At 39.7% G+C, this 144,179-nt stretch overlaps 1 protein-coding gene, 1 long non-coding RNA gene and 1 other non-coding gene across 3 annotated transcripts; 1 reads left to right on the top strand and 2 right to left on the bottom strand.

Moving 5' to 3' along the window:
* The first annotated feature begins 53,468 nt into the window (after positions 1-53,468).
* On the top strand, positions 53,469-53,609 carry LOC142872784 (U4 spliceosomal RNA). The gene has a single exon (XR_012920878.1). It is a non-coding gene; the product is annotated as a U4 spliceosomal RNA (small nuclear RNA).
* A 15,051-nt stretch (positions 53,610-68,660) lies between these two features.
* Positions 68,661-99,923, bottom strand: CD28 (CD28 molecule). Its single transcript, XM_012738911.3, has 4 exons — positions 99,262-99,923; positions 78,597-78,953; positions 76,518-76,642; positions 68,661-71,384 (listed from the first exon to the last, which is right to left on the bottom strand). Exons 1-4 carry the CDS (start codon positions 99,314-99,316, stop codon positions 71,253-71,255), a joined length of 669 nt encoding a protein of 222 aa, XP_012594365.1. The 5' UTR covers positions 99,317-99,923; the 3' UTR covers positions 68,661-71,252.
* Positions 99,924-117,459: 17,536 nt separating this feature from the next.
* LOC142872378 (uncharacterized) lies at positions 117,460-137,227 on the bottom strand. The gene is made up of 4 exons (XR_012920607.1): positions 137,155-137,227; positions 136,837-136,940; positions 120,382-120,457; positions 117,460-117,855 (listed from the first exon to the last, which is right to left on the bottom strand). It is a non-coding gene; the product is annotated as an uncharacterized LOC142872378 (long non-coding RNA).
* Positions 137,228-144,179: the final 6,952 nt, after the last annotated feature.

The following is a 144,179-nucleotide window of genomic DNA, read 5'->3' as shown; positions in this document are numbered from 1 at the left end:
CACAGTACAAAATCTAGTGAGATATGACACTTTTTTTCATCTAAATAGAAGTGTCTCATTTGACTCTACTACTGAGTTTTTTGTAAAATTCAATGAGATGTTGGCTAAATTGGGTTAAGGAAAACCTAATTATCTCCGCAGAACTTTTAAAGACTGAAACTCTCCAGTTTGGATGTTTCTAGAAACATGACCTCTATGTACAAATTAGAAATCTCCATGAATGGAAAATAATCCATTCCAATCCAATACTATACAATAACATAGCCTGGGGGTGGGAAGGCAGAGCAAAAAGTCCCTTAAAGAAGATATTTGGATGAAGCTGAAATTTCTAGTTCAGCAAACTTTAAACAATTACATCTGAAATAGTTCTCACAGGACTGAGGATTTTTGAAAGTATCTCTTTGCCATCATGGTTACTATTGCCTGTTTTTGTTTTGATTTGGTGTGGTTTTTAATAATCTGTGTACAGCAAATTTTTATCCTCTTTCCGGGGTGGAGTTGGTATAGTTTAGTCCACATGATGGACAGTTTCATGCCTTTTGGCTGCCTCTCATTTGAACCTCCTACCTATATTTGGAGCGTTGACTTTCCTATGAGTCTTCAGGGGAGGCAGAGCCCACTTTCCACTGTAAAAACCGAAATGCCAGATACTACCTTTCCCAGCATCCCTTGCAGGCAGTTAAGGGCAGAGGATACAGGATCCACCAATCAGAATCACCCACTCTGAATTCGGATCAGGTGCTAGTGACACAAAAAGAAGCAGCCATTCAGACCCTCTCTAGAGGGGATGGCAGTCGCAGCAAGGTCGCGTTTCCATGGCAGCAGTGGCTGCGGTGCTGCCCCCATTTTGCACCTGGAGCAGATGTTCTGTGTTTGAGCAGCAGAGTACAGCATCTGGCAAGGGCAGTGGAATGGCGTCTTCACGGAGCACCCTGTGGCATAGTTTTGGGTATTGTGCCCTGCTACTGTGGCTCCAAGCCTGATTCTTCAACTCCCCTAGCAATCCAGTGTTATTCTAATAAATGAGTTTAAATCAACTGGAGTCTCTGTTTCCTACAACTAAGAATTCTGACAGATTCTGAGAGCCTAAAAGAGGAAAAAGAAAAAAAAGCTTCATAAAGCTGGAGCTATGTTGTTCCCACATTTGGGAAGCATAGGGTTAAGCAGCGATGCCTCCTCCTAATCAGACCCACCACCAGAGAGCTGGCAGCGTATAGTAAGCTTTTAACATCTCAGCGTCTGGACAGGGCAGCCGGAGCAGAATGGGCAGTGAGCAGATGCCAGCCGGTGCACACAGCGACATGCTGAGTGAATAAAACACATCAAAGCAACTACCTGTACTGTACTGAATGTGGAAGTGTCAGGAGTGAGCAATAGGTGCCCACAAACTGTGAATATGTGAAATCACAAATTGAAAATGCACGATCCCTTGGATCTTTCTCTCTGTCTGTTTTGAATAAGGCTCCCATTTCTGTTAACTCTCGAGATATTCAAATAAGTGTTCAGACTCTTTCTTTTTAAGGAATTAATTCAACAATAGATTAGCAAGAATGTATCACACACAGGGTACCAAGTGACATTTGTTAAGGATTCAGACATGAGTTGAATGCAGGCCTCAATATCTATACATTTACAAAAAGGTCGTGTTACATGCTCACACCGTAATTAATTCTGAGTGTTATGTTCCATTGTTACTTCTTACCACAAATATTTTTCATTAGAAAGGTGATCTTATTTTTTAAAAAATGCTTCCAAAGTACATGAAAGAGTTTATTCTCTTAAATAGATAGAATATACCTATGAAATCTTGTACACACATACACAATAAATTCCCAGACATTCTAAAAAAAAAGTCAAGTATTCTGGATTCAGAAAATCTCTATCTGGCTCATAGAATTCAAACTTTCAAAAATGGGAGATAATAAGATGCACCTATTCTTTGAACGATTCATTTCTTAGAAAAATCAGTGATGTTATTAACTCTAAAGCAGATACGTCAATGCCAGATAAAAAGAAAAAAATAACTTATTCTGACTTACTTAATGCAACAGCTTTGAGAGGACAACATAAGCTAGCACTCAATGTGGTCTCTTTCCAAATTAAACATACTTCCAATAACAGGAATGAGAATAAATAAGATTTCATTGCAGGCCCTGGGCATGTGGCTGGTGGGATCTGGGGCCAGCCTGACACACATACGTGACCCTCACAGCAGGCCCCAGCACGGTGCATACACAGGAACCTACAGCTGTCTTTGGTTCTGCATTCTCCACTCCACTGCGTAATCTGTTCCCACCAAGAAAGGCTGGACACACTCTACTGCAGCCTCACAGATAGCACAAGGTCTAGTTCAAGACCCTTGATACTCATGTTTCCTATTACTCTGGGTCTTCAGATCCCTCCGACTCCCCACAGGGACCTCCTGTATTTGGTGCCCAGCTCTCATGCAGCTTGCCTGCTCCTCCCCCGTGGGTCCTTGGAACAGGTCAGTTCTGAGATGCCACTGGCTGCCAAGCCCCAGGCAGGGAACTCCCAATGAAGGGAAGACAGAGAAACTCAACTCTCCACACTCCCAGTTCTTTGGCCTTTGATCTGGGCCTTGGTGGTGACAGTGGAGGCCTTCCCTTCTGGAAATCAGTGGCCTGGAGTGCACTTGCCCCATAGCTGCCCACTCCACCCAGGGTCCCACAACCAAGGTGTTCTGGCAGAGGTCCCAGAAAACTTCTTTAGTCAGTAACAATGTATTTTCAAGGATTCCAAGCCAAATTTTTGCTTAGAGAATAGCCCATAGGCTCCTCCACATTGGTAAAAGAGAACCACTAAAGACTGGATATGATCGGGGAAGGGGGGGGTAGAGATAAAAGTCTTGAACAGTAAGGTTTGGGGCGCTTTCTGGGCTGGTGAACACACTGAGCTGCTGGGGAGATGGTGCACCCGAGAGGGCACAAGAGCTCCACGGCCAAGCACACCCTGCACCCTGCCCTGTGCTTCTTTTTCATTTGGCTGTTCCTGAGTTGGATCCTTTATAATAAATAAGTACATATAACTCAAATGTTTTCCTGAGTTATGCTAAGCCATTTCAGCAAATTACCAAACTTGAGTGTCTTGTGACTGGTGTCTAAGGTAGGGACAGTCTTGTGGGACTGAGCCCTTTAACCTGTGGGAACTTCGGGCAGATAGTGTCAGGATTGAATTGAACTGGACACAAAGCTGGTGTCAGAGAATTGGTTGGGGTCAGAGAAAACACCCCAGAGACATCCATTACTCCACCCTACAAATTCCAAAACGGTGGTACCATTTTCCAATTTACTTTGCTATTTTCTTTGCTTCTTTTCCAATTTACTTTGCTATTCCTTTGCCAGTAGAAAAAGTTAATTCCTCCAGACACCACAGACCAATTAAGTCACAAGGTAGTTCCTGACGGATGAGGAGGCATATCAGTCTGCTCAGGCTGCCTAACAGAATACCACAGGCTGGGCAGCTTAAACAACAGAAAGTTATCTTCCCACAGTTCTGGAGACTAGAACTCCAAGGTCAAGGTGCCAGCAGTGTTGCCATCTGGTAAGGGTTCTCCCCTCAGGTTGCAGACAGCCACCTTCTCACCGTGTCCTCGCCTGGCCTTTCCCCTGTGTGCACGTGGAGAGAGGTATCTCTGGTGTCTCTTCTCAGAAGGACATCAGTCCTACTGGATTAAGGCATCACACTTATGACCTCATTTAACCTTACTTACCTCCCTAGAGGCCCTGTCTCCACATAGAGACACATTGGGGTACAGGGTTTCAGCATACAAATTTGTGGGGAGACACAATTCATTCCATAACAGAGGAGAGGCCTCCATTTGTTTTCCAGCACCAAGCTGCATCCCTGCCTGCAGTTACTGGATCATAGAATTATAGAGCCTTAGAGATGGAAGGAACATTAGCTGCTTCGCCTCACAGTGAGGAACTTGGGTTTCGGATGGGTGAGGTGACTTGCTCACGGATACAGCTACAGAGCGGTGAGGCCAGGAGTCGACCAGACTCTCTCCTGGCAGGTCAGCATTCTTCTCCCCCGCCTCAGCCAGCATCCCAGAAAGATCACTGGAGAGAAAAACTTTGAGGGGTCAGATCTTGAGTTATTAGCAAGGGAGAGCTGTAAAATATGACCTGCTACTGACAGTGAGACATGAAATGTTGTACAGCAAATAAAAACCTAATACATATTCCTAAATGCCAACACTCGGGATTTTCTCCTGTCAAGGAGATTTTCTGACAGGATTTTCTCCTGTCTCTAAGGATCATGGTGTTAGCCAGACTGGATTCAAAGGTTTCAGCCAACTCTGAGGGGGTAGCATGAGCAGCTCGCCATAAGCCTATGAGGGTTTCTAAAATGTAAGGGGGGTGCCAACGAGCTCCCTCATTCCTTGACCTCATTCCCCAGGAAACCCACTATTACCAGGGTACAAACATCAAGACCCAGTGTCCCCCTCTCCACTTAGTCATTCTCACATCTCTTTGGCCAGCCAGGAGTCAAATGGCCAGGCCTACATATAAATGCCAGCTCCTATTTTTGTCCCAGCTTTGCAAAACCAGGTGCTTCCTGCTGGTAACCAAAAGCAATTCTCTCACGAACCTCAAATAATGCTGATAGGACACTCACATGGCCCTGGGACATCTGGGACATGTGAGGCAAGAGTTAGCTGCAAAACTCTGTAAACAATTTTCCAGAACCAACTTGACACTGACCGCTGAGCCAGGTGGCCCCTGACGGTTCAGCTACCCCGCTAGGCCCTAAGGCACCCCAGACTCTGAACGCCAGGTCTACCACCAGACCCACTTCATGGATTCTGTATCTGCCCTAACAGTCACCCATCTCTCCAGGACTCTCATCTTCTCCAATTTGCCCCAAATATTGATGCCCAATTAGCCTCTTGGATTACATTTCCTATTTCTCACCTTCAAAACAAAAAAGAAATTTAAGAGTTGCAAGTGGACGTAATCTTTCCATTTCTCCCCTGCACTCTGGGAAATAGCTTATATCAATGAATGGAAGGAGAAAAGACCCCTTCCCTTGTTTCCTGAGTTTAGTGGTCTCGTCATGCTCCAACCATAGGCCTGTCTATACAGTCACCATCCCACTCCACCCCCGGGGGCAGGAGGAAAGGCAGAGCCTCCATCCCAGAGTGCCGGCCCTCCTCTCCCCACAGGACCAGGGTGGGATCAGAAAACAGCAGCCCACCCATCATTGTACTGGGAAAACCTGCAGTATTTTCTCCTCCAACCCTACCAGGAGTTGATGATTGGGTACATTTGGCTACCTTCTGAAATAAGCTTCCAAAGAAAACTTAATAATGAAATATGTACAGTGTTGCTGCTGTTTTGCCCTCTTGACTCCTTTGCATGCCTCTTCCTGTACTAGGGGGACACAGACACAGTCCCACACTTGCACTAGAGAGAAGAGGGGTGCTGGACACAGAGTCCCACAGTGTGGTGAGAGCTCCAGAGAAGTGCGAGTGTGATGCACGGCTGGTGCAAGGAGATCTAGCCGCCTCTGGGGGCCCCGGCAAGGCCTCCTTGAGGAAGTGGGTTTTCAGTTGAGATGTAAAGGCTGGAGAGGAGTTCCCAGGACACAGAGTGCTTTGTGCAGAGAGGGCAACAGACTCAAAGGCCCCTAGTGATGGAGAGTGTAGTGCTTTCCAGAAACTATAAGAGACCAGCATGGTTGCACCAGAGGGGAGAGAGAGGTTAGCACAGAAACAAGCAGGTGACATAGCCATGGAGACCAATCTTAGTACGTTTTGTGTTGCTCTAAAAGAATACCTAAGGCTGGGTAATTTATAAAGAAAAGAAGTGTATTTGGCTCATAGTTCTGCAGGCTGTATGAGAAGCATGGCTTTAGCACCTAATTCTGGTGAGGGCCTCAGGAAGCTTCCACTCATGGCAAGTCACCTTCCACCAGGCAAGTCAGCTGGTGAGAGGGGGAGCAAGGGAGGGAGTGAGGGAGGTGCCAGCTTAACAATCAGTTCTCTCTGAAACTAAGAGTGAGAACTCACTCTGGAAAGGACCAGAGAGGACAGCACCAAGTTGTTCATGAGGGATCTTCCCCCATGACCCAAACACCTCCCAGTAGGCCCTGCTTCCAACACTGGGGATGGAATTTCAACATGAGCTTTGGAGGGGACAAATGTCTGAACTATATCAAGATCCAAAGGAAAGAAGCTTGATATGAAGCAGCCTTGTGAGAAACCGTGTCCTCTCTCTGCACAAAGCCCTCTTGAACTGCAGACACAGAGCACAGACAGCAAGTGGTCCTCGCTCACCACCGGCCACTCTCCCTTCCTATGACCTTCATTTCTGTTCAAACCCAGAAACCACCTCATCCCTGCCAAAAACTCCTCCTTGATTTCCTATGCCTACCACCCACCTACCTGTCCTGCCCTTCACAGCACTTCAGGTTCCCTTTGTCGAAATCAGTAGTTTTTCCTACCTTAGCTGGTGCTAAGAATAAAACATTAGGACAATAGAATGCAGAAATCACTTCAAATCTTGGTCTTCTTTTCCAGTAAACTGTGGGAAAATGCAAGCCTCACAGGATTTTTGTAAAATGATGGCTTGGTCATTTAATGTAGAGGGAAGACTATCCTGTGCATTAAAAACACATTAGCACATGGAATACAGGCATCTAGGTCCTTTCTTACGCACATCTGTATCTCAATGCAAAAAAAAAAAAGACAGAATTTTTGATAATCGTACAAACTGATGCATCGGCCAAAAGCAAAACAGACATGCCAAAAAAAAATGAAAATGGCTTTCACGGACAAAAGAGAGGTATGACTGGTTAAAAAATAAATCAATCAAATCACCAGCCTTGTGTCTGAAGGTTTCACAGCCTACTCTGCTATAATTGCAATGAAACATACTAACCTATAGATGGCGCAAGGTGACTGCTAAATAAATACCTACTTCCAGCCCTCAGAATGAATCAGGTCTAAACAGGCTGTCTCAAGGCTCCAGGTCCACCCATCTTTGCTATAACCATGCTACTGGTGCTTTAGCTTCCATTCTCTATCACAGTTGGATAATCATGGAGGAGGACTCAGATATCACCATTTCGAGAGCCTTTTCTGGCATTTTAAGTTCTATATGATATGAAAATTAGCCCAATTCCTCAGCCCTTGTTGTAATTCATCCCACACCCATCTCCAGTGGGGCAAAGTGCACTACATAAAAATTCCAACTCTAGGCAGGGCGCTGTGGCTCACACCTGTAATCCTAGCTCTTGGGAGGCCGAGGCGGGCGGATTGCTCAAGGTCAGGAGTTCAAAACCAGCCTGAGCAAGAGCGAGACCCCGTCTCTACTATAAATAGAAAGAAATTAATTGACCAACTGATATATATATATAAAAATTAGCCGGGCATGGTGGCGCATGCCTGTAGTCCCAGCTACTCGGGAGGCTGAGGCAGAAGGATCACTCAAGCCCAGGAGATTGAGGTTGCTGTGAGCTAGGCTGACGCCACAGCACTCACTCTAGCCTGGACAACAAAGTGAGACTCTGTCTCAAAAAAAAAAAAAAAAAAAAATTCCAACTCTTCTGCATGTTTGATCTTGGTGTCTAAGCCTTCTCCATGTTTTCCACAATCTCCCTTGGTTCTAGTGTGAAGACTTGGCCACAAACGCCAGATCAGTCTGTGCAGTGATTCTCAGAGTAAAAGGCTATTTCAGGTTGTTCCTCTTAAGTCTTTATGTATTTAGTTAGTAATAATAGTTTATCGAGCCTGATCTTTACTTTAGTAAATTCTCATGATGATGCCATCAACTTGGAATTATCTCCAATTTGGAGGTAAGAAACAAATTTAAGAGGTCAAGTGGTTAGCATGTTCTAGCCACTAGCATGTGACACTGGGCCAAAGACAAAAGTCCCATGAATTCTCAACCCATCTAGCTGTATCTTTCCATGCTTTGTTTATGTGAGTCCTAAATTTGTTCCTTTGTTTTTTAATTTCCAGAGTTACAGTAGTGATCCATAGTTTGTTATTAACTGTTATTGTTTAGATAATTTACATTTCTTGGGTAAAATCATAATGCCAATATTGCTGACTCCACTACCACACACAGAGCACTTTCAGAGTGCAGGTGCTTTCCTAAAGTACTCGCTTACACATGTTAACTCAGGTGATCCTCACACCAAGCATATGAGGTAAGTAAAAGCATTGTTATTAATCCCTGAGGCACAGAGAAGTTAAATAATTTAAATAAAGATCACACAACAAATAGATAGTAGAGTTGGTATCTGAACTCAAGCCACCTGGCTCCATCAGACATGTTCTTAAGCACTATGCTAATACTGAAAACTATTGGGTCACAGAATGAACTAAGTTCATCTTCCCTCTCCCTGTTAAATGTGGGACAGGTTGGTTCAAGAGTAAGCATGGGAGAATGGAAAGAGCTCTTGCCTGCAACCTTGGTCTTTACAAGTCCAAACTGGCCAAACAAATCCAGTATAGACCCCAAAAGACTGCCCACAAGCACCTGGTAAGGCTTCCTAAGGGCAAAGCCAAGAGTTTAATTAGTGGAGCTCTACTTACCAAGAGAAGAGTGGTATCATTACTGATTTAGCCTCTTACATTCGTTTCTCATTTCTAAAATGAGGATAGTTCCATCAAACTCACTTCAGCATATTTTAAACAGGAATCCCCTAATGAATACAGTGAGTAGGGTCAACCAGCTGGGGAACCATCTGGATCCAGAGTGGGCAGCCCGTGTATATCAAAGTTTCAATGTTTGCAAGTCTGTGAAGACTAAACAAAATACAAAATGTAAAGTGCCTTTGGCAGCTCCTCAAAAAGTTAAATATAGAATGACGGATGACATGATCCAGTAATTCCAACTCCAGTTGTATACCTAAAAAGAAAATGAAAGCAGGGACTCAGGTATTTGTACACCAATGTTCCTGGCAGCATATCCACAAGAGCCAAAAGCTGAAAACAACCCAAATGTCCATCAACAGGTGCATAGATAAACAAAATGTGGTATATGTTTACAATGGAATATAAGTCAGCCACAAAAAGGAATGAAGTTATGATGTGTCTCAACATAGATGAACCTTGAAAATACCATGCCAAGTGAAATAAGCTAGACGTGAAAGGACAAATACCATATGAATCCACTCACATGAGTTGCTAAATTCATAAAGACAGAAAATAGAGAAGTCACAAGTGCCCCAGAGGACGGAGGAATGAGGGGTTACTGTTTAAGGGGAACAGTGTTACTGTTCAGGATCATGAAAAAGTTCTGGAAATAGATGGTGGTGATGGTTGCGAATCATTGTGAATGTACTTAATGCCACTGAACTATACACTTATAAAAGGTTAAAATGGCAATTTGATGTTATGTATATTTTATCACAATAAAAAATAAAATACAATTTAAAAAATGTAAAGTGCCTGTGGCAGACTGCCAGTTACCTGGCCAATAACCATTCTCTTCTTTTTCTTCAGTAACAGAACCTTGCCTTGGTGGGGGCAGCAGGGGGCCCAGTTAAAATCTGTTTCCCGGGCTCCCTGCGAGGGTGGCCACGTGACTGTAAGCTGTCCAATGAGACGTTAGCTCCCACTGCAGAGTGGGGCTTCTGGGAGAGGTCAATTAAAAGGAGGGCGTGGGGGACGCCAGCTCATCTGGCGTGCTCCATTTTGCCTTGACCTTTACCTCCTTCTTCCAGTGTGAAACATGGGCACGATGGCTGGAACACCAGCAGCCATCTAGAAGCCACGAAGGGACCTCGAGGACGGAAGTCAGCACGAGAGAGGCAGAGCGGAGGGAGAAGGAGATGTGGAATGCTTATGCCTGGACTTCCTGTTACATGAGAGAAAAGCCAACTCATCTCTGGTTTAAACCAGTGTTTTTCAGGTCTCTGCCACCTGCTGGACTAAACACAACTCCCAGCAGATTCAGCACGTTCACACTGTTATTATTGTTGCTGTTGGTTTTATTTTCAAGAAAGGGGTGCCCCAGGCCAGGCTGGTTTGACAACGTCAGAAACATTTAGGGCACCCGAGATGGACAGTGAGTGATCCGCAGGCACAATTTCCTTGAAGCTAGAGGGTCCGAGAAAGCAGCCCTGCCCGTCCCGGTGCCACAGATGCCACCGCCAAGATGGAGACATCGCCCCGCGTCCCCCGGGGCGGCAGTGTGGACGGATGGGCGTGCGTCCTCCTCAGCCTGCGGGAGGGGTTTTCTGCTCCCCAGGCTAGAAAGGACTGGGACGCCTCCGGCCCTTTCTCCCCTGCTAGATTTAAAGGGAAGCTGAAGGTTTCTCCAGCTGCATTCCACAAGTTAAGGTGATGACGAGCTCCCCAGGATGGACTGACCGACTTGTCATCTGGGTGAGTCATTCCCCAACTCCTAGGAGTCCTTTCACTTGCTTCGCTGACCTCCCGCCTGCTCCCCGCCCCACACCCACCGCGTCCTGGTGCGGCCACACCCCGACCTGTCAGCGGCCAGAAGCCCGGCCAGCATCTTATCTGACCTTCCTCGGTCTGGCCGCCCCACCCTGCCCTTGCACTCCCTACTCCCTCCACTTCCGCTCTTTGGCCTCATTATGGCCAGTCTCCGGAAGTGGACCTTGGTTCCAGGAAACTCAGCGCGCTCTCTCTCCATATTTAAGATGCCCACGCTCTTTGACCAGCAATTCCGTACCTAGGCATTTATCCTACAGATTGCTGGAGTGTTCCCTGTAACACACGTACAAAAATTCTTAGTTCATAAGGAAAATAAGATTTTAAAAAACAACTTAGGAAAAGACGACTCATTAAATAAATTGTGGCACATCCCAAAAATCATGGGGCCATTTTAAAAAGTGAGACAAATCTATACACAATAATATAAAAAGTTCCCCAAGATACATTTGTAAATGTAAAAGGGGAAGAATATGTAATATGCTACCACTCATGTGGGGCAATTATGTAAAAATAAATTCTATATTTTTGTGTATTCATATATCTATACACATATTAACTATAGCTGTACTATACATAAATATATAGTACCTACACCTGTAATACAGACACACACACATAATACCTATTATATTATACTATCTCTGAAAGGATATACAAAAAACTACAATAAAAGATGGAAGTAAGTGATGAGAAAAGGAGACTTTTCACTGTGTACTCTCTTATACTTGAATTTTGTGCCATGTGTCAATATTACCTATTCAAAACAATTTTCAAGTGGATGTTCATCCAGAACTTTTCCTCTACTTCCTAGGGGAAAATTTTCCTCATAACTTCACTGCCTCTCTAGCCCAGACACAAACCCACAGTCAATCAGTAACCAAAAGGGTTGCTGCCCCACATCTTTCCTCCCTTGGGCCTTATCTTTCAGTGGGCACTGGTAGACTTGACTTCCAACAGCCAGCATCTCTTTGCCTGTGGCCTTTCTGTAGCCACCAGAGTCATGGGCACCCCTCAACCCGTGACTACCCCTGGAGCAGTCCTGACTGGTGGCTGATGGGAACTGGCGTGTATGCTAGTGCACATTGGTGCCCCTCCGGGGAGATGGCTGTGGGTGTTTTTCCACACTGGCTCCCAGGGGGCTCTAGTGGCATTAAGCTCCAGTTGTCACAGTGCACACCCTTTTATGGCTTCTTTCCCTTATCTATCTCACTCCCCATCTCTTCTACCAGCATTTCTCTTGGGATCACCTCCCAGTAAACGGCTTGCTCTCACATTTTTCCCCCAGGTCTGCATTCAGGGATCCCAACCAAAGACATAATCATTTCAACTACACTTTCTCTGAGACTCCATTTCCTTGACCTCTATCTCCCATGGCACACCTCCAAATGCTCCCACCCCAATAGTCCAGTGCCCCTGGAGAAAATCACTTAGCGATACCTATAAATCCTCCTCAAATTTAGTATTTATAACCTCAAGCTGGCTCCTCATTGCTGCTCAAAATTCCTAATCAGTTCTTCTCTCCTTTTACAGAAGCAGCATCTTCAAACTGTTACTATTTAAGCTCAAGTCTAGTGTCCTACTGCCATCTCCCTCCTTCAGAGTTACCACCTACTTCTCCAAGAAAATGGATGCATCAGAAGTGAACTCCTGGAGATTTCTATATTTGTATCTATCTAAGTATTCTGTAAATGTGGTTTGATGAATTCATCTTTGGGCTTTTCTTTCTGTGTGATATGGAATGACTCTGGAGTCAGATAAGGTAGGTTCATGTCCTGGCTCCACCATTTACTAGTCTTGTGACATTGGGCAATTGACTTAAATCTCTCTTATCTATAACAAAGAGATGTCAGCAGTACCAACCTCATATGGCAGTTTGAGGAGTAAATGAGTTAATTCATGTAAATAAAGCACCAGACTAGAGACTGAAATATTGTAAATGTTCAATAAATGTTCTTATTTTCCAAATGTTCTATAATGAACATCTATTACTTTTGAAATCAGAAAAAAAATGAGTATTTGTGTGTGTGTATATATGTATATGTATGTTTACTAGTTCTTAATCTCTAGCCTCCTTTCTTAGAAGATAAGAGGTCCCTGTTTCCCCAGGCTAGCTCCTCTATCTTTACTTACTAGCTCAGCCACTAATTTGTCTTCTAAGACTCTGATTCATTAGTTGTCCCTTCTAACTTCATTCTTTCCTTTTTCTATTGAATCAGCCTCAAATATGCTCAAGTATTTCTCATCAAAAACCAAACAAAAGCTTCCTTCATCCTGTTGTCATATAAAATTAACTCTTGTTCCCTACTACCTACCTTTCTCAACTTATATTACCCACTGAAATGAGACTTTTGCCCTTATCATTCTAAAAAACTCCAACAACCAACAACCACCTCACAATTACCAAATTGACTCTTTAAAAGTTCTATTCTACTGAACCTCTTTCTACAGCATTTGATAGTGTCAATCCCACCTCGCTCTAGTGATACATTTGCAATGATTTATGGGGCATTCATCATAAATGCTGTATCATGTACTGTTACAGGCACTAGGGATACAGTGATAAAGACCTTCTTGTGTTGGGTTCTTCTAGGAAGCAGACCCAGGGACAGGAGTTAAGTTTATTTGGGAAGTGATCCCTGAAAGCACTGATGGGGGGTGGGCAACAAAGGGGGAAGAAGCCAATACAGGCATATTCATGAGCACTGTGGGTGAACTGGCTCAGTCCTGCTGGGACATCTCAGCAGAAATGGCAGAAAACAAAACTCAGCACTCTCCCCCACAGAGGGTGAGGAGCCTGGGGTAATCCTCCACCAGTTCTCGCATGTCATTACCTTCCCAGCACCTCCAGCTACCCTACGCTTGGGCAAGCATGCTAGAGGAAGCCTTAGACAGAAAGTCACAGATGTTTGCAATGAGAAGCCGCCAGTATCTATGGTAACAGAGGCTATATCAGGGGCACTGGCAGAATCTTCTCCAAAGACTAGCAAGATTCCTGTTTTATGGAGCTTCCAGAGGCAAATAATAAAATGCAAGCAAAACATGAACAATGTAATTGCCGGTAGGGACAAATGCTATGAAGGAGATAAGATCAAATGATGCTGTAGCAGTTGTGTGTGGGTGTTATAGCTGAATTTTGTACCCCCCCATATAATGAAATTCTAACCCCCCGGACCTCAGAGTGTGACCTTATTTGGAGATAGGGATCTTATAGAAGTAATCAAGTTAAAGTCAAATCATTAGGGTGGGCCCTACCCAGTATGACTGGTGTCCTTATAAAAAGGGGAAATTTGGACACAGAGACATGAATAGAGGAAAGACCATGTGATGAGACATAGGGAAGAAGCCAGCCTTCTACAAGCCAAGGAGAGAGGCCTGAAACAGATCTGTCCTCAGAGTCCTCAGAGTAAACCAATCTGCCAATACCTCAATCTCAGATTTCCAGCCTCCAGAACTGTGAAACAATAAATTTCTATTGTTTAAGCCACTCAGTCTGTGATACTTTGTTAGGCAGCCTTTGCAAACTAATACAGATTGAGTGTCCCTTATCCAAAATGCAGAAGTGTTTCAGATTTCAAGTTTTAGGGGGTGAGGAGAGGAAAATAAAGATTTCAAATTGTTTCAGATTTGGAAATATTTGCAATATGGTTATCCAAGTTGAGCATCCCTAGAACAAAAGTCAGAAATCTGAAATGCTTTAATGAGCATTTCCTTTGAGCATCAAGTAGGCACTCAAAAAGTTTTGGATTTTAGAGTTTCAAATTAGGGATACTCAACTTGTTTAATGAATATCTATTATTAGATGGGTGGTCAGGGAAGGCCTCTCAGGCCTGACTATGGGAAACAGCCAGCCCTGCATAGGTCTGAGGCAGATCATTCTAGACAGAAGGAGCAGCAGAGGCAAGTCCCTTAGCTGGGAATGGACATGGTATGATCAAAGAATAGAGAAGAGGTCATTGTGGTTGGATTTAGTAAGTAAGGGGGAGAATAGTGCAGGAAAAGGTTGGAGAAGTTGGCAGGTGTCAAATGTGGGTCCATTTAGGCCATGGTAAAAAGTTTGGATTTTAGTCAAAGTGTAGTGGGAAACCGCTGGGGGTTGTAAGCAGGGGAATGGCATCTCTTACTTGTGCTTTCACAAAAGCACTGTCTGTTTGCTGGAAGGTAAATATTCTAGATAGTAGGGTGACAAGATCGGAAGAGAGACCAGTGAGGAGCCTATTGCAGTCATGCAGGGATGAGGTATTGGTGTCTTAGACCCAGGGTTGGGGACAGAGATGCCAATGGAAAGGGAAAGAAGTGAACAAATTCAAAAATAATTAGAAGTTGAATTGGCAAGACTTGCTGATGAGGGAGGTGAGAGAGGGAAGGTAATGAGAAACATAGCTGTTTGTTTACTTCAGCAGGTGGGGGGTTGATGAGCCATTGACTGAGATAGGGAATCCTGGGAGGAGACAGGATTGGGGGTAAAAAGGAGAAGAATCCTCCCTTCTCTTGCCTTTCAGGATACTGCCCTCCCTTGCTTTTCTCTTTCTCTTTCTGACTCATCTTTCTGCATCACTTCTTGGCTCCTCATCCTCTACCCACAGAAATGTTGGCATATCATGTTCCTTTCCCCTTGCTCCCCAAACTCTCCCTGGGTGATTTCATTCATTACCCAAGACTCTGGTACCATCTAAATGCCAATCACAACCAAATGCACAAGCTCAGCCCAACTTCTCTCCAGAGTTCCAGAACTTTGTTTTCAATTGTCTCATAGATTTCACAACTGGAAAGTTAAACCATTGTGTCCAAGCTTCTCTAAGCCCATCATGCCAGGCCCACACTCAAATCTACTCATCCTAGTAGGTTCTCTAGCCCAGCTGATGGCTCAACCATTCATCTGACTTCCCTTGTTCTTACCTCCTCCCATTTCCACCCTGTATTTTTCCCCAAGCCCTACAATTGTTAGATATAGCTATGAGAACTCTCACTGTGGAGAATGAAAAAAGGGGAGCATTAGGCATTAGGATCTTAAATAGCATTAATGACACAGCTAACCTATGAAATTCTATTTTTAAGACATTACTGCTATGTGAAATATCACAAGTTATCTGAAATAGTTGGTGTTAGGATATTTGCTTGATGAAAACATTAATTTCCCAGTGGAGAACAGAAAAAAAAAATCCCTAAGCCAAAAATCAAACATTTATGTATGGCTTTGTCACTTATATGTCATTCATTCTTGGATAATAAGTCATTTATTCTATAAGCCTAATCTGTCAAATGGCTATGAAAACAAATACCATCCTGCCCCAACTCATAGGGAATCATAGGGATGTTTTACTATGAAGGAAAGAAGACTATTATCCTCAAAAGTATCAAGGAGGAAACAATGAAATCAAATAGAATATTAAAAGAATAATCTATCACGATCAATTAGTATTTATCCCAGAAGTAAAAATGTAGTGTAATATTTGGATGTCTATTAATATTATATAGTAGGTTAATAGATCAAAGAAAAGAAGTCATACAATAATCAAGAAAGATGCCCAAAAGCCATTTAAAGAAAACCAATATTAATTTATGATATATTTTTTAAAACTCTTATCAAGTTAGAGTTTTAATTTCTGGCTTGCTCAGTTAATTGTATATCCTATGTGTTTCTCATAGGCATAGTTGTAGAGTGAAGAGTTTCAAAAGCCATTGCTTTTAAAAATACTTTGCAGTTTTTAAAAAGTTACAAAAAATGTTTTTCAGTGATAACAAGTATGAAGGAATAGAATTTCATTATTTAAAATTATTTTAAAGGCTTATACTATTTTCTTTTTGTGCATATTGGTCATGGCCTTGATTTATTAATGCACAGCCTTAAATCAGAAATGCAATCTCCAATAATAACTGTGTGAAAGAGTGCCTGCTCTGGAAGTAGGGATGAGGTCAGCTGTAGAGAGGCAAGGACACAAAATGAATTTTGAAATATATACATATTTTTTAAGAAATTGGCTGCAGACATTCCTATCTCTTTCTGACAACTCAAGCTAACTGTATCTAATTGGAATACAAAGACCAGCCATTCAGCTCTCCCACCCCTGGCCTTTCCTGCTGCTTCCATACCATGGAATGAATGCTGGCAGCTCTGAATCATTTCCAAGTCACTGGGAATGCAGTGCAGTCAGCAGAGCTTGTATTTATGTCTGCTTTCTTCAGTCTAAAAGTGATTTGCCTAGGTTTCAAGCTTTAGAATCACAGAGCATTATTATTGAAAGGGGTCTGAGCAACTCAGTCTAGATCAGTGGTTTTCAACCCTCATTGCACATTAGAATAACTAGGGCACTTTTTAAAAAAGTAGTGATGCCCAGGCTTCACCCTCAAAAAGTCTGATTTCATTGGTCTTGTAAGAGATCTTGGCTTTGGTATTTTTGGAAAGTTTCCCTGGGTGGTTCTAACATATAACCACAGTTAAAAACCACTACCCTTGTTTAGTCTTTTCATTAAATGAGCAAATGTAGGCCCAGAGTGACCAGCTAGGTAATGGCAGATATCATTGACTTATAGGTAATTATTGTGTTTAAAAAGTAGTTTTCTAAAACTCAGAAATAATACCAAAAGATGACTTGTGTCTATTTAATGTCTTATTAAAACATTATCTTAAGCCTACCCAAGGGTCTTCCCACTCTCTAGGAGAAAGTAACTTTTATTTTACTTACTATTATTTAGACATTTTTAGGTCTGTAAAGGTTAGATGTTAACATGTGGAAAAAAATATGCAAATGAGTTTTTGTATGATAGAGATAAAAGTTATTTCTGTTCAGCTGAAACAATAACCTCAAAGGTTATGGTTTTATTTTCCTGGAGGACATTAACAAGTTTTATATCTAATTTAGCAATCCTATGCTAGAATATTTTTCCATTCTCTCTCTCTCTCTTTCTCTCCCCTGCCCACTTCTCCTTCTTCTAATAGGTCATTTGCCTCCTCTTTGTCTCACTTTCCAGACTAACTTTATCATCCTTCTGGTTACCTCCTTAATAAGAAATGAAACTTTGACACTTGCTCACTAGGTGTTTATATGAAAATTATGAGCATAAAATTATAAGAATTATGTTTGACACAAATATGATATAAATTATAGTAAGGTATCTTAAACCATAACAAAAGCTTTAATTGATCATTCAGTATATAATTTATTTTGTTCTCTGAATATTTTACTCATCAATCACATTCAGAACTCATAAAGTTAGAGACTTTCATTTCAGTCAAAGTGTAGTAGCAAGGACCCAGTTGATCCTCTCTCTTAAAGAAAGCTCAAAAATAAATGGCAAAATATGTAAAAGTATAATTTTTAAGCTATTGGACACCAGGCAGCACCGAAAACTGATCCCTGAGAAAGAAGAAACAAGTAAGACGAGCTCTGTGGTCATCCGAGTTTACTGCCTAGACGGTTTCCAAGACAAGGTGCAGAAAGTAAGTCTCCCTGAGTTGAGGAGATGGAGCTGGCCGTCTGGAAGGCCAAGGCAGTTAGAGTTCTCAGGGCAGAATACCATAGAGGAGAGCTGCACAGAGACAGCTCCACACCTTTGAGAGGGTCGCCCTTGAATCTTCAGCTGGGAACTTATCAACATATACATGGAAGGAAACTATCTAAGGCCAGGAAAAGGATTAGAGGGAGCAATACTTGCTGCTCACACAGGGCTGAAAATAGCTCCTGTTTCTATTAGCCAGAGTAGAAAGCCTCATATTTCACAGTCTATTGGGTAGAGAATCAGTGGTGAGGAAAATCATCCCTAGACTAAGAGCTGCTTTAGTCCCACCTAACAAAGCTTAAGAGTATGCTTCAAAAGAATGAAACTGTTTTTAAGTAATTTACCTGCATCCTAGAACAAACATTAAAAATATTTCTGTGAATATAAAACTAACCAGCACCCAACTAGTAAAATATACAATGTCTAGCATCCAATCCAAAATTACTAGGAATACAAAGCAAGAAAATACAACCCATAATAAAAAGAAAAATCCATCAGTAGAAACAGACTGAGAAATGATAAAGATGTTAGAATTAGTAAACAAGGTCATAAAAACATATAGTTATTATAACTATATTCCATATGTTCAAGAAGGTAAAGATTGCATTAAAAAGAAATATGAAATATACAAAAATGACCCAAATAGAAATTCTAGGGATGAAAACTACAATGTCTGAAATTAAAAATACACTGGGTAGGATGAACAGTGTATTAGACACTAAATAGAATAGGATTAGTGGACTTGAAGGCATAGCAATAGAAGCCCTCCATAATAAAACCCTTAGAGAAAAAAGACTGAAAAAAAAAATGAAGGGAGGGAGCATCAGAGACCCTTAAGTGGTCCAAGAGATATGTAATTGGAATATTGGAGTCCCTGATGGAAAGTGGGGGAACAGAAAAAATATTTAAATAAGTGGTGGTTTAAATTTTTCTAAATTTGATGAAAGCTCTAAATCCACGGATCCTAGAAGCTCAACCAACCACAAACATAGGAGATAAGAAGAAAATTTCATTGAGGCATAATGTAATCAAATTGCTTAAAATAAAGAGAAAATCTTCAAAGCAACCAGAAGAAAAAAAAGACATAAAGTGATGCTGTCCTCCCTAAATTGTGAAATGTTCAATTCCACACACCCTATCTTTGGGAAAACACACGAGGTAGAGCCCCAGGAACCTCTGGACCTAGAGGACATTCCTTTACTTCTCAAGTAGTGCTCAGGATGCAAACAGAATGTCTAATGTGGACTATAATTTTTTTTCCTTATTTATTGATGTTTCCTCTTAGCAGGCCAAGGGGAGGCAACACATCAGGTATAAATTTTAAGAAGTACCAAAAAAGTAATTAAAATAAATAATATTTTCAGGTAATATACATAAGAATCAGAATGAATGCAAGAAAATCCATGATTAACAAAATATCAGGCCAGGCTCACGGTGGCTCACACCTGTAATCCTAGCACTCTGGGAGGCTGAGGTAGGAGGATTGCTTGAGGTTCTGAGTTCGAGACCAGCCTGAGCAAGAGTGAGATCCTATCTGTACTAAAAATAGAAAAATTAGCAAGGCATCAGTCCCAGCTACTCAGGAGGCTGAGGCAGGAGGATTGCTTGAGGCCAGGAATTTGAGGTTGCAGTGAGCTATGATGATGCCACGGCACTCTCCTCAGGGAAACAAAAGGAGACTCTGTCTCAAAAAAAAAAAACAAAAAACAAACAAAAACCAACAAAAACAAAAACAAATCAACAGTTTGAATAAAGACAGGATCTGACCCTGGGCTTGCATGGCTTGCCTTCCTCTTCTGCGTCACAGCCCAACTCTCTAGAAAGGTCCTGACATCTGCAGAGCAATTCCTTCTTATCACCTCACTGCAATGCCCATAGTAACCCCAGCCCTCTACCCACCCATCACTTTCATTTCATTTTGGTGCCAAGACAAGAAACCTCTAAAGGCATCTCCTTTCCTATTGGTTCATATTTTCTGATTTTCATCCCTCCTAGACTCATAAGAGAATTTTCTTCTTCAAGGACAGATTATATTCCTGAAATGTTTGTTTGCTGCTGTATTGGAAAGGGTTATCAAAGAGGAATTGACATCTTAACAGGATGTTCCTAATCAAATGCTTAAAAGGCAAACAAAAATAAAATGCAAAACTTATTAGCAAAAAGAGGAGTTTTTGTCAATTAAGTGCAACGAACAAAGAGATTTAGTTTTAAATTTAAATCCGACAGTGTTTTAGTAAGGCCATTGTGTTGCTATGGTTTCAAGTTTGCATTGGCATTTTCACTGGAGAAACCGTGTGATCTGAACATTCCTCCCACTTTGCACATCTGCCCACATACTCCAGACAGGGATTCGATAACCTGGCTTCTAGCCCTAGCCGCCTCCACCACCCCAGGGAGAGCACATTTTTCAGCCCCTTCTCAGAAAATCTGAACTCCTCTGAGATGCATTGAAGATAGGCCCTGGCTCCTGCTCAGAATGTATGTTGTCAAACCACAAGAGTGCTGATGCGCTTCCTTTGTGAGGCCCAATAATGTTTCACCTCTTTGGCATGATATGTATACATGAGATCACCATGAGAGATAATTCATTTATTTTAATAATGAGTCCTTTAAATGCATTTAGAAATAAATTTTATCACTAAAGAAGATATCCAGCTTGAAAATTCTGGGTGATTTTCTTAAAGCAATCCTTACAAAATATTTTTGCATTGAATCTGGCATGATTCTTCTTCTAAGTTTTAGATATTCATATATATTTTATCTTTTCTCTCATCTTCTCCCCTCCCCTTTTTCCTCATCCTTTCCTCTCCTCTCCTTACCAATTTTTCTTGAAATGTTTATACCCGTCATCCAAGCTTGTCTCTCTGAAATTTGATTCTCAAATCTAATTATAGACATGTCTCCTAAGAAATAAAGAGGCAGGAAGCAAAACAGTCCCAAGTGTTGTACCTCGTGAGTATTCATCCAGTGGCAGCAACTGAAATTGGTGTCCTCGAACTTGGGAAGAACTGATAACCATGACCTTAGTTCAGGTCCTTGTCATTTATAACTGGCGTCTCTCGCTGCAACCCGTTTCCATTTCTCTCCACACTCCAACCTGATCCTTCCAAGCTGCAATTCTGTCTGCATGATGCCTCTGCTTAAAAATCTCCAGTGGTTCCCTATTGTCCATAAGATGATGTCCAAGCTCCTCAAAATAGTATCTGAGGCCCTTCATGATCTGTATCCTGTCTCCCACTCCAGCCTCATCTCTCGGTGTTCATCCACATCCCCATCCAGACAACCCCACCTCCCTCACCACCCCTAAGCCCCCCAACACACACACATGCTCCTTAACACAGCTCCAAACTCCCTATCTCTCAGTCCCCCCAAAGCACCATGTTCTCTTATGTCACTAAATGAAGCTTTCTCAGCCTAGAACCCCTTTTCTTACTTGTCCCAGCCTAGCCCGTGATATAAAATTATAATGCAATTTCAGTGATAATCTTTTATCCTTATGGAGTATACATAGCACTCTGTCTCATACCTTCCATCATCTCTGTTCTTTGTAGCCAAGTATATTTATAACTATTCTGACTATGAATTGGAATTCTCTACAATGTGGTTTCATGATATGAGACGCCAGCCCGAAACTGAACGCTTAAGTCAGTGATCCACATGTCTGAAAATACTTGAATGCTTAGCCCTGTGTAGCTCTAGCCTAAAAAGAAATGAGTAATTTGTGGTTCCCTGGGTTACTGCCCTCCTAAATCTCCAAGTACTTTCAAGCACGTACACCCTCGCAGCCATGTGTCATCACTCACATTCTGGTGCTCTGTACAAGATGCTTTTTTTTTTTTATTTCAGCATATTATGAGGGTACAAATGTTTAGGTTACATGTGTTGCCTTTTCCCCCTTCCCCCGCTGGAGTCAGAGCTTCAAGCATGTCCACCCCCCAGATGGTGCGCATCGCACTCACTATGTATATATGTACTCATCCCCTCCTCCCCACTCCCATCTGTCCAACACCCCATAAATGTTATTCCTGTATGTCCACTTAGGTGTTGATCAGTTAATACCAATTTGCTGGTGAGTACATGTGGTGCTTGTTTTTCCATTCTTGGGATACTTCACTTAGTAGAATAGGTTCCAAAGGCAGGACAAATTCAGATTGCCTGAGCCATAGGCAAGTGTGTGGTGGCTTTAACGCTACCTGATACATGATCCACTGCTTTGGGGGGCACAGCTGAGCAGTGACCACAGTGCTGTTCTAATCCAAACATAGAGGACTGTGATATAATGGAAAGAGAACGAAACTGCAGGTGATACAACCTGAATTTAAATTCCCACTCTGTATTTCTCCCTCTATCGTGTGACTTTCGATAGGTCATTTGCCCACTCTGTGTCTTGATTATATCATCTAAGACTAGTAAGTTGGACAAGATCAGTTGTTTCTCACCTGGGACCACAGACTCCCTGCATCAGAATCACCTGGGCTGCTTTCAGGTGATACAGATGCCTGAGCCCCTCCCCTGTCCTACTGAATCACACTCTTTGGTGGGGGAGCGAGGAGGGAGTTTAGAGAGTAGGAGAGATCCAACGTCAAAATTTTAATAGCTTCTCAAGTAACTCTTGTGCTTACCAAACTCTGAGATCCACTGAAATAGATGATCTCTTAAGCAGTGGCTCTCTACCAGGCTCTCACCACACAGGGCAAGGTTACTACCTGGTGTGAGATGTGTTACAAAGAAAAAAAATTTATTAATGATTTTTTTTAAAGTATTACAGTTTAGAATTGTATTTAGAATATAAAATTTAGAATTGTATTTAAAAATTAATTATAGAAGATTCAAAGTAATCAGTATAAATTGTACCACTTCCATTCATTCATTTTCCCTTGCATTTGCTTGAATGGGATAGCAAAGTACAAATTCACCCCTAAAACTCCAGAAATAGCACATAACCTGTAGCTTATTTGACCTATTCACAGGCTATTGTAGCATATTTCTTTGGTGCCAGACATCACATCATCTGAATTCACCTCTGATTTCAGCCATGGTAGGGAAGTTTCATGGGAGCTCAAATTTGTCTTCAACTGGCAGTATCCCACCCCAAGCACTCACCAAGTGGTTTGTTTGATTTTTTAAATAATAGCTTTATTTAAATAAAATTCACATTCCATAAAGTTCACCCTTTTAAAATGTTCAATTCAATGGTTTTTAGTATATTCTTAATATTGTGCATCAAGCACCACTATCTAATACCAGAGCATTTTCATCACCTCAAAAAGGAAACCCCATATCCATTAGTGGTCAATTTCCATTTCTTCCTCCTCCCAGTCCTTGCAACCACTAATCTACTTTCTGTCTCCATGAATTTGCCTATTCTGGACATTTCATATAAATGATACCATATAATACATGGTATTTTATGACTGGATTCTTTCACTTAGCATAGTTTCCAAGGTTCACCCATGTTGTAACATGTATCAGAACTTCATTCCTTTTTATGGCCAAACGATATTCTTTTATATAAATGTGCCACATTTTGTTTATTCATTTATCTATTAATGGGCCTTTGTTTCCACTTGACAATTATGAATGATGCTGTTATGTACATGATGAGTTGCTTTTTTTCTTGCTTCTTTTAATAGTCTCTTTGGCTTTGGCTTTCAAAAGTCTGACTATGAAGAATGTGTCCAGGTGTCAATCTTTTTGAGTTTATCCTTCTTGGAGTTTGTTGAGATTCTTGTATATGTAGATTAGTGTTCTTTTTATCAAATTTGGGATGTTTTTAATCACTATTTCTTCAAATATTCTATCCCTTTCTCTTTCTCTTCTCCTTCTTGGATTCTGATTATGTGATTATCTGTATTTGGTATGCTTGATGCACACAGGTCTCTGAGGCTGTGTTCATCCTCTTTATTTTCTTTTCTTTCTGATCCACAAACTGGAAAATCTCAACTGACCTGCTTTCACATTCACTGATTCTTTCTCCTGCCATTTCTTCTGCTAAGTCAAAGTTGCTGTTGTTCTCCTCCAGTGAATTTTTCATTTGATCTGTTGTACTTTTGTCTTAATCAGTTCAGACTGCTATTACAAAGTAGTATAAATTGGGTAGCTTATAAACAACAGAAAATTATTTCTCATAGTTCTGGAAGCTGGAAATCCAAGATCAGGTTGCCAGTAGGGTCAAGTTCTGCTGTGGGCCCTCTTCCGGATTGCTGGCTGCTGATTTCCCACTGTGTCCTCACATGATGAAAGGAATGAGAGACTAATCTATTTTCTGAGGGCTCTGTCCTCATGACATAATCACTTCCCAAATGCCCCACCTCCAAATACCATCACATTGCAGATTAAGTTTCAACATATGAATTGGGAGGACATAAACATTTAGTCTATAGTAACTTTCCAAATTCTAAATTTGTATTTGGTTCTTTTCTTTGTAATTTATGATTGTTTTTTTTTTTTTAGAGTGAGAGAGAGACAGGATCTCACTCTGTCGCCCAGGCCTCAAGCAATCCTCTTGCCTTGGCCTCAAAAAGTGCTGGGATTGCAGGCATGAGACATTGTGCCCAGCCTATGACTCTTTATAGATATTCTGCATTTGGTGAGCCATTATTCTCACACTTTCTTTTAATTCTTTAGACATGGTTTCCTTTAGCTCTTTGAACATATTTATAATAGCTAATTTGAAGTTTTTGTATAGTGACTATAAAATCTGGGCTTCCTGAGGCGCAGTTTCTATTGACTGCTTTTTTTCCCATGTATTGGCCATACCTTTCTGTTTCTTTGTGTATCTTAAAGCTTTTTGTTGAAAACTGAATATTTTAAATAATATAATGTGACAACTATGGAAATCAGATTCCTCTCTTTTCCCAGGGGTTGTTCTTGTTTTCATTCCTATTGAATATTTAGTGACTTTCCTGGACTAATTCTGTAAAGTCTATATTCTTTGTCCTATGCCATTGGAGTCTCTGCTTGGTTAGCTTAGTGGTCAACTAATAATTGGACAGATATTTCCTTAAATGCTTTCCACCAATGAAACGCCCAAGTTTTCCCTATGGGATCTGTGTGTATATTGGGCATATGCCAGCAGGCCATTGCCTTCACTTCCTGCTAACACAGAGCCTTAAGATCAACCAAAGGTTGAGAACTTAGGATCTTCCAGGCCTTTCCTAAGCATGTACACAGCCCTGTGAATGTATGTGGCCTTCTAGATTTGTAGGAACATAGCGGAGCTTTTCAAAACCCCCTATAGACATCTAATTCACTAGTTTTCCTCTTAAGTTTTGTAGTCAGCCTCTTAGTAGCTCCAACATCAAATGGCACTTCAGGTAATGCAATGTTAAACAATTGCCTCTTGCTTATTATCGATAAATTCACTGTGAGAAGGGCTGTTTGCACAGAGCAAACTCTGGGTCAGGTCAAACAAAGACAAGCCCTGGGAATAAAGATTTTGAGTGAACTGACAGGTCAAATAGTGATACCTCTCTGGGGGTAGGCTTTTGAGGAGCTCCAAACCTGCTCTACACCCTGCAGCAGCTGCTATACGCTGCTGTTTTCACAGCTACCACAGTTTCAAGGTTACGGATTGACAATACCTCACCGAGCTATGAGAGTGGGGTGGAGTTAGGGCATTTTGGTAGTCTTAACAAGTCCTAACGAATCTTGCTCTTCTTACTGAGATTCAGCTGTTTTTCTTGACTAAGCACTCCTTGAATTGTTGCAAGCCTTTAATTAATCTCCATAGTTCTGAAAAAAATGATTTTTACAGTTCTTATTGCTTATATGGAAGAGCAGATTTTTGGAGGTCTTTACGCCACCTTTCTAGAAGTCCCCCCCCCACATACACCCCTGATTTATTTGTTTTGATTTTGTTTTTGTTTTACTTCATGACCTTTTCTGAATTCTACCTCACAATGTACAAGCACAAGCACAGAATTTCAGAGCAGTAAAGCTTTGGACAGTCTTTGACAATGTGTGACTGGAGCCAGTCTTTCAGATAGATGCTTGTCAGAGGTCCTGGGAGAATCTAGCCCCCCTTGCTTAATGTGACAACCTCTACAATGCACCCTGATGTAGTTTTTCCTCCTTTCCTGCCTCACTCTCCCTAGTCCTTCACTCCTGCTTTGTAGGATCACCTCCCAAATAAACTACCTGCACCCAAGTCCTTGTCCCAGGCTCTGCTTCAGAGAGAGTCCCAAACTGAACTATATATAATTGTGGCATTCGTGAATTTCTATGGTGTTTTGCTTCACCACAATTTGCTGGTTTTAATCAAATCTGGGTAAGTTCAATGGGAGTATTACATACTGTGTATCCCAGCATAAAAGGGGAATGGGCATTGAAAAAAAGGTGTTCTGAAATACTGATTTCTAGGACAGAAAACGAACAGCCATCTGATAGAGTCAGGAGGAAAAAACAGTATACCTCTATATGTCACAACCCCTGTGTTCCCTAAGCCAGATTTTATAACAGTAAAGCAGTCTCCCTTGCACTAAATTCATTCTGCAATTGACTAGACTTAGGCTTAGTTGAGCCCTCAGGTAATCACCACGGGTCACGATAATGATGATTAGGATGTTGACAACAGAAATAATAGTTTACCATTATTGACTGCTGACTATGCTAGGCATTTTGCATGCATTTTCTCATGGAACCCTCACCACGACCACTGAAAGGTTAGACTACTCCGGCTAATGAGTTACCACCTGATGGGAATAAGCATCTCGGTTGCCTTCCTTTATCGGGTGCCAGAAGGCCATGGTGTTTGTCTAAATTGAATTTTAGATTTACATAAAGTACATGTATATCCCCAGACTTCCAAATGTTCTTTTAACTATATAAAATCTCATTTGTAGCAACCTTCCATCTGGAGATTCTTGTTGCTATTCCAAGTGGCCATGAGATGCATTTGCCACTGGGATACATGGTTACTGTTGCCAGGTGCTCACAGAAAAACTTATATCTAGCAGTTTCTACCAGGAAGGCTAGCAGCAGACTCTGGAAGGATTTGAGGGTCCATGTCATCACCTCACATATAGGTAAGGGGGGACTCACCTACCAGCAAGAAGCCTTTCAGCTACTAGGAAAGGGGTGTAGCCTATCTCAGTGGCAGAGCTAGTGAAAGTACAGGTTAGGCCACCCTGACTCAGGGACCAAAAGACATCTTTCAACTGAGGACTTAGCATAGACAATAAAAATTAGTTTAAAATTTGTAGAGAAATACTGAATCTATTTTGTGAGATAAAACACACACAGTTTTCTACACCATTAATTTTAAGTAGCATCTAACACACTGTGGTGTCAATTCCTCCTCACTGGAATAATTGTGAAACCCTTTGCCAAGAGTGGTTAGCACTGATAAAATTAGCACTAATTTTAGCAGTTAGCACTAATAAAATTGATAATAACAACAACAGGTTCTATTTTTTGAGTATCTATTGGGTGCTAGGAACTTCACATTCATTTTTCCTTTCTTTCAGAAGTACCCTGTAAGGAAGGTAAGTAGTACCTACAAATTGTCCCCATTTAACACATGAAGAAACTGCCATTCAGAGAGGTTAACTTGCCTATCTTAGTATGTAATATATAAATGAATGAATATTTGTATGAATGAATAAGTGAAAATGAATGAATGAAGTTAACTGAATAAATGAAAGAGGAAGTTTAACTATTCTAGGCCTGGTCTGGTAATGTTTCTGCTTTTGTCATATTAGTAATGAAATAGCATATCTTTTTTGTTTTTCCCCTTTCTTCAATCCCTCATGCCAAGCTGGTATTTTCCTGATAGTGGATCCAAAATGCTAATTTCAGAACATTCTCATATTTTCCTGTCTACAATGTGTTATATAGTTCTGTTTTTGAATGCAGAGTGTTTTTTTGGCCCACCTAATCATATTATGTATAATTCTGCCCTTAATATTGCACATATCTATGTAATACCAGAAATGATGAAAGAACACTATAAAAAAAACCCTCAACAGTATGCTTATAAATGCTTTTTTGTCAAAATTAAGTTTTACACTTGAATTTTTTAAGTGTATTGGTTTCTTTTTTAAGTTTATTGGTTTTACTTTGCATTATGAAATAGTATAAACTCATTACAGAAAGTTTGACAAAACAGAGAATAATAGAACTGTTTGTAAATACGTGTAACACTGCTTTTGAAGAACAACCAGTGTTAGTGTTCTGGTGCACTGTATTTCCTTTCTGTCTTTCTATGCATAGGTCTTTTTTTTGGGGGGGGAGGGTATTTTCACACCTATCATTCTTTGTTTTTTAACCTTTATTCCTGAAAAAAGGTTTGCCTATCATCTTTCTAAATATCACTTTTAATAATAGCACACAAAAAACTTATTACATTATTATTTGGAAAACAATTTGTATGTCCAAAAACTGGAGAATAAATAAATCTACTTGAAAGCATTTCATACAAAATATTTTCAAAATTTAGATTTGTTTCTTTAGGATATGGAGTAATGCATATAAAATTCTTCACCTCAGAATTCATAAGCTCTTACCCCTACTGCTTTGTGGTGCCTTTGACTGTTAAATATTATCTTAACTTTAACAAGTTTGGTAAAAAGTCATGCATTTGTTTCCTCACTAACAGTTTGCTATTTAACAATTTTATGTTTACAACTGCTCAAGCATGCTCCCTTGAGTAGAGAGAAAAGATGGCAGATATTGCTAAAGGTTCTTCCAATTCTAAGGCCTACCAAAGGACTGAATAGCCAGTTTTTCCATGAGTGGAGCAACAAGTGAAGCAACATAGTTCAAAAATATATACAGGCAAGGCTAATTATATCCCTCCTGCCCCCCACTGCTCCACTTCCACCCCCTGAGGGGACCAATACTAGCAACCCAGTGAGCATCCTTCCAGCTCTTTCCTTTTTCCTGGTTCATAATACCAATGCACACATAAAAATATATGGGGATTCTTACTGAAATATTTCAATAAGATAAAATTATATGGTATTTGGGGTTTACTTAAAAGTATTTGTTTGCTTTAATTTAATTTCCTTAAAAATTTATTTTTATATATACACACATATATACATCCTTTTCCATAAATAGGATTCTATTTTACAAGATGAACCCTTTTTACATAGCCTATCTTTTTTTTATGTGCTACTGTCTCCCACCTTCATCCCCACTCCACTCACCCTTACCTACTCTCCATCCTTATACTCACATAAACACCAAGGTGTACCCTTCTGTACTTTTCATATACATATAGCCACATAGAAGCATATTTATACACATATGTATATACATAGATATTCATAAATTGTCAGATAAATAGTGGAATTTTGTTATTGCTTACTTCACAAAAATAGTTGTCATAGTATGCATATCTCTGTTTCTTATTTTTTTTCTTCAATAATACTTTGTGGCAGTCCCCACAAGTCAATTGATTTCATTCCTCCTAATGATTATATGATATTTCATGATGTGAAGGTACTCTAATTTTAATTTCTCTATTTTCTTTAGGCATTTGTTTCCAGTTTTTATCACTACAGAAATGCTAAACTAAACATCTTCTCATATTCTTACTTACTGTGCTGCTTTTATTTCTGAGGTAGCTTCTCTGCAATAGGATTTCTGGATTTCTTATTTGTACTATCTCTTTTTTCCTTAATTAAATACTCAAGGGACTTATCTATTCTATCAGCCAATTTTCAGGGTTTTTTTAAAGACTTTGTACCATTTTAAAATTTCTATTTCAATAATTTTAGCTACTTTCTGTATTAGTTTTCTTTTAAGTTACATATGCTCAAATATTATAGTATATGACTCACTATCATTTGACTATATATATGGTTAAATGGATATGGTTATCCATTTTGATTTAACGATAAATATTGCAAGATTCCTTCCATACAACCATTTTCTCCCCTAAGTATCTTTTCCTATCTTGAGGTCTTTGGATTTATTTATTGTTTGCTTAAAATCTTTCCTCAAGTAATCCCTCAGATTTTGTTTATTTTATTCACTCTTCTCCTCTATGGCTGCTGGCTCCTGAGATACAGTGTTATTTTCTTTCATCTGTTCTTGAAGATACTTTAACAGTAGCAATCTTGAAGAGTGGTAGCAGCATAGCAGTCTCTGACCCTGTGACCCATTGCACTGGTGCAAAGGTTTTCAATCTGCTACTGAGGAATTGGGTGGATATCTCTCTTCTCAGTGGGCCACTCATCTTCTCTCATTCTCAGAAGTGGAGAGAACCCATCCTTTCCCTTTAGCTTCCAGGCACACTCATGCTAACCAATGTCAGCCTTCTCCCCGAGTGCTCAGAGACGTCCATGGGCCAAGCCCTCTGCAGGAACTATAGCTTTCAAATCTTTCCTCAGGCTTTGTCTGGGCTTTCTCTAGCTTTGGGGAGGGCAGTAATGGGAAGGAAAGCTCAGCAACATGACTGTGGCTTGTACCACACCTGTTCCAGGCCCCACCTGCCTCCCAGCCCTAGCTCCTACTTGGCCCTGGAGAGGTTTGGGGATGGAGTTATCAGTGATTAAAGGGAAAGGAAGGTGGACTTGTTGAACCATCATCTTCCTAGCATGCCCTATTCCATGTTTAATATATACCTTGATTATGTAAGTATAGCAAAGATTTAAAGTTGCACTTCACTGTTGTAATATGTGCCTCTCCTTCAAGCAGCTTCCTCACATTACCCAACTCCACCTGGCCCAACTCTACCTCCTTAAAGAGTTTCCTGCTTGCTTGATGTACCAGTAAATCCACCTCTAAGGGACCTAGTCAAGAAAGCATTGTGAACATTTATCTTTTTTAATTTCAACACCTTTTCTCTGGAGGATAATTCTCCACTGTCTGTATCTTGAAGTCGAAGCCAAAAGGACTCAATAATTTGCCTCAGCCCTAACAGATAAGGTAAAGGACGTAGGTTTGGCCAATCAGATGCTTTCACTGGCAACTTTGACTCTCATGGTAGTGACACAAAGATCTAGGGATGGCTGAGAAATTGTACTTGGAGTGACAGCACCAGCATTGTAGGTCTAGTGATAAAGGGATTGATAAGTGGTGAAACCCTAGCCATGTTTCCTGCAGCCAAACCTCCTTTGATTCCTGTTTTCCAAGCCTAATTCTTCTGATCTCCATTGATTCTGTGAGTTGCCTGACAATCTTTTTTAATTTAAGTTACCTGGGGTTGATTTTTGATGCTTACAACCAAAAATCTGATGGATCCAGAATGCCAGAAAACTCCTCTAAGTCTAGGAACTGGTTTGATGCCTGTACCTTAAAATAAATCAACTTAGTTTCTCAAATCCAGTATGTCATGCTATGCTAGTAGCTCCAGCTTTAGCCAGTTCTAAGCAACATCAGCTTTATCACTATTCCTTTAAACCCTACCCTACCTCCAACACACTCCTGTCTTCTAGGGACTGCAACCCGTGAAATGATTGACATTCCTCTCCTAAAAGGCAGCCAGATTAAGTCATAAAAGTAAGAAAATCTCACATTTCAGATTACTTATTTTTTTACTCATATTTTTATTTTGAGATGAGAGTCATATGATTTTGTAGTAACATCCTCTGGTATATCACTGGCTTTAGGACAAGAATACATAAAATATTACGATAATAAAAAAAAATCAGGCTGAAAACTGGGTAAAGCAATCTGATATATGTTATTATATTGGCAAACTTTTTATTTGGTCCACACAATTTTCTTTAGATTTGCCCACTTTTATTAAGACCGTAATTTATTCCTAACTTACTCCTGTTTTCTTTTACTCCTAAATTCTTTCTTCCCCTATACACCTAACTTAAGAAAATAGGAAGTGTCCGGCAAATATTTCAGCACCAAAAGTGTTAGAAAGTGAGAATTAGTCAATTTATTAATTTCTTATGTGAAGTTTCTCACCCTACATCACCACCCCAATACAAACAAAAAGAGGTCGTTTCCTAAAAATGGTTAATTTGATGAGCACAAAGTGTATCGAATCTTCTCACATTCAATTTTCCATCTGCACTGGTTTTTGACCTTTTAGGGTAATAAATAAATAATCAGGGTAAATTTGACCAATCTTTATCTTTGTCAACTACATGAGGCTGGCTGCTTTTAAGCTTTCTGAATCATATGATAGAAATCTCTGGTTCTGATTCAGCTTTCTAGAAAAGTAGACATGATTTTTCTTAACACTTACATCACCCCTATTAAATCACACTCTATTTGGTCATATGTTAATTACTTGATAATCATCTAACTTCTATATATTCGACCTCTTCCTCCACAGAGAAATATCTCAAAGCGTTTGCAAGATCAGTGCCTTCCCTTTGGTGGCCAAACCTGTCTGCTTTGGATTATTTCTCCTTATTTATATTTTTCATTTTCATCCTTTGGTTCAAGAAGCAGATTGTGACCTGTCTTTCTGAAAGGTTCAGGTGTTTTACTCTGATCCTGAAGCCGCACCAAGTGCTTAATGCAAATTATCTCATATGAGCCTAACAAATCTATTAGGTAGGTATTATTGTTATCTTCATTTTATAGACAATAAACTGAAACTGATACTAGGCAACATGCTCAAGATCACACAGTAAGTTATTAATAGTTGAGCAGGGCTGGAATCTTGTTCTGATTTCCTCTGTGCTTTTAATCTATGGATATTACCACTGTTGGCCAAACTGAATACATGTTATTCCACCAGAGAGGACAGAAAGTAAGCATTCTCCTTTACTTAATTAATCGGCTTTCCTGTCATAATCTAGGAAAACCCTCAATAGCTCATTGGCCCTACTTTTAATTGTTGTTCCAAAGTAGAGCTAAATATCAATTATACTAAATCAAAAAGATCATATTTTGTAGAGGGCCACTCTTTCCCCAATATTTCACGGATTTATGACTAACAGCCTTATAAATGCTTAAGATACCTAAGCTTTTATTTTGTAATCCATTTATGTTGGAATGTTCACCAGAAAGTTGAAATTTTCAGAGAGGAAGAGAAATTCTGTGGGTATATCACTGAACTTTATAAGTTTTGAAAACTAAAATTATAGCCATGACTAAGGCTGTAGCTATTTATATTTAAATTACTTAAAATTATATAAAATTAAAAATTTCTCAGTTATACCAGCCATATTTCAGGCACTTAATAGCCACATTTAGCTAATGGCTGCAATATTGGGTAACACATATATAGAATATTTCCATCAACTGGAAAGTTCTGGTGGATAACTCTGAGTCTAAGGCATACAACTTTGGGGCTTTGACAATTATCTCAGAAAATTGAGTTTCTATATTGTGTTTCTAAAATTAATAGAGTCACTTATATGTTTCACTTGTAAAATAACTTTTTTACAATAGGGATATATTTAGGTATGTGTCTCCAGATGATCTTTTATTTAATCAAGTTAATTTGAAGTTAATCAATGAAGTTACAGTCAGCAGGTCAGTTGGCACAAAGTTAGTTTGTGGACTAGGATTTGTTAGGCAGCATGCAAATAGTCCCCAAATAGTAGTGACTTAAATAAAAAATCTGTTTATTCTTTCTCATATAAATAATGTCTGGAGATAAGAGATTTTAGGCAGGTATGACCCACTCTACAGGGAAAGAAACCCAGGTCCTTCTCTCTTTGCTCTGCATCACTAGAGTTCTGTCCTCATCTACATTTTCCGAGATGACTTGTCATCCTATCCACATTCCAGACCCCAGGAAAGAGGAAGGGAAGAAGTAGGGCATATCCTTTCCCTTTGAGAATATTTTTAAAACATTACTTCTTCAGACATTGTCTTCCAAAAAAAAAAAACATTACTTCTGCTCATATCCTATTGGCTATAATTCAATCAGATGGCTACACCACACTGCCTATATTCCAGGTAGCCCTGTACCCAGCTGGAAATCCTGTTGCTGTGGAGGAAGGGGTGAATAAATATTAGTACAACAGAAATCTCTTCATAGTTGATAAATAAAATTAACTTCCTATGGAAAACATAGTTTTCTACTTTAACAGCTTTCCCCACTGAACATTCTACAAATGTAATCTTTTATAACAAACATTAAAAGCCTCAAGATTGTAAGTCAGCAGTTTTTGAAACTATTAAAAACTATTAGAATTTCAATATTTTAGGAAAAGTCTTTGCTCTTTTTATCAAAGAGCAGAAGACAGAAACACAACATAAGAAGAAGAAAGAGAATAGAGATTAAATTAACCCAAGTTTTCTGGTACCTGGTGTACAAACATTTTCTAACTTTCTTATATTTCCAAACAAGATGTTAAGAAATCAACTCAGTATTTTGTATTGCCAAAACACATGTATCAGCAGTTTCTTATTATTTAAAGGTTCCTATTAATAAATATTTAAAATTTCTAATTTCAGCTTTATTTTAATCAAGGCTGAATTAATGAATTTGGGGCTTATGAGTTTTTAGTTCTAGTCATCCATTCTTGTGCAATAGCATCAACCCCAAATTGCTTTATAAGAACATCTAGAAGCTCTCTCTGCTCACTAGGATTTCCCCATAGCACATGATCAGAGAAGGGGGATGACTGTCTATTTAGATGCAGATCTTCAGTGATTTATTGGGCTTCTCACAGCCATAAAGGCAATGGCCAGTTTAAAATATATTCACTCATCCAAGGGTTTAACCTAGAATTCACTGCTGTACAAGAAGTAATATTTGTAACATTTGTACCCCTATAATATGCTGAAATAAACTTATAAAAGAAAAAAAGAAGTAATATTTGTGATGGATTTCTTTATTGCATTGGGTAAGTTTATCCTTAAATTAAACCAAACCATCAGAAAGTTGTACACTGTGTTTTACCCCTTTTAGAATTATTTTTACTGATGTGAATTTGGCATTATGTCATAGTCAGATGTTCAAGTATACTGTAAAGAATGGCTTTGTGAAACTTGTTATTGTACTTGTAATAAAGATGATATCATGTATGGTGTCAAAGACATTATTCACTGACTTTCCCTTTGATTCATAAAAAATTATTATTGTCCCCTCATAAAGAATAGCAGATGGAATCTAGGGTAGGGTGCCTCAGCTTCCCTTACACTTAGGCCAAAAGGCAACTGACAGATAATGAATTTTACCACTGCCTATAAATGTTTGGGAATCATAACATTTGCCCTTAGGATAAAACCCAGAACACGGCTCCCAAACTTTTGAAGCTATCTCTGTGGAAAGAGCTCCAAGTGTACTTGAAGACAGAAGAAAGAAGCAGATCAGGACCTGAAGTAAACACACACTGTCTGTCTGTCTCTCTGTCTCTGTCTCTCTCTCCAGTGAAAGAGAAGAAATAGAAAAGTGGCTAAGCCCAGGAAAGAAATATACCACAGAACTCTTATTTCCACCAGAAGCCCCCCTTGCTTTGGCAATCGTGGGAGACCCCGCCTGCCCTCCTGCCTTTGCCTGGCAGCCTAAAAGAACTGCTTTTGACAAGAATTGTCAGCCTGGAAAAGTTCTTCCCAACCCTTGTTTTTGGCAACTTGGGATAGAAATAAGAGCTGTGTTGATTTTTGCTTTATAGCAACTGCTAAACCTGCAGCCTGAAGGTCAACCTATATAATGAAGATAAGAGAATCTGTATTCAGACTGACATATAAAAGGAGAAAAGAGATGATGATAATAATAATAAAACCTACATCCTAGAGATATGAAAGCTAAATGAGGTAATATATGTGAAGCCTTCGTCTAACACACAGTAAACTTTGTGTAAGTGATTATCAATTATGAGGTTCAAGACTGCCTTTAGTATCAGCCAAAATGAATTAGTCTTAATGTGTCATTTAAATGATGAAGGCATCCAGCCTAGTGAATGAAAGGAAAAGAAGGGAGAGAGGCAGAAAGAAAATAAAGAAGGTAATAAGGAAATAAAATCTAGAGCCTAAATTTAAGGTTAAAAAAATTATCTTGTAAAAGGTTTGGCATTCGTCTTGTTATGTTAGTCTAAAATTGCACTATACACGTCCACTAAGTTCACTCAAAAATTTTAAATAAGTGCTTCCCAATCAGAGAGCAGAAAACTCTTAAGGAGCTTAGGGAATTATGTCAAGGGGTGAACAAATTCATAGACACATACATATATGGATGTTGAGATCAACAAAACACACATTTTTAAAACAATATTACCAAATGCTTAGAGGCTTCTTTTCATTATCTCCTCAAGCTAAAGATACTATTATGTGGGGAAAGTGATAAGGAAACCAGGGCACACAATGTTCTTAAAAGAGATTCATGCTTCTAATTCCCCCCAATGGCAGGCTAGCTTTTTAGATCAATCCTTTCACTGAAAAAAAGGTATGTATTTATCATTTTTATGGACTTTTAAAATGGGGGTTTTTTTGTGTGTTTTTTTTTTTTGAGACAGAGTCTCGCTTTGTTGTCCAGGCTAGAGTGAGTGCCGTGGTGTCAGCCTAGCTCACAGCAACCTCAGACTCCTGGGCTCGAGTGATCCTTCTGCCTCAGCCTCCCAAGTAGCTGGGACTACAGGCATGTGCCACCATGCCCGGCTAATTTTTTATATATATATCAGTTAGCCAATTAATTTCTTTCTATTTATAGTAGAGACGGGGTCTCGCTCTTGCTCAGGCTGGTTTTGAACTCCTGACCTTGAGCAATCCGCCCGCCTCGGCCTCCCAGAGAGCTAGGATTGCAGGCGTGAGCCACCGCGCCTGGCCTAAAATGGGTTTTTTAAGGCACAAGACACACAAATTACTTGAATTACTTGTGGTCACCATATTCAAACAGTTTGTTAGAAAACACAAAGCGGGAACTGTCATACATAATTGCAGAGGTGACACAGCAACATCAAAGTGGGTGAGTTTCACCTGTAAAGATTTTTTAAAAGAACTGAATTTAGAGTTGTGCTTGAAGGATGAGAACTGCCAGAGTGGTGTGGAGAAGGCATTCCAGGTGGAAAGTTTAAGCAGCTTTCCAAAGGGACGGATTTAAGGCCTGGGTATAAACAGCAGGTGAATTGACTTGGCTAGAGCAGAGGGACCTTACTGAAGAATGTAAAAATCCAGCTTCCTTACTGGAAAAGCATACACTTCTGTGTGAACCCCTGTAATAGTACCTAGCACATGACATTTTATGATTTAGGTAATAAATTCTGGTTGATTCATTGAGTCAACCGAACTCCAACACAATGGGTACTTAATATCCAGCACTTACTCTAGTAAGAAATGAAGCTGGTAATCCTAGCTCTCTGGGAGGCCGAGGCGGGCGGATTGCTCGAGGTCAGGAGTTCAAAACCAGCCTGAGCAAGAGCGAGACCCCGTCTCTACTATAAATAGAAAGAAATTAATTGGCCAACTAATATATATACAAAAAATTAGCCGGGCATGGTGGCGCATGCCTGTAGTCCCAGCTACTTGGGAGGCTGAGGCAGGAGGATTGCTTGAGCCAGGAGTTGACGCCACGGCACTCACTCTAGCCTGGGGAACAAAGTGAGACTCTGTCTCAAAAAAAAGAAATGAAGCTGGAAAGATGAATCATCATATAGAGGGAATATTGTTGGTCTCCAATTCTGAGGGACTGGGGAGCTGAAACTAAAAGAATCTGAACACACTCTTCCTGGTATTCCTGTTTATTTTGGTCTGTCAAGTAAAGGGCAAGAGATACAAAGAGAAATTCCCCCAAGATTCTGAATCAGAAGGATATGAGTTACTTGAGTCCAGACAACCTTCTCCCCCTTTCAGTTTCTCATCCTGCTTAAACAATTTGTATGTTCCTCATTTCCACAAGCTACTTTCCTCCCTGATAGAGCAGGGTGAATCACATCCATGATTTTAACTGGCTCATGAAGAACCTCCTCTTTTTCTTTATTAAATCTGGGGAGCAATTAATTCATCCTAAAATATCCAGCAATATCTTTACCACTAATCTTTAGAATAAATGAGGAAATATTGGGAATTTTGTCATCTTTGTTGCTCTGCACAGGATTTTTTGAAGAAAGCTTTGACCTGGTAATCATAAATGATAACAATTGCTTTGATTTTTGAAGGCTATATTGATGTTTGCTTTTCTGAAAAATTCTTAATTTCTGAGAATGTCAGTTTGAATACTTGAACTATAGTGGTCAATACTGTGGAGACTGGGTCTAGTAGAATGGATGGATGGATGGAAAGCAGGGTGAACAAAGGGACAGGCAAAAACGCCTGCCAGAAGCTGCTTGTTTGCTGTGTGCAAAGGTCAGCTGAAAACAGCTGATCTGTATGTAAGTTGTTAAAGAAATTAGCAAACGGCCGTGCCCTTTTGCACGTGTCCTTGGAAATAAATAGAGGGAGGCCCTTAGCTGAGGAGGCCATTTTCTCCTTCAGACTTTGGTCTCTCCTCTTCTCTCTAAGCACTATGTGTTTCAAGTAATCATTTCTTCACTACCAAGCTCCAGAGGGAAACACAGCTGCTACAAATACAGATTTAGAATCACAAAGCATAACTAATTTCATAGCTTACAGAAACCCTTTTTCTAGTTCTTCCCTTTTGACATAAATCCAGAACCTCTGTGTTGTAATATAAAATGGAAACATCCCAGAAAAATCATCCTCCAAGTTTATCCAAATTGCTAGTTTGGCTTTAAGATTCAATTGTTTTCTTTCAAATATACCCTAGGGTATGATGAGTTGTTATGGGGTTTTCCATACTAAGGAAAGTTTCAAAGTTGCAGATTGTAAACCTCCACTGAAACAAATGCATTATGTCACTTGAAATAAGAGCATCTGTACATACTTCACAAAATAATTTTCTTTGTTCAGCAGAGGAAGGCCAGATGATGCAATATCTAGCCTCCAGCTGCGCTTTCCTCACTGGTAATTCAGCCTCTTGTAGTGCTATCTGAAAGACTCCTGACCACTTACTGCGCAATTTTGATGATGTGCTTAATTAAACTCAGTTCTTCATCTCAACACTTACGAGGAAGGGGGAACAGAAAGTGGATGGGAATGCATGTGTGTCCACAAAGCAACAGAATAATGGTTATCTTTCTCTTGGGCATTGTTTTTTAAACACAAGCAGCGCCAAAGGAAGAGGAAAGTCAGTCAGAGGCCTTGGGGGATTCGCATGAAGGAAATCCTTCCACAGGATGAAGCTGCACATCCCATAGAAAGTACATAAACAACATTATAAGTTGACTGTTGTTATGCTTTCTCTGAAGTTTTACATTTTCCAAGCTTTTAAAACCATTCATTGCTTTATTCTGCCAAAACAGATGAGCTAATAATTTGGCTACCTGTTTTTAGGAAGTTAAAAGATGGGCGGGGGGGGGGGGGGGAGGAAGTCCCTTAAATAAAACATATTCTTAGCACTTAGAATTGGTAATATTAGGGCCAAATGTTAAACAACAAATCATCAAAATAAAGGGCATTGAATTGAAACAGCTGTTTAATCAACCATTTAATGAAGGGAAAAAAAGTTTCAATTGTTTCATGTTGTGAAAACAAAAGAAATGTCTGATAAGATTTTTAATTTGTTAGAGCTGGAACCCATACTACTAAGTGAAGTTTCCCAAGAATGGAAGAACAAGCACCACATATACTCACCAGCAAACTGGTATTAACTGAGCAGCACCTAAGTGGACACATAGGTACTACAGTAATAGCGTATTGGGGAGGGGAGAGGGGGCGGGTACATACATACATAAAGAGTGAGATGTGCACCATCTGGGAGATGGTCATGCTAGAGACTCAGACTTGTGGGGGGAGGGAGGAAAGGGCTTTTATTGAAACCTTAAAATCTGTACCCCCATAATATGCCGAAATAAAAAAAAAGATTTTTAAGTTTTCAAATTGGTATGGGGGAAGTATTATTCATAGATTGCAATTGTCTAATCTTTAATTGGTCTGAATCCAGAAGACTGGGCTTTTTCTTACTTTCTATAACTTTGCCCCCAAATAAATGTCCTGTGCTCCGGTATAACAAAAGTTTTAAAAAAATAAACAAGATCCATGGCTTGGAAATCTCTCGTGTGGCCCTTCAAAGTTCCATACTGTACCACCGTTATTGGGATGTGTTCTTGAATCAGACCTAAGAAGCAGTCATGGATTTTTCTCCCTCTCCCACCCATGCCCTCTGACCTGCACCCATCATGAATAGGAATGCGCTCCAACAACAGGCCCCAAAAGCTAACCACTCTTTGACCCAAAAAACCAGATGGGTTTGTGCTTGTTTGTTTTGTTTCTGTTTCCAACACTGACACAACCTGTGGGGACAGCAATGGGGAAAGTGGAAGGAGCTCTCTGATCTTGTCCCCAGGTTCTCTATCATTTACGTGCAAACCCATCCCCCCTCCAGTCCTACAGGATTAATTTATGCTGACCATTCACAAGTTTAGATTTCTCACATGTAGGAAGAACTTCAAAGCATGAATTATTTTCATGGGAACTCGGGCTTTAAACTCTGTGTTTCATAACTGTGAGTAATAGGGAAAAAATGGAGCCATTTAAGGATACACTTCACATTCCTGGGACTCTGGACATACCAACATGCTCCCATAATTCTGTAACTAGAAAGACATAGTAGGCTTTTTACTCTAAGTAATTCATGAGAGATACTTTAAATAGACATCTAATCTAACATGTTGTGAAGAGAAATACAGTCTGTGGCTCCTTGGTTCTTTAAATAAGTCAGTATATGCAAAGCACTTAGCACAGTTCCTGGCCCACGTTAGGCCTTGAACCCTGCCCTTTCCAAAGGAGCTTCACCTCCACAGAGGCTGTGAAATGCCCCCAGCCAGTTTCCTTCCCATTGCAAACGGGTCTTGGTCTAGCACCTGCCCACAGTCCACTTATGTCATCCCATCTGTGTTTCTCAAAATCAGATCCACAGACCACCTCCATCTCAGACACTTGGAGTGGGGGGAGGTTAGAGTTAAAAATGCAGATTTCTGGGACCTTCTCCAGACCTACAGAATCCAAAGTTCTGGAAAAGGGGCCTAAGAATCCACCTTTTTATCAGGTTCCCAAGGTAATTCACTAACGTTTGAGAACGTCTGATATAGAGCTTCCCAGTTCTATCCCTCAACTAACTTAAACCCTGGAAAAAGAATTTTTGCACCATGTCAACAGAACCTGTTGCAAAAACTACTTCATTGTTACTTAAAGTTATGCCTACTGTCTTTGTGGATGGCCGATTCAAGAGCCATCTGAGGGCTCATTTCAGTATCTCATACTGAAATTAAGATTCTATTCACACCATAAATCTTTTTATTATATACAAGAACTCATACCATTAATTTGTGATTTCATTTACCTGCAGGGGGGAAAATCTATCAGCTGATGGATTTATTTGCTTCCTGTTGTCAGAAAATGAAAAATATATAACTGTGTTTTTTCTTACAGCTTTAGCTACTGGAAATCTTATAGCAATTTTCTTGCCCAAGAATGGCAATCTGTTCAACTCTATGGTCTAAATATATTTACTCTTCCTCCTCCTCTTAGGTGAACTCTGTTTTGCTTTACATTTAAATGACATAACTGTTGTGGTCTGTGGTGACCTCTGAACCACTTTAGACAGGGTATAAATTTCTACAAACTAGAGAGTGTACATTTTCTTGCAGGTTGAATTCTTGGCATGCAGCAGGTCCTGAACAGCCACTTGAATCAAGATTAAAAATGTGCTTGTTATAGGATGCAGGACTAGTAATACTGTGTTCTCTCCAATTAGTCTCTTAATTGGTTTGGATACTTGGGTCCAGTTGTATCTGTTTTGCACATCTAGTTTTACAAATGCAAGCCAGAGACAGGAATTATGATGCACGTTCAATGCTTTCAGAATCCATTCTCCCTTTGTAAGCCATGAATTTCTGAAGCAGCACAGCGTCTCCATGGCTACCTGACAAAATTACTAAGGCTGTGCCAACACCTGCATTTATGTGACAGTGTGAACTAAACAAATGACTATAGCCAACACAATAGAGGATTTGCAACTCCAAGCCCTGCAGGGGGAGATGTTGAGCATCCAACTAAAGCCCAGCAATATTCGTGGCAGTAGCTCTACCAAGGTTTGCTTTGGTATAGCCAAATTTTCACACACTGGAAGTAGCACCATGGATCATTCTCATCCCACAAACCGCCTAAGACTTATTTATCTCTTATGGCAACCACACATTGATGGCAAAATTTGGGTTGGATCAGCAATGGATGTTGCTTAACTCCTCTGCCCTGTGCCCTCTGCTTTCCTCAACAATGTTCCCAGATGTTTATTTACACATTTCTATCATGAAACAGCTTCCATCTCAGTGTAATTCAGATACAACAAAGAAATCCTCTTTGAAATATCCCTGCTGAGCTGTTAGCCACACAAATAAGAAAATTCCATAAAGGCAGTGTGGCTTAGGGTTTATAGTGCACACGCTGAGTTTAGAAAGACCAGGATTCACATCTTGTCTCTGCCCCTTACTATCTGTATGGGCAAGTTACATAATCTCTCTAAGAATTGTTTCCTCATCTGCAAAGTATGGATAGTAATAGTACTACCTCGGAGTAGTTACAACTAAATGATTTAAGAAGTTAGCATATAGTAAGCACTTAAAAATTATTAATACAAAGTAATCTGTTCTGAGATGAAAAGCTCTATGGATACCAAGTTCTTTCATATACTAAACAGATAAAAATGTCTCAAAATGACATTCTTCCTGGATCTGCCTTCAGAAGCTGTCCAGAATAAGCATATTCCTTCTTCCACACAATAGCATTTAAAATATTTGAGGAAGCTATCATGTGCTTCCTTTCATATATTTGAGGACAGCTATCATTTTTCCAGTTTGACTGTGTCTAGATCCCTCAACTGTATCCCACATGACTTTGGACCCATCACCATTTGTGGCAGACCTAGCTAGCTTAGCTGCTTTCTGATCTCATTTCCTCTTCTTCAGCTTAGAAGAATATCCTAGCCATTAGGTTGGGATGAGGTGAGTAGGCCCTGGCCAGTAACACTAGAGTAAAAAGCATGTGTGCTACTTTCCATGCCATATGTCTTGCTCACTGATCTGCTTAATGCAGTAGACCCTGTGGAAAACTCCAAGGAGACCCTGGAAATTTACATGGAAGCCGTAAGATGGAAGAAGTCTGAATTCCTGTGTCACCACATAGAAGGCTGCCTGTCAAACACCTGTCAGAGCATGACATGAATGAGAAATAAACCTTTGTTATATTAAGCCATTAACACTGGAGGGTTTATCCATTACTGCGACATATCCTAGCCTATCATGGCTAATATATCTTCATAGTTACCCTTCCCTGGACCTACACCAGTTTGTCAATGACACTTAAAAGATGATATCCAGGACTGAACACAATTTTTCAAATGTGAGCTAACCCTGATGGAATGGCACTGGAAAACTACTTCCTTCTTTCGTTATTGTTGTTGTTTTTCTGAGTATCGTATTTTTATCAGTGCTTTCCAAAGTTGCCTTATGCTTAGCAACCACATTACACATACACAGGTGGCACAAGTCACATTTGTAGTTAACTAAAAACACTGAGGCATTTTTCAAGCCAATTTCTGTTAAGCCACGTGTGGCACAGTCTCAGCGTTCACCAAATATCCTATTTGCTTCCCTACGCTTCCCGGCCTCCCTCACAGTTTGCTTGGGGCTATGTTTATATTTCTAGGAGCAGAAATAACGTGTGTCACTTATGGGCTGAGACAGTTATGCCTCTTCCATTTCTCTCTCCCCCTGCTGCAGGGATCTTCGAGAACACGTTCTAGATGAAAGTAGGCTTTCCATCAGACTTTGCATAAATGAGAAATAAACGTTTATTGTTAAAATACTAAAATGTCAGTCTGTCGGTTGTGGCATCTAAACATTAATTAATTAACCTGACTCTGAAATATGGTACTTATGCATTTCATTTGCACTTTAATTCAAAACTTTATTTCTATTAAGTTTCAAAAATTCCACTCACATACTATAATATATACCTACAGAAAAGTGCCATATCATAAATTGAATTAATTCAATAAATTTTCACACTGAGTGCACATGTGCAACTAACAAAAAAGAGAATGTTACCGGCACCTCAGAAGCCCCTTCCTGCCCTCTTTCAGCCCAGAGTAAGCACCACCCTGACTTCTAATAGCACAGATTAATTTTTGTGATTTTTGTTTTACATGAATGGAATCATACAATGTATACTTTGTGCCCATGGATTGTATTTGTAAGATTCATTCCCAATGTCGTATATGGCTATTGTTGATTTTATTCTCCTTGTTAGATAATACTACACTATGTAAATATACTGTCTTTTCATTCTCCAAATGGTATATTTGATAATTTTATAGAATTTCTTAATTTTAATATGGAGCAATTTGACCAGTTTTTTCTTTAAAATTAGCACATTTTGTTTCTTTCCTTCCAATCTTTATGCTTATCTCTACTGCATTTTCTTCATTTTTAAGTCTCAAATTCCAACTGGTTGAGGTAATTTCACCTCTGATTTTATAAACCAGAATATTATCTTCCCCAGCAATTTATCAAATTTGTGGATGATAAATGTACATTCCGTGTGCTCATTCAAATCAGTGCCCAATAACAATTTTTACACAAGAAAAGGCTAAAAACAAAGCCATGGAGAATACCCCAAGAGACTTGCTTCCAAGTTGAAACTAGTCATTAATTAGTTCTCTATGGATGCAAGTACTTAAAACTATTACTTAATCCATGTACATATGTCTCAGCCAGCATCCATTTCTTCCCTGGACTATCACAAGATGTTTGATCAAACTTTATTTGAAGTCCATATATTTTACAGACCAACAATTCCCTTTGTTTTCTTCAGTCTAAAGTCTCTCTTTAATGTAAAATGTAAAAAGTTTTCTCCTTTCTCTTGATGAATATTAATAACTATGCTGGCGTCTTGGTGATGACTACTTCTCCTTCCAAGAAATTATGAAATGTCTAAGAGTTTATTCTACCAAAAAAATTTTTTTATTCCGGCATTTTGCTGGGAGCCTATGTTTTCATGTTATATGAATTTTCTGAAAGCCATTTTTCTGTTTTTGGAACTTCAAGGGCCACACTGTCCACCTCTAGTTTCCTATCATGCCTCCCAGCCTCTATAATTTTTAAGAAATTATTGCCAATAATTCAAGAGTACTAGTAACTAATACAAGTGACATCAGTTCTATGAGTTATAATCTATGGCTGAGAAAGTAAATTCCTTCAATACGGTAAGTTTAATTTAATTATATTCTCACTTAGTATATCAGTCAGCATGCTGGGAGGACACAGAATCCCCTCCTTACCCCAGAAGGATCCCATGAAGAAACTTCAATAGAAGGGCTACTTGCAGGGATGTGGGCAAAATTAAGGAAACAGACAGGGATGATGACGCACCCAGAGACAATGGGAAGCTGCTAAGACTCTGAATCAGTCAGCAAGAAACAGGTGGCACACCTAAACTAGGTCATGGAGGGAGAGGACACTTACAAAGCTGTGGACAGTGTTTAGGACAAATGGGAAGTAATGGTTCAGTATCCTGGGGCTGGTAAGAAAAGGGGGAAGGAATATCTCGAGCCTGAATGAGTAGGTGGAAAAAACTGTTACTAGAATCCACAGAGGTTATAGTACAGGCTAGCCCCTGACAGCAGCTGCGTGTGGCCTTTGCTAGAGGCCCACAGCCCACAACCAACCCAGTGTGACTGGGGTGGGTATGAGGAGGTGTGGGGTACAGGGGAATAGATAACCCAACACCCTCTCCTCACCCTCTGAAATCCCACTGATGCCTCTGATTGGCTGAACCCACATGGAAGCCCTTCAGTGAGGTCTGTGCTTCATAGGGTAGGCTCCTGGGCACACAGCAAGGTGGAGGGTGGGGGTGAGTGAATCCAGAAGGGCAAAGAACAGCCAGCACAGCACTTCATGCCCAAAGGGCAAGAGGAGGAAATGTTGTGACACCTTCTGGAGCTGGAACAGGAGGAGAGGCCATCTGTGGAAAGTTGTTGATGTGAAGGAATGAGGCACCAAAGTCAGCAGGGCTGCAGGGAAGAAATGCCTCTGCCGCCCTCGCCCTCGCCCTCGCCCTCGCCCCCACCCCCGCCCCCCTCTGCCCCCCTCTCTCTCCCTCTCCTCTTACCTTCCCACCAGCGCCTCCCATTGGCCAAACCCACCAGAAGCCAGTTAGCAAGGGAGCCCCTGTCATACTGAGAAAGGTAGAGACGGAGACCAATCAGCACACTCAGCCTGAGAAAGCCTCTTTAGCCCTGTGTACTTTACACGTCTCCATTGAAAGATAAGTTTCTGCTCTAGAAAACAGGGAAACGAAATAAGAACTTAGTAACTATCTTCTTGGTGTCCTCTGATATACCAACATGGCCAAATAGTAGGTTCTTCCTTCCTTTTTCTCCTTTCTACTCAGAAGCTCTTCCAAAGTTCTTTTTGTTATCCTTAGAATTCCTCACAAGTTATTGCATTCTAGGTTTCAGCCTCCCACACATTTAACAAATATTTATAAACCTTTGCCTAACAGCAAACTCCATGCTGGAGAATCACGGGCTATCACCTTGAACAAGCACAGCCAGAGAGCAAGGCCTCTGCAGAGCACCCTTCCTCCTACCATCTAAGGACAATCTCTTTTTAACCTGGGAAAGTCCTAACCTCCCTCTGCCCATACCCAAGAAAGCTATCCTCTATCCTCCTCTTCACTTGAGGACTCCTAAGAGCTCAAGTTCTTGCAAACAAAAGCTAGAGAGTCTTTTAGATATTTCACCATACCACAAATCTCTCCCGAGACAATGGTGTTTAGAGTCACTTTCCTACTTGAATAGAGATGGCAGAAAAAGAAAAAAACACAGGGAGAGAAAAACCTTAGAATTTCTATTTTGAAATATTGGCCCAGTGATATTTGGCTACTTTCCATCACTTGGGTATGTCCTTTTATTTATTTTATTTATTTTTTATTTATTTATTTATTTTTTTTGAGACAGAGTCTCATTTTGTTGCCCAGGCTAGAGTGAGTGACGTGGCGTCAGCCTAGCTCACAGCAACCTCAAACTCCTGGGCTCAAGCGATCCTCCTGCCTCAGCCTCCTGAGTAGCTGGGACTACAGGCATGTGCCACCATGCCCGGCTAATTTTTTGTATATATATTTTTAGTTGGTCAATTAATTTCTTTCTATTTTTAGTAGAGACGGCATATCGCTCAGGCTGGTTTTGAACTCCTGACCTCAGCAATCCGCCCGCCTCGGCCTCCCAGAGTGCTAGGATTACAGGTGTGAGCCACCGCGCCTGGCCGGGTATGTCCTTTTAAACTCTTATCTCGCCAGCAGACCCCTCTGCAACTTCATTGTCTGTTGTTTCCACTGTTTCCCTGCTGTGATCATTTTCAACACAGTCTCAAGATTTCATTTTAAGACATGCCTGTCTACTTTGCATTGTCTACACTTTTGTAGTGTCTGGTCATGAGAAAACCCTCTAAAACATTTTGAAATCAGTTTTCACAAACTAGAATGAGCCCAATATTGTCCTCACTGACTATTTTATGACCTCTGTAGCGGGGTATAGTCACTTCCCCCCATTGTTGACTTAACTTTCACAGCAACTGTTTCTTCATTGCTGATCAATTATTTCAGAGTCATGGTTTTTCTCACTTTAGCCTCTGTATCCTGAAGGATTAAATAATCAGTAAGACATGTTTAAAATATGAAAATCCATACCAATTGTTTCTTTTGGGAGATTGAGACTTCCAACAAAAGTCCAGTGGCACTATTCTGTGCATAAAAATAAACTTAAATATATACCTGATAACAAATAATGGTGTAATAAACATGCCATCATGGAGTTCTCAGGCCAAAGTTGCCCCTCAGGGAGTCCTGTATCTTGTGGAAATAGTCCTGCATCGGTACTTACACCTTGTTTAGTCATCGGCTGGAGCAGCTCACAGAAGTTTGGCCTCGGTGTGAACACGGTGCTGTGCTGTCCAGCAGGGTGACAGCTGGAGTCCTCAGTCAATTATGGTCTCTGCATCAGGAGATCTGATTGATAAGTATTCATGGCCATCACAACCATATTTATAGATTAGATTAAAATTAGAAAAACTATAGGATTAACTTTTAAAGACCAAATATACTTGTTTTAGTTCAATCTTCATTTGTTTTAAAAGAATCTTTAGCAAATATATTAATAACTAGAAGTGAACATACTTCACTGGTAAAGAGTATCCACATACACACACACACACACACAAATAGAACAAATCTCAATAGTGAACATTGAAATCCTTCCCTCTTAAATCAGGACCAAGATAGGAATACCTGCTCTCGCCACTTGTATTCAATATTATATTGAAGGTCTTAGTTACAGCTAAAAGCAGAAAAAAGAAATAAAAGGCATTAGGTTTGGAAAGCAAAAGATAGCTGTCATTATTCATGTATGGTATGATTATCTACATACATAACACCAAAAAATATTCAGAAAAATTATAAGTAAAAAGAGTTTGGCAAGATCAATGTATGAAAGTCAATTATGGTACTGTATACCAGAAACAAATTTTTCAGGGGAGGTTGTTTGTTTTTTGAGACAGTCTCACTCTGTCCCCCTGGATAGAGTACAGTAGCATCATCATAGCTCACTGTGACCTCCAACTCCTTTGCTCAAGTGATCCTTCTGCCTGTCTCCAGAGTAGCTGGAGGCACACACAGCCATAGCCAGCTAATTTTTTTTCTATTTTTAGTAAAGACAGGGTCTCACTCTTGCTCAGGCTGGTCTCGAACTCCTGAGCTCAAGTGATCCTCCTGCCTCAGCCTTCTAGAGTGCTAGGATTACAGGTGTGAGCCACCATGCCTGGCCAAAAGCAAAATATTAAAAGTATATCTTCCATGCGATTTTTACCTTGTCTTTAAAGTTATTGTGTATTTTTCCAAAAAACAAAAACCAAACAGCACATAGTGTTTTTTTTGTTTTGTTTTTTTAGCACATTTTAGGCCTTAGAATAGCCTAAATGGCACTTACTTCCTTATTTGGGGCATGAAAAAGTTCCAGTATACCTGCAAAGTCACCAAATTTGCTGCCCTACGAGTATGCACTCATATTCTCCTGAAGCACACACCTTCCTCCCCTCTGTCAAATGTTTTCACATCTCTATGAGTCACATCATAAGTACTTGGGCCAAACCCACCTCCTTGCCCCTGTTTTTTCCTTTTGTATCATATTTAGTGCTTTTATCCTTCCCAAACACCCAGAGGCCACCCAGGTGCAGGACATCTCTGACTGTGGTAGTTGTCTTTCTAAACTCACCTACACCTCCCCAGTGTGACCTCCGTACTCCCACAGACCTTCATGGCTCATTTTCTCCGCTCCAGCTAGAGCAGTAAACACAAGCTTCACCTAAGTTATAAATGACTACATTCTGCAAAGGACCATCTAGAGTCAGAAAACAACACTGGGTTTGATTTGAGTGTGAAAACCACTATACTCGCTTATTTGTTAAAAGAGTTATGATGTGATAATATTTTCACTTTGTGGATCCCCCCCTCACAAAAAAAAAGAAAAACAGGTGGAAAGGAAACCTCATTCCATATTATTTCATCCTCTTTGCTACCGTGCTTTGATGCAAAAGTTAGTCACCTAGTAGTTAGTAGACTTGTAGGATCTCTGAATTAAAAGGGATCTTAAGGTCAAGTTGGTTTAAATACCTAGCCTATAATTAAATTGGCATGTGTACTCATGAAAAGAGAATAAACTTTCAAGCAGGAAGGGTTGGCTCTGTCACCTTTTAGTCACATGACCTTAAACAAGTTACTTAAACTCACAGAATCTAAAATCCCTGAACTGAAAAATGGAGATAGATTGTGCAGGGTTACCATGAAGATTCAAGGTAATGTATTTAAGATGCTTGACATTGTGCCTAGCGCTAGATAAATGGTAGCTATGATCTTATTGATTTACTTACTTAATATCCATGTAGTTGACAAATGACCACCTACTGCCTTAACTCCCCTTCAGTGATGAGAAACTCATTGCTTCTTTAATCAGTCCATTCCATCTTTGGAAAACTCTCCAAGAGTTACAAAGGACATACTTATTGTTGGGATTGCCAACTGTCCAAGGAAGGAAAAGCCCGGGAAATGGATGATTGCAAGGCCTATATTAATGACTGGCAGGAGGCTGTGGATTCAGATGGACAGGAAAAGAATATAGAAACTCAAGCTCAATCAGGTCAACTGATTGAGCCATTCTCTTTAGCCATCCTGCATGCACACCCTTCCCCTAAGCTCCCTGCTTGGTGAAAGAAGATTGAAAAAATTTGACTGTCTAATTGCTAGCAAACGTGTGGAAGGTTGAGGCGAATACTTTGGAACCTCCAATGTTCAAACAGTGTATATAAACCTGTAATGAATGCAAATTTAGAGTAAATGTAGAATGTTTCACGCTTTGCTTTCTTGGGGAAACCAAGATAAGACAAAGTCTTCTATGTGAATAATCTACTGGAGAGCGGGATCCAGGAAGCAGGAGTGGAAACAAGGTGACACAAAACCTGGACAGGAGAGAGCCAACTCCAGGATGGCTACCTCTATGTGTGACTGACTGCTCAATCCTATAGTACTATATGGGACAGTGTATGAAATCTGGGAGTAGAAAGGGGGAAGCATTTAACCATCATCTACCAAATCCCATTGGTTCAATGTTTATCCCACAGGATGTTGCCAAACCCAAAGTCAACTAGGCAGAGATAAAATCTCCATCTCTTCTACTGGGAGATACTAAAAATAAAACCACTTGGCAATAAGTTTCAATGTATAATATATTACAGGGAGGGAGTGAAGATTGAGAGCCATAATCTAATCCATGAAGCATGTGCAGGCACCAGCTGTGTTTTTGAGAAATTTACACTAAGTATCATCACAGAAGCCCCAGAGAAGGTGAGGGGCATTCGGAGGGCACTGAGCTGAGGCACTGTCACACTGAAACTGCATAAAGTTGTTTGCCTCAACAAAGGGAAGAAAAAGAGAAAGATGAGGTTGAGAAAATTTGGAGTGATACATAAGAGATGTCCAAGGTGTAGAGTCATCTGTGATATTAATTAGTCTTATAACATGACAAGCATAATTCCTGCACTGTGGTGTATAAGAAGGAAGTGCCAGCTCTACTGGGAGTTCGCTCTCCTGCTTCTCCTGTGTAGATGGGAGGAAAATAGCCAGAATGTACATTAAAGCCAGGAGCCATCATTTTCCCACACTGCTCTCTTAGGAAGTTTGGAAGTGGAGCTAAGGAGAAGCCTGTGTCCCTCTTACAAGAAATGAGTTATTAACCAAGGCTCTGATGTCAAATAGGGCCCTACCCTTTGGGAGCCATGTACAAGTTAATAGACCAGGTCTCTCTCCCTAACACTTTGACTTGGGGTGAGGAATTTGAGGACAATATACCCTGGTTCCATATTTTATACAAATAATTCCTCCTGAGCTCAACCAAAGCCCTTCACTCTTGCCTTTAAACATACCTCTCTTGCCATTTTGGAATGAAAGAGAGGCCTCAACAATCTTAAATTGGTTCTTCTGGGATTTCAAGTCATAGGTCCTCATTCTAAACCTCTGTGCCTCATAAAATGAAAACTTATCTCTCTTCTACCCAGAAAGTTTTCAAGACTGAAAACAAATTCACAGCCGAGCATAGTTTCCAAGTATCTTGTCTATAATATGTCAAACACATGGTATCTGGAAATACATAAGCAACTAACTGAATTTTTCTTTTTGTTTAGACATGTGACTTTAGACTTGTGTATCATCCTATGAATCGATTCTACATGAGAATGGATTCAAAAATACACATTCCTAAACCAACCAAAAGTAGCACCCTTGACATTTGTTAAGATGCTGACATTCACTACACCATAATGACATACAATTTCCTTCTTAAAATGTGTCCTTTGCATCGGTTGTTCAGAAGTACTTCTTCACAAGTCTAAGAACTATAATAAATACTATGAAACAATAGGAAAATTTCATGTGTATGTGCCTTTTTCTGGGAAGAAATTTCATGACTTTTAAAAGACTCCCAAAACAGCCCATGCTCCATCAAAAGGATACAAACACTTGCATTTGGTGGTGGCTCAGATATATTATATGAACAAACCCACAGTATATACCCTGCATGAAAAAAAAATGTGGCAGGATTCATGAAACGTTGTCAGTAAATGAAACCAAGTGACATGCCAAAACCTCTATTTTCTTATGAAGAACAAGACATTTCTCAAACCTGTGTGAGACACAAACAGGGCAGCAGCTTGGTGGACAATGATTTCTCCAGAAACCATGTCTGTGCTTTTCCTCCTCCTTCCAACAAAAGACTGCTTCCCGTTGGCACTTGATCCAAGCTGAGCAAGTCAGAATAATTCCCTGAGATTTTTTTAGGCTGAAGCTAAGAGAATGATACTCTTTTTTTCCTCTTTGGTCACTCTCTTGAAATGATGTGAGCCCAACAGGAAGGGCAACTTACTACCCAGCATGTCTAATCTTGTGGAGAAGGGAGGAGAGAATGGAGCTTACATCCAGAGAGCAAGAGGCTGAGAGAGTCTGATGGAATGTGGGGGTCTAGTTGCATTGCCCCCTCCCTATCCCAGACACATGAGCTACTAAATCCCCTTTATCTACTTAAGCTAGTTCAAGTCATGTTTCTGTCACTTGCAACCTAAAGAGTCCTGATCTCTTTATTTTCAGCATTGGCTCCAGCGTTTATCTTTATTTTCAGGTCACCTCTCAATAAGGAACAAAGGTTTTTATCTTATCACAACAATTACTGTAGAAGTCACCTTACAAGTGAAGACATCTTCCTTGACATGCTCCTAGCACAGCTCACTCTCTAAATGACTTGCCTGCACAGACAAACTTCATAGGAAGAAAAGTTTCATGTTCATATCTAAAAACAATTGCAAATTACCACAAGTTGTGGGCCTTGATAGCTCTCAACAAGTTGGGGGGAAAAAAAGACCATGTAAAGCAAAATGATTAAGAATATGGCTCTGGGTGAGACGCAAAAAGCAGTATCTCACACCTGTCATTCCAGCACTTTGGGAGGTTGAGGTGGGAGAATCACTTGAGACCAGGAGTTCAAGGCCAGCCTGGGCAACATAGCAAGACCTCATCTCTACAAAAAATGTAAAATTTAGCCAGATATGGTAGTTCACACCTGTAGTCCCAGCTATTCAGGAGGCTAAGTTAGGAGGATCACTTGAGCCCAGGAGTTCAAGGATACAGTGAGCTATGATCATGCCACTGCACTCCAGCCTGGGCGACAGAGCAAGATCCTGTCTCAAAGGAGAAAAAAAAATATGGTCTGGTTCTGGAAATAAATTTGCTTGGTTTTAATCTTTGGTCCACACTTGGACAAGTCACTTAAATTCTCTAAGTCTCAATTTCAGTTTCCTTGCCTGTAAGATGAGTAAAATAATCATAAAGTCAATTACAAACAAGAGTTGTGAAGATTGGGTAAAACTGCTTATATAACATACATGCCATAGTGCTTGACATATAAGCATTGTCTAAATGTTGGCCATAATTATTGTTAATAATATTAGCAAATGTTAGCTCCTTAAATGCCAATATATAAAAGCTGAACATACATTCAAGGCATTCAAAAGGAATCTAGAGCTTTGCGCAGTGGCAGTATCGTAGCCAATGAGGTTTATCCGAGGCGCGATTATTGCTAATTGAAAACTTTTCCCAATACCCCGCCATGACGACTTGAAATATAGTCGGCATTGGCAATTTTTGACAGTCTCTACGGAGACTGAACAAAAAAAAAGAAAAAAAAAATACAAAAGGAATCTAGAGGTACGGAATGCAAAATGGAGGGAGACCCAACAGGCACTCCGGCTGTTGTCTTTTGACAGCACCCCCTCCAGGCTTATAAGACTATAGAAAGCTCTAATGTGGTCTTGCAAAGCATTAGTCACCAAGTCAAGTCTCTTGATGCTCAATTCTATACCCTTTCCACTTAGCCATGCTTTGTTTCATTGCATTGTTGTTGATTTGGGATATAGCTGTTTTAGCCATTTTAAAATTCTTTGACCCTCCTCCCATCTTGAGGTAGAATCTAATTCTCTTCCCCTTGAATAAGGGCTGGTCTTAGGGACTCACTTCTAACTTCAAAAGCAAACAGCTTCTCCCTTGCTCTTTTAAGGGACCCTTGCCCTTAGAACCCCAGCTGCCATGCAGTTAGGAAGCCCAGGCTACATGGAGAGGCTCTTGCAGGCTACCAGCTTCCAGCTAACAGCCTCCCCGAAATCCTAGCTGGCAGCCAACATTAGTTGGCAGAAGCTTTCAAGATGGCTCCAGAGACCCCGTGTGAGGATCACCAAGCTGAGCCCTGTCAACTCTAAACTCTAAGGGATCATAATAAAAATGTTGTTGTTGTTTTGTGCAATTAAGTTCAAAATGGTTTTCTACATATTAGTAGATATGATGAAATGGGAGCAGGGCTACAGTAGAAGTAGAAAGCTCCTACGCCTTTGGGCACTATTTTTAGGTGTAGACCGCAACCCCTACATAACTAATTGAAGGGATGGAAAATGAAATGGAAATGCTGATAAAAGTCCTGCTGGCTTTAGAGATGGTGAAATAACATGTAAAATAATGATTATTTTCAAATCTGGTGCTATCTACTCCTCAAAAAACCCAGGTGACTGTGCCTAAGCATAGATTTGTCTTCCAGAACCGTTTTCCATTCTGAGCTCTGCCCATGTGTAAAAGGAATATAGTGCCAGCTGTCATGATTTGTTTTTGTACCTCTGTGCATTTTGCATCAAGAGAAGAATAGAAGATCTTGCTTTGCAGAAAACAAATCCCCCGTAGTCCATTCCTTTCCATCCAGTGCACACTGCAGCAAACACATCAAGAGTAGCTGGTCAAAATGATCTTTTCCCAACCTCAGAGAAGAATGAGTGCTCTGTACACACGCGCACGTGTGTGTGTGTGTAGAAGACCAGGACTCTTCAGGCTGAGATCTGCTCCACCCACCCCCACTCACCCACCTTCCCCAACACTACCACCCACCTCATTCCTCAAGGGTCTTTCACCATCCATTATTTTCTATTTCTTTTCAATTTCAACTTTCATTTCTCTCTTTGTACTGGATCCTCTCTTTTCTAAACACATAAACAGCTTAAATCTTAGCCTTCTAACAACAACAGCAAAACTCCTGTACCTTATCATTTTTCTCTTGCTCTCCAATCAACAAACATTTGAGAGCCAACCGCAGCCCAGTTACTATGTAGTGTGCTGGACTTTGGAGAGACCTTCAAGGAGCTCCCAGACCAATAGAGGAAACTGGATACCAGGAAGCTTCTCTTCGCAAGGAAACTTCTTGCCACAAGTTCTACTCTCTTGGCCTGTTCTTCACCGTCTGATCACAACTGTCCCTCCTAAGACCTCACTTCCAGCCCCACTATCCCACCATAACTAGTCTTGCCAAGATCTCTAGTTGCAAAATCCAAAGGGCTGCTCCTTCCTCATCTACTTACCTAATGGACACTGTTAACCATAAATTCAGACTTAGAATTTTCTTCCCCTTCCAGGTAAATGTGATCCTTTCTCTTTATATTGAACAGTTTTTATAAAATCATAAATGGTCAACAAATTGAAAAAACACACAAAAAGAAAAGAAATAATTTCTTTTAAAATGGTCAATAGCCAAGAGTTTGGGGAGAGGGAGGGATGAACAGATGGAGCACAGGGAATTTTTAGGGCAATGAAACTCTTCTGTATGATACTATAATGGTGTATACATGTCTCTACACATTTGTCAAAACCCATGGAATCTACAACACCAGGAGTGGACCTTAATGTGAACTATGAACTTTGGTTGATAATGATATGTCAATTATGGTTCACTGATTGGAACAAAAGCACCACTCTGGTGAGAGTGTTGATAGTGAGGGAGGCTGTTGCAGGTGGAGGGAATATATGGGAACTCTTATACTTTCTGTTCTATTTTACAGTGAAACTAAAACTGCTCTGAAATTAAGTCTATTAATTTTTTTAAAAGGTCAAATAGAAGCAATTTCTTATGGTTTGACTTAACAGTTCTTCTGCTTCCCTCCTGTCCAGCAGCTCCTTCTACGTCTCCTCGGGTTTAGCTCTCTGTCCTTTCCCCAGCTGTTGGTGTTCTCCAGGGTCCTATGTTTTCTTCTCACTGTAAACGTGTCCCACAGGAAAAAGGCTTCTGTCCTTAGGCTCCTGCTTGTCAGGCTCCAGGAGATGCTTTTCCACATCTCTTATCCCATGACCTCAAAATAATGGGTCGCTGCCTCCAGATGCCAGGAAAGTCACAGATTGTGCCTCTATCAATTTCAGACACAGACACTGCTTACAAGGTTAGGGAGGATTGAGTGGCAAAAACTTTTCAGCAAGGAAAAAGGATAACTAACCCTTCAAATTCTTCCTCTAAAATAGCATGAATGCAATAGATTCTTGTATAAGATTTTACTTCTCACTACTGCTAAACATTCTTTTCCTGACTTCGCTTTGAGTTCCAATTTGTGGTTCCAATCTGAGGTGTTCACAAATTAGTACAGTATTTGCAACAGTTCCACATGATATTTTGGAACATTTTGCAATATTATATAATTTAAAGGACTCCAAAATTTGTATATGTGTAAGCCTAGACAAAACATATGTAAAAATGGATGCCAATTCTTCACTGTTGTAGGTTAGATTTCCTGGAAACATACTCTTAGACTCTGAAATTTATTAAAGTTTTTACAGAAAAAAAAGTATTCAGTGAGGCAGTGGGGAGGGACAGTGAGTGAAACAGGATTGAGCAGAGGGAGAAATTGAACTGTGATGCATTTGCAGTTAAAACAGAAACCGCAGTCAGTACTATTTGAAGCTCTGGAGCAGATATGGATGGCTCTTCAGAATGATACCAATGGGGTCATCTCCAAATTGACCAGACGTTGGTCAAGGGCTATTGCCAGGGAGAAGGTATAACCTTGGGTTAGGCAGCTCCCATCAGCAGCGGACAATCCTGGGAGAGGGACTCACTTGTGAGCCATCAGAAACAAACACTCCAGCAGCTGCTGGAATGAGTACATTGGTCCTACAATAACCTAGACATCTTAGTATCCATCATATTTCCATGGGCAACTAAATGGACATTATATGATATAATTGCAAATAGTTTGGTTTTATATAATAGTGATACAATTTATTTAAATCTTCAAAAAATTAAAACAATTTTAGTTTTTTTAATGACGTTTTTTAATTGTCAAAGGAACGCCTATGAGAATGGTACTAACGTGGTTGGAAAGAAAGATGTATATAAGTCAAAATTTTGACCAAAACTACAGAAGCCACATATGATTCATTGTTTGTATTTGGCACTAGGAGACATTACTTCAAATATGCTGATGTCAAAATAGTGATGACATTCTTTGAAAAAGTTCAAAGATTATACACAATATTGCATGGATCTGCCAAAAGATGGAAATCTTTATGGAAACACATATCAAATTTGACCTTACAATTGTTTTTAAATACATGATGGTGTTATGGTCTGCATGTTTGTGTTCCACCAAATTCATACGTTGAAACCCTAACCCCCAATGGGATGGTATTAAGTGATGGGGCTTTAGCAGGTAATGAGGTCATGAGGGTGATGCCCTCATGATGAGATTAGTACTTTTATAAGAAGAAACTCAAGAGAGCTTGCTTCCTGTCTGTTCTCTACCATGTGAGAGGGCACAGTAAGAAGATGACCATATGCAAATCAAGAAGCAGGCCCTCACCAAGATGCTAGATCTTGGACATCTCAGCCTTCAGAACTGTGAGAAATCTTTGTTGTTTAAGCCACCAGTATATGGTAATTACTTATGGCAGTCTGAACTGGCTAAGATAGATGAGAAGGCCAGCTAAATATTATTAAAGCAATCAGATTTAACTTAGATAAGATATAGAATACATTAGAAGAGGTAAGTGAAAGAAGATCCTTAACAGAAGAAGATCCTTAAACAGCAAATTGTGGTCTTTGTCAGAAAATGAAATTACTTCTATATTAGTTCTAGCTACAGTTATTTGATATGAGTTGTTACTTGCTACTTATTACAAAAAAACCCAAATCTAAATGTGGATATTTTATTTTTAAAAGAAATTTAAATTAATTTTTTACTTTAGAGTAAATGAGTTTTCTGTACAAAAAGAAACTACCTGTGAAAAATGCAACAAAAATATCATTGATATCCGTCTTCATTTTGTTGCTCACCCAGTCATCTCAGCCCATTAACAGAAGATCTAGACAAGTGTGATAAGAACTAAGTTCAGTTGCCATTGATATTTTGCCAAATTTCAGTTTACTTTGCACATATTTTTCTATTTTGTCATTATGAAGGTATAATTGTCAAGGTAGAGGAATAGTATCTATTAACACTTTGTTGTCTTGATTGGTGGTGTTTAGATATTTAGTGGGTCTCCACTGAATGTACTTTATCCTAAGCTCCATAAAGATTAGGGGTGGGCCTGAACATCACTTCCACTTCAAAACGGAGCTTTTAAGCTGGTGGGGGAGAGAGACATTAACACACAAGCTCACAAGTACATATGTAATTACATATTGTGGTAGGTGCTACAAAAGAAGCATACAGGCATATGTGATATAAAACAGCATGAATTAAATTTCGACTGGGGGTGGGGGATGGGAGGGAAACAGATGAACAGGCAAGGCTTCTCTACACCCAGACCTGCTGACCTGTACCCCTAGTCCTTTCCATGAGGTAAGGAAACTGATCTGTTTTCTCACCATTCTATACCTAGCATGCAGCTCTTAGAAGACATTCAATAAATACTTATTAAATGAATGAATGAGAAATGAATAAACCATATGTTGATAGCTGACTCACACATCTGTCTTCCTAGCCTCTGCTCACTCCTGAGCACTACAATTCTGTGTCCAGTTGCTTCATAAGGCATCTCTACCTGGATTCCCAAAAGCATGTCATGAAATTCAACGTTTCCAAAGTGACTTTTGCTATTTTCCCCCACCCCCATTGAAATTACTTTCTCCTCCCGCAGCCATATCTCAGAGAGTATAGTAATTACCACCTGCCGTAGCACAGGTCAGAACCTGGGGAGTAACCTTCTCCTTTCCTCTAACTTTGAGTCAGCCACCAGTCCTCACCTTTCTATCCGCTAAGTACTTTCCACTAACCCATCCCTACAGCCTGCATTCTTGCTTGACTTACCGCAGCAGCTGTCAAACCACCCTTTATGTGCTAGCAAAATAACCCTTTCAAAATCTAATCAGGTCCCTCTTATGCTTAAAACGCTTCCAAAATATTGGAAGGATGGGAGTTAGTAGAAATGAGCTAAATTCTTCGTCTTTCATAGTGGAGAGTCCTGTTAACTTTGATAAAGAAATAGGAATATAAACTTTTCAAGAGTTATGGAGGTAAATAGAAAACTGCTAAAAAAAAAAATGGTAACCTCTGAATAGAACTGAGGGTAAGAGATAAGGAAAAGGAAGATGTTTAATTTTCATTTTGTAGCTTTCTGTAATGTAAGAGTATTGTAGATTATAAATAATAATTTAAAATGCAGATTTAAAAATACATTGTTTATTAGCTTTCTGGTACCCTTAGGATAAACTCCAAATTCCTTAGCATGAACAGTTTGTCTTAATATGAGGATCAGTCCATGCAGCTGGCCTCATCTCCTACCCTCTCGCACGCTTAACCTACTCCCCAGCCACACTAAATTCACAGGTTGACTCCTAAAAGGCACCATGCTTGTGTTTTTTCACAAGTTGGTAACAACCTGAAACGTAATTCCCCCCTTTGTCACTTGGCTGAGTCTCCTTTGGCCTGTAAGATTTAGTTGCTGTAATCTACTCCACGAATACTTTCCTGCGCCTCCCCCACTCCTCCCATGGGCTAGGTGGTGCCCCACCTTTGAGCTCCACTAATTCCCTACGCATAGCTCTATCATAGAGCGGAAAACCATGTGAAAAATATTATATCTCCCATAGCCTGGGAGCTTGCTGAGAATACAATCTATCTCTAACTCCTGTGTCAAGTTCAGTGCCTGGCACAGAGTGAGTACTTAATAAATGATGAATGAACAACGAAACAAGTTTACATCTACTCATCTCTAAAATGAAAGAGTTACAAGCAAAGAAATAGTTTCCTGGAAGTAGTCCTACATTAAAAAGCCAACAATACAACTAAAAAAGAAAAATGGGCCAAGAATATGAGCAGATAGTTCACAGAAAAAGGAATACAAATGACTCTCATAAGAAATGAAAAGATGATGAATCCGATTCATAAAAAATGAAATGCAAATTAACTCAATGATGAGATACCATTTAAAACTATTAATTGGCAAAGATCAAAAGTGTCGATAACACTGTGCTAATGAGAATAATTAGGGTAAAAGGCACTCTCATATGTGACTGATGGAATTATATATCAGTATAACCTCTGTGCAAAGCAAATTGGCAATGTTTCTAAAAATTAAAAATGCAAGTAGTCCTTCTCAAAAAATTCTACTTACCACAAGTTTGAAAAGCAGTGTATATAATAATATTCATTCCAGTCCAGGGCCAAATTTAGAATTCCAGCCCAGCATAGTCCTTCACCTCTGAACATGAATTGTGTATCACTTAATTGGAGCTTAGTATACACTACCTTTACGACCAGTTATTTCCCAAACCAGACAGAAATTTCTGAGATCAGGACTATGTCAAACCACTTTCTGTCCTTCTCAGGACCCATCACTAGACTGCAAATATGTGTAGTCAGTTTATGTCCTTTTCACAGGACACAGCAAGAAATCCTCAAGCCATTCTAGAAGTTAGTGTCATCCCAGGACCCCCAAAGAAGATCCCTGTTTCCTAAGGCACCACTGCCGGAAGCAAAGAGGCTAAAAGGATGAGGATCTAAGCCCAGTACATTTGCCTTGGTCTTCTGATAAGATTTCATTAGAAGAAAATTTTAAATATGAGTATATTTTGAATTTTTAAATGTAACATATTAAAAAAAACACTTTACAAGTATAAAGACCTATCTCTCCTCTAGGACCCTGAAGTTTAGACCAGCATTAAGGAACACAGGAGTAGAAAGAGATTGCCTAGCTAAAAGAATTTTGGAAGATTGTACTGGTGTGTGGCATATTACACCACCAAAAAGCACATGCCAATGTTCCCATTTTTCACATACACAGTTTAAGTCAAAATACAACTATAATTCCCCAGGCTTATTCCAGGAGGTGTTCCTTCTCATCAATTCATGTGACAAAAGGAAGAGAAGGAGAAAGTCTTAATGATGTCTTGAGGAGGTCCTTGTCTCTTCTTCTATTCTGTGACTTGTAACACTCCCAATACACAATATGTTCAAAGAAGCAAGTTGCTCAAATTTCATGTGTTAGCAGATATGAATAGTGTCCTGAATGTGACAATAACATTTAGTTATTCAAGGTTACCAGAGACTGATATTTGAGCATGGCAATAGGATAAGATACTATTGAGTCAAGTTCTTTCTATCCCTAAATAATATAATCTGTGAGTATTTATACACATCAGTAAACATGAAGAGTGCTAGAATGCTTTAAGCTTCATGCAATAGCAAATCTAAATCAAAATGGCTTAAATAACAAAGTTATTTATTATCTCACATGACAAGAAGTGGAAAGAAGAATGGTTTCAGGGTTGGTTCAATCTGCAGCTCAACAATGTCATCAAGATCCAGGTTCGTTCTTTCTGCTCTGCCTGCCTCTCTCCTTTCATGGTCCTAAGGTGGTTGTTTCAGGTGCTGCTTGCAGACACAATATTCTACAGCAGAAAAGAGAATATTTATTTCCAAACATCTTTTTAAGAATAAGGAAAACTTTTCCAGTGTTTCTCTGAGCACACCATGAAGCTATTGGTCAGAATTTTGTCAAAAATTGCCTAAACTAATCACTGATGAGAAGGCTAGGACTATTCTGGCTTAAACCAATCATTACTCCCTGGGGAACTCCCCATAAGCACATGGAGGGGTAAATACCTGAACACAATTAGAGTTCTGTTTGTAGCCAAGGAAAGGTACAATTAAGTAATGTCTTAAAATGCATATTAATGGACACATTAAAACAACTTAAGAAATTGTAAATTTCCCAATTCTTTTTATAATACCTAGTTCACCTAATTTGTCAAAAACCAAAATAGCTTGCAGATATTTATCAAATGAAAGAGTCATTCATTTATTCATCCATTTATTCCTTCAGTCAAGATATTCTGAGTACCCATCATATTCAAGATACAGTTTACTATAAAGAATTTAACAATGTATGAGTTGATTTCATCAAAAAGTTTATTATTTGGAAAATGCCAAACATTAAAAAAAATGATGTGACAGTTTCTTATGCTATAATGTGAAAGTGTATTTCAACTTAAATTTACCAAAAAAAAAATCCACAAATCTCATCAAATTTTCAAGATTTCTAGCCTAAATTTATGAATAAAATTTATTATTTTCTTGAAAGAAAGTGATGTACGCAATTTTGGTAAATTAGTGAATGTAACAGTTATAGGAAATTATAGATTTACTCAAATAATCCTCATTGACAAATATCAAACAAAACATTTATATCTGTAAGACTTAGAAATGTGATGGTGGGGAAAACCCAAAACAATGGTTATATATCATAGGAAGATACTTCTAGAAGAGTTATGATATAAAGCACGAAAACTATGATAGGAATCAGCCTTGAGATTATTTAGTCTGGTCCCCTCACGTACTAATAACTGGGAAATAACAGTAGGCTTTGCATTAACCGAAAGTTTCCAGGAACATCCTAAGTACTAATCCCAAACCCAGTATTCTCCAGGTCACAAAAACATATTTGTTTTTTCCTCTTAGATCTGAACCAGGAAGTTTCTTTTCACATTACTTCTCAAAGACAACCCAAGCGGATGTATGTCAAGAAAAACCAACCAAGTAAATTAAAGTGTTCAGACACAAAGGGAAGGAAAGACTAAAGAAGGGACCCAGGAGAGAAATGTTTATTGTATTAAGAGCCATTCAATTTTGTTGATTTGTTTTATTTTGTTTTAACTGTTGTTCATCTTAAATAATTCCTGTTTTGAGAATGGGAATATCACTTTTGCTATAAAGCTCAGTTACCAAGTGGCAGAAAGGCAAGCGTTCTGTCAGGACCACAGCAGCCCCACACATGAGGGCATGAGAGAAGGCATCCCCACCTTTATTAAGCTGGTGCAAAGTTTAATAAGGGGAGCCTGGCTGCATTTCAGCCACCCCATCCCTTTCATTAGGGGCCCTTGTGCAGGGAACACAATGCATAAATGTGCACAATAGCCCTACATTTTGGAGAAGAAAAATCTTGGTTGTTCCAGAGGGTGTTCACCCAGACTCAGAACTTGAATGCCATGTACAAAGTCAGCATAAATCCATTCTGCTAGAAGCTTTTTTCATTTACTAACATTCTAGACTGTTGGTGCAATAATCTTAATCATCTGACATTTTAGAAGCAATTTCCTGATCTTGGCTGGACAAACCAGGCTAAATGCAACATTTGGCTCTATTTTTAAATGGCCCAGATGGTGTGAATGGGTGTGTGGCTCAGGGTGCCCCCAGACACTGGGCTGCTTCCAGAAACAATTTGTACCTTGGGCGTAACAGCAGCTATAGATAGGAGTGGGAGAAAGGGGGCCAGAGATGGGTAAGGGTCAGGACAGTGCCTCTCTGATCTGAGTAAAACTGATTCACCTGTTACCTGTGAAATACTGAGCCTTACTTTAGGTTCATGAGGCACCTTTTGGTCACCCATAAAATGCAATCCAAGTGCAAATTGAAAAAAAAATAAATAGTAGGCCAATTCTGAGACAGCTGCTTCAGATCTCTTCTCCACCCACCCCAGGTTGAAATGGGTGTTCTACGTGGGTAAGAATTAGCAGGGAAGTCAATGCTGTTCATTACAAAGGAAAGCCATTTTTGGCCCCCTTCCTTCTGTAAATAGAAATTTGTTTCCTTGGAGATCACAAAGCTTGGATGCCTAGAAAAGAGGAGAAAGAGCAAAGAGGATTTGAGAGAAAAGTAACCATAATTCCCAAGATTTTTAGGCATTTAGCAATACTACAAGGGCTGTCCAGAAAGTATCCAGCCTTGTAACCATTTTTGTCATATTAACAATGGCTGGATACTTTCCAGACAGCCCTAGGATACAGAGGACTCTATGTCATCCTGAAAAAGCTTCTCATTCTCTTTACTTATAACTTCCCATTTTTCCTACCTCAAATGGCTTTTCCTTAGATGAAATTTCTTCCTTCTCCTTAATTGATCCATGCCATTCTTTCAAATCAGATACTTGACACTAATCACTCTGAACAAGCCTTTACACACATCCAAACTGATTTCTGCCAGCCCTAAAAATGTAGACGGTGGCTGGAACTCAAATACAACCTTGTAGCTAAAACTGTGGCTTAGATCTAAGACAAGGATCAACAAACTGCAATCTGCAGGCCAATCCAGCCCACCACCTGCCTTTATACAGACCACGAGCTAACGATGGATTTTACATGTGTCAATGGTTGGGGGAAAAAAATCAAAGGAATAGTAATATTGCATGACATGAAAATTATATGAAATGCAAATATAATTATTCATAAATAAAGGTTTACTGGAATGTAGACATGTCCATTTGTTTATATATTGTCTATGGCTGCTTTCCCACTACAGTGGCATAATCATTTAGCTACAAGAGACTGTACAGTCACAGAGCCTAAAATACTATCTGGTCCTTTCAGAAAAAAAAAAAAATTGCCAATTCCTGGCTTAAGACATTAAAGAGAGATTATTAAATAAGAATATCTCAAAGAAATAAATTTCAGGCAAACCAACAAGACTAAGGCTATCAAGCAGCCACACTGAGGTCTAAATCCCACAAGCAAGACCAAGTGGTTACCCTGAGGAGCAGGGTATAGTGAGCAGGAAAAACAAAATCTACGGAGGGATATACAAAGTATACACTCTACGCTAGATGAGCATTAGCAGGGAGATGATAATGTCTGTGGCGCTCACTGCCACATCCCCAAACCTAGCCCACTTCTTAGAGCAGGGTAGGTGCTCGTTAACTAGTTAATCAACTGAATGAAAATCAAGAGAGGAAGGAGAAAAACACAAAGCAAGTGCAACAAGAGTTGCACAGTATTGGGAGTAAAAAAGGGTGCCCAACATCATCCTCAAATTTGTCGACCTTTTGTCATAGGTTCCCAAAAGTTAGCAAAAATCCTGACTTTGGAAGCTAAGTGTGTGCTCAAGAGACTGAAGAAATAATTAAGAGACTGTGGTAGCTGCCCTGATGCACACTCAAGCTTATCTTTTCCAACCCCTTCCTCAGTCACTAGATGCAAGTATATTTAGCCCAGAGATTAAATTCAGACGTGGAGATTAGTAAAGGGAAGGAAAGCAAATATAAAGCTCATGAAATAAACAGCACCACTTGTCACTGTTGATCTTTGATTAACTGGCTCTTCTTTCTGAAACAGGGTCGGTCTCTCTCTCTCTCTCTCTCTCTCTCTCTCTCTCTCTCTCTCTCTCTCTCTCTCTCTCTCTCTGCTTGCAGGTGACACCCACACATATCCTTCAGTGTTGGCACAGATGCTTACTCAGATAACAACTGGAGTTCATGCTGCACATTTTCATCTTCGTGTGTCATCATCACCATGTAAAACCACAACTATAGGAAAACAAAGCTGTTTTCTGCTCTTCTGTCTCAACTGACATTTCCACCCAGCTCACGATTTGTTCTTCGGAGCCAGACTAGTGTTAAAAGCTGTCATTGAGATAGCTTTGCCTGATGAAGTGCAAGTAAAATCCAATACACTCCTACCCCGAAATCAATCACCTTTCTTCCACTTTTTTACCCCTTGAATTCCTGGCACTCAAGAACCTTTTCACAGGGTTTAAACAGGCACATAGGATAGGGGAAGGGGCTTTGTGAAGAACACATTCTGGCCCTTAGAGTTGCACCAAGAATGAGGTCAACTTTGGGAAAGCTGATGTATTCTCCCATCACCCAAATTTAATCTCAAGCATCGGGCACAGTGTTAACACCCTGAAAGGAACAAAAGACACACTGAGAAAGTGTGCCACATTCTGTTCTGGACAGTGCCTGAGTTTCTAAGTGCTGGGAGCTTGTGAATCTTCAAAAGGAAAGCATGCTGCTTCTGGGACGCCAAAGCAGATAAGTTGAGCAGTGCAGCACTCAGATACATCTCTGAAGAACCAAACTTTCTTGTAAGTAGCACCACTGAAAAGTCAAGAGTTAGGCCTCAGTTTAGGAAACATATATAGACATTAGGAAAAGTAAAAGTTACCAAGCAAGATTCTGGTATGGTTCCCAGACCGCTCCATTTGCTGTGGTTCAGTGGGGTGGTCAGGCCCCCATTGCAATGAATCCAGATGTTTAATTTTCCTCGCCCATTCATCCATTATCTCTATTGCAGACAAAATGAGAAAGGATAAGGGTGCTGATTCCTTAAAAAGGAATCAATCTGTTTTATCAGAGTGGAAGGGAAAAAGTGAATTCAGAGTTGTGGGCGATTGCAGCGTTCATGCAGTTGTATAGCTAGAATGTGGTGGAAGGTCTGCTGAGTGAAGTCTTGAAGTTTGCACTTGAATTTCTTTTGAACTTGAGTTTCAAGGTACTAGACCATTTTTGCAGAACTAGGGTTGCTATTTTTATTAGCACAATAAAGGAGGCTTATTGGGCAGATTAATGGCTGATTTTTTTTAATTTAATTTTATTCTTTTTACCAATCTTATTTCTTTCCAATTGATTTTTATTTCTCCTATTGGACCATGAGCAACTAGCTGAGTTCAGTCTTTTGTGGAGTAGTAAGAGACATGTAAGCTCGTATTTTTCAAGTTTTAGTTGCTTTTATTAAGTTTAACAAGTTCCATTTCAACAAAGAAAAGAGTTGGTTTGGAGATCACATATATTTGACTCCAGGTTACCCTTAAAGTAAAATAAACAATGAAGGAAACAGAAGCAGCTACATGAATTATCAGACCAACTCTAATGTCTGTTGTTCAAGGGCCTTCCCCTACCCACAAGATGATAGCTCTGTGTGTGTGGGCGTGTGTGTGTGTGTGTGTGGGCGTGTGTGTGTGTGTGTGTTTAATATAAATACGATTCAAATTTTCAATTTGCTCCAAACACCACAAGTCTTGTTTGTTGTTGTTATTTTATTTTCAAACTATTGCAAGCTATTTGAGCGCTCAGCTGTGACATGTGCATGACAGGTGAAGAAGCTGAAATTTTCTGTCCCCAGCATTCCCAGTTTTTGAGCTCTTTTTGAATCAGAGCCAGGTAAGGCATTTATAGAATTTACTGGGGTAAAATCACCCCATAGAAGAGTGGCAGGTTGGCAGTAGGAAAAGATTTTAACTACAAATGCAAAATTTGCAGAAGTCTTAGGCTAATGATATGTTTAAAACCTAGTTAATACTCCCTCAAGAGGGAATTTGAGGACCTCAGTGGAAAATCAACTTACTCCTGACTGTGGCTTACTTAACACGACTTTTTAGCATGATTCTTTCTAACAGTATTGGTTTTCCTCACTACACAAAAATTCCTAAAATGTAAATGAACTTATTATATCCATTAGATTTTCTTTCACCTGATTTGGCTGTGAATACATGCTTTAGCTCCTGGTTTTCTAATAAAGTGAATTTTTGAACTTATTAACAGGAAAGTAGAAAATAAAACTGACCCTCTTCTCAAAGTGTGATTTTAACACATTCAGACTGACCATTCATTCATAAGGCCAGGTGAAATTCATCCACCCAGTCAATAAATATTTATTGTATACCAGGCGCTGTTCTAGGCACTGGGGATACAGCAATAAACAAAAGAGACAAAGTTCTTTGCCTCATGGAGCTTACATTCTAGTTTGGGGAAACAAACAATAAACAAGTAAAATGTCTAGTGTAAGAGATGGTAAAGTGGGATGGAGAAAAATAAGCAAGGAAAGCGGACAGCATGTGAGGGTATTTATCTAGCAGAAAGGTGACACCTGAGCAGGGACTCGAAGGAGGCAAGGGCTCAATCCAGGTAGACAGAGGGAACAGTATATGTAAAGGCCTTGAAATGGGAACATGCCTGTGACGTTTGATGCATGACCTGAGCCTCCAGTGGGCTTGCAGATAACACAGACGCACTCACCCCAGGTCTTGAGAGAGTCCACGCCGCTACATTCGACCTGGGTTAATAAGAGGTCTGCAGCAGTCATGATCCTGGTTCTGGGTCCATCACTGGCACCATCTTCAATCTCCAGCATGTAGTTGGATTTAACACTTTGGGATCAGTTCCCAGGACCCTGGTATAGTTCCCATCTGGCAGTGTAAAATGCTGCGATGAAGGGTGAGACATCCATTTGGCTGCAAACACCCCCATTAAAATAGCCACGAGGACTGGTGGCTCAGTTAGTTATCCTCAGGGATTGATGGAGTCAAGGCTGAAACTTCCAGGTGTCCACATCACACAGAATTGCACAGGTAAGCCCAGCCTGATATCTCAGAGAGGTAAACCATTTATCTAATGAGAAATTGTGACTAAAGCTAAGCAAAAAAAACCAGAAATGTACCTTGTTTGGATGAAATTAGTATTTGAAAGTCTAGCTTTAAAAAAAAAAAAGACTAAACTAGAGGTTTATAAAATGATTTATCCCACACCTCTCTTAAATAGCAAGTTTTCTCCAGAATAACTGCCAAAGTGAAGCATGTCTACTCTTAAAGTGTATCTTTCCTAATACTGAAAGATAATATTAAAATACAAATTTAAAGCAGGCATATGGTGGTTTAGTAATTTTATGACAATACATAGAACATAATGTACACTTGGTCTCTTTAAATTGGCATGCTTAGCCCCAAATAGTAGGCTCACAATCAAAAATTACAGGAATACCATTAGTTTATAAGACTTTTACAATAATAGCAGCAAATGACATTGTTTTCTTCATAATTACTATATCTGAAACCATAAAAGCTTTGCTCCAACCACTGTTTTTAAGCCATTTCTTGGTTCATACTAATAGTGAAAACATCCTTCCCTACATAACATTTCTACTTTGGTTCTGTTCAGAGTGAGTAAGAAAAATCTCAAGTATGATTCATCTTTAGTAAACCTACTTTTCCAGTTAGAAAATAGAACCATTTATTACATTAGATTAAATCTTTCCATTTTTAAAAAATGTATTTGCTACTGCCCTCTCTCAAACTTCTCCAGCTCTGTCATTTTCAAATACAATCTGATAACCTGATTGAAGAACTTTGTGTACCAAGAAGCCAGCAAGTGGCACAAATGCCAGTGTAAATTCAACAGTCCTTCATTACCCAAGTACTGCTGAGTTTGACCTTCTTTGGATTGATTAAATTCATGGAATGGGAGCCTATTTAAAAATCAACCAGAGTACAATATTTGTTGTCTGGAATCATAAGATTCCTATCCCTCACCTCCTCCCCACATTAAAAAAAAAAAAAAAAAAAAACAGTTAAAAGACCTCTTTATGTACATAAAAATGGGGAAGGCGAATGCCCTATATTTCATTACAAGATAAAATACTCCAAGAAACAGGAAAATGGTGGAAGTTAAGAGGTTCTCATATATTATAGCACCTCATCCCTGCGTAGTGGGTTTACATTTGTGTTACAATATTCCCTCCCTTCTTAGATCATTGCCCAGTTGAATTTTCTTACCTAATTTATCTACATGGCAATAATAATAATACTAACATTATATGACAGGCATGATACTAAATGCCAGCGACAAGCAGAGACAAAGACTTGGGCCATGCCCTCATGGAGATTTTAGCACAGGAACAGACCTTTGTGATCATTTTCTTCATTTTGTAGTTGAAGAACCATAGTCTTAGATCGGTGGTGACTTGCTTTGAGGCCATTCAACTAGTAATGGGACTTGAACCCACTCTATCTGCCTCTCAAAACTAGGCTCCTCCAATGCCTGAATTAACCAAAGCACTGAGCAACATTGTAAAGACAGCAGCAGAGCCATTCTTCAAAGTCCTCAGGCATATTCCAGTTGATCCAAACTGGAGGCAGAAAAATATCCACGGTCATTCCAGGGTCAGGCCTTGCAGAGTCTCTTGAGAACTTTGATGCTGTCTCAAAAAACTCACTCTAAAATACTTTCCCATGTCAGTGGACCTCTAGGGTACAGGGGCAGCTGAATCCAGAGTTTTGGAGCTCTGATCCCTAAAGCATTTCAAGTCCCTGTAAAGGAGCTCTCACCAGGGCTCCTTCTTCCTGATGCCTTCCAGAAAGCTTCCGCCCGATGCCAGCCACCTCCTCAGCACATGGCGAGAATTTCATCATTCTCTTCTATTCTCCCTCCTTCAAAAGACGCTTTTTGGGACCCATCCCTCATACCCTCATGAATGCTAATGTCCCTTTTCACAGTGTCCTCACTTCTCCTCTGGCTGCTCTTTGAGCAGCCCACTCAGATCTCCACACACACAATCAAGAGAACAACTGTGCGAACCTGAAACGTATGGAACAGAAAAGCCATAACGTGGTTTGACTGGGATGAGCTGCTAAACAAATAATCCATCCTAGTATTGAAATAATTTTGACATAAAGTGACCTTATTTTCTGACACATTCTTTCTTGGTGTAGGAGAACTATTTCATTCTTTTGAAATCATGCTGTGAACATTAACACTGAATTCCCATCACAGGGAGTGAGAAAAGCAAGTCGATTTGCCTGGTATTGCTTTGAGGGGATTCCATTGCTCAAAATAACTAAATAGGGTCAGAATCGCTCAAAGACAATGTCTACGTCTTTCTAAACTAAAAGGAAAACATTAAATAGGAACTAAATGGCTCATTTCATGACTAGAAGACAGTGTTTTAATGGTTTCAAAATACTCAAGTCTCCTTCCCCCTACCCCTACTCTAAGCTGTTCCCACCCTAAACACCCATTTAACCAAAAGGAATGATTTTCTAGCCTTTCTTCTCCGTTCAAACCGTCAGTGGATATCACACTTTGCTAGACTGAGATGTGCAGATGAGTGGGAAAGGAAACGGGCTCAGCCAGCAGCTTGCAAGCAGATTTCAAGCCTAACAGAATCCACTTACTTTGTGTTTTCTGCCCTAACTTCTCAGTGAAGTCAATAATACATGGTGAGTTGGAATCTGGGTCGTGGCACTACAAGACGTGGCCTGCCACAGGAAATTTCTTCGACTTCATTTCAGAGTTTCAAAATGATCTTGACATTTGGTCCAGTCGCTCAAGAAAACTTGGCGCTGGTGGCCTGACAGGGGCCCGAGGTGGCCGGCTGACGGTGAGGCGGTCCTTTCCTATCCAGAGCAGTGATGTTGAGCAGGTGGGGAGTGCCAGCCGGCCGGCTTCTGGATAGGCGTCCGTGTCAGGAGCGGTAGGCCGCGAAGTCGCGGGCTGGGGCGTAGGGCTGGTAGTAGTGTTTGCGCGTGGGCCCGGGCCGCCGCGGGGTCATGTTCATGTAGTCGCTCTGAAGGAGCCTGCTCCTCTTACTCTTCATCTGCAGCAAAGAGAAGTGGCAGTGTGAAGGGACAGGGAGATGTCGTGGAAGGAGTTCTAACTATGCAGAACATTGACCGTCAACTGACACTGAACCCCGGCATTCCCTGAGCACCTTGGACCTGGGGAATGACTCATCAAACTTAACCACTGACTATTCTAAATGATCTTAATTAAAGAAAGTATTTCAGAGAAACCCACCCATGTTACTCTCAATACTGCTATTTGACCTGAATTCCAAAAGCATGCTAATTAACATACCTACTGTTGATATTTAAGTACACTTTGAAGGCCCTTCCTCCTTTGAGTAGGTTATGCCTGTCCCCATTGCAATCTTCTTATTATACGTTAGCATTTGCATAATAAGCTGTTTTTCCATAATTAACCAAAGAGGACCTTCATCTCCTCCAGAGTCTGGTATAATCATAAATTTGTAAAAGTCGAGTGCAATTAATGGGGATTTACAGTTCCAGACAACTAGTTACACTCCTATTTCTTTATGAGTATAGGGACAATAATGTCACTCATTTCCATCCTGCAGGCTTAGCTCCCTGGGAAGGGATTTCTACCAGGAGTGAAAATGGGGCCAATACTGAACCTGGGGCAAAAGTTGCACTCACCGTGATCTTAGCAGAGTTTTTGACTGTGAATTAGGAGCACCATTTCTGAATTAAGGTGATAGTAAATTTTACATTTTTAACAAAAGACCCGTAAAAATTCTAAAAATATAAAACCATCCGGGCTTTCTGGATTCCGAATTCTCTATTATGAAAGAAAATGTCTATTTCTTGGGCACATAGGCCTGATTTCTAAGTTACATATGCTGTACGTGAATGACATGATGCCTGATTGAATAAGTAGCAGCTGCAGCCCTGGTCTTATTTCCATACACTCCTACCTGAGCCCTTTACACACCTTCCTCGTCAAATGGAAGAGTAAGCACTAAAGAAAAGTTTGGTAAACATGCACCTTCATGTGACACAACTACCATGTTCTCAGTCCTCATCTTTTGGAGCTCTCAGCAGCCTTCTATACTATTGATTGCTCTCCTTTTGCAACCTTCTTCCTCTTTGTCTTCTGTGACAACTGGTTTTCATCCTACTTCTCTGGCCACTCCTCCCCTGCCTCCCTTGTAAGCTCATCCTTCTCTTACTGGCCATTCAGTGTTAGAATTCCTCACAGCTTAGTCCTAGGCCTCTTCCTCTACTCACTCTATCCTCATCCAGGTACACAGCTTCAATTACCACCTATTCATTTGAATTTTTATCTCTGGACTAGACCTCAAAGGCACTGTAAACTCAACATGTCCAAAACAAGACTCAAGATCTTCCCCAAAAGTCTACTTGTTTCCAAGTGTTTCTCATCACAGTGAATGACACTACCATATATATAATTGCCCAAGGCAGACTTCCTAAGCCTCATCCTTGACACCTCAAGCTCTCTTAGTCCCTGTCCCAGGAGACATCCAACAAAGTCTGAAGGCATTTTGGGTACCACAATAGGGAGAGATGCTACTGGCATCTTATAGTAAAGACCAGAGATGCTGCTAAACATCCTACAATGTACAAGGCAGCCCCCCGCAACAAGGAATTATCTTGGTTCTACATCCTTTCTATAAATGAAAGACTAGAGCTCTCTTGGGCACAGGGTTTATAGCAGGGCAGAGGTAGACCCAGAAAATGTGTGTCCCCAAATAAGTGTAGAAGATTGCTGATGATAATCTGGGAAGCATTTTCAGTACTTACTCCAACCCTAATGACTCCCTTTGCTAAACCCCTAGGTGACAGTCTTTGCCTCCAGACACCCAAACAACATGATAGCTGGTAGAGAGGCCCTGATGATAAAGATGTCTTGACTCTGACGTTCTCCAGGTTGCACAGAAAGATAATGAAAGATCTGCTGTAATCAGCTCCCATGTTTACCCTAATGCTATTATCAAATGGTGAATGTATTTATTTCCCCTAACTCTAAACACAGCAATGGGATGGAAATGATACATGCATGGCTGGGAACGCCATACAGAACCCACAGTGCCCATGTGTATCTGGCATGTGTGTATATCTGTGCAGGGAGTACCCACCTTATGTGCCTGTGTGAGTATCATCTATTCCACCCCTTCACCAATGGTGGGTAACAGTGTGTGATTTCAGAACCACTCCTCCTTTGCCCTGGCCCCACACCAGCCTTACCCACTTGTTTCCTGGGAGCAGCAGCAACACACAAGAATACACAGGGTAATCTACTTAAAGACGTGGTCTTCAAGGATCTACTGGATAAAAAGGCAGATACTACCTGTGCACAACTATCCACATGGGAGCACCATGTTTGTTAAGTCTCCTTTTGAATAGGAAAAGGAACAAGTTTAGCCCCTCAGCTGAGTGAATGGAGAAGTGAATGAGAGTAACAGGTGCTGGTCTGTGGCAGTCTGACCGAGGGGAGCTCTTTATTTACTCAAATGTCAACATCAGGTCAAGAACTGAGATAGAATCTGCAGCTGCTCCCAGAAACCCACTCAATCCAAAACTGCCTGCGGTAGCATATCACTGGCACTCGGGAAGTTCTGGAAAACAGCACCTTATACCACGGCACTCTGTAAAGCAGCCAAAAATAGACTCCCAGAAAATTACCAAGAAAATGGCTAACCTCTAGGGATCCCTAATGGCCTAGATGCCCAGCTCAGCAAGGTGCTGGTTGCTTAAATAGCAACAGCAGGAAAAGATGAGCCCAGGGTAAAAAATGCTAGTATAGTCTATGAAATATAGATATATTTTTATTTATGCCTATCTGGTAAGAGAGTACAAAGACCTAGATTTGAGATGCAAGTAAAGGGTGGTTCTTAGTGGGTAACCTAATATGGATTACAAGAGGCCACAGATGAAAAGACATGCCAAGTACTGAGAATACCCAATTCACAGGGAATCTGAGACAAAGTAAAACCAAAATAAGTTTTCTCAAGACAAAGCAAGATCTGATTGATAAATGAGTGGTCAGTAAAAAGTAAACAAATAAAAGGCAAAGCAAGATGAACCTCACAAGGATTTTGTAGCACTGCCAAAGAAAAACCCCAGAGTGTCTATGATGTGTCTGAGTTGAAAGTGAACTGTTCAAACTCATTGAAAGTGAGAAGCTGCTTTTGTCCCTGTGGGCGATTCAAGTCACTCAAATTAGTGCCTCATTATATTATAGTAACTGACATTCTAATGCATATTTATAACAAGTCTTAAATGATGAGCAGTACTCTTCTGGCCACTGGACATTAAAGCAGTTCCCAAAAATACTTCCTGCAAAACTAGTAAATTACTTTGACCGAGGTCAGCACGTCACAGGGGAGAACTTTTCCTGAGGGGGGTACCCAAAGGTCCACCACATCTGATCTTTAAGTTAGGAATTTGAGATTCAAAAGGAGAGGATTGAAAAGCTATATAGCAGGCATAAAACTAATGCCTAGGAATTAGGGAAAGAAACAAAAACTAAGGATTCTAAAAATTCTAAAATCACTGGCAAATACCACAGCGGATCAAAATTAGAAGATACCATGGACAACACCACCAAGATCCAGAAAGAAGAAAATACTCAAGAGGCAGAATGTAGGCAATATTTTCCTACACTAGAGCGCCCCCCCCCCTCCCGTCAGGGTTGGGTAATTTGCAGAAGGCAAGCCAGGCATTCCCAAGATGATAGTGAAGATGAATTCCCATAAAGAATTTCTAGGAACAAGCAACCACTTTGTTCCCTACCCTGCAGAGGGTACAGTTTAGGCAACAGGCAGCCTGACAAATGTCCATCTGCCCACTACGGCCTCCTGAACTGCAAGGAGCATGTGTGAAACAATTGAGAGGCAAACATAGGCAATAGGCCAACAAGAGTTTAAAAATATCTGAGGCTGGGTGATAGAATAGCACGACTGTGAATCCAGGGCTGTAGCACCAAGCCATAGTAAATACGATAGCTTCACACAACGTGGCTTCCAAAAATCACCAACTCATCTATGGATTAATTGAATATATAGATTATGTCTTAAAGATGAGTGTCACACTTCAAACAGGCTCATTTAAATCCTTAATTTGACCTCTTACAGGGGTTATCAATTCATCAATCCAATAAGTATTCATTAAGCATTAAATGTACTTAGTACCAAATGAATGGAGAGACTATAAAGAGAAATAGTCCTTTATCCTTGAAGAGAACACATTTCTCATTGAGGAAATGACTCACACAGGCAGCTAACTTCTAGAAAAAAATCTGAAGACAACATGGAGTCAATACATGAGTTATTCTGTCCCACACACAGGTTTCTGAGTAAGGAAAGGATCCTTGATCACAAGGTCCCTTCTGAACTGCAGATATGTTCATCAAAATGTGTTCAAACCTGGGCCAAAAATTCAACATAAGGAAATAATGCCTCATTATATTATTATTTATTAACAATATTAATAATTATATTCCTTACTCAAATAAGGAAAAAAACATCAAGTTTATTGCACAAACATTTGCAAAAATTGGTAAACTTCAATGTGGTGGCAAGAGCTGGGAAAAGTCTAACTCCCATTATAGTTTCATAATGACAGCACCATACTTGGCCTCACACAAGTCAACTGCTTCAGAGGAGACAAAAATATGACTCAGATAAACACAGGTCTAGTTTCTATGCTCAGTTTCAATACACAATTCCAGTAGCCAAGTTTCTTATGACTTTTGACCAAACCAATGTTTTTCGTTGGCTTCAGTTGCCTAGCTTCCCAAGTTTCCTAGATTTTTACACGTGTGTGTGTATTAAAACTGTTGTATGTCAAAATTAAATTGCAAAATTGGAAGAAGGAAAGTAACTGTTCCTAATCCCCACACCCTAATTTGCCCATTTAGCTTATTACTCTGCCAGGCCACCTAGTCAGTGTCTTCTGGAAAACAGAATTCACATCAGATTTCTTATCTCAGATAAAGTAGAACAGGGTAAAAGATAACCTACTCAAGCATGGGAAAAAAATAATAATTATACATAAAACAAACCACATAGTCAAAATTCTTGAATATGTTTAGATTGCACATGCAGTAGAAAAGTTACATAAAGTTACATAGTGCTGCTTTTCTTACCCAGCAAAACTTACATAAAGTTACACAGTGCTGCTTTTCTTACCCAGCAAGCGCAAAGGGCCACTGTCACCAGCAAGCTATAGAAAGCCAGGACTCCACCGACCACCACCAGTGCCCAGAAGGGCTTAGAAGACTCAGGAAATTGAGGTTCTGGACAGAAATATTTCTCTGGAAAATAGAGTGGATTAAATAATATAGGAATGGCAGTTGAGTACATTTCCTTCCTTCCTTAACCTCAGAGAAAAATGTGAAAGATCTACAAATACGAAAAATATCACTAGCTTAAGGGTGTATAGATAGACTTGCTCTTTAGGACTTATCTAACCCACCCCTGACCATGACCCTGTCAGTGTCCAGGACTACAGTTGAAAACCATCATTACTTTAGGGTGGTACACCAGCAGAGCTGCATTCGCTTGACTTTGTTGAATCCTCGGCGTGATCCAAAATGGTGACGTCACATGACCCCAACCCAGCCTCTTCTTCCCCTTTCCCCCATCGGAAGACAATTCATCTAAACCTGAACTATTATCCTTAAAATAAGTTAAATGGTATACATGTTTTTGAGCCTTAAGAAAACATCAGCCTAATATGGTAGTCAGAACACTGAACTGGTAACCAAAAGATAAATTTCTGGTTCCAATACTTTCTAATAGATTATATGATGATGGACGAGTTACTTTAAATCTTTGAGAATCAGAAAGGGGAGGGGAAGACTTCTATTCAAAACTGGAGAAAATTAAAACTAGAAAGAATACCAAAACTCTTCTAATCCATTGATTTTTTTTTTTTTTCAGTCCTGGCTGCACATTAGAATTAACTGAGGAAGTTTGAAAAATATAAAATTGTCAAGCACCCTTTTCTCAACACATATCAATTGCATCAGAATTGCAGGGTTGGACTCAGGCATTAGTGTCTTTTAAAAGCCTACCCAGATTTATAAATATGTAAACAGGATTGAAAATTACTGAGTAGAGAATCATTGGTATCTTTTCCAATTCTAATACAAATGATATATTATGTATTTGTCCATATATAATATCCTAACGTAGTATATCATTCATATAGAGAAAATGTGTTCTACCCTTAACTTCCAAAATAGCATATTTTTTAACCTTTAACTTGATCCAATTAAAATATTCTGCCTGGACATTAGAGATATTACAAATCTGAATGGGGCTCATTAAGCAAAATATTCACACATTAATTGCATCTATTTTGCCAGAACACAAAAGCTACTCTGCCACATTCAGTTTAATGGTTCTTTCCTTATTTAGTATCCTATCTTTCACCACAGCATAGCTCTGTTCTGGCATAGGAGGGAAAAAACATTTATTGGAATTATGCTAGTATTAGATACAAAACTGAGAGCATCCATTTTCTTGTTTATCATTCCACAGAAAGGAAAAGCTGTAGTGTATCCCTGAAGTGTATCCAAAAAATGATCTGACTACTCTCAATTTTACTTGTTGTTACCAATAGACTGTATTCTGAGTTTGGGAATCTTGTGATTTTTCTCTCCAACATTTAGAGAGAACATAAGCTCAGTAGACTTATTTTCACTAATTCATCAACTGTTCCATGTTATTGACTGTTGGGCCATGAAAAAGTTGGGTGACTTTTCCAAGATCATAGAGTTGATTAATAGCAAATTTCACATCCCCTGGTTTCTAGTCTAGCATCCTTTGTATGTTTTAGAAACTGAAAACGTATTTTTGAGAGGAAGACCATGGGGCACAAAAAAAGAATTAATTAGAAATAGAACTCATTCGTCTTAGTCTTGATGCATTAGACCCAGCTGCTGCTTGAGGGTAACTGGGCTTACCTTTTAATGGCAACCTTTTTTCTGCCATGACCCACTCAAATGCGGAGTAATGTTATAAATGATCTATTCCCATGGGCTGTAACCTCACCCCTTACTCTCCCACTCGAAGTCAATGAGGTAAAGTAAAGATAGTCAAGATATAACCTTGAATCTCCTCTAAAGTGAAAGAAAAAAAAATTTTTTGAAAACATTGCCTTTATTAGTATCACATCACTTAGGACTTATTTAACCCTGCCACTGATGGTGGCCTTGAAAACCATCACATTAGGGTGGTGCCACTGGGAGAGCTGCATGTTACCTTTCACATGGATAATGGTTCCATTGCTCTTCTCGTTGTCTAGGTAAGGAGGAGGATACAAGACCTCGATTTTGCAGAAGTAAATATCTGTTTGGTTAACGTACAAATCCCGGAGGTAGAATGTCACTGATTCGTTGTCCAATTTCCCATCACAGTTGAACCCCGTATTTGAGTGAAACTGAAGCTGATGGGAGTAATTCCCATTCACAACACAGACTTCCACGGCACTATCGACTCCTTTATAAAGGGATGCCCGGAACTCCTTTGAGAAGAGGTTGTAGGTATACTTGCAGCTAAGGTTGACCAAATTGTGATACACCACAAGCATGGGCGACTGCTTCACCAAAATCTTGTTTTCTGGGGGAAAAAAAAACATTTGCTTAAAACAACAGTATAAGGACAATCTTTTTTTCCTGAAAAAAATATGTTAATAAACCAAATCAACAGATCTCTAGCAAAGGCTTTCTCTTGGCTGATGAAGATTTAGGAGCTCTTGGGGAGATAATTATATCAAAAGTTTAAAAGTTTACATTTTGATATCATTTTCATCCTCCTCTGAATGGAGCAATGGAGCATATTTTCACCTGGAAGGCAGAATATAGTTTTCTATTGGCATTGAGCACCACCACTATGCACTTGGAATTTTTGAGTCTGTATTGAGATCCCTAAGAAGTTAATCATGCATTAGGCTAATTTCCTGATTGAGTGATACACTTGGAAGTGGCTTTAACGCCTGACACAGATGCACAGATAGGTTTGTTTTTAAATTGTAATACAGGCTTTTGTGAAGGAATTAAAATATTTTGGAACTTTCTGTTATATTAGGGTTAGGTTAATATTAGGTTTAGAGTTAAGTTTAGGGGATTAGGGTTAAGGACAGGGTGTTATGGTTAGGATTAGGATGTTAGTTTTAAGGTTAGGGATATGGGTTATAGGTTAGGGTTATAGGTTAGAGCTTAGGGTTAGGTTTAGGGTTAGAATTAGGAGGTTAGGATTAGCATTAAAGTTAGGGATAGGGGTTAAGGTTTGGGTTAAGGTTGTGTGTTTGGGGTTAGGAGTTAGTATTAGGGTTAGGCTTAAGTTTAGTGGTCCAGGCTTAGGGTTAGGTTTAGTATTAGAGTCAAAGGGTTAGGGTTAGGGTTAATATCATGGTAGGGTTAGGTATAGGTGTAGGGGTAGAGTTAGCTGTAAGATTCTGAAACATTTTGACTTTGTTTATTGGCCATTCCAAGGGTAGTATAAAGAGATAAGTAAATACATAATCCATAGAATTTGCTTTAATTTCTCTTACACAGTTAATTCATAGAAGTTCATAGATATGTTTCCTTACATCACAAAAATGGAAGGGTTTCACAAGAATTATCTCTCTGGTTCATCTTCTACCATTTTGCTACCCCAATAAAAAAAAATCAAAGAATTTGGAGACCATTTAATTCAATCTCTTCACTTTAAAAGCAAAGAAACTGACACTAGCTTATCACCTCCATGAGGGAGGAGGACACATCTGTCTTGTCCCTGATTGTATCCTCATTGCTGGCACATGAATATATGTTCCTTTCTTTTGTCTGTTTCATTGAATCAGAAACATTAGATGGTTGTCTAAAGTCACTGAGTAAATGGTGAGTAAAGCCAGAACTAAAACACAGAACTAAAGACCAGATCAGCCACAATCACTTGAGAAAGAGACCACTTAAGCACTGAGAATCAACTTTGCAACCAAAAGACCCTCCAAAATTTTTCTGAAACAACAAATTGCTTTGTGTTGTTGATTCAATTTTAATACAAACAAAAACAATTTTTGTTATTATTTAGGGGTATGTCAATAATTATGATTTAAAAAAAAGTTATTTGAAACAACATACCATATGCGCACACAGAAGAACAAAATAAGATCAGAATCCATTAAAATGAAATTTATAATTTAAACTGAATTTGAATTCATGTACTCAGGTGTATTGTTTTTGCTTTGGGAATAAGGGAGCTGCATAGAACTGAATTAATATTAATAGTAGCTTTTTTGTCTCCTATATAGTTATCAATGCTGGCTATACATCAAGAAACTTAGAAAAAATACCAGTGCTCAGGTCCTCTTACTCCCAGAAATTCTGATTTAATTTGTCTAGGCTGCAGATAGTAGTGGGAAAGGATTGATATTTTTTCTTTTTATAAAATAACGACTTTATTTAGATGTAATTTTATGTGCCACAAAATCTGCCCTTTTAAAATGTACAAGTTAGTGGATTTTTTTACATTCATGGAGTTGTGAATGGATCACCACTATCTGATTCCAGAGCATTTTCATTACCACCAAAAGAAACACCATATTCATTTGCAATCACTCTTCATTCCTCCCTTCCTTCAACCCCTAGAAACCATTAATCTACTTTCTGTCTGTATAGATTTGCCTATTCTGGACCTTTCATATAAATGAAATCATACAATATATGGCCTTTTGTGTCTGGATTCTTTGACTTAGTACAATGTTTTCAAAGTTCATCTATGTTGTAACATGTAGCAGAACTTCATTGCTTTTTATGGCCAAATAATATTCCATTGTATGAATATAACACATTTTGTTTTTCCATTCATTACTTTTTAGCTATTATGAATAATGTTACTGTGAATGTTTGTGTACAGGTTTTTATGTGGACCTATGTTTTCAATTCTCTTGAGTACATATCAGGAGTAGAAGTGCTGGGTCAAATGGTAACCCTATTTAACTTTTTGAGGAATTGCCAAACTGTTTTCCAAAGCAACTGCACCATCATGCACTCCCACCAGCAGTGTACAGTGGCTCCAATTTCTCCACCTCCTTGCCAACATTTATTATTGTCTATCTTTTCTATTATAGCCATCCAAGTGGGCTTGAAGTGGTAACTCATCATGGTCTGATTTGCATTTCTCTAATGACTAAAAACGTTAAGCATCTTTTCATGTGCTTATTTGCCATTTGTATATTCTTTTTAGAGAAATGTCTATTCAGATCATTTGCCCATTTATTAACTAGTTATTTGTATTTTTATTATTTGATTATTAGAGTTTTTGATATATTTTTGATACAAATTCTCTCAGATATGTGATTCATAAATATTTTCTCCCATTCCATGGTTTGTCCTTTGTATTGTCTTAAAAGTCAATTGTATTGTCTTAAAAGCCACTTGATTCTAATATTCAGTTGGGATTGAAAAACACTATGGCCTAACAGACTTTTCCGGCTGACAACATGTTAGAATTACCCGGGGAACTTTAAAAACCTTTGCTTCCCAGGCCAATTAAATCAGAATCTGAGTATAGGACTCAGGCATCCATTCATATTTTTTTAAACTTCTCAGGTAATTCTAAATTGCAGTCAAGTTTGAGAACCAATGGCCTAACAAATGAAACCTAACTTCTTATCCTCAAATTCATGGGCCTCCATGTACTTTTCCAACCTCATTTCCTCAAGCCCAAACCCTCCTAATTAGCAGAACCATTTAAGTGAGAACCCCAGGAACTCACTGTGAGCCTTCCTACCTCCATACTTTGCTAACTTCTTGGCCCAGAATACCAATCCCTTCTCAGATCCCAACATGATTATTGTCTGTATCACTCATTTGCCATTTAGTCAGGTTCTACCTTTCGAACATCTCTTGTTTCACATGCTTCCATTTGTTTAGCTTTTGATTCATATGTAATTCCTTTAGGCCCCTAGTTTTCAAGTCTCTTGACAGCAAGGGCTACATGTTACATTTCTTTATATGATACTGAGTGACTAAAAGGATCTCATTGAATAATCGTTAAGTGAAAAATGGTGATCTGACTGTATCATTCTTAAGAATTTAAGGAGATGGTAGTCAAATCGGCTGCTAGATTTGTCCTTAAATTCTTGTTCAGAACCTGCGTCTCAACAACTTGAGTTTCATTTATTATTCATTCAACAAATATTCTATAGAAACACTGAAATGTAGACATGTAAAGATTTGAAAAGTTCAACCTGTCTTAATACAGAAATGCAACTTGTTTTTTGTTTTTATTTTGTTTGGCTTTTTTCTTTGTTTAGTTAGATTGCAAGGACAAACAACCCCAGCAAGAAATGCCAGCATCTCCCCTCTGTTTCAGGGAGTATAGGTCAGACATTTGTAGTCCTGTTTACAGAGCCCTCTGAGAACTGTGTTTCTCTTGCTAATTGTCTGGATTCTGTTTTAATGGGCATTCAAATTCTTCCCCATCTGCCTTTGAGAACTGATATAAAGAAAAAGATGAGAATAGGACTTCTTTGGGGAGATAAAAAAAGGGAGTGTGGGTGGAGAAACTGAGTAAGGCTGGAGAGAAAACCCAGATTGTTACCCAGTTTGGCTCCCTCCTCCTGGCACCCACAGTGAGGTGGAACAAGGGAGGGAAGAGGAGAAGCTCCAGCATCTATACTCCAGCAGTCTGCTGAATACTAACTCAGAGTGTGACATGTTCCTAAGATGCACATGGAGAGAAGAATTAATTTCCCCAAAATGAACCACACTCAGTTTCTGTCCTTGGGCAGCCCACAATCTAGTGGAGAAGAAAGATATATAAACTAAATAGACACTATTTTACAAATAGTGGCACAGTGATCTACACAGAGCCTCTGGGGACCACTGGGGAACCAGCTAAGCATCTCTGGAGGAGATACTGCTGACCTGAGTCTTGAAGGATTATGCATACATTTATTTGACACATTTTTACTAAGTAAAAGCTAGCCTGGCTAAGATATGTCTTGGTGTTGAGGACTGTGGTAAGGAGGGAGAACATATGTTGGGGTTGGGGGGTAAGTTTAGGGGACTGTGGGGAGGATAAGACAAAGAGAGAAAAAGAGCAGTCTAGGCAAAGGAGAGAAGGAGGTGAGAAAGTATGGCAGACGTAGGGAATTACAGCTCCCCAATGTTGCTGGATCATGAGTTATGAAAGACAAGCTTGGCAAAGCAAGCACAGTTCCCCACATTAGGGAACTTGGGCTCTCTCCTGCAAGTGATAGAGATCTGCTGAAGGCTGTTATGCAGAAAAGTGACATGTACAACTTTTCATTTTATATACATCACTTTAGTAAAAATGTGGAAGGTAAATTTCAAGCACGCAAGAGTAAAAATGTGGAGACCAGCTAGGATACACTTGTGGTAGTCTGGACTGGAATGTGGTGTGAAAGAAGCGGATAAGCTCAAAAAATATTTACAGGATGCACTTTGCAAAACTGGACATTGGCTTAGGTGTGGTGAGTGACAAGGAAGGAGGAGCTGAAAATAATTGTCCTTAGGCCACACAGCCCAATCGGTAAGTAACCATTTTCCTTTTGCCTACATCGCTTCTTCATTCATCTCTTCTTCATCACATAACCAGAGTAGACAGCTCAGAAACTGAGGTGAAGTTTGTACATCTGGGCTATAAAGAAGACATTTCTTCCAGCCTAAGGTGTTGTTGCAAAGAAAACACAAATTGCCTCAAAGGTTACTTGGGAATGCAGTGGAGCTTATTCCAGCGTTTGCTGTTTTTCAGAAGGGAGACACAGCGATCTTTCTCTCCTGAAACTATCTTTCCTTCACAAGGCATAATGTAATGAGATAACTGGAAGATAGATTTTTCCTTCTGTCCATGGTGGGGCCTTCAAATTTGAACCTCAGCATTGTTGAGATTGATTGGGTTTCTCCAGAGCCCACTCTACCTCAGCTCTTCAAAATGAGAACTTCCTCAGGGAGGAGCAATCTGAGACGCCAGTATCTAGGCTGGCTGTTACATATTCAATATTCTCTTGGTTGATGGCATGTCCAGCAAAGCAAGCAAGGGAAGGAAAACTACTTTATTTTGTAACTCTCTGTACTAAGATGTGTTGGGGAAAAGCTTGAAAACTATTGGTTTTCAATATGGCATTTGATGAAAAAAGACACCCAATTTACCTGTCAATGTTTACTTTCCTTTCTCTTCCATCTCAATACAGATAATTTTTAAATTAGCTGACTCTTAAACACAGGTCCTATGCTTAAAATAGCTTGCTATGTTAAATAGCTTGCTATGTTAAAATAGCTTTATATGTTAATATATGGCTGTGTGACTCCTACTTTAGGGTTCAAACTGAGTTTACAGTTGGGCTGATAAAATCTCTTATTTTTTAAGTACTTATTCCCTTATAGCAGTTGGTCCCACCTCGATTCATGTCAATAATTCAGAGAAACCTAAATGAGAAACTATCTCACAGAATCTCAAAATTTACATCTGCTTTAGAGAAACAATGAAAGAAATTTCCTTTTGGTGATAGAAAAAGATAACCAGTTACTTTAAGTGATATTGAATATATATGTGATCATTATGACTTACAGTAGACACAATTCTGATTCCTCTTATTTTATCTTAAAATGGAGCCTGTGTAAAAATGCACACCCCTTACTCTGAGAAGTAAAATAAAAGCATGGATAAATCAAAACAGCTGACAATCAGAACATCAGACGACATTTGGCTCTTATATGTATTTTGGTTCTCTGAGTTTCTGGGAATCCATAGTACTTCAAATAGTTTAATGACATATTGTAAAATTTGAGGACATATCTAGACTGAGAAGAAATTAGAGAAATATTTATCCTCCCCAGACTAACTTCTGTTTGATTCCTTTTTGCTTTCCAGTTCGTGCTAGGGGTGGAAAACATCCTTTTTAGGCTACTTTGGTACTAGCAGACCTAGCCCTTTCCCTGTGAATATTTGATTTTCCTTCTTATGAGTGTTCAGTCAAGGTCTACTTAGGTGAAACTTACAGGTTAAAAGAGAAACATTTTCAACCCATCAGTTGTATTTGCTTACAGTATCAAAAGATTGGCTGGACTGACATTTCTCTAACTGAATTGACAAGTTGTTTTGATGATGAATTTAGTGCTTTGCTTTTCAAAGCCTTTCCTAGCAGCTAAACCAGCTAAAGGTGTGGAGACAGGAAGCAGTAACCTCAAACCTCTTTCCCTCACAACTCCTGCCTGACAACAGGCAACATGAAGAGTAAGATCGGAGGTGAGAAGGTACTTATCTCCTGCTTATGAGCAAGGCAGTGAGAGCTAAAAGATTTCCCACAGATAATTTTGTGATATAGCTGACTTCAGGAAAATTGAAAGTTGCTTGGACTTCCATGAGAATGGGGGCCAGGGTCAAGGGAAGAGCTTGGTTAAAAAAAAAAAAAAAAGAAATCCTCCTCTTTTCCCCTATTATAAATGGGTCAATTACTAAATTCAGAAACCAGGTCAACCCTCTGCACAGGTGGAGTGGATAACCACCTCTAAGGTGTGGCTCCCAACATCAAAGAACTCTGACCTTAAAAGGACCCTCCCCACCAGCTCAATTAATGCTTAGATTCTCAAAGAAAATGAAGCCTAAAATGCAATGTGGGAAACACAGTGGCTTAAATTAGCAACTATGGCTTACATTCATAGGGCTATAAAATACCTTCTCTTATCTCATCTAAGCCCCATATTAATCTGTGAAGTAAATAGGTAGAACAGTCATCCTTATGCCCATTTTACAGATAGGGAAACTGGAGTCAAAGAGGTAGGTGAGTTGTCCAAGTTTACAGGAAAAGTGACCTTCGAGACCTGAGTTCATACCTCATCACTTCTAAGCTATTGTTCTTTTTACTCTGCCATGTTGCATCAAAATTTTGACAAATTTCATGATTGATTCTAGATCCTCTCAAAGTTGGCCTTGATAGAGAAGATGACACTAGGTGTCTGAAGTGAGAGTTAGGGATGAGGCTATCATTGAGAAAGGGAATAAATGGAATGGGAAGAGAACCAGAACTTTCATTTTCTCCACCATTTTGCTGGAGTCCCATCCTGCAAAGAAATGATCAACTGGAAGGAAACTTGGGGATGAAAGCCAATCCCTTATTGTACGGAAGAGGCAACTGAAAACAAAAGAAGTAAATGACTTTTTGAACAAGGTCATACAAATAATGAAAGAGCTAAGGTGTAATTTATTTATTTAGGCATCTTAGAGTAATGCTTTAAATCATGAATGAATAGAAAAACAACTTTGTTCATTCAGCAAGACTGAATTGAATTCATGGTCATATTTACAAAAAGTATATTTCCAATTGTTTTTTGCATCTAATACACTGTACAAAACATTTTACTTACAATTTAAAAGATTTCCTAAAGGTCATAGATGGATGCCAGATATGGTCTACAATCTGGTCACATCAAACGCCTCTCATAAATTATTTCTGATGGCACAAGCAGTGATTATACCATTGCAGCTCTTCCATTCCAACTTGCCCAAGTGTACAAAGGGATTGAATAGGAGCATTAGTCGCCACACAAAATCACATTTCAATCCAAACCTCACTGCACAAATCCTTAACTTCAGGACTTTTGTGCATTACTTTTGTTTGTTCCTTTATCATAGCACTACAGAGAAATAAAAATGGCACATAAAAGCTGGTGAACCAGAGAATGGAGTAAGCAGCACTCAAGACTCAAGTATGCACTGGGAAGTTAAAGAAGCAGTTAGAAAGATATAACATGTGTCTGATTAGCAATGTGATTTTCCTCCAGAACCTTTAAGAACTTTATCAGGTTCCATTTATGCACATCACAGCCAGAGTTTCTTTTGCAGTTGAAAAATCAGGTTGTAAGATCCTAATCATGCTGTTTCCTTTTTGTAAATTCTCACTGAACAGAATTTAACATGTTAGGTAGGAACCAAAGCATATGAAAGCTTCTCCTTTCAGCCATCTTGCCCTGTGATGTTTGTGAGCATGTTGCGAAGGTGACGCTGGTTTCCCTGGCTCAGAAGAACACCTCCCTCCCGACCACAGAGCTGGTTAAGTTACTGTAACTTTCCTCTGAGTACGTTTCCTGTTTGGGCCCAGGATACCCTTCAACACGTGGCCCTCTGACCACTGATTCCTCTTCAGGTTCCCTGAGGGACAGGATCCCCCACAGGACGGTCCAGGAAGACAAACTGTGCTCTTTTGGCGTAAAAAAGAGTCAAGAGCCTGCAGCTCTGGTAACTTTAGCTGGTGGTTTGGCTTCACACTGATGTGAGAAAAGGAAGTACAGACCATTCACCAGACTATAGCACCTTTCACCATCCTCTTAGAGCTACTAGGAAGATAAAAACAGAGCTATTAATGACCTATCATGAATGGCCCCAGACTCTCTCTCTCTCAGGAATTCAAGTTAAAATGAAAAAAGGATAATAAGGCAGGTTACAGTTGCAAAATAACATGATGGTCATTTATTTCATCTGGCTTTCTGTTGACTGTTATCTTTGAAACTCTCCCCATTTTCACAAGGAATAAAGATTTAAGGAAAGGCTCTCCATTAAAAAAAAAAAAAGTCGCATTGGATAAGCTTGCTATACACGCATATTCAGTCATCCCTTTCTATCTGTGGGGGATTGGTCCCAGGACCCCCACGGATGCCAAAATTGCAGGCGTTCAAGACCCACAGTTGAACCTCCAGAGCTTGCGGATATGAAAAGTTGGTCCTCTGTATCCACGAATTCTGCCTCCCACTAATTCTGTATTTTCAATCCGTGGTTGGTTGAATCCACAGATGCGGAAACTGCAGATACAGAGAGCTGACTGCATGTTTCTCGTTCAGGACTCCAGCAGAAAACAAATGGCGGCACACACACAATAGTGTGTGTGGGCAATCGTAGGAGGGTTTGTTTATGAAAGGACCGTTGGCAAAGATGTGGAGATAGCATAGCCACGGGAGTAGTGCTGGAAGCAGTGGCTTGTAGCAGCAGAGTTATGAGCACCCTTAGGTCTAAAGAGGTGAGGGGACAGGGAATTTACCAGAGCCAGAGGAAAGTGAAGTGTGTAGAAGAGGCCATTATGACAGGAGGAATGACTTCTGTCAAGGCCAGGCAACCAGCACTGTTCAAGACTGTGTCTGTTACAACTATCAGTTCTACCAAGTACATTAACACTTATTGACAGAAAGTATGGTTTTAAAACAAAATCTAAAGCGGCTTTAATTCAAATAAGGACCTTGATTATAGGTAACAATAAAAATAGAAATATAAATTTACCAAATAAGTTGCTTTTGGCCAGCACTAGTCTAAACCCCACATGTAACTCTTACTTTTGTTCCTGCACAGCCAGATACTTACTGTAGTATAGAAGACACTTGGTTTTGTCCTTTAAAAAACTACTGTGCTACATGCAGCTGTCAGAAAATAAGCCCCATCCGAGCACTGAGACCTAAGGCATTGATTTTTGAAAGAGAAAGATTATCAAAATGATCAATGAGTTCTTTCTGAAAAGAAGTTCTGATGTATCAGAGAATTGTCGCTTGGTATTCTGACGTCTGCCATGACAAAGAAATCCATTCATTCAACAAACAAATCATGGGACCTGAAGGACTTAGTTCTTAGGAGACAGAAAGATTGTAAAAGGCAGAACTGCTTCCTCCTAGGAGAAACTCTAAGGCAGGTGCACAAACAGCTACACTGCAAAGCCACGTGTATAGCCTGACCCCTATAAATGGTCGCTGACAGTCACATGAAAGAGGCCCTGTTTCCAGGCAGGATGATTCTGGATGCTTTTGTGCAGACTGGCCTTTAGCTGGGCTGTGAGATCTGGGGCACGTTTGGGCAGATAAAGTCAAAGAAATAACCTTAGTGTAATAAGGGTTTATTGGGGAATAGCAGAGCATTCCATTTCTGTATGGAGGGAACAGATGAAGATGGCTGATACCACCTCCTGGAAAGGCTTTACTGTCCAGAAAAGGCACATGGAGTTCACTAGGAAGGCCACAGGAGACACTGAAGACGTCTACACTGAGAACTGTGTGGAACATGCTGCTTGAGGAAGGTTAGCGCAGGGGTGAGGAGCCACCACTCAGGAGGCTGACGCAGTGCAGTGACGTGGGCTCACAAGGCCCGACATGTGGAGGTGGCAGCTGGGGTGAAAGCAGGTACACCAGGCCCTGGTGCTGGGCTGAGCAGACTCATGGTGAACAGGAATGGAAACTGGCATGGAGTTCATGGGCTGGGGGAGGGCAAGAGTGGAGGCACTGCTGACAAAATTTGGTAAGTTAAGAGAGGAAATTTGTTGAGAAAAAGCAGTCAGGTTCAGTTTTAGATAAGTTGAGAGGTTTGAGAGGTGGGTACAGCATCCCGGAGAAAAGATCCTGAGGAGCTAGAAGCGTAGGACTAGAGTTCAAGGTAGCCAGTCCAGGATAGAAAGTTACATTGCGAAGTCAACTGTAGTAGGAAGACAGTTAATATTTTAAAACTTCTAAAAACAACTGTCTGCACTGCAATTCATCACTACTACTCAGATACTACCCACCAGTGCAGGATGTGAGCTTTCCAAGACCCAAACTTCCTAAATACAAAGCAAACTTGGGTGCAATGTGACCCAGCCCCTACTGTTCACAAGTCTGCAAGTTTCCTCACTTCTAATGCTAGAAGGACAATCTAAGAGGACAACGTGACTACGTATGGGTACCACTTACACCAAAGTAGTACCCATACCAAAAGCCACCAAATCACTCCCCAAAATCAAATTTTATTCTAAAAAGTTGCCTATAGTCCAAATAATAGACAACCAGGACTTTATATCTTTCCACATAAATATTATGACAGTAATTCAGTTAATAGAGCAAAAGAAAATTCACAGGTATAAAGAGGCTACCTCTATTAATATGTTATTTTCTAAATATATGTATTTTTTAATCTAGTAACCAAATCTGAGAACCATATTTTCCCCCTGAGCCACCATCATTCCTGGCCCTCATTCAAAACAACTGTGAAAAAGATGATAATATTTTTCCTGTCTGGTCCAATCTCTCTAAATCATACACCACTGAAGAGCCAGCTCAGGACCACTTTGGCATATGCAAAGCCTCCTAGGTAAGTGCCATGGCCTGGACATTTGGAAAGAATTACTGTTGGACTTAACATTATATGGAAAATAGGAGACAACAAAGGTAATTTTGCCCCCCTAAAGTCCCACAGTCATTTCTAAGCACATTAGCTTCTAATATCCTGCTTAGCAATCCCTCCAAGAGATTTCAGAGATGGCTGGTTTGCAATTCCTTGCATTTGCTCTGTCAGATTATAAGAGCAAAGGGGTGGGGTGGTTGAATTACCCTGATAGAGCTCATAAAAAGTGGCATTTTTGTATTCCACTTTAGGAGCATTTTTAAGCCAGGAAACAGTCCTGAGATATCCTCTAGTCTAACCTCTTCATGTATCAGATGAGGAAACTGTGGCGTAGAAAAATTATGTCACAGCGTGAGAGACTAAAACTCCTAATCATACCCCCAACCTTGAAAAATCCTTGACTTCAGCTTTTAAGTTTGAAAAAAACAGGGCAAAAAAAATAGCAGATTTGGCCTCCCCAAAGCCAAGGTCAAGCAGCCACATCCTTGTTCTGAAACACACAGGGACATACTGAGATTACCATCCCTGACTGGAACTGGAGCCCTGCCCATAATGTGGGCAGGGTTGGTTTGAACCTTGTGATCCTATTATCGCAGCCATGAGCTGAGGTCAACCCAGCCATATTGTGTATTTTTGAGGACTTAAGCAAGAATTTAAAACAAACATGGGCTCAGGCTTCAAAGTCAAGTTATGTATTATCCCAGGGGCCCTTGTTGATACAAGTTTAACACTATGACCCGTTCTGAGAGAATTGTTTTTACTTATTGATTTACTTAACAAAGCAGTTTTTAATCTCAGGTTTACCAGCATGGAATCACTCATCTAGCCTAGCTTCATCCCAACATATCTCCGTCCCTATAAAGCTGTTCTCTTCCTCCTCATCATCTTAGAGATTTATCCTCCTCCTCCTAGTACTCCCATCTTCCATGTACCAAATCTCCCTCCCCATCTCCTTGTGAAAATGGCCCCACCTTTCTTTTTTTCCTCTCCCTCTTCCTAATAGCCTCTCTCCCCACTAGCCCTGCATTGCTACACACACACACACACACACACACACTCAAACTCAAGTCCAGCACTTGGCTCCTGCCACATGTCAAACCCAAGTAAGTCTTTCAGATTGCAAACATTTATTACATACCTACCACATGCAAAATACCATGGGACATTTTAGGTAATATAATTGTCTTCACCTTATCTATTTCCTCTTCTTTTTCACTGTCTCAGTTTTGTCACCCTTCACTTTTTCTTAACCCTGTGATGTCTTAACTTTATTCCCCATGACTCTGCCTCAACTCCAATGTCCCAGCTGGCCTCTTTTGAGCCAAATCCCAAGCCATTATTCACTTCTCTTTCCCTCTTACATGTACTGCCATTAACCACTGTCTCTTTTTGAAACTCCTTCCTGCTTTGGCCTTAGTGACATTCCATTAGCCTCATTCCCCTCTGGCCTCACTAACCATGCTCTTCAGCTGACTCCTAAGCAGAGCTGTTTTCCAGATTCAGCTCAGCTCTCTGCTTTTCTACAGTTATACCCTCTCCTTTCAACCAGGTATCCATTCCCACGACTTCAGATTCATTCCACAGGTAAGGATTCGTACATATTTTCTTCTTACCCAGTTCAGCTACTAAAAAGACCTGGAAAATAAAGCTTGACCTTGTGTTATGAGTATTCAGTTCTTTGTTTAACCTGTCTCTGTCCTACTTCATGCCTCCACACATTCAGACTTGCCACCTGTTCCAAGAACATGAAACAACAGTACTCCTGGTTTAATTTCTTTATTAATATGGCTTCTCCTTCCTGCAGCAACACAGCGTTGGTAAGAACATGCATGAATCCTGGAGCAAGACTATCTGGATTTATATACTCGGTAGTTGTATGACCACAGGCGAGTTGCTCTACACACTCTGTGCTTCAGGTTCCCTATCTATGAAATGGCATAATCGTAGTCGTCATAGGAACTACTTCATGGGACTTGGGGGAAGATTAAATGATTTTTATTTGTATACATTTATGGGCTGCAAGTGTGATTTTGTTACACTGATAGATTACATAGTTGTGAAATCAGGGCTTTTAGTTTATCCATCACTGAAGTAACATATATTGTAGAACAATGTCTGGTATGTTATTAGTGCAAAATAAATGTCAGCTAACAATTATTTTTAATATCATTCATTTAAATTCTATCCACCATTACTGTCCAGATCAATGTCCAACTCTTCACAAAGACTTAATATTCTACACTAATCTTACCAGAGCATTCCTCTTATGCTTCCTAATTCATTCATTTCCTTCTTCAATATTTATTAAATACCTACATGCTTCTAGCATTGTGCCTAATATGGTGGTTATAAGGATGAATAAGACATGATCCTGCCCTAAAAGAGCTCACAGTCTAGTGGAAAAAGTAGACATGTCAAAACACAATAATTTGGGGAACTTTGAGGAGGAAAGAAGTCCCTCACTTTACCATTTTGGTTCTCAGAGAAGGCTTCATCAGGTGAGAGGTGTAAGGGACATTCCAGACTATAAGAATAATATACATAAATTCATTAAGGCACCAAATAGCACGGTGAGGTAGGGAAGTGCCAAGTGTTATCGTTTATCTAATTACAAATGTTATATCCTGTTATATATAGCCTTCTCAACTAAACCATAAAGTCTGTGAAAGCAAAGAGAACTTAATTACACAAGCTGTTGTTGTATGCTAAGTCTTTATATTCCTTTTCCTCTTTTTATGTTCCCCCAGACTCCAATAGAGATTAAAATATAAGAGAACTTTAATAGATATTTGTTAAATTGAGCTACACTTCCAGAACTCCCCTTACAGTTCCCCAGTAAAGGCTGAAGTGTTTAGGAGAAGCGTCCTTAAAGAGGTGAGTCTTGTACCAAAGATCTAAAGTGAAAGACAAGTTGGATTGGGATGGACAGAAAGGGGGAGAGAGCGCATTTCAAGAGGGAAACAGGCTCAGTAAGGTCATAAAGGGGGAGAGTACAGGTGTGGGGACAGTGAAGAAAGCTGCAGTCTTGGAGTTGAGGGTCTTATATTAAGGCATGAAAGGAGAGTATAGATAAGTAAGATGGGTCCAGCCTAAAAGCATCCAGAAGTGCCAGGAAACTCTGCAATGTCATCTTTCTAGGAACCATCATCAACACAATTTCCTTTTCTATAAATTGAGAGATGTCTAAATTCCCTCCCATCTCCAAATATCTGTGGTTGAATTCAACAATTCTCTAGATGCTTCTTCTTATAATTGATTTTCATAAAATCAATTAGTATGTACAGACGAGTATTCACAATGGCACTAAATTAAAAGAGAAAATTTCTAGGAACACTTCACAATTCTCATTTTTACTTCTTTGAAGCTCAAAATAGGATCTTATATCAGTGACAGAATCTAGAATTAGTATCTTGCACATAGAAGATGTTCAATACATACCTGTTGAATGAGCACATGAATGAGGACCTGTCTCACCAAAGCATAAGAAAGGGCAGGCACTTTAGAGATCAGAAACCTAACACTTTGTTTTAGTCTCCCAGGAGTCTCATGGTGGAAGGAAACATTTTCCTTGAATGCACCCATCTCACCTACCTTCTATGAGATAGAGTCTGTGGATCAAAAATGGAGCCCTCCTGATATTAAATTATGCACTCTTATAACTGGTAGTGTTCAAAATCAAAAAGTCATCAGGTGACATAGAAGCTGCAAATGCATCTCTGGTGACGTAGTGATACTTCATTGTGCATCAAGTATCCACAAACGATGAAAAGCACAACCTTCTACCTTCTCAGCAAGTTAAAAAAAATTTTCAAACACTCACCTAAGTTCTTAACAAGGGAATCTAGAATCCATGTCATTCTTAAAATTTGCAGATATGTCAACAATTCAGATTTCTGTGTGAATTGGGGGGATGAATATGATTTAGTGCTATAATCAGTACATTACATGGCAGATTGTGAACCAACAAGGTAGTTCAGATGCTGCAGAAAGGGACTCATGATTAGATCAGAGACCAACATGAACTATGAGTGAGTAATTCTGAATGACACCATTAGGAACCATAAACCTGGTTACCTTGTCAGCCAGAGTCCCCAAGATAATGAAGACAATGACGAAGAAAAATATGATAATGGTGATGCAGAGATAAACAAGGAACTCAAAGTTAAGTAAGAAATTCTGCACCACCTTACAAATCTCTTCCAGCAATGAAAACAGAAACACAGAGAACCTGCATGGTGACACCAGACTAAATTAATATGCCTGTGAAATTAGCATTGAAAGCTAAAGAAGTCTAAATGTTCTTTTCCTGCTCTACCAAGTGACAGGGGAGCTCTTTTCTTTTTCTTTTTTTTTTTTTCTTTTTTTTTTTTTTTTTGTTTTTTGTTTTTTTAAGAGTAGCGTTCTCTGTCACAATCATAGCTAACTGCAGCCTCCAACTCCTAGGCTCAAGCAATCCTCCCTCCTTGGCCTCCTGGGTAACTGGGGCTATAGGTGCAAGCCTCTGCACCCAGCCCTGGGGAGCTCTGGATCCCATCCAGTGCACCTCTCTTCTCACGTTTGCAGTCATCAAAATGAGAGTAGCAAGCAAAAAGTTAAACACTCACTTCGCAACCACCTCTACTGTGGGGCCTGGGTTACCCTCCTCCCAGCTTCAGGAGCCAATTCGCATGCAACGATTCTCAGACAGAAAGCTCAGGCTGAAGTTTTGGGGGGATTTTTTGTTTGTTTTTTTTTGTTTGTTTTAGCCAAAAAGGGCCAATAAACTCACCATTTTAAAAAGACGTAGATACTTTAACACAGTTTAAAACACCAGAGACCCCTTCAGTCAGTCACAAAACCACCCAGATGTCATTTTCCCTAATGTTCTGCTAAACTATCTACTAGGCAGAAAAGTTCTAACCTCTATGAAGTTCCATAAGTAATAAATTCCTTGAAGAAAAAGGCAAACAAAAATTTAACCAAGATGAAAAAGGTTTTTGTCCCTTGCAGTGACCCCCTGTGAAATAATTATGCTTTGAAGGAGTGCCTGTCCTCTGATTTTTAGACAGGAGAGTCTGAAATGAACTGCATATCCTCATCAATGCCTATCCTAGTTAATAAAGAGCTATTGCTTTAGAGATGATAAACCACAAACGGAATTTTCTTCTGGGATGTTGGTGGCATAAAAAAATTTTCATTTTGTAAATGTCAGCACATTGCATGCAGGAAATACTTGGAGGAAGATATCCACACAAGATAAAAGCCAAATGGTAATCATATGGCATTTTTCCACTCATGAAAAAACAGAAGAGACATTAAAAGGGAAGAGAGTATATGTCTTAAAGAAGAGGAGGCAGCAAGAGCCCCTCCCCACCCATAGTAAAGGTTTGCATGTGAGCGCTTCGGAGTTACAATCACAGATTCATTTCTATTTCTAATCTATTTGTGGCAATGACTCATTCTATTTCCTGGAATTGATATATTGATATTAATTTTACAGTCCTTGCTGTAAAAGTCCTCGCTGGATGATTACCTTTAAAAAATATTATCTAGGGCATGGTAGTAGAGGAAAACAAATTCTTAAGCAATGTCTATGCTTTTGAAATATCTATCAAATTTACCTGAAGTGACAAAACACCCAGTCAATTTTTTAACGGTCAGAAAAACTGACCACAGTGAATTAGAGGTCATGTAAATACAGCAGTCTGTTGATTACATTGCGTTTTTCAAAGTTCATCTTTTTACCCTGTTTTCCCAAGCCCAGCCTATGAGAAGTAAATGACTTTGTTCTCTATACGGCTACCTCGGTGGAGTCATTTGCCTGAAGTGACAAAACTCACAGTCGATTTTTTAGCAGTCAGAAAAACTGATCACAGTGTATTAGAGGTCGTGTACATACAGCACTCTGTTGATTACATTGCATTTTTCTAAATTCATCTTCTTACCCTGGTTTCCCAAGCCCAGCCCTACAGCAACACAACCGTAAGAAATAAATTACTTTGTTCTGTATACGGCTACCTCAGCAGAGTCATTTGCTGAAAACTCAAGTAAAAATAAGGTTTCTATCTACTTTGCTTTCCTTATGACTTTTCATCAAACACCAGTTATTTTCCTGCTTTCTGTGCCTCTCTCAGAAAAAGGAGTGCTGCCGGGAACACAGCAGCATGGGCGAAATAGCTGTGTCCCTGACCGTTTTGACATTTTATTTCCTAAGGTTTGGGAGAAATGAAAAGGAACGCCCTCGTGGAAAAGTGGTGCTGTCCTGATTTTTGTCTTCATACTGCATAATTAGCTTGCTGAAAAATAACCAGTATTGGCTGAAAAATGTAACCAATGCTACATATTATGTCATCAATCCCAAATCGTTTTTCTTTTAAGAGCCTGTACTTCCAAGCTGGACTCATACCAAAGTCCAACAAAGTCCTCTCTGTGGGTCTCAGTTGCACAATTACCCAAGTCTGGTAGAAAACACATGATTTTAGCAAAGGACATGTCTAAGTTAAGTTTTTCTCATTCTTCCTAAATCATATTACTTTAATTTAGCCATAAAGATCTTTCTACAGTGTCATCCAAATCATGAAGAATCAGGTTAGGCTTAACCTTCATAGAATAAGTATTTTCAGCTATGCTGTGAACAAATAAGTTAGAATTATTAAATTAATGGGGGAAAAACCTGTTCTTCATACACGCACATGCACACATACACACCTCTCAATACAGCCGTAACAGTCATTTCTCACAATCCCAGGGAGGACACTTACACTTTGGCCAGGGAATTTCCTTATCTATGATTTCTTAATGCAGAGTGACTACAGAGAGAGAAAAACAAAAAGCACACAGAAGGCTTTGCACCATTTGATTAGAATGGATCATACAATTTTGTATGTTGTAATTATTTTTTTTCTCCTAAGTTTTCTTACTGGAAAAGGCATTTCAGAAGTGTCCCCTCTACCCCAATCTCTTTCCTTCATCATTAGATAGACACTCAGCAGCAAATCCTGAAAGTTTTTAGGAAAGTGAGTTGGCATTTAAAAAGTAAATGTATTTCAAGGTAGAAAACAAAGGCTTCACATGTGTGAACTCTCTAACTGCCTTTCAGCTATCCACCTTTTAATAAATGTCCTAAAGAAAAAAATATAAAGCTTTGAGTCTTACCAAAAAATCTTCAAAAGAGAGTAAATAAATTAATGAGAGATAGATGTCCACAAAGCACATCAGAAACCATTTTGTGTACAATTACCAATTTTAAATAGTTTTCAGTTGGGGTGAGGCTTCTCTTTACTCTCTAATAAACTAAGAAATTTTATATATTCTTTAAAAATAAATTTTAAAGATCCCTTAAAAATAAGTTTTAGAGATATTTAAAAAATAATTTTTAAAGATTCTTTTAGAATATATCTGGTATCTCTAACTGTTGCTACCAAATACTGGGGAATATCATCACAAGCTCATGTCTTTCATTATATTGATACTTTTTATAAACATACACAACTTGTGCTCACTCGTACATCAGACCACAAAATACAGAAGTGTATATGTAACTATTTCTTCAGGTGGAGAACTTACACTCTTTGGGGTACATGCACTTAACGTTTAAGAACAACAACGAATAATGTAGTCTCTGTACCTCCAAGTCAAATAAGAAATAAATTGAAGATACTGGCTTTTCAATGTATCTTTTGGGAGAATATACCTGTCCTTATTTAAACATGCCTGTTAATCTCTATCAGTCCACTTTTTGAGCCAAGTAGGGTCCTTCTCTAACTCTGAAAACAAGCTGAATGAGCATCTTACTCCAGCCCACTAATATAACAAGCTTTTTCTGTTAGAAAATTGTGATTTTTTTTCCAAAGATTTTTTTAACCCTGGATTTACCTGAGTCTATGAAATTACAAACCACATCATGGTAGGTAGACTAGCAGAATAGGCAAGAGAACCAGCTCTGGGGTCAGACTAAGGTGTCTCTGACCGTGCCTCTGACAACTGGAACCTGCAAATTTGGGGACAAATTGCTTGCCATGCCTACCTATCGGTCTCTCCATCTGAAATGGGGCTAACTGTGATATCTACCTTCTAGCTGGGAGAATTGAGTGCTGCTCTGAGTAAGTGCTCTATGAGTGTTAGATGTATTATCCTCTTCTTCATCATCATTGGGAAGAATTTTAATCAAGGAAAATAGATTTCACCAATTGCAAAAGAAAACGAATTTATTAATATTGGTATTGTACCCACTTTGGTGGTGACTCCAGGATTCGTTCTAACACTCATTCAATTCGGGTAGACATAGCAATCACAACTAACGTTTATCTTGCTAGCCCGAGCACTGATTGAGCTAAGGATTTCACATGGATTACTTCATTTTATCCTCACAGTGACCTTGAGATGAGGTTTATTATCATTCCCATTTTACAGATAAGGAAAAGGCTTAGAGAGTTTAAATAGACACCTAAGATTAACTAGTAAGAATTGGATCAGCAATATGAACCCAGGCAGCCTAAATTCAGAGCCTTCAGAACCAACCTTATATGTACCAGTTTTCTTAAATTAAAAAAAAAAACAACACATAAGTTAAATTCTTGAGATACCATCAACTAATAGTTAAATCAATTTTACTTATTTCCAAAGGACTTTTGTTAAAATACTATAGTCTAAGAATTAGTGAGTTTCTAAATAACAGGTTACCATATTAGACCAGAACTATATTTCAAATGTCCAAATTTCACAGATTGTTTGAAATTTAAAATAAATCAAGCTGGTCACAAGACCTCAAAAAAAAATTTAGAAGAGGAAAGAAATTAAAATTATTTACCTGCTATGTGAAACGAGGGGAATAAGTTGAGAGCCAAGAGCAGCCTGAACATCATGGTCCTAACGGTGGGCAAGGGCTCCAGCCCTTCCTTCTGAGGAACCCAAAGTGTGAGGTGAACTGAAGACGCACCTGCCAAGGCTGACAGGTTCCGTCATCCGTCATCTACGGTCACCGCCAACTTACTTCCCTTAGGGGTACATGATCAAGGAACTCAAACCACAAGGCATCGTGACTGCAACATGTCACACAGGATATTACATTGTTTTGATGACTTTACATTTTTTATTTTTGAGACAGGGTCTCACTATGTTACCCAGGCTGGTCTCCGACTACTGGGCTCAAGCGATCCTCCCACCTCAGCCTCCTGAGTTAGATGAGGCTACAGATGCACAACTGCACTAGGTTGACTTTTAGACTTATTTTTTCCTCTGAAAAATAGTGTCCATGATGGGTTCATGGGAATTATTCTCTATTGATGGGCATCAGAGTTGTGAAAAATGGGTGGTTGAAATCCAGCAGAGAGTTAAGGGTGGACAAATAGTGTTCTAAAGAAGGAATAAAGCCTCTTGCAGGCCAGGCATGGTGGCTCACGCCTGTAATCCTAGCACTCTAGGAGGCTGAGGCAGGAGGATCGCTCGAGGTCAGGAGTTCAAGACCAGCCTGAGCAAGAGTGAGACCCTGTCCCTCCTAAAAATAGAAAGAAATTAGCTGGACAACTAAAAATATATAGAAAAAATTAGCCAGGCATGGTGGCTCATGCCTGTAGTCCCAGCTACTCGGGAGGCTAAGGCAGGAGGATTGCTTGAGCCCAAGAGATTGAAGTTGCTGTGAGCTAGGCTGAAGCCACGGCACTCTAGCCCGGACAACAGAGTGAGACTCTGTCTCTAAAAAAAAAAGCTTCTTGCAGAGGAGAGGTTTTCCCAGGATGAGGATAGACTGTGAAAAAGACAACAATAAGAATTATTTTGAGACGTTAAGAAACATCTGCTTAAGTGTTTGAAGGAGTTATAAACATTAGGAACATGACATTTGTATTGGACATAAGGTAGCCCTCTGGAGCACTGAGTGCTCAGTGCTTAGTTTACTCCACACTTCCCCTAACTCATTTCTAGGAACTTTGCAAAACATTCCACCTTGCAAGCACCCAGCCAGCTGGGTATCAGGACGAGGTTCCCTAGACAAAGGGAAAGTCAAAAAACATTGTATGTTCTTAAGAGGACAATAAGGGCACCAAAAGCACCTTGGTGTCTCATGCTCTGTCTGTCCCTCAAGGGTGAAGTAATAGGGCACAAAGGGAGTCTCCAGTGCAGCATCTCCAGACCTATAGCCAACCCCCTGCTCCCTTCTCCCACTTCCAGGCCTTGCAGGTGGGGACATTCCACCAGCGTGGCCAACTTTGCTCTCCTCTTCAGGGGCCTGTGTCGGTATTGCATACTCAATGGCTATCTCAAAACTATTCCAGTAACTTTATTCCCTCCTTTCTTCATAATCTAAAATGTTTATAATTACCCTAGTTTGGGGTTTTGTGTATGTGTTTTTTAAAAAAAGATGCATTGCTGTTTATTCTGATTATTAAAGTAAGACATATTTCATATAGAAAATTCAGAAAAATATAAACATTGAAACAATATTCATCTATACTCTTTCTGCCCTAATGTAAACTCAGTTAATATTCTGGCCCATTGGCTTACATCTGTTTGTCTATTAAGGTTTTTATATATTTAATATCATGTTTTCCTTATAGTTTTTGACAGATGTATACCTGTTGTATCTTGAACATTTCCCTATGTCATTTAAGTATTCTTTATAAACATCATTTGTGACTGATGTGTAGTATTCTATCCTATAATCCTATTATAAATTGTTTAACAAAACTCTAGTGTTCTCACCTTTTTTTTTTTTCTTTGCTACTTTAAATTGCTACGGTGACCATCTTTGACCTCACTGTAAGTGGAGTCAGGCTTCATGTCCCTTCCTGCTGATGTGATAAATGACAGATCAGAAGCATCTCCTCTCCTGGTAGACCCTCTTTGTCCACATTTCAGTTTTCTCACAAACATAGTCTTTGTGAAACTCCCATAATGATACATCTTTCTGCCCTTTGGAGCAATTTGTTCTTGGAAATGATTCACTTATATTTCTGAACGACAGGTAAATGACAAAGCCATGTCCCCAGTCCTAGAGAAGATTCACTTCTAGAATTTGACTCAGCATTCCTGGGCTCTTACCCTCTATCCAGTCTTCCTGGGGACAATTTAAAGACTGCAGGGTGGCCTTTCCTACAACATCACCACTCCTGTTCTAATGCTACCAGACTATCCAGATTTAGAACGAAAGCTCTGGGACTCGTTATACAAACTAAATATGTACAGTAGAAATAAAGACTGCCAACAATTTCCTATAATTGATAACAAAAGACTGCAGAGTGAGTTAATAACTGTCTTTAAGCATATTAAAGATGACTGTATAGCATCTAGTTAATGTTATGTGTATGGTAGTGCTTAATCAAATGAAACAGCTGGAAGAGAATCAGTGCACCTACCTGGTCTAAGCCCTTTATCTGCAGAGAAGGAAGCTGAAGCCCAGAGAGGTTAGTTGACTTATACAAATTCACAAAAAAATAACTAAGTATATTTGATTTTATTGCTTGACGAACCCTATGTGGTTTTCATTCTGTAAAATAAAAAGAAACACTGGCCAGGTGTGGTGGCTCATGCCTGTAATCTTGGCACTTTGGGAGGACGAGGCAGGAGGATCGCTTGAGGCCAGAAGTCCCAGATCAGACTGGGAAACATAGTGAGACCCTATCGCTACAAAAATTTTAAAAATTAGCAAGGCTTGGTGGTACATGCCTGTAGTCCCAGCTACTCAGGAGGCTGAAGCAGGAGGGTCACTTAAGCCCAGGGGTTTGAGGTCACAGAGAGCTATGATTGAGCCACTGCACTCCAGCCTGGGAGACAGAGTGAGACCCTGTCTCTAAAAAAGATATTTGCATTCCTTTTTTAAAATATGTGTCAAATAATTTCTTTAGAGTCCTTTCACATTTACTCTTGAAACTCAATGGCATTCACATATACTAAGAGGTAGAAATGACAAAGATAAAATAAGGACCTTAAACCCATCAATGCACAAGATACTGAGACTCTACTATATTTCCAGTAATAATAATGGCTAGCATTCACACACCAAGAACTTAACATTCCAGATCTCATTTAATATGCAGTCTGTGGGGAAGGTTATTATCATCCCCATTTTACAGAAGAGTAAACTGATCTGAGTTAAGGGTTAAGCAGTGCCAGGACAAAAGGATAAGGGTATGCATTACCTTTGGGGTGCAAGTCATCTAACACAATGTCTCATTACAGCCCATGTAGAGTCACTTAGAAAAGGGGAGAGTGGCCAGTGACACTAGGAAGGCATAAATCAACTGTGCTTCATGAAAGTATACTACCTCTGTTTTTCTGGAGAAATTCCAGATTCCTTGAATCCACACGTGTTCTTGAAATTCAAAGACATATGCATCATGATAAAGCAAATGACCTTCCTTAATCGATCAAGTGTACTGAAGTCCCAACCATATGGCTTGTTAGAGAAAAATGTAATACAGGTGACAAAATTCTGTAAGCTGCTACAAACATAGCAGGAACTAAGCCCTGGAGGTAAGACCCTGGTTGAGGGTTGAATCTCGGGGCCTTCACCACTTCCTGCCCTCTGGCCAGGATGTTTTCTTCAATCTGTCTGAGTAAACCAGATTCAGAGTAGATGGAACCTCCTCAGAGCAGTTTTCTCCAGCCACTTTCACACCCACACACACACTCCCCAGCTCTGACCCCTCAAAACCAGGTCTCCCTGCCGTAACCGCCATCGTACTCTTCACACGTGGGGTAGAACGCCATGAAGAAAGAGTAACTACAGGTTTGTTTGTGCTGTTATGGGTTAGCGTCTGTGTCCCCCATTAGACTATAAACATTATGAGGGTGAATCCATGTCTCTCCCCTTCCCAGCTGTATCCCCTGCGTGTGGCACACAGTCGGTGCTCAATAAGACATTTACTGAGAGAATGAAATCCTCCACCTTTGCATCCTGCCCCTGCCCCCATCAGTGTGGCTGTAATTGTGCATGTCTCTGTCTGACCAGGGTAATCTTCCCGTGCCTGGTTTCCTAAGCATATGACATTAGGAATATTCCAGTTCAAAGTGTACTTTGTCACTCTCTAGGGCTTCAGCCCCATATTCCTGTCTGCTCCCTACCCTGAGCTGTGCTCAACAATGTAGGCGACTCAAAGACCTACTTCCTTCAGAACTTGTTTCTATGGCCCAGGCGAGAGGCGTGCCTAGCCACTCAGCATCTCCCTCCTCTCTCCCCTGAGTCCACTGTGGTTCCTACATGGACCTCGAGAGATAAGGAGCTTCCCACACAGAATGCATCCCAGACTCAGTTTACCACTCTGAATGCAGAAGAGGAAAGATAAATGACTTGAGAATTACAATGGCTAAATGCAGAGGACTGGGAAGGTCCCACAGGCTTAGGGACCAAAACCAGTTGGGCCACTTTCTAGCTATATAATCTCAGAAAGTCAGAGCCTCAATTTCTTGTGTGTAAAATAGGGATGAAAACACCTCACTCAACAGGTTGTTCATATCTCACACAATGTGTAAATTTCCCTCACCCTTAATATAGAAATAAGGTTTAATGAATCTCCACTTCATGCTTATTAAATGTTTATTGGACCAACTGGAATGGATCATTGTATATATGTGCAATATATTTATGTGAATTGATTTTACTCTACAGCATGAGTGTCACCAGAACCCTGATTTAGAAATTAACTTACTATTCCTCCTTGATACACAATCCTTTAATAACATATGCCAGTATATGTCAAAGTGTCACTGAAGAGTCTTTAAGAATTATAGTTGTCAAGCTGGTCAGTGAAAAACCCTGTGGCTGTCTCTCATATAGGGCAAGCCTACCAGGATAATATCTTCTTTGATCTAAATTCCAGCTAGCAACTTGCCTTTCATTTTAGTTTCTAATTTTCCCCAAAGCCCTGCCTTACAGAGGTTCAAACGCTCACATGGTGATTGTGAGGAAATAACGAAGTCTGAGATTATTTCTTTGAGCTGTCTTGACCACGCAGTTCCAGCTGTTGGTATGAAAAACTTTATCAAAAAATAGATAAAAATGAAGTTAAGAAAACCATGCATATTGTCACAAACGAGCAGGACGAAAGCCTAAAAAAAATATGGCTAAGCCTAAAGGGAATAAAATAAGAAATAACTGTCATATTGATTGACTAATCTCCTTGAATAAACAAGTATTACATAAAGATATATTTGCAGAAGCAAACTATGAGGCTTTATCAAGGACGACATGAAAAATATGGTGAAAAGTAGCTTAAAACAATTATCTAAAAATCTTTTGACCACTTAAAGAAACAGGCCCATCACTCTAAGTTATAAAAGCAGCAGCTAATTTTTATTAGAGGCTTCCTGCTGTTAGCTACTGTTCTAAGCATGATGTATGTATTATCTCATTTAATCCTCACAACAGCCCTAGGAGGTTGGTGCTATTATTATCTCCATTTTACAGATAAGGAAAACAGAAGCTTAGAGAGGTTAAATAATTTGGCTATAATGGCACAACAGGTAGAACAGCAGGGATTTTAATTCAACTCGATCCAACTCAAAAACTTGAACTCTAGATTTGAGTGTCATGGGAAATATAGACACAGACCCAGTCAATGAGCAGCTTAACTAGGTTTGACAGTGCAAAAGTCAGAGCAAGGTTTTTAAAGAAAAATGTACCTTCTTTATCAGCCCATCTGACCTTCAGCCACCAAACTCATAAAGATTCCGCTAGAAGTCTCCATGTGACTTGCAAAGTCTTCCTTTATTCAGGAATATGTGGCTGTCCTTACTTCCCATGCAGACCCAGACAAGAGAAGAAGGAAAACTTGTGTACTCTTGATGACATCCTGGAGGAATTAATCCTGATCAGACCAGGAACTTGTGGACTCTCAGAAAGAGGAATATGTCACAAGCCCAGGCAATGCTGATCTGAGCTTTAGGTCCCTTCCCTTGAGCACCTGAAAAAAAGCAGAAGGGGAGCAGTAGATATAGAAAACATAAACCACCATCGTTAAAAATTGAGAAAGATTGTTGCCAAGTGGACTCCACCTAAACCATTATGACAAGGAAAATGTACAGGTCTTAGGACCCAAAGAGATTGTTATCAGGAAAATTTACTGTTCTCAAAATCCTATTATTGTGAAAATCTAATGGTCTCACTGAGCTACATTCTTTTAGTCTCGCTGAAGACCAGCCGCTTGCCTCGTTACTGGCATTCCACAAAGGTACCAAAGATGCTGTGTCTGGTTATTTGTTAAGTTTTTGAAACCACTGGGACACTTGGGTATTTTCTGGAAACAGGAATGTTAATTAAGTATAACTGGGGTTGGGAGGGCAAGGTAAGGAATGTATTTCACTCCACATCTTATATTGAACCTGATTTGACCCTCTTCTATTCCCTACTGTGCTATCAGAGGAATGGTGAGGAGGTGACCTCTGACCCCAACAGGAACTGCAGTCTTGTCCTAGCCTTGGGAAAACTGTCATGCTTGGTTTTCCTCCTTTTGGAACCATTTTAAGGGCCTTCATCCCCTAACACATTATTTAGGACAGCCCCTCCAGGAAATAGAACTGTTGACTTCAATGTTGATCTCAGTGGTCTCTCATGTTACTGGGCCCGCATGGGAACCTTCTCGTCCTCCCTCTGGCTGTATCTCCCTCCCCACCAGTTCCCACACTCACTGAATAAGGGAGGTCAATCTGAATACATCTGTCCACATCTCTGGAATGTCACAGAGGAGTAACAGCTGTTGACCTCTGTTCCGAGCACATTATCCTGTTTGTCTCAAAAGTAGTTGGGTGAATTCCAGCTAATATATGCAACCTCTACTTCCTATGGGGAACGTAGGATATACTCCCCATACTTGCTTAGGTACTGGTATAAATACAAACCTGTTTTCAAGTACTGGATCCTCTTACTGTTGATAACATTAATAACTATAATTATTATTATGGCCAACACTTTTTAAGTATTTGCTATGTGATAGTATAGTACAAAGCTTAAACATCCTGAATTTTTAAGCCTTAAGTTTTCCTTTAAGTTTTAGAAAAATTAGAACTTTTCTTTCTCCCTGAGTGACTATACTTCTGCATATTAATACACACACACATGCACATATACACAAAGCCTTTACTAACCTCCCCTACGTACAGTTCATAAAATTGAAGACTGTATTTTTCCTAGAAATATTAGAAGGGGAAAAAATGGAACCTGGGGAGGAAAAAAAAAAGCTGACTCTGAAATGGTCCATCTAAGATACCCAACAGTAATGGTAAAGAGCAAAAACAAAGAGGCAGGGTCCAGGTAAATCTAGTATTTGTCTAAGAATCCATCCATTAATACCACAGCACGTATGATGGCTTTTATACATTGTCTTGATGAAAATTCCAACTAAACTCGAAATAGAATTTAGCTTCCATGATGGGACAGGTTGTTCAGATTTGCAGTGACTAACACTGAGCTCACCACTCTCAACACTGAGGGGCCAGAATCAATTCTGGAAACACAGGGAAATCTCATCCCCTTCAGGAATCCAACAGGCTGATTTCTCATGCTGTTGTTCATTCTGTAACATTCACCCAGGTTTGCTATGCCAAATTGTTGTAGGACTCTTCTAGAAAAATTGGAATTGTGTGGCTGGCTTCTCAGCAGAACAAACAAGAGTAGGAGAGCCTATAATGACCTTGAAAATATACTCATTGGTCCAACGAACCTGTGTTCAGTGACTATGACATGGAAGGTGTTGCCGTATACCTCGAGGTGCCAGGGGAGACTAAGGCAGTCCCCTTGTCCCCAGGAAACTCAAGTCTGGCAGAAACACTGAGGAAGAAGGCTCTAACTTGCCTGAAGGGACTTCTCAAAGCAAAAGTATTATGATTCAAAGATAAGCAAAACTGGCCAGGCCAACAATGGCAAAGAAAGGGACTTTCCTTCCAAGCAAAATCTACACTACTTGCAAAAGCCTAAATGTGCACGGCTTGCTAAGGAAACCACAAGGAACCCAGTGTGGCTGGGCCAGAAAGGACACTGAGGAAGACCATAGAGATGGCAGGTAGTCGGCGGCTAGTCGCAAGAGGCCTTTTATGCCATGCTAAGGAGTTTGCTCTTTGTGCTGGAAGCAATAAGGAAGCCTTCCCTTACTGTATAGGTCAGCACACAGGTCTAGGTTCTTGTTACAGATTTAGAAGGTATCAGTGTTTGGGCTCAGAAAACAATACCCCAAAATGAAGGCCTCAGAAGCAGAAGTTTTTCTCTGGCTTTCTCCTGCCCTTCTGTCTCTCAGTCCCATTCTCCCCCTCAGTTAGCCATAGAAATAAAATCCCTCTTCCCCAAGGTGAATCACAGAAACCAGAATCCCTTTTCCCCAAAGCCAGCCATAAAACCTAAAACTATTCTGTGTAAAAACTTCCCATAAAGAAATTATCTGACCTACCTTGTTTGACTGTAGGTCATAAGACCCCCATTCCAGAGAGGGTCCTGCCCCACACCTGGAAGAAAGGAATGCATGCTCAGAGAGGCCAAGAAGAATCTAGACAGACAGGCCATGCTGGGTTTCCCTACTCAGTCTCTTAGCCTCAGATCATACTCTTTTTGTCCAATCAGATCTCTACACGGTTAACTATACTTTGTTGAGCCTAAGCATAAAAATGGACAATTTCCCCTGTATCTTTGAGTCTTCATTCTGAAGGCCCCTGTGTATACACATCAAATAAATTTGTATGCCTTTTCTCCTACTAATCTGCCTTTGGGAGTTGGTTTTTCAGCAAACCTTCAGAGGATACAGGGAAGTTTCCCTTGGCCCCCTACATCAGCATAGTAGAGCCAGGATTTCAGATAGATTTAATCCCATCCATCAGCTCCGATTGATTGATATGGGCTGTCTGACTTACTGTGTTGAATGGGATCCTGGGACCTCAGACCAGTCCAAGGGAAGCGTGGGAAGGGGACAGGGGAGCATAAAAAATGGCACTCATGGGACTCCCGGGTCAGGATTATAATAAAGCTGTGAACCCAGATCAGATTGCAGGCTGCTCTTCCCCACCTGTCCCTTAAATCTTGGCATTTTTCCATTGTTGGAGTTTGAGGTGGCTAATAAATTACTCCTTTCTACTTGCTCATTCATTCCTAAATCAAATAAGGTCAACTAAGAAAGACAAAGGAGTCAGGCTGATGGAGATGAGAATATCACTGATGGCGTACAACCAGAGAAAGCAGCTGAGACATGCGACTGTAACAAGCATGCCAGAATTAGGCAGACTTACCCACCAGCCACAAGTTTGCCAGGAAACCACAGGTCCCACTTAGTCTTTACCACTAAGCTGCCACGTGGCCCAGAGCAGGATGCTTGCTCTCTGCAGAAAGGCAGGTCCCAGCCGTGGGACTGGCAGGCAGCAGGAGCCACTGGAGCATGAGGTCAGGAGAGGCTTTGTTTCAGTTAGGAGAGATGTAAGCATGTTCTCATGCTCAGGCACAAAACACATCATGGAGAGAAAGACCAAAGGCATGAGAGGTAGAGGATAATCTGTAGGGGAAGAAACCAAGGTGATGAGAGGAAGTGGCCCTAGGACATCAGCTAATACTTTAGCATTCATTAAACAGGAGGAACATTCTTTTAGACTCTCACACTTGTCTAGCAAAACCAAAGTTATAGCAGTTACAGATTAACTAATATCAATCAGGCACTTTGCAACTCATACACGGTATCTCATAAAACCTCTATGTAGGAATCATTATTATTAATCCATTCATTGATGAGAAGATCTAGTAAGCAGCAGAAAAGGGCTAAAACACACTTCTTCCTCCAGCTCTGTGAGTACAATCTTGGGAAAGCTGACAGATCCTTTGACTCTGACTTCGTGCTCTTTGCCACGAAACCGTCCTTCAGAAGGAGCTTCCACCAGACTATGTGAATCAGTGAGGGAGGCACTGCCAGAAACCATCGCTCGGTTTGTGTGGTGAAGGGTGGGAGGGGAGTGTGGGGGTGAATGAATGGCCTCCTAAGCTTCAAGTTTAATTTCTAAAATCTCTCAAGAAGTAAACAAACATCTCTTTCTCCCTCTCTTCTCCCGCCCTTCAAGAGGCAGAAACAGAGGCATTTTCATTTCAGGAGAGGGGAGTGAATGTACCATGCTCATCTCTGGGAGCCACCTCAGACGTTTGGGAAACAGGCTGACTTCTCAGGGCTGGCTGCTGGTGCTACGTCTCTACCGAGAATTCAGACTTCCTAAAAATAGCCTCCATGAAGTGGCTGAGCAACGGGAGGTAGCAGACAGGCTAATGATTTGCACTGTGCTTGCAGATGTCCTCTCTGAAGACTCCGAGACTACAGCCCAAGGGAATGGGGAGGGCCACGGCTGTCTGAACGGACTTTCTCCAGGCCTTGTTTTGAGGTCCAAGTTTTGAGAAAATGATATCCGTTCTTTTCCTAGATCTCTACGTAGGGAAGGTTTTTGGAAATGCACGATTTGTACCCAAGGTTGTGGGTTCTCTCAGACGTCCCTTTCTGCTCTCTAGATCTATTCTCTGTTTTTATTTCTCAGAAATTCAATCCCTGAATTGATATACAAGCTGGACAAAAACACGTATGTGTTTCTGTGTTTACATGGGGTTGACAAGTATTTATTGCCTCTTCCCTTTTTCTACTCGGTGAGAAAGTGGATGTGTGGACATTTCATCCCAAACACTCCTATTATAGCCAACTGGCAAGACTGTGTCCTATAAATCTGACAATTCTTAACTTTCTTTGTCTCAGGGACCCCTTTGGTGTTCCAGAAGCCTAAAGACCCCTTCTCACAATCGTGTTTTGAAATGCACAAAATAAAATACATGTTTGCAAGAAAACTGAAAATATTGAAATGCAATTTTCAAATATTTTTTAAAGCAAATATTCATGATATCGTAATATCATGATATGGTAATAAATATACATTATTAACATCTCAAGATCTAGTTGTGGGGTGATAACTCCCATAATTTTGGAAGTAGTGATAAGCATGAGTAATATTTTGAGGTACCTATACCTCAAGTATAATGTGATATGAAAATATCTGTGAGTTCTGCTGATGACAAAGTGACAAGTACTGCTAAAATTACTGTGGTTTGTTGCCTAAATATATCATTGAAATGTTAAATTTCAGTTAAAGAAGACATAATTTTTTCCCAACCAAGTTCACCTTAGACCCATGGTTAAGAACCCCTGAGTAAGTCAGTCTGTCTGGTGGCCATCAGCATCTCATCTACCTGCATGTGGGTGATACACACACTACTGCGTGCCCTGTACTCTCAATACTAGAATCAGGCAGCATCTTACTGGCATCCATAAAGGACACTTCCCAGAGAGTTTATGTTATGAAAGATCAGAAGCAAAAAGTACAAATAACATTGTTGACCTCAATATCAATATTTTTCTGTAGCCTCCAGTTCCAAATACTAGTTGAGTGTGGATGGCCACTCCAACCCAGGTTTTCTCATTTCCTCCTGATACTTGGGCCAGAATCATAAGCTCTACAATTTCACCTGTACTTGTTTTTCTCCCACATTTTAGAAACTTAGTCCAACTTTCCATTCTTCTCACTATTACTCAGCAGGGTGGAACATATATAGCTGAGATGAGACTAAACATGCAGTTGGAGGACCACACTCCAGCTCAGACCTCTTGCTGTGGATAATAATGTAAAGCCCGCTGACCACTCTGCAAACATTCAGCATCCACCATTCAGTATTGTGTCCTGGATAGCAGATCCAGAATTCCTTTGAGGGCTCTGCCAGTTAGGGCACACTCTCCCCCAGTCACTCTCCCGGAGACTCATGGGCTTGTTTTTTATCCTCTAAAACATCAATTTATTTTTGACTTTAGGTCTTTAACATGAGTTCTTTCCTCTCCCTGAAATGTTTTTCCCTTTCTCTCTTCCCAGGGCTCATTCCTCTTCCTGACTGCTATATCAGACCACTATATCTATGCATTTCCATTTAATCCCTACCTTAATATTCAATTTATTTTTCACAACTGGCCACAGGTTATAATTATTTTATGTATTTGCTTGCATTTTTGTCTTTATCCTCCATTAGAGGCTAAACTTCTTCTTTTATTTTTTGAAAAAAAATTAAAAACCTTTATTATACATTGTAGCTACAATAATCATAACAGTATGGTATTGACATAAAGATAGACAAATGGATCAGTGGGAAGAAGATGGATTCTGGGAATAGACCCACACATATATGGACAAGTGATTTTAAACAAAGATGCAAAACTGGAGAATCCATATAGGAATATTCATATGTAAATAAAATCACCCAAGATGTAGCATAAACTTAAATATATAACCTAAAACAATAAAACTTTTAGAATAAAAATGTAGGAGACAATCATGACCTTGAATTAGACACATGTATTTTAAACATGGTAACAAAGGGAGCATTCATAATAGAATATATTGATAAATTGATCTTCATTGATTTAAAACTTCTGCTCTTTGTAAGACATCACTAAAAGAAATAAAAGACAAGGGATGTATGTTTCCATAATGTGTACGATGCACATCACCAGGGGATTGGACATTTCGGGGGGGGGGAGGGAGGGGGCAGGAGCAATATTTGTAACCCTAATAATATTTGTACCTCCATAATATGATGAAATAAAAATCATGTTCTAATATAAAAATAAAAAAAAGAAATAAAAGACAAGCCACAGACTAGCAGAAAATACTTGCATATCAATAAAACTGATAGAAGACGATTATACACAATATACAAAGAATTATATATTGTTTATAAACTGAATAATAAGAAAACAACTTGATTTAAAAATGGACAAAATATTTAAACCACTATACAAAAAGATATACATATGGCAAATAAAGAGAAAGATGCTGAAATAAACAAATAAGCAAAGGGAAAGATGTTCAAAATCATTGGTTATTTTCCAATATTTGATACTACTATACACCTATTAGAATAGCTAAAATTAAAAAGATAAGGTAAAAAATGTTTGCAAAAATGAGAAGAAACTAAACCTCTCATAAATTGCTGGTACAAATGTAAAATGTTTCAACAACTTAGGAAAATAGTTTGTAGTTTCTTAAAAAGTTAAACATCCACCTATAATATGATCCTGCTATTTCTTTACTGAAAGCATATGATCCTAAGACAACTTGTACATGACTGTTCAGAACAACTTTATCTATAATAGCCCCAAACTAGAAACTACATACATGCCTTTTAACCCGTGAATGTACAAACACATTGTGTGTCAGCCATACAAAATTATGGTTCATGGCAAAAAAAACAAAAATAAACTATTGATAAGTGAAACCACACCAATGTATCTCAAATTCACTTTTTTTTTAACATTTTGGTTACATTGTATATCTTTGTAGAGGCTAAACTTCTTAAGGGCAGGAACTGTGCCTGACGCGTCACCTCTGTACTCCAGCAGCAAAACCATGTTTGGCATGCAGCAGGCACTTAATGAAAATGTGGGTTAGTGGCTTAATCAGTAATGAACATTCCCTTTTATAACATGCAGCTCTTTATTCTGTAATGTACACCCTAAGCTCCCATGCCAAAGCAGTCATGGAAGGTAGTGAACAAGGTGAAATATTAGACAGCGTATATTCAAAAGCATCCTTCTATCGTATGGACCAGAAGTGGTACCCCATTGGCCTAGTCTGATTGTCACCTATTAATCCACCTGCCACAATTCACTCTACTTTGCCAGAATCTAACAACAACTGGTCTTTATAATTCTGTGCCTACTTGTCTTATTCCAGGAAGGATGGTGGTATGCAGCACAGAGTTATTTAACCTCTGGAATCATGGAGTTTGGCACCCCAATGATGTTCCAATCCTGGCTGGCTAGGAGCTCCTTCTGGCAAACTCTCTCATCTCAGTGTTATAGTGTCAGTCAGATTTGGGGTAGTAGTCACCTTCCTGGAATTCACTTCCTTTGCAAGCCATTCATTCATCCAACAAATGATTAATGAGAATTGTACTCAGTCATAGGCCTGTTAGTATGGGCTGGGAAGAGAAAGACAAATAAAGCATGCCCTCAAGTGGCTCAAGACTGACAAGTAAACCAATTAACAACTCATGCAAGATAAGTTTCTACTTTTACACTGACAGAAGCAGAGAGCATTATCTTGGCTCCTTTGGAACTACTTTCTAAAACATCCATAAAACTGTTTAAATGAACCAACATGGTAAGAGCACCCACAGATATGATAGTGTGGGGGTATATATATATGTGTACATTCACATTTGCTGTCTCTCACAAGATCCTGAAAGTATCAAATAAAAAATGAATCTCCCTCCCAGGGGCACATGAACCAGACTTTCCCATTCAACATAACCACTGTTGCTTTAAGGGAATGTCTGGAGCCGCTGCACTGCCCAGCCCAGTAAGCACAATGGAACATTTTCCTTGGGATTACCTCACTCCTACTGACCCACACAGGAAATAATTATTTTGGTAGTCGCCAGTAAACAGTGAAACACACTTACTTGAAAAATAAGCTCTTTTTGACCCTGCAAGACAGTGGTTTCACAAGTACAGCTGAACCTAGTTTCCATCCAAATTCAACAATTTTGTGCATAAATAGTGCCTTATTCTTGGATGATGGGTTCCCAAATCCAGACCACATTTCAGATTTCTGCCAAAATGCCATAGCAAACAGTGGTTTCCTTGTATTTCTGGCTAAAGAAGAATGTAGCATCAAAGAAATCTTAGATTTCTTTCCTAAGATATGGAAATCCCATAGATGCCCTAGCAACAAATTCAAACATTGCAGTCATGTCTGAGAAAGTGCTCCTGCTCTTTCAGACTTCGATCATGGGGTGGGTGTGCCAGAGAAATATGGCAACGTTTAGAGAAGTGACAGTTTGGGGTAGGATTTTTGAATCTAAGTGAAAAGTCTAGATCTCCACTCCCTATTCTAGCTGAGGCCTAACATCATAGGCCTCTTTCTCTAGGTCGTCCCCAAAAGGCAAAACCCTAAATGAAAGCTGCAGAGCATCCATATTCTCCAAGGAATATGTCTCTGAGAGAAGTAAGGCTACCTGTTGAAAACAGATAAGTTGGAGTGATGAGGCAATGTTCTCAACTAAAACTGACTCTGCTCTACTGAAATCCAAAGTCACTGACTTAGAATAAAGACTTGACTGCTTGGACAGAGACCCAAAATAATAGTTTAAACACATGGTTTTTCCTGTCTCATCCAACAATCTGGAATTAGGCAGTCCAGGCCTGGTATGGCAGGTGGAGGGCCAGAAAGTCAGGTGCCTTCTGTCATGTAGCTCTGCCATCCTTTGACCCATATGGGTTCAGGACCCACATGGCCTGCCCCTTCCTTTTAAGGGAACAGCCCAGAAATGACACCACTTCTGATTATATCCTATTAGCCAAAACTTAGTCATATGACTGAAAGAGCTTCATGGCTGTTCCCAGCTACATATTTGGAATTCTGTTACTATGGGAAAAAAGAGAATTGATATTGGGGGAGAGCCAGTAGTTTGCCACAGTTGTCAACTTTCACATTATTCCTTTGAATCATAGATAAGACATAGCCTCATTTCCTGCAAAAGAGCAGTGTGCCTGCCTCCAAAACTGCTGCATTTTTCAGACCACCTGTGCCAGCATGATACCTGGTATGCCTAAGCAATGCAAAGCCGTGAGAGTAGAGCTATTAACACAGTGCCTGTGCACCTCAGAGAATGCCTGACCAGATCACTAAGCAGGGCTGTCCCTCCTCCTGGGAAATCCCCTTGAAGATGGCTCTGCTTGAGTCTGAGAGTGTTACCTTTTTCCTACAGACCAAAGGCTCTGCTCTGAAGACTGTAAGATTCAGAAGTTATCCCCTGGTTGCGAGGATCGCCTCATCTTACTTTGTCTTTTCTACAGCCCCGATAGGAAAATGATCTAGTAGTAAGTCAGGCACTCAAAGCTCCCAGAAAGCTTCAACTTTGGAAAGGAGGGAGGATTTCTCCAACCCTGAAACCCCAAAAGATTAACCTAGCACAAGAAAGGTGCAACATGTCAACTTGGGACTTCTATGTAAATTTCTGTGGTGACTCCAAACAACAGGTTATGTTTAGAGGAGACTTGGGAGTCATTGATCCAGCCCTCTTTTGTGGTCATTTTGGAATGAGACTCATTGATTTCTAAAGGTATAGAGAATTCCTGAGCAGGGACTTCCCCGAGATTTTCATTCATTAAGGAGGAAAGAACGAGGGGCTCTGGTCTGAACGGATTAGAATCCCACCTGGTGTTTACACCAATCTGCAGGATGTGCTTAATATCCTGGCATGAATAGACCATCACTTGGCGGCAGCAGACAGCACCTGTTTACAGTGTCTCGTCTGGTCAGATAAACTTGATGATACTCTAATATCAAATCATATGAAAAACCGAAGGGTATGGATGTTCAATATCTTACAAATAAGCTGAGGGATGAATCTAGGCCAAACTGAAACAATTTCTCCCTAGAGGGAATGAAACATAGAAGTGAATTTGTTTTCTGTGTTATTAGCAGAAATGATATAGTTGTGATATATTACTACTAAATTATGATTAAGTCATAGCAAAAAAAGTATTCAAGGTTAGAAATACTAATTCTACTTTATGAAGAAACAAAATCATCTTCATTTGACATAGATCTACAAACTATAGAAACGTTGAGACTTAAGCACTCTCACAGCTGATTTTAGTGATTATATATAACACATGTGTTGTGGCTAATATATAATGTAGCTCTCACACACACTTATAGTATAGGACCATAAAATCTTAACAATGATTTTAATTACAAGACTATTCCAAATTCCAACTGAGTTCCCCGGTGAGGGAACATTAGGACATCCTCTTCCTGTTTCCGCTTGTCCAAAAGCTGGAACAAAACTCTTGGAGGGGGTCCAGGATGTCAGGAAGAAATTATTTTAAGTGTTGTTATGTTTGGGAGGCGCAGGAGGGCAACAAGAACTGACCTCTATATCTGAATCCATGTATAGTAATAATAAAACATGTCCTAAAAAGACTCTGCTATGATAATTTCTGGCAGTAGGCAAGGGAAATTTCACAAATGTCCTACACAGAGACCTGTTTAGTCACTCCTTCCTCTGCTCCCTGAGCTCGTTGCACATCCCTCCATTAGCACTTACCTCATTACACTGCAATTATTTGATCACAGGCCTGTCTCCAGCACTGACCCGTGACATGGCAAAGAGCTAAGAAGACTAACTCTAGAGCCAAACTGCCCAGATCTGAATCGTAGCTCTGCCACTAATTTAGTTCTGTGACTTTAAACAAGTCCCTTAACTTGACCAAGCCTCAGTGTCTCCACCTGTAAAATAAAGTTGGTAATAGCATCTGCCTGATATGGTGGCTGTGAACATGTCATAATGAATGAAAAACACATCCCACCTTCAGGAGTATCTTCAAGACCAGTTGGCTGTTCCTTGGTATCCCTATCTAGAGATAAATCTTGCCCCATCCATCTTTGTATTCCCAGCCTCCATAGCATACCTACCTCCTGAAAGTAGGTAAGTTGCATGAACCAATGAATGAGAAATGTGGTGGAGAAAAGGAATTCCCCTCCAATGCCCTTAATTCGTTTTGCTCCAAAGCAGCAGAAAGACTTCTCTGCCCAGTGAGATTGTGAAGAATAAGTAGGTATGCGAGGCCCAGCCCACACATCTCCCCCTTGAGCATACGCTGGCCTCCTAGAGCACCTAGCAGACTCTCTGCTTCCAGCGTTGCCCTGGTGCACAGGCTACCCCTCTCCTCCCTCTCTTCCTCTGGGTAACAAATTGCCCACAGAAAGCAAATATTCTGCACTTTCCTTCAGGAACAGGCTCTTCCTCACATGGTTTGTTGCCATCTGAGACTGGGTAGAAAAGACTGATGAATTCTAGGGCCAGTAGGTAGGGTCATAGGTCCTCACACTAAACTGTTCCCTCCAGCCTACTCTGACCAATCATAAGCATGATAGTTTGGCTTCCTCCCACCAGACATCTGGATTGCTTCCAGTATGTTCTATTTATTGAGCCCTACCCAAAACTCCAATAGTGACGAAGTAACAGAAAAAAATTTTTTCAGATTTTTAATTTTTCAGAATCTTAGTAAAGTGCTACTCTTAGGAGGAACTGAAAATACGTGGATTTCTGGGGGATTTGACAGTCAAAACAAAGCCAGGCATGGTGGCTCATGCCTGTAGTCCCAGTGACTTAGGAGGCTGAGTCAGGAGGATTGCTTGAGCCCGGGATTTCGAGGCTGCAGTGAGCTATGATAGCACCACTCCACTCCAGCCTGGGTGACAGAGTGAGAACCCATATCTTAAATTAAAAAGTAGGGTGCTGGATGTTCTCTTTTTCCTTGGCTTTCCTCTTCCTTGCTGTGCCTCAGGAGTTGGCCACCTTGGACTGCATCATCTGGGCTCTCTTGCCTTCTGGCTTCCAGCTGGGTTCCAGCAACTGGAAGAGATTCAAGGATGGGAAGAGAAAAAGACCAGAGTATTTACTCTGTCTACTCTTTTCCTGGCTGGCTAGATTTTGGCAGTGGTTGCTTTCCTCTACTATGGCAGCATCTCCTGTTGGATGCCCCTCTCCCATGGCTACAGCTCTTTCTGGACTCTCTACCACCACTCACTCCCTCTGTCCTAGGAGCAGGCACAGCTTCCCAACATTGCTAGTCCCCTAGGTGCTTCGTCATCTTAGTTACTTGAACCCTGCCCACACCCCTATAAAGAGTCCCTTTGTCGAAGTCTCTTCCTCTTCAAGGAAAACCTTTAGTGTGCCGTCTCCTTCCCACCAGGCCCCTGATTGAAACAAGCGATGAAGACTAAGAGGAAGACCCTTTTGGAGATGGACACATTGGACATACATAGCCTGGTTTCAAAAACATTTGTCATCCAAGGAAACTACCCTTATTCTGATTACATCTCACCTAGCAACTTCTTGATAACTTGGCTTTCCATGCTGTTCTGGCTAAAGAGACCCTGGTCAAACTGTCCCTATATACAAGTTCTTGTGATAGTTCAATCTCTCTTCTCAAATCAAAGAATAGTAAATGGAAAGTCAAAAAGAAGTAGAAGTGGCAGAATGAACTCAGTTTACTTTTAAGTTCTATGAGGAAAAAATCATAAATTTGAAGGGGTGACATTCTAAGATAAAGAGTTCTACAATCTGGGTTCAAAGATGAAGAATCTGAGGTTTACCAGGCACAAGCTTCTGAGAATATAGCCTCTAAGTGAGCTTGGGTACAGACTCCATTTTCTAATTTTCTTTCTTTCTTCCTTTTTTTTTTTTTTTTTTTTTTTTTTGAGATAGGCTCTCGCTCTGTTGCTCAGGCTAGAGTGCAGTGGCATCATCATAGCTCACTGCAACCTCAAGCTCTTGGGCTTAAGCAATCCTCCTGCCTCAGCCTTCTGAGTAGCTGGAACTACAGGTGTGCACCACCATGCCTGGATAATTTTTCTATGTTTTGTAGAGATGGAGTCTTGCTCTTGCTCAGGCTGGTCTAGAACTCCTGACCACAAGGGATCCTCCTGCCTCAGCCTCCCAAATTGCTAGGATTACAAGCATGGGCCACCGCAGCTGGCCTATTTTCCAATTTTCTAATCTATTTCCATCTGCCCTTTTATATTTTCATGTGCTTGACTATTTACCCATGTTGACAAACGTAGGCAATTTCTCTCAGCCTAAAACTTATGTGCGAGAATAAATTCTTGCTCAAAGGATAACATCAGTAAAGATTAGCCTTTTAGAATTCAGAGAATTCTAAAAGGCAATAGCTAAACAATAATTACTTTTCTATTGAAAAAGCAAAAGGAAAAAAATCCTTAGTCTAGCATTCCAATCCTTTCACAATACAAAGCTGCCATACCTCATAAACTCACTGACGTCAAAAACACACCATGCTTCTTCCTGCCATTTGGCCTTTGTTCATTCTACGACCCACAGCCTGAAACACCCTCCCCTGTCCTGTCTGTCTATCGCACCTGACCCTTCAGCCTTCAACTTCCAGATGCACTCCCCATCCCCCCACCACACCTTTCCCAACCTCGGCAGCGCGCCATGTTTTCTGTCCTCGAAGCACCTCTGGCACTTACTGGCTTGGCATGACACTATATTCTTGGAGCCATTTCAGCTCTCCCTCCAACCCTATTCCTGGGGTGGTACTTGGAGATTTCAATATCCTTCCAATAGCCTAGCCTCTCATGTCCCTTCATTCACATTTATTGAGTTGTTCTCTACAATACTTCAGCCACCCATCTTTCTCTTACCATTAACTGAACCCCCTCCATACTTTTAACTTAAAGCATTCCTTCCTGATGGGAAGGTCACTAGTCAGCAAAATAAATAAATAAATAAATAAATAAATAAATAAATAAATAAATAAATAAATAAATGAAAAATATAATGTTAAAAAAATAAAATAAAATAAAGCATTCCTGTCTGTAATCACAATCTCTGATTTGGGATGACTCTATTACCCTAATGCCCTCTAGTCAATAAGCCTACCATCTTTTCACTCTCACACACTTTGTGTTCTCATTTTCCTCTTTATCTAGCTTAAAGCCCAATATTCATCACTGTATTCATTAACCTATATACACCTTTAATTCCCTGTACCTTTTCTACCTTGTTCATACCCCTCTGGCAAAATCTTAAGCCTGGCTAAATCCAAAGCTCTACCTACTCCCTTGCCTGTACTTGAACTTGGCTGGGGACAAGCGTACAACCACTTTATTCTCAATTTAAATTGTGACTTTCCTTATTGACTCCTTCTAAAGCTTTCAACTTGGTTTTTGTAGAAATAATCTTCTTCCTTTTTCATTCGTAGGTTTACCTGCTAGTTCATTAAATAAATAATAACTAAGTACAATAACAGATGTAACTGATATAAACATGTTTGGGAACAAACCAAGCTTACTCTTGGTTAGCATAAAACTCAGCTGAAGAGGACAGAAGCATAGGGTATAACAGTGAGTAGCTTACCAGCCTAGAGTGCTCAAAATGCCATGGGCCTCAGCTGGGATATATACTACAGAAGATGTGGAGAACCTCTGTCAATCTGGAAGTGGATTAAGGGAAAGTCAGTTCAGAGAATGTCTATTGTACATATATGCATGAAAACTATAGATTCTGTAAATAAGATCCTGTAAATAAACAAAAAGGATTTACCTCCTACCACTTCTTTATTTCCAATATAAGCAGTCTGTTTGGGCCTATATTTCTTATATTTATAGTATAGCTATTGAGTAGACTATCAATTTGCTTCAAGCTCCTCTGTCATTTAGTAACCATGCTACTATTTTGGCTTCATTCCATAATGGTCATTTCCTAGTTAACGTTCTAACATAAATATCAAGTTCTTTAAGATTAAATAGCTTCATGGCTGGGTGTGGTAGCTTATTCCTGTAATTCCAGCCCTTTGGGAGGCTGAGGCAGGAGGATCGCTTGAGCTCAGGAGTTCAAGGTTACAGTGAGCTATGATCAGGCCATGGCACTGCAGCCTGGATGACAGAGAGGAAGGAAGGGAGGGAGGGAAAGAGGGAGGGAAGGGGAGGGATTGGTTAAGTAGCTTCACCCAGAAGTTAATTATCTCTTCTACAAACACTAAGATACCATTAAGGGCAATGTTTCTCAATCATTTGTTTTCATTATCACCCTCCCACTACAGGACATTTTCAGACATTTTTTCTTAATTGCCCTCATAACATTTTATATCATAGATATACTGGATATTTTTTTATGTGCTGTATGTATATATATCTATGCTTTATATATTAAAAAGTAAGATTACGGCCGGGTGTGGTGGCTCACACCTGTTATCCTAGCACTCTGGGAGGCTGAGACGGGCGGATTGCTCGAGGTCAGGAGTTCGAAACCAGCCTGAGCAAGACCCCATCTCTACTAAAAATAGAAAGAAATTAATTTACCAACGAAAAATATATATACAAAAAATTAGCTGGGCATGGTGGCACATGCCTGTAGTCCCGGCTACTCAGGAGGCTGAGGCAGTAGGATCACTTGAGCCCTGGAGATTGAGGTTGCTGTGAGCTAGGCTGATGCCACGGCACTCACTCTAGCCTGAGCAACAGAGTGAGACTCTGTCTCAAAAAAAAAAAAAATTTAAAAATAAATAAAAAGTAAGATTACACACACATACACACACAACAAATTTCCACCTCCTTGGAGGTGATAGCGTCTCTGTTGAGAACGCGTGACTCACGGCATGTGAAGTGCATCCTATATGTGATTCTCATTTGGCTGCTGACAAATGAGATTTGTTATCTCAGATTTGTTATCTGCAGCTGACAAGACAAACGCAAATGGGACACTCCTTTGGGGAGGTGGTCTACTTTAATGGCGAAGCTGTCAGTAGTGTCCCATACTTCTTCTATCTGTTCATTTCTTCTATTCTGTCTTTCTTAACTTGCTGACTTCACTCTTACCAACTCAGCTCTCATTTTTTTATCAAAATGGTGAACAACTCAACACCAGACTAAGACTAAAGAGATCATATTTTTATCATCAAAAATAGTACAATATTAAGCAACAGTAGCAAATAAGCTTTCCCTTTCAGATTATTGGCAGTTTCTTTGACCTGTGAACTAAAATATCTGTGAATATTAATATCCAGTGTTATTGCATCATTCCATGCACCTCTCATCTTCACACTTATTCACAGTCAATATGTATTAATATCATTTATTTTAGCAGCACAGCTCAGAGGACCACATGATAGCATTCAGAAAAAAAAAGAAAAGGAAGAAAAGAAAATAAGAAAAAGGTAGAAAGAAAAGAAAAGAATTCTGGTGGGGAAGAGGATCCTGATTTTAAATCCAAAAATTCTAAAGAGAACTATGAAACTTCAGTGTAATAGTAGCGTATTATCCTACCATAATAAGGAGGTCAGTTTGCTCCTCCAATGTTCACCTTTTAATACTGAAAAGTTGTTTTTAAGTTATTTTCTTAGATCTGGAGCCAGAAAAAAAATACATTCTGTTCTGTGTATAATTATTTCATGAGCTTCTACAAGTAGTCTTCCTGACATTTGGAGGGCAGTGCAAATTACTGCTGCTCTTACTTTCTGCCTCTGTATCTGTCTGTCTTCTCAGGTTCTTAGTATGCAGGAATATGCACCCCTGATTATAGATGCTGGTAATTTTTTAAAGCTCCAAATCTTCCATGCAAAATTGGATTCTAACTCACTAGATAGTATCAAGACAACTGAAAATCAACTTTGGGGAAAATCAGGAGTACCACTAATAATTAACTGCTGTTAACCAAAAAAATGAGTTTTGCCATTGGACCAAGCCAGGCAGCTAATATATCTAAAATGAATGTCAATTCATTTCCTTTTCCCTATATAAATTAACTATCTTGAGTTTAAAAACTTTATTATTGCAGGAGGAAGGGAGGGAAGATAGGAAGAAAATACAAGAGATACATTTCTTATAAGCATCAAAAAAAATCTGGCAGAACTTCAAATTTTCCTGCCATTTTCAGGAAAAACTTTTTATTTCAATATTTTTACCTACACTGTTTTTTTTAATAGAATTCGAAATTAAGTAGCCGAGTGATTTATTTATGTGATATCTTTCTTACCCCATCAGACTGTACACTCCACAAGAGCCAGTGCCTTGTCTGCTTTGCTCTTTATTGCATCCAGTGACAGACCTGTATATGGCAGATGCTCAATGCATTTATGTTGAAGGATTGGATAGATCAGATGGGAACGAAGAAAATTTTGAAATGACACTTTTCTCAATGCAAAATGATGCTGTGAAAACATCTATTATTTACTCGTCCATCTTGATTCTTTATTTACTCATCCTAGAGCTATGTTGTGCCTGAACAGAGACTGTTAAGACATAGTCTCTGACCTTAAGGGACCCACAATCTATAAGGGAGACAGACATAAACCAATAAATCATAATACAGTGAGGTACGAGAAATAAATATCTATGCAAGGGGGAGAGAGAGTGGGTAGCAATCCAACTGTCTCTTGTCGAAATCAGAATTGTATCTTGGGCCAAGCGACCATCCAAGGGTAGAAAAAATAAATGATTTAGAACTGGGTTTTTGTTTTGTTTTTGTTTTGTAACAGGACTATTAAAAATAAAGCCAAACTAAACTGGGGACTTTGTCCATCTAACCCCACTCAGATCTTAGTTTAAATATCACTCCATCAGAGAAATCCCCTCTGAACCCTCTCCACACACAGAGTTAGGTCCCCTCTGTGCCCTTTCGCTAACTGCGAAGTTCATGAGACCACAGAACATGTCTGTCTAGTCTACCAACTATTATATCTCCAGAGCCTAGAACTATCTCTGGCACATAGTAGTTGCTCAATAAATGTTTGGTGAATAAAGTCCCCCTTGTAATGTATTTATTTTTCTCTTTTCAAACCAATTTACTTCATTTTTCCATTCTATAAATATAAAAAATACTTCCCCTCTCTCAATAATGTTTTTGCCTTTTCCTTCAAGATGGTTGTTTCTCTAATGTTTCCAGGCATTATCATCCAATAACTGGAAGTAAATTGCATTTTAGGCAACTGCGCCCAGTAGGGAATTGGACCTGAAGAGATACCTAAGGCTGCTTCCTCCATCCCTGCTAGGTATACCCCCCAAAACTGGACCTATTTGTAGACTCCCAGAATAGTTTCCCCTGGGGTTTCTCCACACCTCACATGCACACAATTTCCAAATATGCATGGAAAAAGGGAGACTTTCTTTTGGAGAGTAAAGATTAATGTTCTTAAGGGAACCATGAAAGGTCAACATTCACTTTCTGCACCTGAAATTCTTACCCTCTGCTTTCACTATAGAGAGGAAGAGGAGAAGATCCTGGTTTAAGGCTTCACACGCTCCTGATATTTGGAAACAGAAATTTAGGAAGAACTCTGAAAAGCCTCCAGTCCTAAGGCACCAAGGTCCAAGGCCAATGGATCCTGTGTTTTGTGCTTCCCCAGGCCATCTGGCAGCCAGAGAGAGATATTTTAAGTCATGGCAAGGCATGTGGCAACCTCAAAAACCACACCCTTTGAATGTCAGCCTCCTCTGCCAGTGTGGGGCAAGTCTGGGGTGGGCAAGAAACAAAGGCTGTGCTGTGGGGATATCAACCCCACTGCAACACTGTTAACTTTACAAACACACACACAATTAGTATAAGTTTCTTATTCTTTTATTTACTAAATATTCTGCTGAAAGCTGGTAAAGTCAGTCAAATTTGGATGTTTCCAAATGTCCAGATGTGTCCTAGATACAGCCTAGATGTCAGGAAGAGACTTGAATTGATTTAAATATGGGGTATTTTTTTTTCACTGTAGAAATGTCTCTTCTGAATTATACCCAGTCTTTCACATGACCTTGGAAGAAATAGGGAAATATAATTAGTGAGGAGGGATAATACTGGTCCCCATAAATATTGGCTAAAAGTAGGCATAGGATTAGAGAAAAAAGTTTCTAAGTTTCTCTTAATAACATCCTTCTCGCTCTCTCTCTTTCTCTCTCTTACACACACAATGAAAATGATTACTAAAAGAAAAATATGGTAATATTTGAAGTATATTAAATATATATTTGCTGTTTTCATTGCAATAGATAAGATGTTATATCATTGTATACCAATTGTAATAACTGGTATAACTGGAATCTCTTGGAATTTTCTATTGGTTCCTGTTTCTTCTAGAAATAGGTGTTTCTCTTAGTTTCCTTATGTTAAAGTAACTCAAATCTAGGGGAGGAGTACCACTTTGTTAGGTCCTGAGTTCACAGCAGAAGGTAGAGCATCCCTGGATGACCTTGGGTCCCAGTGCCAGTTCTGTCACACATTATTCACCTGAAAAATAGACCTAAGTTCCCACCACCAAAAAAAAAAAAAAAAAGATATGTATGTGAGGTAATGCATATGTCAATCAGCTTGATTTAGCTATTCTACAACAAATGCATATATCAAAACATGTTGTACACCATAAACATATACAATTTTTATTTGTCAATTAATTAAAGTAGACAAAAGAATATCTCTAAGGTTCGTGCTCATGCCAGTGTCCCACAATTCTGCAGTCCCCTACAATTATCTTGGAGGCAAATCAGAGGGCCCTGGGTCAACGATCTGCCTAAATCAACCACGCAGCTATTTCCTCACTGGAGTTTTATGGTTTTCTCTTAAAATTTATGGCCTAATAAAACCTGCTGTTTTGTATTTTGGTTTTTTGTTTGTTGTTTGTTTGTTTGTTTGCACAGGGATGGGTGGTAAGCCAATGGGGAGCAATAAACACTGGGAATACAACAGTTAATGTTTCAGAAATGATTATTTGCAAGTCATCAGCTCAGAAAATATGGTTGAAGCCAGAAATTTCAGTGAAATCACCCTGGGGAGATAGAGTGAGAAAAGAAATAAGACTGAGGACTGATCCCGCTTTGTTAATGGGAAGGGGGTGGGCATGATAAGGGAAATCCCAGAAGGAGCTTGAAGAGGAGAATCAATATAGGTAGAAAGAAAACTATGGTGCTGTGAAAGAAACCAAGGGGATCGACTGCTTTCAGGAATCAGTACTCAACAAAGCCAAAGCTTTCCATAAGTCAAGTAGGACAGGATTAGGAAGTAATCATTAACTATAACACAATGGAGCTGCTATTAGCCATGGACATCTCCATGGGTGGTGGCAGCAGAAGATACAGGGCAAGTGGCTTGAGAAGTACATGAGAGCCAAAGCTGCAGACTGAGCTGGTATTTATCCCCCCTCTCCAGTAGGAATACTCAAACAGTAGTGCAAAAATGTGCACTATATAGCTGAGCTTAGTCAGAGAAGGAAAGTAAATTACAATTGCAATTACAAGCAACTGCAATTGATGCTGTGGTGGCCTGAGGGTAGAGAGCCTAGTCCCCGGGGCTGAAGTTGAGAGTGTTAGGACAAGAGACATGGCCTAGATCCCTCGGAAAGAGAGGAGGTGAAACTAAGACCACCACACATTATCCAGGATCTGGATAATAATGCACTGTCCAGTCTACTAAAATTGATCTAGAACTGTGCTCTCCAATATGGTAGCCACAAGCCATACATGACTATTTAAATCTAAATTGATTAAATAAAATTTAAAATTCAATTTCTCAGTTACACATTTCAAGTACTCGATAACCACATGTGGGATACTGAGTCCCAGTGGGTACCATGTTGGACAGCAGAGATGTAGAACACTTTCATCATCACAGAAAGTTCTATTGGACAATACTGATCTAGAAAATCTCTGGCCACCATCACAAAGTAGCAACAAGGAGATGTGCTGTCTGCCTCAATCTTTGGATGAAGATGAAAAAACTGTCCCAGAGAGAAACTGATACACCAAGCATGCATCCCTTCCAGGTGTGAGGTCCAAATTTGTAATACCCTATGTGTGGGAATCCCAAGCCAAAAAATCTAACACTTAAGAGTCCCAACAGAAGCAAGTGCTGAACTCAGTAAGATGCATCCACAAAACACTCCATAGTACACATTCACAACCCGAGACATATAGGATTCCACAGAATAAGCAATCCCATCTAAAAATGAGCGAATGATCAACAAGCACAAACCACAGAAAGAGTTTCAACAGGCGCTTCACAAGACTAGAACTCTCAGGCACTGTTGGTGCGAATGTAAATTGTGTAACTCCCCAGCAGAAACGGACACATGAACATGTACCCAAGAGCACATGCCCAGAAATGAGTACAAAAGACATGTACAAGATCTTTATAGTAGATTATTCATAATAGACAAACTGAAAATAACTTACATGTCCATCAATAGAAGAATGGATAAATAATGTACATATTCACATAATGGAATATTTTATAACAATGGGAATAAACAAACTACTGCTGCGTCCAGACACGTGGATGAATCTCACAAAAACAATGTTGAGGGGAAGCAGCCAAACATAAGAGTCCATATAAAGTTCAAAACAGACAAAACTAACCATAACTGAAGTTAGGATAATGATTACTTTTTGGTGGGGTAGTGACTGAAAAAGGGCATAAATGGGGCTTCTGGAGTACTGGTAATATTCTACTTCTTCATCTGTGTGGTTGTTACATGGGTCATATTCCCCTTTTTAAATGTTTCAAGTTGTATAGTCATAAATTGTGCACTTCTCTCTCTATATATATAAAACTAAAAATTTACTTAAATAATGATGACTAATTGGGGGATTAAAAACAAGATGGAACTAAGACAGCAATAACATGGAATATGGGATGGGCATGTCAGAGTTCAAGTATTCTATAGTGTTAATATTGTTCTGCGGAAGAATAGAAAATTTATTAATGTTAGGCCTTGTTAAGTATCTTAAAATTTTTAAGGTAACCAAAAAAGAATGGCAAAATGTGTATTTTGACATAAAGAGAAGAAAAAACATTTCTAAAGAAAAATTAATTCATGCTAAAAAAGTGGAAAAAACACAAAAACAAAATCTCTTTCAAAGGGTAACATAAATATACCCAAATAAATCAGTAATCACAGTAAACATAAATAAATTAAACTAACCAAATTAAAAAACAGTTATACTCAGATTAGAATAAAAACAAAACTAATGTAACCACAGGTGACTTACAAGAAACATACCTGAACAGAGTAACACACGTTTAAAGTGAAAGGATAAGGATGTCTAGTCAGACGTTGGGTTGATCTAGGGTTGAGGACCTGGTGGGTAGGACTACAATGGAAGGACAAAGGGTCAGGAAAGTAAAATAAAATGGTGAGAGAGTGGTCCAAGGAATGGGTCACAAGTCTAGGTTGGCTTGTAAGGAAATGACACCAGAAGATTGCTTATAGGGAGAAAATGGAACAGTTGAGGGAATGGGACAGTCAAATAATTGACAGTTTAGTGGGATCACCCACAGCAGGTATGGTAACACTGAAAGCAAAGGAACAGTTTTGGGTCCCATCAAATTTAAATTTAGATCTAAAAAGGCCATTAGGTCTTTGTTTTATCTTGTCCAACTCTCCTTACTATAAATAATCCAAAGGGCTCCGCAAGATGTAAAGAAAATAATTCACAGTAATGTCCTCCAAATGATAACTGTTGGACTGATAACTGTTGAAGTGATCAGTCTTTAAACTACAGTCAGCCTTGAACTCTATTGTAGAATTGTGCATATGGGGCAACAGAAAAACCAGTCATCTGGTCAACAACCAAAATCTCATTGGCTCTTGAGGTAATCAGGGCACAGAAATCTAAAACATAGCTAAGCGAACATTGACCTTTCAAGTAACAAAGTGTAACACACACTTCCTTTGGTAAAGTTCATTTCTGTTTTTCTGCATTATACATCACTGATTTGAGAGAAAATAACCCTTACAATGTTTTCAAGGTACATTAAGTGGAAACTTTAGTTCTAGGTTCAGTCCAGTACAAACATGGCTATAAAGAGCCTTCATCTACCAAAATCCTTTTAATTTTTAAAGTCTGAGCCCACATGCCACGTTTTCCTTAAGCCTTCTCCAACTTCCTCAGGCAGAATGTGTCACTGTTTCCTTCCCTCTTCACATCAGTAGTATGGTAAATATATCAGTTATTCCATTCTGCCTATAGTATAATTATTTCTATAGATCCTCATCTCTCTCAAAATTTATAAACATCCTGGGGACAAGAACTACTCTTAATCTCACTCCCCAAATATGGCCCTCTATCCTGTATAGAAGAAGGGGCAATACATTTTGAATATAGACAGTTGTTCCATTTCCAGGATATGTAAGTATGATTTTGTTCCATGAGCATTTCACTTTTCTACTTTAAACTGAATAAGCTGCTTAGCCTAATAATATCAGGCTGACACAGGAGAACGATTGATCTTCCAGAACATACTGCCAACATATCTCTATTCAAAAGAGCTAGAATACCAACAAGCCTAGGAAGATTTAGTTCAGTATATTTTGGTATTGCATCTTTCTAACGTTTGCTTTAATTAGGAACAAGGTTCACCTCTCAACTTTTTTTTAATGATTTGCTGCAAATAAACCCTTTGAGGAGTCATATTACCCATGCTATCATCCAAGTGTTTCTGTACCAACCTCCCCGTTAAGTCCATGAAAAGCATCCATTATCCTAGTATATTTATTTCTTATGGCAAAGGCTATCAAAACATGGGCTAGTGTTCACTATGCCTAATGAGAACCTTACTAAAACACTTTCCTCTCTTTTCTACCTTCATCCCAGAGGGAGGATGTCTAGTCGAAAGCCAAAATCTCATTGGCTTTCAGGGCAATCCTTGTCAGGGGTCCCAGGTTAGGGTTAGATGGTTACTAAGCTGTGGCAGGCTTAGATAATGCAAAGCCCATACAAGTGCATTAGTGCCCATTATTGTCAAAAATTAATATTAAATGTGTTTAGGCATCAAAACTATAATCTATGAGTCAGAATCCAAGTCTTAAGCCTCTGATTCCTGTTCTCTGTAGCATAGCAAGATAATTTACTCTCCAAGAAAACAATCTTCTGTTTTCTAGACCAGTGGTTTTCAAAATATGAGGTTCCAAGATCAACAGCATTAGCATCGCTTAGGAGCTTGTTAGAAATGCAAATTCTCAGCCTCATGGTCCACCTACCTACGGAGAAGCTCCAGGTGTGGGGTCCAGCCACCATGTCTTAACAAGCCTTCCAGGGGATTCTGCTGCATAGTAAGGTTTGAGAACCATGACTCTAGACTAGACCAAACTATGGTCTGTGGACCAGGGTGTTTGCCTCCCCTGGGAGCTTGTTAGAAATGCAAAATCTCAGGCACCACCCTAGACCTACTGAATCTGAAACTACAGTTTAAGATGATTGCCTGGTGATTTGTATTTACATTAAAATTTGAGATGGCCCTAAAAATGTGTAATGGCCATTGGAAACCAGGAAGGGAAGAAGGTGGAAGGGGAGAGAGGAATAAAAATCTACCTATTGTGTACAATGTACAGTATCCTGGTGACAGGTACACTGAAAGCCCTGACTTCAGCATGATACAATTCATCCATGTAACAAAAAACACTTGTACATCCTAAATTTTTTGAAATAAAATAATCTTTCTAAAAAATTCTAAGAAATCTTACTATTAAGAAATATACAATAAACCTTAATTCTATGAAACATAAAAATTAAAATAAAGTTTGAAAGGCATGATCAAAGATGAAATTTAAGAAAGTTAATAATCTGAATAAATAAATTGAAAAAATATGTCCCTGAAATTTACAATGCAGCCCTTTGTAACTTCCTCATTTAATTCTCTCAATAACCCGTATATCAGGTATTGTCCTAACCTCCATCTTACATATGAGACACGAGAGTGGATAATTGACTGGATGTCACAAAGCCAGCACACAGAAGAACCAGGATTTGAACCCAGGCAGTTTGTGAAATGTAGACTCTTAGCCACCACCTGTAACAAGTTATTCTAATTGTAACTGCAGTGGGGTCTTCCTCCCCTCTTTTCCCATCACACTGCTTCTAAAGAAGCAACGTCATTCATCAGTAACCAATTAAGCCTTTTCCTAAAACTAAAAATAATATATATCTATTCTAGTTGAACCAATATTTATTGAGATCTATTTTATAACAGGCAAGACTGAACTGGTGGAGTTTACAGTGTTAGGTTAATAAGCGTAGATGCTTAATAAATATTTGCTGAACCCATGAATCAGTGAATAATTTTATTATACTATGCTCAGTGATACAGGAGCAGAAATGACACACCTGTGTACATTCTGGGGACTCAGACATTTCCTGTAAATGATGACCGTTGAGCTAAACCCATAAAGAAAGGAAGTGTCAACCAGACAAAGAATAAGGGAAAGAGGATTCCAGGCATTCTAAAGAGCTGGGACCTTATCTGAGGACTATGAAAAATCACTAACATATTTAAGGGAGCAATACAGATACTCAAATAGATATGTGTGAGCACATATATATCAATACATAAACATACACAAAAAATCAAAATATCGAGAATGGATCCCCCAAAGCCATCAGAATTTCAAGTCTAAAACGAACCAGCAGGATTTAGATTATTAGTGATTATATTCTGTCAGAGTATGTGAATGTATGGTTTGTAATTGAGGTCTTACCTCACTATACATGGGAGAAAGGACTTAGTAGCCTATTCACCTGCCCAACTGACAGCACCAAAGAGCTGAAGAGACCAGGCCCGGATACCTTTAGAAAATAATGTGAAGCCCCTCCCTTAGCTTCAGTATCAACTCTTACAGTTACAGAAAATAGGAGCAGGAGAGCTGAATTTGAGTGACACACCAATTTTCTTTTTGACACTTAAGTGACACTCCATTAAGACGTCTGCTCTTGAGTATTCCCCAGAAAGTGAAATTCCTCTCCTCCTCAGCTTCATGCACACTATTTAAAAAAAAAAAAAAAAACAGATTTCCTTGGAATTTTTATTAATAATTATACACATCCAGGCAATAATTTCTATGCCTTAGTGTCTGTAAAATGTAAATGCAAAAAAAAATCTTTTTTCTTTCTCCTATTTTTGCTTACATTTTACTTTATCTCCAAAGAATTCAAAATGTATTGAATAGATTAAGTAACAGTATTTAGGGAGGTGGGGTTACTTGTATCATCTGTTTTAGGCTTCAAAGTATTTCCTCATCAAAGAAACCAAATTTTGTTAAGTTCTTTATTAGAGCTCCAGGATTAAAGATTTTTCCCATGAGGTGTCTTATAAAGCACAAATGGTTCAAAAGAAAAATGCTTTGGTTCTTAGTCGCCCAAACCAAAGTTCAGGCTCTTAGGCTTCCTCTTCAATAGGGAGTGTTGGAATCTGTGATGTCCTGGGCCGCACAGCTGGGATTTCAGGGACAATGTTTCTTCCATGTCCAGACGCTATCATGAACTTGGGATCCTCAAAGAGAGACGTGACCCAAGAGAGCAGGGTCACTCATAGGTCCAGCAGGGATCAAAGCAGTCCTCCTCCTGAGAAGCACCCTCAACTCTCAGCCCGTCCTTACAGAATGTCATCAACAGTCTGCCCACGGGCGGGAGGAAAAAAGGCAAAGGGTGTGTGGGGGGTGGCTGCTCACTTCCTGCCAAGACATGAAAGCAACTCAAGAATGTCCAACCACCTCCAACAGCCTTGTTTGCCCTTAGACTTTTTTCACCTACGTTTTGGCATTTCCAGTCAAAAAAATAATTGGTAACCCAAATATTTTAATAAAACATTTTCTAGGGCAGACTCATAGTGTTGGAACTACCTTAAAACAAACCTAGATAGCTATGAGAAACCCCATTTCAGTTGTTCCTTACATAAAGACTTGGTTCGAAGATCAATTCTTGAGATTCTTTTCTCTTTTTTTTTGGTCATAAAAGCATGAAGAGCATTAAAGAGAATTTTGATGAATAAATGTTTAAATTATTTATAAATTTCTACCATTTCAATACAAGTAATAAATATTGTAATATTACTGCAGACTTAATTATATGAGCAAGTAAATATTTATATACACAGTTATGGGTCTATTTTTGAAACTACTTGCATGAAATGTTTTTCTATTTTACAAAGTACTAATGCCAAATAAAGCTTAAAACACATGCAGAGGTCATGCCTATATTACACTAGAATTATTCATTTCCATTACCCACAAATTTAACAAGTGTGTGATAAATGTCATCTGCTTGGTTTGCCACCCTTTAGAAAACCATGAATATACATTTGGTTTTTACCTCTTAGCAATTCAACATTTCTTTGTCATATCAAAAAGTAGGTTATTAAAGAGACTAATTTACTCACATATAGTCTTTTAAATGCTTTTGACCTTTAAGGTAAGAAGTTTAAAAATGACCACTGCCATACCACATCAAGTGGCTAATCATTTACTGTGATATCTTGTCTCTGTGAGTACACCCCAAATATGGACTGTGTGAACCACAGTTGGCCCCAACAATGGCAAAAGATAAATGTTCCTCTACTATTTCAGAAGAAAAAGAAGTGCAGTTCCCCCTACTAAAGGCAAATCCCTCCTTATATGCTCTCAAGCCTACCTTCTCCCATCTCTTCTGGGAGCTTCTCAACCGGCCCTTATTCCATCCCCGCCCTCATCTATTCATCCTCACAAATGCCAAAATCATATCCATGTCTTCTCTCAATCCTCAGATACTATTTCATCTCTCTCTTTTTTCTCTTTATAAAATCTCTTGGAATCTACTCTCTCTGCCTCTACTTCCTCATTGATGCCCACTCAATGCTTGAAATGAAAATCCCATAATTATAGATCAAAACATTCTATTCACATCATCCTCTTAATAATCAAATCCACCAGACCTCTCCCAGTCCTCATTCCCATCAGCTTCTCTTCCTATCTGAAACTGGCACCTCAAACCACTCTTAGGAATCTCCTTTGCACTGTCCACCACATTTCCTTATCTGACTCTAGTTTCTTCTTCTTTCTATCTCCCTTGCAGACTCCACTTTGTCTTCTTTTCCTAGGAGTAAAGGAATTGTGCATGGATATTCCCCTGGGCTTCTCATCTCTCTGGGCCTCATTCCTTTAAAGATCCTTTGTAGTCAAAAGATGCCCAAATGTGCCAATTCTGTCCTGAACTCCAGGTCCACATTTCTTATTGCCTGCTAGAGATCTCCACTCACATGCATCTCACACCCGCTATGTCCAAACTCCACTTAACTTTCCTACCAAGACTGTTTCTCTTTCCCAAACACTAGGAGAAAAATCTACGGGTAATCTTCAATCATCTTCCCTTTCCTAACTCCCACGTTTAGTTACTATGTCCTGTATATTCCTCTTACACATACATTCCCACTATCGCCATTGCCTTCTGTCTGGATTGTTCCAAAAGCCAAGAGACAGATCTATGTATCCAGTCCCTTTCTTTCCTGACCCCTAATATACCTAAGCACTGCTTTCAAAGTAACTTGAAAATATGGTTCTTTGTGGTGTCACTCCCCTATAAAATGAAACCCAAATACCTTAACATGTTATTCATGCCCCTACAAAATAGCCTGTTATTGCACCTGCTCATGAATCCCCTACTATAATAACACTGCACACTTCACCCACCGGAATACCACTTTGCAATTGTCCATGGCTGTTACTCCTGCCTGAAATGGTCTTCTCCACCTCTCAAACCTCTTCCACCCACTAAAATTAAGGAGTATTGCAAATTCTGCTTCTTCTCTGAAGCCTTCCCTGTTCTCTTGGCAATTTCTCCTTTTGCTATCAGATTTAGAACTCAGTGTCATCAAGGTAAAGAAATATCTTTAGTAAGCTTACAAGTGTGTGTAGAGATTCTATTTTGTGCCAAATACCATATTCAGGATAGAGAGAATACACAGTCCCTGCTTTCTGGAAACTTCTGCATGTGGGGAAGAAAGAATGCTTAGCATGCTAAATTGCAGCCGTGTGTGTGCTGGAGAAGCTCACGGAGGCACAGGGAAGGAGCACTGAGCCCAGCCGGGGACCCAGGATGACTTTCTGGAGGAGCAACCCCAGAGCTGAGCCTGGAAGGAAGGCTGATTGTGCAGACAGAGATGGGTGTGAAGAGCATTTCAGGAGTAGAGAATCACACATGGAAAGACAGAGGAGACCATGTCTCATTTCAGGAATTCAGGCAAACCAGTTGCCTGAATGAAGTGCACTGGGGAAATAGGACACGAAGCTGGAGAGGCAGCGGGCATATTGCAAAGAGCCTTGAGTGCCCATATCAGTTATCTATCATCACAGCGATGCCAGATTTAAAAATCATCCCAAACTATAGCTTAAAACAATAGTCATTTATTCTTGTTCATAGTCTCTGTGTCAGCTGGGTGGCTTCTCTGGCCTGAACTGGGCTCACTTGGGCATCTATCGTCAGAGTGAGCACTGGGGAGGCACATCTGCTGATTTTGGATGAGCTGTCTCACATGTGTGGGACTCAGCTAGCTGGGACTAGGTTTAGGATGGCCTTGAATCTTCTCCACATGTCTCCCACATCTGCAGTAGGTTAGCCTGGACATGTTCTCATGACAAGGAGGAGATGAAAAGAAGAACACACCCCATTATGCAAGAGGGCATATGTTTTACAAGCCTCTGCTTGTATCATGTTTACTAACATGACATGGGCCAAAGCAAATCACATGGATAAGCCCAGAGTCAGAATGGGAAGGAAGTTGAAGGCACAGGGCAAAGGCTATAAAAACTAGGAGGGGCCATTAATGCAATCAATCTACCATCATGTTCTATAAAGGAATTTGCATTTTATACTTATACACAAGCTGTTATTCCTATTGATTATACTTGATTAGACTATTGATTATACTCTTGAGCACAGGGACTGTATTTTATTCATGACTATATCCCCCATAGCAGTTAGCATAATATAATAATATATAAAAATAGACAATAAATTTTAATAGAATATAACTGAATCCCTAGTTTATACAATAATTTATTATATATACACCAGCTCTGAATTTTGTAAGCCCCTTTCAAATATATTTATATGTTCAATCTCTATCATCCTTGGAGTGCATATTTCTATGTATTTTGTATCTGCTAGGCAAAATAATAATTCCTATTCACTGCCTGCATACCACCTCCTTTAAGCTTAGGAAGGCTAATTCTATTTTTTTTTTCTTGATAATCCTTATTGTCAGCCAGGCTAATTCTAATGTTGAAAGGAATGGTGAACAAATTTGTGGGCTTTTTCTTCCAGTCACTCATAATTTTGCAAATTTCAAACTAGACCCCACCCTTCCAGTAAAAGGACTTCAAACTTCTTGCCCTGCCCCCCAGCTGTTTAAACAAAGATTTTTCTTCTCCCTACCCTCCTCTCTACTCTACTCTCTTTCTTTAGGAGGCGCAATGCAGAGCTGCTTTCAGGATTCCAGAGGAAATGCTTTGGTTTGGTTTGAGGTTTTCCAAATGTCATTACAGACTTGAGGCACCAAATGCGTAGGTTACACCAAAGCAGTTTATAATTATGCACTGAGCAACAAGCCACCTAAATCCCTGTTCTGTGCACATCCTGCCTCCTGTGTCCTCATGCCTGTCCCCACAATCTACCCCCAGTCCTCGTCTAGAAATGCTGCCCAGGAAAATGGCCTTTTGTTGGGCATCAAGTGGCAAATACTTTGGAGTCATCTTTGACTCTTTCATTCCATGCTCCATATTCAATCTAGCAGCAAATCAGGTCAAGTGTATCTTCAAAATATGTCCAGAGTCTGACCACTTTGCATCCCGGCCACCACCATCACCCTGGTCCAGACCACCATGATCTCTCACATACATAAGCAAAATAGCCTCCTGCCCACTGTCACGCCCACCATGTCAACAGCAGCCAAAGTGAGAGCCTGATCATGTTGCTCCTCTGCCCAAGACTCTCCCCTTGCGCAGAACGAGAGCCACATGTCACAGTGGTCTATGAGGACCAACACATTTCCCCCACCCCCAGCTCATCACCCCCAGGTGCCTTCTCAGCTCACTGTGATCCAGCCATGGTGGTCCTCTTGCTGCTGTTGACCGTGCAGATCTGGCTGCCCCCACCGGGGGTCTTCGTCTTTGATCTTCTTCAGCCTGGACTAGGTTGCTGCAGACACCCACAGGACTCATTAGTTCTCTGTTCAAATGTCGCCTCACAGAAGCCCTTGCCCAACCTCCCAGTATGAATTAGCACTCGTGGCTCCCTCCCTGCCGCACTCTCCATTTGCTCCCTATCTGACATCTTATAGATTTATTTGTATACTTGTCTATCACATGCCCCCCCCCACTAACACGTAAGCTCAGCAACAGCAGGAACCTACCTGTCTTGTTCACTGTTTTATCCCCAGAGACAAGAATAGAGGCTTAGTGGAGGGTGGACTATCCACACACGTGTGAATCAGGCAGGCAGCTTTGCCCCACCCACATGGCACGGAAGCCTTAGGCACAGGCTGACTCTGAATGAGATTTGCTGGGTTTTATTCATCCCTTCTCTTTTTGGTCCACTCCTCAAAACTGCTCAGGATTTACTTCTGCCTATGATACTAAGAAACTTGAGGAAAATGAATTCTGCAGTATTTAAAAGGGATCAACTTTAGATATTTACTTTAAGAAAAATGAAAAGAAAGTTTCCAGCCAAATTCCTAAATTAATGTGCTTAGGAATAAAATAAACTTGTCTAATCTCCCTAGAATCACTTGGGTAATGCTGAACATGGAGTGATAATATCACAAGCTTCTCTAAATGCAAGGCAAGCACTTGCCAAACTGATCCTTTGATACCAAACAAATACCAACTTTTAAGTATATCTATTTAATGCCATTTTCCACATATCCACCTCTAATTTGTCAAACTATCAGGATCCACTGTAATTCTTGGCACATTATCCAGGCTTCACCAAGCTATCTCATGTTCATACGTCCCCTAAAGCAAAATTCTAAGTGTTGTTAACGGGAAAAGCAGCCTCGCCTTTGGCACCCCACAAGGAGAAGGGTGAATGTCCACTTTCAGATGCCAGTGCAGGGCAATTGGGCAAGTACCCTCAGCTGCATTTCTGCTTTTTCCATTCTGTTCTTCTGCTTCTTGTGACTTACTTTTCAGGGGTATAAGGCAGTGGTTTTTAAACAGGATGCTATGGCACCCCAAATGGTACTGTATGGCACCTCATTTACTTTTGCTGGAACTGAGTATGTACACTGTTACACTGAGGTCTGTCGAGATTCATCTGCAAAGAGTAAAAGGTGTGGCATCCTGGCAGACCTACAACAAGGACAATTGTATGCTTTCCAAAGCATGTAAACGCTTTGTTCCATGAATATATTTTAAAATATATATTAACACACCAAGGTATAAGGGCAGTAAACTTGACTGTCCTCAAGCTCAGACATGGCACTGAAAGGCAAGCACGTGAGCCATGCCCTTGCCCTACTTACTTTTATAGCTACCATGAGGTACTGTTTTATCATAATGGAAACGGTGACATCGTGTTGAGTCCTTTAAAAGCCCTTTATTTGTGTGGCCAATACTTATAGCGCTTTAAAGTGTGCTACCAACAGAAATTTGAGAGCCTCAAGTATAACAGAAAGTTTTATACTTTTTTGGAAGACCTGGGGAATAGATAACAGATTTATTCTGATTTTGGTTACCTGAGGATACTCCCTCACACAGAGTATGGAATTAAGGGGAAGCCTTAATTTAAGGATAGACTCTGCATCCCAGAAGCAATTTTCAGAAATGAATAGTCAAAGAAAATTAGACCAACCTTAAATCTGATGTCTCTATCAGAGGACATTCTATAATCTCAGAAATTCTTTTTACTTTAGTTTGTGCTCTGAGATGTAACTATCCCTCAGGGTGCCTAAAATAGAAGACTATGGGCATCACAGTGCCCCAAATTTCCAAAAATGTTCCTTCTCCTCCTGCCTCTCTGTCTTTCAACTACATTATATTGGCAGCATATTTTTTTCCTTTGAAAGTTTGTGTCTGAACCAGGGGAAAATGCCAAGGCCTCTTTTGGAGAAGTTTTTGCTTCAGTGAACTTTATAAGAGAAATTAATGTGAGAGATTCCCATCTCTGTCAATCATATTCATTCAAAATAATAGCACTTGCCAGGACCGGAGGTTGTGGGGAGGGAAGCAAAAGAGGGGGTAGAAGGTAATGTCATGAATTGTTCCCCTGCAGCTGGTATTTCTCAGTAACAACTGTTCATGCAAAACAAAAGATCACTTCAGAAAACCAGGGACAGACAAGAGACAGGCCAACAGAAAGAGGTAATTATAATCATATTTTAGAGATCAAACAGCTTGAATTACAGTTGCTAGAGCCTAGTTAAGTTTCCTGGGTCTTTCATAAGTAACATAGCAATTTAACATACCCTAACATAGCACTGCAATATTAATATAATGACAAACATATATAATGTTATCTCCAGGCATCTACCATACAACAGGTTTCTTATCTTCCACAGTGCTGGGGATAAAAGATAAGAGGCATTCTAACACAGGGAGGCAGTATAGCACAGTGGTTAAGAATAAGAGGCTTGGCATCACATCCGGTTAAAGACCCAGCTTCACCTCTTATTGCTATGTGACCTTGGGCAAGTTTCATAACTTTCCCAAAGGCTCAGTTTCCTCAACTGCTAAATGGAGATTGAATTTATCTACATCATTACAAGAATGAAGAGAGACAATGCACATAAAACATTGAGCTCAATATCTGGCCTGAAGAGGGCACTTAGTAAATGTTTGCACTTAGAGTCAATAAATGTATGAATAAACAAATACTTTGCTTTTCCTTAGACCTCCCATTCTCTATCCTCATTCTACCCCCAAGCTAAGCAAAAAGAAAGGAAGTGTTTGGAAGTAGTTGCAGCATGCTTGCCATGCCAGATTGCTAAAGGAGAATGAGATGACTCTAACCTCCTAGGCCTGGCTCTGCTGTCAGATCAAAGGCTGCCACACAGCTGTGCTCACTGCAGAGAATCCCTGCCTCTCTTCCTCTAGCATGTCCCTTTTGGGGCTGCAGGACTCCAATACATAGCAGCCACCATGCCTGCTCACTTAGGAGGGAAGTATTATGTGTAAGCACTCAAGTGGTTCCCATCCAGGAAGTAAGGCTTACAAAACTTTTATGTAGAGGCGAAAGTCCACAGTGATAATAAGAGACAGGTGTGGGAGGTAGGACCAGGAGACTCTGGGGGAAAAAAAAAATCTTTGTCTTTTTTTTTTTTTTTAATAGACAAAAACATGAAGTGTTACTAGCTTTAGAGCTTAACCATTTCCCTAAGATAGTTACGTAACTGTCCACAACTTCAAAACAACATCGAGAATGACCACATACCACGTAACCAGAACAAAAAAACAAGGGGACGTTATTTAGGTCCATGTGAACAATTAAATCAAGGAGGAATTTTACAATTACAGGTTTGCTTTGACAAAAGAACCAAAAGGCCCTCTGCACACCAAACTGATTTTATGACTGCTTTGGCCTTAGAAGAACTGGGTGGTGCTTTTACTTGCAATGGCTTATAGACTATCTGAATGTTCACACCAGAGATAAGAAATCTGGTCACATGCAAAATCCAACTGCTGCTTCTAATGAGATGCTGTTAAAACAACTTTTAAAAAATATTTCCAAAAAGAATACAGAATGCATAGACATGAAGGTATTTATTTGCCTGTGTCAGAAGTTACAGAAGTGCTAAACAACACTAAGCTTAGCTGGCCCAAAGCCAAGTGAAGCACTTCATCCTGATGGAAATTATAGTGCTGTCATTGTGTTGTAATAAGCTTCTATGAAATAGAGCATTGTGTTTCTGCTGAGTCTTGAATAAAAAATGAATCAGGATCTGGCTTCCTTGGAGAAAAGAAGAGAAATGTATTTTTGCTTGCATAGAAGAGGATAATCACTTGGTCCCATGAAATATACATTTTTGTTCATCTTTTTTAAAATTCTGCCTTTTAAAGGGAGCTATCTTTGACCCAAATCTGAAAATGCTTATTATATGTAGAAGATGTTGCCATATTTTGCTCTATAGATTTTTAGAAGAGCACTTGCTGTTTATAACTGGCTTGATATACAAGAAATTTAGGTGGAAGGAAGCAAGCTTTCCAAATAGGGCACACAGGTGATACTGCATTTTCCTGAGCTGTTTCCAGCAGCAAGTGCATAAACCTTATCAAAACTCAGTGAGCAGGTCCACAGGATATTCCCACATTTTTAAGATTCAACTATTACAGGGATAATAAGCTCAGCTTAAGTGCAGAAAGGTAAACCTGGTAAAACCAGTAATTGTTCCAGTACGAAAAGGCTCAAGCAGGTTGCCATTATGAAAGAATGGTTGTTAGTAGGGTAAGGACAAAGATCACTATAGTTCAACTTTCACATTTTTACTTTTTATCTTTTATTTCCTGAAATTGTATAATGTGGTGCCTTAGGGTAGAGACTACATAACGTTATTTTTTTACCCTAATAAAATACTCTTACAGTTACTACTATCTAGCCCAATCCTATTCTTCCCCTATTTCAATACTCTAAGAACCTCTTTCAGTTTTGAAAACATAAAAACCTTGTTATTAACTGACCTATGCTCCAAATTTATTTTATGGAGAGTCTCAGCCACTAATCTCTATTAACTTTTAGCTTCTTATTGCCTTCAATCCAAAAGTTGATGTGTTCACTAGAGTGGAAGACAAGAAAATAGCCAATAGCATATACAAACATATATATACATATACATATATAAGGGTATCTGTACCTTTGAGGAAATAACAGTATTTATAGGCACATTTCATTAAGTATTATAGAAGGCACCTTGCTAAAGGCTTTAAAACATGATCTCCTTTAATATATACTACATTTGTTTGTTTGCTTGTTTTGAGACAGGGTCTCACTCTGTTGCCCAGGCTAGAGTGCAGTGGTATCCTCATAGCTCACTGAAACCTCAAACTCCTGGGCTTAGGCAATTCTCCTGCCTCAGCCTTCCAAGTAGCTGGGACTACAGATACATGCCACCACGCCTGGCTAATTTTTCTATTTTTTGTAGAGATGAGGTCTTGTTCTTGTTCAGGCTGGTATGGGACTCCTGGCCTTAAGTGATTTTCCCACTTTGGCCTCCCAGAGTGCTAGGATTACAGGCGTGAGCCACCACCCAAGCCCCATACTACATTTGTTGAAGTAGAAGTTATTATCTTCATTTTACAGATGAAGAAATTAAGACTTAAAGGAGTTAAACAACTTGCTGAGAGTTGTAGATCTAATAAATCCAGAGACTCAAGAGTTAAATCAAGCTGATTTAATATCCATTACACAATGCTGCCTCCCAACAGGTCTGTTTGCCCTGGGCAAATATTACAATTATATTTCAGAAGCAAAGGAAAAAGAGGAAGGTGGAAGCTGCTAAATGGGGAAGAAGCAAATGGAAATTTTTGTGGCTATTTATTCATCCACAAAGTTTATTAAGAGACAAACACACTGTACCAGATCTTTGCAGAGTGACAATGCAGTTCCTGTCTTCGGGGAGCTAACATTTTGATTGGAAAGACACCTAAGAATATAGGTCAAAATCAAATAAGTACTGCAACAGAGGTACATACAAAGTATTATGTGTACAAGCATAGAGGAAGACGGGATTTTTTTCCAACTACTTGACAAACAGTTGGGAAGACTTGTTTGCCTACTAATCATTAATATCACATCCATTTTAAATACTCATTAAGAGCATTTGACACATGTTTGCCAAAATTAATGCATATTAATTTTGAATATTTGAAGACTTTCAAGTCAGTGAACTGAAAAATCTGCTTCTATACTCTGAAATGGTGGTAGCAATGAAAATTGGTTAAAAAAATTAACTTTTTGGAAAGCAAACCAGTGACATGGATCAGACTTTTAGGAATTTATTTACTAATAAGTTCTTGAGATAAAGATATTTGCATGAGTAAGGATGTTAATTCAGTCCTTGCTTATTATAATAATAAACTGGAAACAACCTGATGTCCATCAGCTGGGGATTAATTAAATTCTGGTACATCCATATATACAATGGGCTGCTATGAGGCCGTTAAATAGAATTTATTACCCATTAAAGGAAAGAAAATCTCCATGGCAGATTGTTGAGTAAAAGATAAAGTACAAAAGTGTAATATGTCATTGACAATTAAAATACGTACATATGTATACACACATATAGGTACACATATAGTGGATAAAATAAATTCATAGAAAGATATTGGGAAGGATGTTTACCAAAATGTTAGCAATGGTTGGAAATTAGGATGGCTTTCTTTTTTAACATTTTTCTGTATTGCTTGGAGTTTCTGCATTAATCTGTTATTTTTGTAATCAGAAAAGAGAAATAAGAAAACAACCTTATTTTGGGGAGAGGAAAGAATGTAGCTCCTTTTAGATTTAAATATTATAAAATGATATATTCTAGAAACAGAATTTCAAAATACATTTCTATTGAAGTAGTAGTAACACACCTTGAACAAAATCTTTTCTTAATCAGATAATAGATTTGAACTTGCTTTATCGATTTGTCATCATCAGAAAATCATAACCACATCAAAGCTTGTGAACATGAGGTTGGACTTGGCTCCCTTGTTCTTCAATGCAGAGGGACAATCAAAGAGAGCCGAAGGCTCCGTTTAGCATTTAATGTATATTCTAGCAGGGAAAATGAAGGTCTATGCCTTTTATTTGAGTTCACTCTAGAAGCAACCAGGAATAAAATCTCACTAACTTTGAGAGTCTTTCTAAGGTGATTCTGCTGATTTGTAACCTGGCTTCACTTGTAACCAAAGACCCCAAGTAGCTGGAAAACATATGCTGTACTTTTATTCTCCTTTTCTTCTTTTTTTACTAGTGATTCTATATTTACAGACTAAATGACAAGAGTCCAAAAGGTGTTCCTAATTTTGTATGCATTATAGTACACACCTCCAAAACCATTTCAACTAAGGAAGTAGGCATTAGAGACTCATTTAATCAATAATATTAAGAGATGACATCATTTATTTTAGGTTATAGGAGTCAGATAAATGGCTCGCAAAAGAAACTAATTTTCACAATTCCTGGGCTTTTGTTTCCTTATGTGCAAAATAAAGCCTTTTTCATGGCTAACATTCTACAGTTCTATTATTTACAGTTCTAGGAAATGTGCTCTTGAGGGCTTAAAAGTTGCATGGTGCTCAAGAGATGACATTTCAGAGTAGAATTTATTCCAATTATGAGAGTGAACTGATTATATCAGAAGTATGTGTACTTGAGACATTCCTGTCATTACTAAAAGAGCAAAATTATCAATTTCTAAACTGTGGTTAAGTGGATTTGATGTAAATAATCTCA

The sequence above is a fragment of the Microcebus murinus genome, chromosome 8, assembly GCF_040939455.1.
Source record: "Microcebus murinus isolate Inina chromosome 8, M.murinus_Inina_mat1.0, whole genome shotgun sequence".
Classification (NCBI taxonomy): Eukaryota; Metazoa; Chordata; class Mammalia; order Primates; family Cheirogaleidae; genus Microcebus; species Microcebus murinus.
This window is presented reverse-complemented; position numbering and strand designations above follow the sequence as displayed.

Bases quoted from the DNA above. Each gene is read 5' to 3' on its own strand.
- CD28 (XM_012738911.3), bottom strand. From the start codon at position 99,316: ATGATGTTCAGGCTGCTCTTGGCTCTCAACTTATTCCCCTCGTTTCAC. The intron at 78,954-99,261 runs GTAAATAATTTT...TTTTTCCCCCAG, and splicing joins CCCCTCGTTTCACATAGCAG to AAAACAAGATTTTGGTGAAG. The intron at 71,385-76,517 runs GTAAGAAAAGCA...TCTTTGCTGCAG, and splicing joins TGGCCCTTTGCGCTTGCTGG to ATGAAGAGTAAGAGGAGCAG.